The following is a 144179-nucleotide window of genomic DNA, read 5'->3' as shown; positions in this document are numbered from 1 at the left end:
CCTCCATACTGTTTTCCAGAGTGGCTGCACCAGCTTGCACTCCCACCAACAGTGTAAGAGGATTCCCCTTTCTCTGCATCTTCATCAACATCTGTTATTTCCTGAGTTGCTAATTTTAGGCATTCTGACTAGTGTGAGGTGGTATCTCATTGTGGTTCTGTTTTGTATTTCCCAGATGCTGAGTGATGTTGAGCATTTTTTCATATGTCTGTTGACCATTTTATGTTTTCTTTGGAGAAATATCTGTTCATATCTTGTGCCCATTTCTTAACTGGATTTTTTATTTTGGGGGTTTTCAGTATGATAAGTTCTTTAGGGATTTTGGATACTAGCCCTTTAATATGTCATTTCCAAGTATCTTCTCCCATTCTGTGGGCTGCATTTTAGTTTTTGTTGATTGTTTTCTTTGCTGTGCAGAAGCTTTTTATCTTGATGAAGTCCCAAGAGTTCAGCTTTGCCTTTGTTTCCCTTGTCTAGTTGGCTTATTTTTCATGATCAGTAACATTCCACTGACTGGATGTACCAACTTATCCATTCACCTACTGAAGGACATCTTGATTGTTTCCAAGTTTTGGCAATCATGGATAAAGCTGCTATAAATACCTGTGTGTGGATTTTTGTGTGGTCAACTCCACTGGATAAACACCAAGGACCGTGATTGCTGGATCATACCGTGAGAGTATGTTTTGTTTTCTAAGAAATTGTCTTCCAGGTTCACTGTACCATTTTTCATTCTCACCAGCAATGACTGAGAGTCCCTGCTGCTCTACATCCCCTCCAGTATTGTTTTTTTAAGATTTTATTTATTTATTTGACAGACAGAGATCACAAGTAGGCAGAGAGATAGGCAGAGAGAGAGGGGGAAGCAGGCTCTCTGCTGAGCAGAGAGCCCGATGTGGGGCTCGATCCCAGGACCCTAGGATCATGATCTGAGCTGAAGGCAGAGGCTTAACCCACTGAGCCACCCAGGCGCCCTCCCCTCCAGTATTTGGTGTTGTCAGTGATCTGAATTTTGGTCATTCTAATAGGTATGTAGTGGCATCTCATTGTTTTAATTTGCATTTCCCTGGTGACCTATGATATGGAGAATTTTTCATATGCTTATTTGCCATGTGTATATATTCTTCAGTGAGGCATCTGCTAAGGTCTTTGGTCAGATGTATCTTTTATCAGATGTGCCTTTTACAAATATTTTCTCCCAGTATGTGACTTGTCTTCTCATTCTACTGACACTGTCTTTCATGGACAGAGGTCTTTAATTTTAATGAAGTCCAGCTTATCAATTACTTTAATGGATCCTTCCTTTGCTTTGTATCTAAAAAGTCATTGCCAGGGCACCTGGGCAGCTCTGTTGGAATGCATCCAACTCTTGGTTTCAGCTCAGGTCATGATCTCAGAGTCGTGGGATCAAGCCTTGTGTCAGGCTCTACACTCAGCATTGGGCTCCGCACTTAGCATGGAGTCTGTTTCAGGTTCTCTCTCCCTCTCCCTCCTGCTCTCTCTCAAATAAAAATGAAAAGAAAGAAAGAAAAAGTCATTGCCATACAGAAAATCATATAGTTTTCCTCCTGTGTTATCTTCTAGCAGTTTTATAGTTTTACATTTTACATGTAAGTTTTTGATCCATTTTGAGTTAATTTTTTGGAAGGGTATAAGCTCTTTTTGGCATGTGGGTACCTAGTTGTTCCAACACCATTTTTTGAAGAAACTATCCTTTCTCCATGGTTGCTTTTCTCCTTTGCTCCTACAAAGAAGCACTTTGTCAAAGTCTGTTGTCTATATTTATGGGGATTTATTTCTGGGCTCTCTATTCTAATCCATTGTTCTACTTGTCTGTTCTTTTGTCAATGAAACACTGTCCTGATTATTGTAGCCACTGTAGTATCTTTTGAAGTCAGGTAGTGCCCGTTCTTTGACTTTGTTCTCCTTCATTACTGCATTGGCTATTCTGGGTACTTTGCCTTTACATATACATTTTAGAATTAATTTGCCAATATCTACAATAACTTTCTGGGATTTTGACTGAGATTTACATTGAATCTGTAGATTAAGTTGGTAAGAACTGACATCTTGACAAATTGAACCTTTCTATCCATGAACATGAAATATCTCTCCATTTATTTACTTATTCTTTGGTTTCATTCATCAGAGTTTTGTAGTTTTCCTCTATAGACCTTGTACATATTTTGTTAGATTTATATCTCAGTATTTCATTTTGGAGGGTACTAATGTGAGTGGTATTGTGTTTTAAATTTTAAATTCTGCTTGTTCATTATTGGTGTATAGGAAAAGTGAATGAATTTGCATATTTACCTTGTAGCCTACCATCTTGCTATAATCATTTATCAGTTTCAGGACTTGTGTGTGTGTGTGTGTGTGTGTGTGTGTGTTTTGTCTTACTGCATTAGCTAATACTTCTAGTATGATGTTGGAAAGGAGTAGTAATAGGGGACATCCTTGCTTTGTTCCTGATCTTAGTGGAAAAGCTTTAAGTTTCTTACCATTAAGTATGATGTTGGCTGTAGGATTTTTGTAGATATACTTTATCAAGTTGAGGAAGTTCTGTTCCCAGTTTACTGAGAGTTTTTAACATAACTGATGTATTTTCTCAAATGCTTTTTCTGCATCTATTACTTCCATCATGTGATTGCTCTTTGTAACCTGATGATTTACATTAATTTATTTTCAATCATTGAACCAGCTTCCCATACCTGAGATAAATCCCACTTGATCATTATATAATTCTTTTTATACAGTATTCGATTTGAGTTGCTAATATTTTGCTGAGGATTTTTGCAACTATGTTCATGCTCTCATATTGGAATAATATTCTTTTCTTGTAATGTCTTTGTATGGTTTTAAATTAGGGTAACACTGGTCTCATAGAATGAATTGGGAAATATTCCTTCTCCTATCTTCTGAAAGAGATTGTAAAGAATAGGTATAATTTCTTTGTTAAATGTTTGGTAGAAGTCACCAATGAACCCACATGGGCCTGATGCTTTCTGTTTTGAAAGGTGATTATTTATTGATTCAATTCCTCTAATAGATATAGGCCTAGTCATGTCATCTATTTCTTCTTGTATGAGTTTTGGCAAAGTGTGTCTTTCGTGGAGCTGATCCACTTCATCTAGATTATCAGATGTGTGAGCATAGAGTTGTTCATGGTATTCTTTTACATCCTTTTAATGTCCGTAGAACTTTAGGTATGGCCCCTCTTTAATTTCTAGTAGGAGTAAGGTATGTCCTCTCTCTTTTTTAATGAGTTAGCCTGGCTAAAGGCTTATTGTTTTCAATGTTCTTTTCAAAGAACCATCTATTGGTTTTGTTTATTTTCTTTATTGACTTCCTGTTTTCAGTTGCATTGATTTCTGTTCTGATTATTATTTTTTCTTCTGCTTATTTGATTTGTCATTTTTTTCTAGTTTCCTAAGGTGGATTTTTATTTATTTTTAAAATTCTTTTATATTATTTTATTTTTTAATTTTTTTAAAGATTTTATTTATTTATTTGACAGACAGGGATCACAAGTAGGCAGAGAGGCAGGCAGAGAGAGAGGAAAGGAAGCAAGCTCCCTGCTGAGCAGAGAGCCTGATGTGGGGTTTGATCCCAGGACCCTGGGACCATGACCTGAGCCGAAGGCAGAGGCTTTAATCCACTGAGCCACTCAGGCACCCCAAAATTCTTTTATTTTTAAAAGCATTGCTTCTAATATAAGAAAAATACAATTAATATTGTATATCAGATAATGGTGTTATTAAATGAAAGCACATTTATGGAGAAAGCACAATCATGAAAGTAGTTACGAGACACCTTGAGAAATCATCAACTTCAGCAATGTTAACAGATATCATTTTATATAATTACAACCTAATAACATCTTTGAGTGATTATGTATGATACAGTGTACTCATTTGATTTTGGAGTTATGCTCATGGGGTTCACTCATTTCCAGTGTAGAAGAAGGTTAAGTGAATAGTCCATTCACGTGGTTAGTTTTGAAACAGAAGAACCAGGCCATGTGTCTCTAGAGTCTATTCCTTTAATACTGTGATGTTTTTTCTGCCCCTCTCCCAAAGTTTCATAACCAAGCCAGGGCAACTGGGAACCAGAAGACCACATAGTGAGAAGAGCCATAGAGGGGACCCAAATGCATGTCTTTCACGATTTCTGTCAGTCGGCTAATCCTTTCTTGATTATACCATGGATTACCTTTTTAGTCAGTGCTCCAGGGTGAAGAAGCTCACTCTTTGGTCACATAAGTGAAGTTTTGAAGTTAAAATAGCAAGGTTCCTGCCAGAGTTTCCTGTATCCCAGGGTAAGCTGCCTTTCTTGAATAGATCTTGGGTCTGAAAACAAGTCTACCTCTTTTCTACATGCTCTGGGATAAACTTTTCCATACATGCTTTGTCATGAATGCCCACCCAACTAAAATTCCAGCCCTCCACCTGTACAGTGTGGACTTCCCCCAGCCATTTCCAGTATTGTCCGCCCAGCAGCTGCTATAACGCCGCCAATGTGTCTCCCTGATGTACATCAAGGTCAAGTTTGAAAATGAAGCAAAATCTCAACTTATGAATCTCTGATAAGAAAAACAAATAGAACTCCACACGGCTCTCAGCATTTTCTTCCTGCGTATGTATATAAAAGTGGGGTTGAGGGGTCAAGTGACGGTAAAGGATTTATTTTAAAGTGTCTTGTAATTGTCCAAGAATTAAACAATAATGGAGATACATTATCTCTTTTGTTAAGAAAATCAAATATTCCAACTGACTATACATTGCCAGGGGTTTCTACATTGACATTTTCCTGAAGCAATGTTGGTTTGCAATAGCATGAAATATTAAGCTCCTAGTGTTGCAAGATGAATAGGTTCAGTGGCCTGGCAGTCCAGCCATGTAATAAATCTGTTAGAAAGTGTGTGGGAGTCATACTCCTCCTTTGGGGTGCATAATATAACATTAACATGGTATGGTAGCTGTTAGCAGAAATATGGTGAAAAAGCCATAAAAAGTGATTTATACCTTATTACCAAAGCAGCTAGTAATTATAGGGTTGAATGGGGAGACTGGGAAAGACAATGGTAAGGGCAGAAAAAAAAAAAAAAAAAGAAAGAAAAATGTGTGGTACAACGTATACCTTCATGAAACATGGGTACTACGGAATGTTGAACCTGACCGTGGGTATCCATTAATAAAGGAGGTAATTGGTGATGATAGCTGTGGACAATCAGAATTTTCCAAATGGCACATCGACTTCAGAAAAGTATAAGAGGGCATGCAAAAAGGTCTTAAGGAGTGTGCACATGTCTCCTTTCCTTGCTCCCTAACAGGGTCCTTGCTTTAAATGACAGAAGAAGAATGGTCTGCCAGTAGGGAAGGACTGGATGCCAATGGCAGAGCAGCCTTTTTTTTTTTTTTTGAGGGGGGGGTTGGCAGAGCAGCCTTAAGCAGAAAAACTGATTACTATGGGGACTAATGCTCACGACACATAAATTCAGCAGGAATTGTGGGATGGACTATATTGACTTCCTTTGCCAAAACTCATATGTTCATGAATTTCAGGCTCAGTTTTTTATGTGGGTGGGTGATACAGGCAGGCTAAACCCATTCTCTTACACACGTTTTTCTTCTTATTATTCATCTCTCACCTGTCTGCTTTTGACAATTTGTTTCTCCCGTTTTCCCTTTACATTACCATGATGGGTACAGATTGGATGTCAAAGATGAAAGACACCACCTTGGGACATGAGAAGGAAATCATTTGCATAGTGGTCAAGGTCATGTCCAGGTGTCCATGAGGTCACAACTATTTTAAAAAAAAACACCAAAATATTATTGGTAAGAATAAGCAGTGGGTAAGACCAGTGGCACCTTTGCACGAAATAAACATGAACTCTACTCTTCACCACATATACAAAGAAATGCCAATTTAGAATGTCCTCACGATGCAATAAAAATTACTAATTTTATGTATCTTGACATTTGAATGAGTTTTTTTATATTCTACATGATGAAGTGGGAAACATGCATGACGATCTTTGGCACGTATTAAAGTACAATGGTTGTCTAAGGGAAAAGAACTTGTATGAATGGGTTCCCAGCTGAAGCAGCTACTTTTTTTGAAGAAATACCATTTTTAATCTGAAAACACACCTGAAACAGAAATAACAGTTATTCAGACTTGTGTGTGTGGCATACATGTTCTTGAGAATAAACTTGTCACTTCGAGGAAAATAATTGACAATTTGTTCGTGAAAGAATTTGAGTTTTATGCACAAATGAGAATTTTGGAAAATTTGTACCTGCCAAAATGAACTAGATAGTTTCTGATTACATAAAGGTTTTTCAAGTGAGATTTGATAGTAATATTAACAGATATTAATAGTAATAGGTAGACTTTTTGATACTGTTTAATGAAATGTGTCAACATTTAGTTTGTAAATCAGTATTTTCCAAGTGACCAGTGTATGGTAGCATAAAATCTGAAATAGCTAAAAATCTATTGAAGATATCAGTTAGATTATGGATTTTAATCTAACAGAAAATAAAACTTCATTTTAATTTCAAATACTATGCAAGTTGCAGATTCTACAGCTAACTTTTAAGAAATGACGACTTACCAAGTTTTCGTAAAACAACGTAAAATAGCCACCATTATCTGTGAAGGCCGTTAAAACGTTCTTCTTGTCCAGCTATATGTCTGAGTGAAGCTGGAATTTCTTTATATACTTCAACCAAACAACATATCACAGAGGATTAAATACAGAAGCAGATACCAGCTTCCAGCTGTTTTCTATTAAGCCAGACATGAGCTTTGCAAAAAATGTAAAATAGTGTCTCTCTTCTCACTATTCTCTTTGTTTCATAAAATACAGTTACTTTTTATAATATATGTATATTATTGAAATACAATTGACATATAACATTATATTAGTTTCAGATGCATGATATCATAATTCAATATTTGTATATATTGTGAAATGACCACCATAATAAAAGGTTGTCTTAGCTAACATTGTTATATTAGCTGAACTAATAAATATTTTCAATGTCTCATTTTTTTTAAAGATTTTTATTTATTTATTTGACAGAGAGAGATTACAAGTAGACAGAAAGGCAGGCAGAGAGAGAGAGGGAAGCAGGCTCCCTGCTGAGCAGAGAACCATATGCGGGACTTGATCCCAGGACTCTGAGATCACGACCTGAGCCGAAGGCAGCGGCCTAACCCACTGAGCCACCCAGGCGCCCTCAATGTCTCATTTTTATAAATTTCTAACTTGGTAACTTTTGATAGATGTTGCCCATACAAATGAAAATTCTTCAGGGCCCTCTAAAGTTTTTAGAAGTGTAAAGGGATGGGGCCAAAAGTTTAAGAACCACTACAAGATGAAAATTAAAACGTGATTTGCTACTATTTTTACTTTAGCTATCACCTGAATAATATGCTTAGGTGAACCTAATTTTCAATTTTTTTAAATTTTAATAAAATTAATAAAAATAAAAGTAATGAAAATAACAAAGGTTCATTGAACACTTGTTTTGTGCCAGTTCTTAGCTAATAACTTTGTTTACACATCTGGTGTATGATTGCTATAGACTGAGAGTCTGTGACTTATCCCCCGCCCCCCACCCCCCAAATTTGTTGTGTTACATCCTAACCCCCAGTGTAAGAGCATCACGAGGTGGGTCCCCTGGGAGGTAATTAGGTCATGAAAGTGGAGCCCTCCTCGATGGGATTAGTACCTTTATAAAAGAGACCCCAGAGACCTCCCTCAACTCTCTTTCCACCCTATGAGGACAAAGAGAAGAGACAGCCATCCATGAACCAGGAAGCAGGCTCTCACCAGACAAGGAATCTGCCGGTGCCTTGAGGCTGGACCTCCCAGCCTCTAGGACCATGAGAAATCCGTTTCTGCTGTTTATAAGCATCGTCTGTGGTATCTTTGTTATAGCAGCCCAAACGCACTAAGAGTGATCCTCACGCCACAACTGAAAACTTGTTATTCTACGCCTGTCGTCTAGAGAACAGACCTGAAACTCAAGGCGGATCAAAAACCAGGACAAGCTCACATCTGGCAGAGCCAGTTCTGAAAGCCGCAGGCCTGTCTGGTGCCAAAGACTCTGACCTAAACCCACAAGTCACATGGGCAGCCTCCCGGGGCTGACACACTCTGGTGCTGACCATGTTCCAGAGCAGGGCTAAGAGCTCACCGCACTTTATTTCATTTAATCCTAAATTAAAATAATAAGGCAGTGATTTCATCACCTCTTTCAGATCAGTTAATGAAAGGTGCCTAAGGTGAAGAGATTCAGCCGTGAGGAGCACAGCTATGGGGCTCCGAGTACCACGATGGGAGGTCGGTCCGTGGACCACTCAAGTCGGTGGGACACGGACGTCGGTTAACGAGACCTCTCTTGTGCTTTACTTATTTCACCAATATTTCCCCCTCCCCAATGATATTAATCTCTCCCATGAAGCCACTGTTTTATTTTTTTATGTTATTTTCTAAAGATTTTATTTATTTATTTATTTATTTGACAGAGAGAGACACAGCGAGAGAGGAGAGAACACAAGCAGGGAGAGTGGGAGAGGGAGAACCAGACTCCCTGCTGAGCAGGGAGCCCGCTGCAGGACTCGATTCCAAGACCCTGGGATCATGACCTGAGCCGAAGGCAGACGCTTAAGGACCGAGCCACCCAGGCCCCCCGAAGCCACCAATTTAGAGGTCTTCAGATAGCTTCTTGAATATTTACTTTTCCTCAAAAACATCACTCCCTAACGTATGTTTTGAATTTGTCTATGGGCAATTATGTGATAGATGAAATTCTGGATTTTTTTTTTTTAACCCGCTCTGGTTTCATGGTTATCCATGACGCTGTAAATTGTTAACAGCTTTTGATTGTTGCATAGAATTATTCCATCACATGTGTCAACCACTCTTTACCAGACATTCCTAGTGTTCTCCAAATCACTGCTATCACCATAACACAACAAACAACCCCACGCATAACATATTATAGACCACGGTCTTCTTTAAAGATCTGTTTTCAGGAGGAGATTTCTGAATCACAAGATACAACATTATCAGTTTTTATTAAGTACCATTAAGCTCCAGAATGGACATGAAAGGATAGACTTTCTCCAATAGAGCATGAAGATTAATAATTTCCCATTTGTCAGTGACACTTGGAATTGTATAACTTTCTAATTTTGCAACTGTGGTAGATCTAAGGTTTTAGTTATTGTTTTAACTTGTGTTTTGCCAATTGTTACAAATTTTGCACATACCTTCATCCACGTGCCAACCATTTGGATTCCTCCTTCTCTGAATTGTTTGTATTTGAATTGTACCCATTTCTCTATGGAGCTTTCTTTTTCTCATTGATTTGCAATTGTCACGTTTATATTGTAGTATTAATCTTTTATTTATATATATATTTTTAACCTTTTATTTATATATATATTTTTAATCGTTTATTTATTTATTTATTTATTTATTTTTTTTTTTTTTTTTTTTAAAGATTTTATTTATTTATTTGTCAGAGAGAGAGAGAGAGAGAGAGAGCGAGCACAGGCAGACAGAGTGGCAGAGTGAGAAGCAGGCTCCCTGCGGAGCAAGGAGCCCGATGTGGGACTCGATCCCAGGACGCTGGGATCATGACCTGAGCCGAAGGCAGCCGCTTAACCAACTGAGCCACCCAGGCGTCCCTAATCGTTTATTTATATTAAACTTTTCTTTTACTCTGTTATCCATTTGTTACTTTTATCTAAGATACCTTCCTTGAAGAATAATCCTTATTTTAAATGTAGTGAAATTTATCAATATTTCAAAGTCATGATTTTTGGATCTGGATTACAAATTTTCATCCAGAAAGACATGAAGATATTCTTCTGCCTTTTCTTCTATTAAGTTTTGTATTTTTCCTTTCACATTAAATTCACCTTGATTTCACTTCTATATGTGATGAGTTCTATTTTTCTCCACACAGTGAGCTAGTTTCCCCATGAGACTTTTCACTAAGCAATCCATTTTTTATGCGCTGATTTCTGGTGTCACTTTTATACCAGTACTGGTATATATCAGGTCCTCTATTTTAGTTCTATTTACTCTTGTGACAAAAGCACATTATGTTTTTAATCCTTTTGATTTTTGTAGTAGATCTTGATAACTTGTAGAACAAGTATGTTGTCCACACCATCTCTAAATCCTAGACAATTTGTTTTTGTTTTTTCAAAATTTGGTTACTAAACTGGTACATTTATTTTTATTTCTCAATTTTGGAGTCACTTTCACAAGTTCCATAAGAGAAAAAAAAAAGTCGGCTTCAATTTTTGCCTAGAATTGCATGGATGTTTAGATTAATTAGGGGAAGAACTGATAACGAAACCTGTGAAGTTGTCCAATTCATGGCCATGGTCATAATCATTCAAGTCTTCTTTTAGGTCTTTTAATAAGGCATTACATTTTCCTCTATGTTTTTAAATTTCTCTTGTGTTTTTTTTTAATAAGTTAATACCTAGGTATTTTAGAGTTTGCTGTTGTTATTGTGAAACAAGTCTTATATTCTGGTAAGCTTTCTCATCAATTTTTAGTAGTATAAAAATGGCTACTGATTTCTATAAGTTGATCTAATATTTGGCAACTTGATTTATACTCATAAAATCCAATAAATTTACTAATTCTGTTAGGGCTCAGGGGTGCCTGGGTGGCTCAGTCAGTTAGGTGTCAGATTCTTGATTTCAGCTCAGGTCATGGTCTCAGGTTTGTGGGATCAAGTCCCACCTTGGGCTCTGCACTGGGCATGGAACCTGCTTAAGATTCTCTCTCCCTCTTTCTCTACCCCACCAATCCACTCATACTCTCTCTCTTAAAAAAAAAAATTTAAAAAAAAAAGTACATTTAATTCTGCCAAGGTTTCTATGTAAATAATTATGTTATCTGGAAATAATAAAATACTTCTGTCTTTCCTCCAGATCCTTAAACTTCTCACTTATTTTTCATGTCTTTTGTTTTGGCAGAACCTTCAGGATCAAGAATGGCAGCAGGCATCATTGTATTGCTCCCAACCCAAAAAAGAATGCATCTACTGTTCATGAATTAAAGTTGGTATTTTTCATAGCTTTTTTGAATAAATGGATTTTGTTAGGTTTGGAGATATCTACCTGGTTCTTAACTGAGAATTCTCATCATAAATAGGCATTGAACTTCAACAATTTTTTTCTGTAATTACTGAGACAATAATGTGTGTTTTTTTCCCATTGGCCCATTTTCCTACCTTTGATAAGGTAGATGAAGTTAATAGATTTTCTGATATGAAACTATTTCAAAGTATTGTGATAACCTTTTCTCTTTTCTAAGTAATAAACCTTATTTTTTATAGCAGTTTTAGGTTCTCAGCAAAATTGAGTGAAAAGTACAATATTCCCGTAACCCCCATCCCTACCCACACACAACCTCCCCCACCAAGGACACCCTGCCCCACAAGTGGTCCATTTGTTACAGTCAATGACACTGACACATCATTACCCCCCAAAGCCCATAGTTTACATCAGGGCTCACTCTTGGTGCTGTACATTCTATGGGATTTCACAAAGACCTAATGGTCTTTATCCACCATTGTAGGATCACACAAATTAGTTTCATTGTGAGGGTGTAGGTCTGTGGGAAACCCATTCCTCTCCCCATTTTCCTGACCCCTAAGGCACCTCCAATTTACATTGATTGGCCAGGGAAAGATCGACCTTCCTCTGTTACGAGAACCTTTTCCAGAGTGTGAGGTGCTGCTCCTTGGACTGACCTCAGCCAGAGCTGTCGGTTTGCAACCCCCAGAAGTAAAACTCCTGCTAATTTTCCTCCGCTCAGACACTTGTTCCACTTCTGCTCCTGCCTGCTGTTTCTCTTCCCTTTCATATTTGTCTCCGCATGAGTTTTTCACACTTTTTAAGATCTGAGAGCAATCAACTCCTGTCTTGTTTTTGTTTCATCTCTAGGGTTGGTTTTGGCATCAAAGCCCGCATCTTATACTAGTTCTCTTCTTGTCAGCCAAAGCAGAGATTTAAACCTTAGTTTGTTTGACTCTAAAACCCATGCTCTATGAGGTAATAAATAGAGAGGACTCAGGGCATTAGAACAATTAGAATTCCAGATGCTATCTTGAAATGAGAAGCAAATAAACAATTGACTTTCTTAGAGAAATTCAAGGACACGTATTTTTGTTCTCTGACCCAGATGTCATAAAACTTCCATTGTTGAAATTTTGGAAACATGTTATTATACGCTATAGATAACTGCTATTTTAGTATATTGTGGTATATTTCCTTCCAACGTATTTGTATAAATTTCTTAAGGCATAAGGAAAATCCATTTACATTTTTCCTTTTGAGAAAAAGTCAGCATAAAGGCAAAAATAAAAAAAATCTGAGGACAGTTCAAAGGGAGTCTCACTTCAACCTCACATACCGAGCCATATCCCACTGAGATCCTGGCGAGCATAACATTTAGCTCCTTGGAAAAGTCCCATCTGCTGCCAGTGATTGAAAAAGTCATTCAAGATCCATGTCCTAGGATAGCTCAAAACAAATTTAAAAGAACCCAAAGAGTGTGTCCATTGTTACAAGGACCTTCAAATTTGTTCCAGTGTTATTAAACTATACCAACTTTATAGCCACGATCCATTGTTTTGTGTTTGGGAGGTGATTTCCCCCATCGGGACCTGATTTCTTAGTACATTTGCACCACCTAGCATTGTACTCAGATGTTTAATAAACAATCCGTCTCTTAAAAGACTTCATCGTGGCCTGAGGATCTTTTTCGACTTTAGAAGAAACCTGAAGACCTATTAAACTTTCTTTATTAATATTTAATAATTATAAATGATATTATATTATTTTAATATTAAATAATATATTTATTTATTTAATAATATATTTAAATAAATGATAAAATAATGTTAGTAAATACACATGATTAATATTTAATAATTTATTATTATATTGAACTTAGAAGAAATGTTAAACTCAACATTTAAATAAAATATAGAAGCAGCCACTATCACTTGCTGGTCACAACTTCTATGGCCATCACTAACCAAACAAAACCCAAAAGAAAACTCAGGAAGTTTCGCTGACAATCTTAAGATGCTGACCATCTTCTGAAAGTTTAATGTGGATTATCATTCATTGTACACACCTTCATACCTTTTAAAATTATGTCTCTCCACCTCCATCCACCCCGTGGCTAGGGTATAACATAAGCAGACGAGGGAGAAATGTGTAGGAAACCGGCTCATGGTCATTGGTATTGCGTTAAGGTGATCTGTATTTTTTTCATAGCCAAATATGACATGTAAGAAAGTGACTTGAGGGGCGCCTGGGTGGCTCAGTGGGTTAAAGCCTCTGCCTTCAGCTCAGGTCATGATCCCAGGGTCCTGGGATCAAGCCTCGCATTGGGCTCTCTGCTCAGCTGGGAGCCTGCTTCCCTTCCTCTCTCTCTCTCTGCCTACTTGTGATCTCTGTCAAATAAATAAATAAAATCTTAAAAAAAAAAAAGTGACTTGACTTGATTAACTTTATTTTTGAATGATGAATCTCCCAGTGTCACTCCTTTTTCTCCCCTTTTTAATAAAACAGCATTATTGAGATTCATGTGTCATAAAATTCACCCATTCAAAATGTTAAATTTATACCTTTTTCATATATTTAGTGTTGTGCAAATGATCCCCAGCATCAGTTTGAGGACATTTCCATCACCTCCAAAAAGAAACCCTCTATCCATTAGCAGCCCCTCCCATTTTTTCCCCAGCCTCCTCACCCCAAGCCGGGTAGGTTTGTTTACTTTGCACGCTCTACACGCTCCGTGGCCTTCGTGTCTGCCTCCTTTCCCTGAACACCGTGTCTTCAAGGTTCACCCCTGGTAGAGCACATTTCAGAGCTTCACTCCCTTTAACTGCCAAATAACATTGCATTGCATGGACGTACCATATTTTATTTATCCATTCTTCGGTTGATGGGCATATGAGTTCTTTCTGATTTTGGGCCGTGATGGATAAGACCACTATGAATATTTGGGTAGAAGATTTTGTGTGGGTGCAAAAGCTTTCATTTCTCTTGGGTATATCATCATAGGGGAAATTGCCGGGTCATACAGTAGCTCCATGTTTAAACTTTGGAGGAGCTGCCAGAGCTCCCGTTTTTTGTTTGCATCTGATTAACTCCTTGTATTTCAAAAGTCACTTAGAGAAGATGTTCCCAGCCCCATTTACTAGTTCCCCTGTTACATGCTAGTGTAGCACACAGTCCTTCATTGCAACCATTGAGTTTGTGATTCCCTAGATGTTTGGATGGGAGCTCCATAAGGGCAAGGATATCTGTGTAGTTCATTGCTGGCTTCCCAGCCTGTGAAACAGTGCCATAGGCATTGAATAGACATTCAATACACACCTATTGAATGAATGAATGAATGAATGAACAAATGAATGACATGAGATGAGAGTTACTATTCTCTCTAAGCCTAAGGAGCTGATATGCCAAGACATTTTATTTTTTAACACATCTGAATCTTTTTTTCTTTTCAGCCTGAAATTTCGCAATAATGACTTTTCTAATTAAACTTTCTTAATAATTTTGAGGCACATTTTCTAGGAATGTGTTGCCCTAGAAAATGAGGATGCATAAGGAAAATATCACAGAACTGAAGACTACAACCCATGGAAGATAGAAGGCTCAGCCCTGGCCCAGACCCCACCCCTGCCCCATCCCCATACCACGTGCCCACTTCTAGGACACGGGAATACAGACTACCCCAAGTCACTCAGTCCTAAAGTGGAAGTAACCAGATACTATTGCCTCATGTGTGGCAGTTGCACACAGTAGATAGACAGTTATTCAATATCATTTGTCTGAACATAATTTATCCACTTTTCTCTCTTAAAAAATTGAAGTTTAGTTGATGTTTTTCGTTATGGATTGGTGCAATATTCCTGGAGGGTAATTTGATTAAATATACACATTTTTTAAACATACCTACCTTTTGATCTGACAAATCCGCTTCTAGGACTTGATTTTGGGGCAACAAACCAAAAATTGTGTTTGTGCATGAATATATATATGCACAAAGATGTTTCCTACAATATTATTTTTAATAAGGGAAAACTGAAATTAAGCTCTCATTTTAATAATAGATTAATAAAAGAAACACTAACTTACCTCTATAATGAAATAGCTGCAGCTTCTGTGACTGATGCTCTAGATACATATTGACATGGAAACACTCCCCATATCCTTACGTGAAAAACATTAAGTTACAGTGAAGAACATAACATTTATCCACACGATATGTAACAATTTTAACTTTTCAAAATCACGTAAGAATTTTACTGGGAAAAATGTAGCCACCACATTCCTTTATTAATATGACTTTAGGAACTACATGGTTTTATTAGGAAAATAAATCATGTGAAAAATGAGTGTGTATTTAAAAACGTAACAGCATATTGTTAACATAGGCAGAGCAGAGCACTTGGTTCTTAAAGCATTTCTCCACCCTGATTATATAAGCACATTTTCAAAAACTTCTGGAGATGCTTCCCTGACTGCTTAGAAAATTCATCTTTGATACTGGTGTTTCGTTTCCTAAAAGAATAAATGTGTTTTTATTCAAGATAAATGTTACTAATAAGAATGGAAGAAGGAATTCATGTACTTTGATAATTTCTGAGTCTCTGAATCTTGAGGGGAAAGAATCTGAGTATGTTTTATTACGAGCTCAGTTGAGATTTTCTGCCTGGATTGTAGCTATGTGTGGCGGCAGTGGAACAGAAACCAAAGACCTTGTTGAGTCTCCGTTGCGCCAACTCCCTAATTTCTTCGCCCGCCAGCAAAGCGTTTGGGTCTAGCTGAGCTGACCTACAGGAGACTTGCTGAAATCTGACTCTCTGACCATCGGGCTCATGGTCAGTTTGTAGGAAGCAGTGAGAACCCGTACCCTCAAATATCAACCTGGAAAGCAGAAAATCGGTTTGAAATGAGGCATCGCACCCCAAGATATTTAGATGAATAGGAGCAAATAGAATATTGGCCGAATCGGGACCAGTCAGAGGTCTCGCATGTACCTGGAATCCACAGAAATCACCTGAACGCCTCTGACGTAGATTTGGTTGAAAAATGGCAATGTAAGCTTCAATGATTTGGGGACTCACTGATTTGAACTTAAGTTGCCATTTAAACGGACCCTTTACCCCTAAGCTATCAGAATAGCGCAGCCAACAAATTTGTCTGTGAGGGGGAAGCAGAGGAAATGTATTGGGTCATTTGAAATTGAATCTCTTGCAGCTGACCCATGAGAGGTGCTGATGGCTTCCAGATGGAGCTTTGTCCAGTTCCCATTGGCCAGATGTTTGGGCCTGTCCAGCAGGATTGTTTTGTATGTAGAGTGGGGAACCATGGAAATAGCATCAGGACTGACCAAGGGTTTACCCTTGAAATAAGAAAATTCCAGTCAGAGGTGTGGTCTATAGCTTGAAGCTTATTCAGTGCACCGACTGGCTTCAAACTCCAGCTCTATCTCATCAGAGCTCTGTGCCTTTGGGTAAATTATTTAAACTCTCTGAGAATTAGTTACTTCATCTGTAAGATGGGAGGAAAAAGAATGCTGCCGCACAGCCATGTTGTGAGGTGACATGAGACAGACCAATAGCACTTAATAAATCTTGGCCATTTATAATTATGAATATCACCATCATCATCCTTCTGCAAACATTGATTGAGTGCCTGTTATGCACCTAGAACTGTGCCGGATGCCGGAAATACAAAATGCATAGAACGTCATTTTGACCTTCTGGAATATCGGTCAGTTATGGGAGACAGAAGGATAAAGAAGTAATGGCCCAAAGCAGAAGGATGCTAATATGGATATGCATGCAGTGCTCTGAGAGGGGAGAGAAAAATGACGTGCAGGCACGCCCATCACTGCCACACCCTGGCGCCATGCTTGAGGACGCCATCTTAGTAAGTGTAACACGACCCGATGAGAGCTATGATTTCCCCCACTCAACAGGTAAGAAACTGAGGCCAAAGTAATTTAGTCGTGCTCATGTCGCTGATAAATGGCAAGATCTGGTTTGTCTCACCTTGTCTTCTCTCTGCTCCAGCGAACCTGGGGCCTCCAGAGAACCAAGAATGCCCAGGCGGCAGGAGATGGTAAAGAGGAGTCAGAAAGTGCTTCACAAGCCAGGTGAGATTTTTTTTACTCCAGATGACTAAATAAGAGTTGTCTAAATGGACAAAGGACAGGAAAACACCAAGTGGTGGGGATAATGTCTTTAAAAGTATAAACTAATGTTATATCCGGAGAACTCCAGTTCCATGAGGTGTGGCTGAGAGGCTCTGGGTGAATGGTGGAGGTCCGTGAAGGGCAGCGGAAAGGAGTGAGGAGATGGGCAAGGATGTGAAGAGGACATCACAAAAGGACACTGAAGATGCTCCAGAAGTTTGAGTTTATTTGTTTTAATATATGCCTTTTACCTAGTTATCCCCTGGGCTTGGCACAAGCTATGGGGCGAACACTCAGTCTCACTCCATGGCAGAATGGAGGCAGGAGATGAGTTAACGGGAATTATGCAAAACTTAAGGAACTCTCACACCTGCCCCAGAGGCAAAAAGTGCTCCAGCCCATAGATTTGAAAGCAGACAGTCCATAAATGCAGCCGATCCCACCAATGGTTACTGAACACTTCCTTTTTTTTTTTTTTAAGATTTTATTTACTTACTTGACAGAGAGAGAGAGAGAGAGAGATCACAAGTAAGCAGAGAGACAGGCAGAGGGAGAAAGGGAAGCAGGCTCCCTGCTGAGCAGAAAGCCCGATGGGGGGCTCGATCCCAGGACCCTGAGATCAGGACCTGAGCCAAAGGCAGAGGCTTAATTAACCCACTGAGCCACCCAAGCACCCCTTACTGAACACTTTCAATGCAACATACATGTTAAATGTCAGAGGTCTACATGCACGAACCAAACACACAGCTTTCCATCTTCTGGGAGCTCACATCTTAGTCAGGAGAGTCAGAAACCAAACGTCCCAAATACATAAATCACACAGGATGATGACGAGAGCCACTGGAAAAAGAGAGCAGGATACGTGGAGTGCCTAGGGCCAGAGGCTGGTAGCATTTGCAATTTAGGTGGGGTGGGTGGGGAGGCCTCCCTGAGGAGACCATCAGAGCAAAAGTTAAGGAATGGGAGGGAGTGAGGCATATCTGAGAAAAGGCAATTCCAGACAGATAATGACCTGTGTGAGGCCTGGGGCCTCATGAGCTTGCAGGACAGAAAGGAGGTGAGTATGGCTATGACAGAGAGAGTGAAGGGATGTGGACCTCCTAGGGATTAGAGGGGTACTTCTGGCTTCACTGGAGAAGGCGTGGCAGACTTCTGAGCAAATGAGTAGCATGATCTGACTTGGGTTTGAAAAGGCCCACTCTGGCTCGGGTGTGTAGAACCAACACAAGTACAAATATAAGCCAGAAGTTAGTACAAAGGTCAAAATCAATGGCTCTTAAGCTTTTAGACCGTGAGCCACAGGGAGGTGCACATTTTACATGAGGACCAGAGTAAGTGTCAGTCTAAGACAAAATGATATACTTACCACTGGTTGTTCATGCTGTCTAGGATGAACTCTGATGTTTGCTATCCTAGTGTGGTTTAGTCTGTCTCATTTTTTGTTTTCTTGGTGTATCCCTCAGTAAATTGATCGAATGAGCGTATCAAATATAACCTGCTGTGCTAAAAACATTTGAAAAGGGATCTTGGCCTAAAATCTTGCATCATGTATCTGAAGATGGCTAATAATAATCAGTCTTCGTGCCTGATACCCTAGGTAAGGTGGAGATCCATTAATTTTAAAGAAAATAATATAGTATTAAAGTTAAATCTAAATGATGACAATATTTCCCTCAGGTGTTGCACGAAAATAGAGCCCCAAACTAAGGATTAAACCACCATATTAGACAAACCGTGGTGGTCTACTAAGTGGGAAATAAAATAACAAAGTACTGTGCTTATTAGAAATCATGTGTGGTAGACTTTGAATGTTGAATTAAAGAAAGAAATTTTAGGGGCACCCACGTGGCTCAGTTGGTTGAGCGTAGGACTCTTGGTTTCAGCTCAGATCCTGATCTTGGGGTCATGATCTCAGGGTCATGATCTCAGGGTTGTGCGATCGAGCCCCATTATGGGCTCCATGGTCAGCAAGGGGTCTGCTTGAGATTCTCCCCTTCCTCTGCCTCTCCCCTCACTCGTAGGCATGTGCACATGCTGGCTCTCTCTTCCCCTCACTGTGTCTCTAAAATCAATCAATCAAAAAAAAGAATGAAATTTTAGCTTTCCGTACTACTATGCCCCACTAGATACATATTTGAACTCAGCCAGGTGGATGGACGCTGTTTCTCTTTCTCCTTCTTTTTCATTTATCGTGCAATGTTTTCAATTACAGATGACATTTTCTGTAGCCTTAGAAGATGCATATTGAACTGAGCACACACCGGCTCGGTGCTACTGGAGACAGTCCGGCAAGAGGAAAAGTCACTGCTTCCATGGCTGGACCTGTAATCAGTCACTTTTTAATTTATCCTAGGAGTCTATTATTTATGTAATGCTGAATGACCCTTTTTCAGGCTCCTAGCCACCCTTTGAAACGTTGCCCATGTATATTATCAACCTTCAGTTGATATGCTGAAATATTTGGATGCAGAGTTTATAGCAGGGACTAAAGCTGGGGGTGTCAAAACACGACAAGAAAGGCTTTTTCTTGTCTGATTTCTGGCAGGGATCAGAGTGGAAGTGATAGAAGGCTTGGGAAAGAGCCCAATCCTGTCAGTGGTTCCAGCCAACTTGGCCGACGCCATAGGTTTAGAGGGTTCAGATGAGCTTTGTGTCCATAAACCTTTGAATACTTGTAGAGGAACTAATCTTACTGTCTGAACTTTTCCGAGGTTCAACACATCTAATTGCTCTGGAGCCAAACTTCTAGCTCTGAGCAGACTCTCTTCCCCCACCACACACACACACACACACACACACACACACACACACAAGCATTGAACTCCTATCCTATGTGCCAAACCTAAACCCGTGGACAATGGCACAGATAGAGGAGATGCTTGTACTTCACCAGCATTGCAATAGTTAATACTTGCTCTGCTTCACAGTATGCAAACCCCCAAAATGTCTGGAGGCTTTGACTGTTTTTGTTTTGTTTTTGTGTCTTTATAGGTATTAGAGATAAACGAGCTAAAAGAGCTAAAAATGGCCTCCATGGGACGTATCTTTTTTGAATGCAAACATTTCTAGCTTTCCCCTAGAATATTTAGGCTGATTTTTATTATTTTTTTTCAGCAGATGAGATTATCTATTGATTTGTATTTTGTAAGTGAATTGTGAATGTGTATGTGTGCGTGTGTGCTTGTGTGTGTAAAATAAGCTTATGATCTACATATATTCTAAGGCTTCCTGGTATTTAAAAATATCCTGATTCAGGGCGCCTGGGTGGCTCAGTCAATTAAGCATCTGCCTTCGTCTCATGTCATGATCCCAGAGTCCTGTGATCAAGCCCCACATCAGGCTCTCTACTCAGCGGGAGAGTCTGCTTTTCCCCTTCCCTCGGCCCCTAACCCCCACTCATGCTCTCTCTCTCTAAAATAAATAGATGAACTATTTAAAAAATAAATAAATAAATAAATAATATCATGATTCAATTTTTTAATTATCTGTATTATAATTTGTCCTAGGCAAACCCTCAGTAAAAACAAGATCTCCCGGGGACGCCTGGGTGGTTCTGTCAGTTAAGGGTCTGTCTTCAGCTCCGGTCATGAACCCAAAGTCCTGGGATGTAGTCCCACATTGGGCTCTCCACTCAGCAGGGCATCTGCTTTTCCCTCTCATTGTCCATCTGTGCGCTTTCTTTCTCAAATAAATAAACAAAACTTTTAAAAATAAATGAATAAATAACAAGATCTCCCAGAGAAGCCAGTATATCTGGCAGTATTGGAAGATGAGCTTTTTTCTAAATTCATTGTTTTTACATTTTGCAGATCTTGGACACCCATCTTGGGGCTTTGCAGAAGTCTGTGCAAGTCTCCACTTAGATCTAAGTTATCTTCAAGGCACACATTTCCTTGAGAGCATTCTTATTGAAACCACATTTCCAACTTTTACATCCCTGATGTTACTGTGCCTATGATGTTGGCTCAGAATCAGCAATATGTCTCCCATATCCCTGCCACATTTCCTGAGTGAATTCAGGGTTCCTGTTGTAGCTGCATATTCTCTGAACTGGAGACATTCAAGAAAGACCATGTCTGATAGTCAAAGAGTAATCACCGACGTCTTCTTATGCTGGCAGACGTGCTTTCGTGAGTCATGGGAGGTTTTGTGTGTCCAGTACCACCACGGGGTCCTCTGGGTTTGGGCATTTTCCAGCTCAAGTGGTAGAGCAGTTGGCCTTCATTTCATAACACAACCCAAATGTAAAAGTAGGTCACCACAAGTGGCCCCTCATGGATAAAGGCACAAGGCATTTACTAGAGAAGAAAAGTGGGGAGGGTAGACCAGTAGGCGCTACTTCATCTCCCATTTCTGCCATCTCTTGCACAATGTTTAGCATTGAACTTCACATTTCAAATATCATTAATGTGAAAAGTTTATTGGAACCCCCAGAAGCTATGTAATAGGCTTCGAACACCTAACAGAAATCACACTGAAATTGAGAACTACACTGTGTTGATGTATTTCTGCAAAGCTATGGGTTCTTTTTTTAAGCTACTCTATCATCAATTCAACAGAAGGAAGCCTCCATTTTACTTCAGCCATTCACGTTTGTGAATGTTTGTTTCCTTCTGTTTCTGCTGTATCTGAGATAGTTTTCTGATGTGTTTATAGACTTTGACAACACTTGGGACCATATCAGTAGGAGCTCACACATTTTAATTTCTGCCTTGAACTTAAATTTACCATATTTAAAAAATTGCCAAGATGGTTTTTCAAATAAGAAGAGTTTCCATACTCCTGAGTACATTTTGGTGTACTTCATGTGTAAATAATTATTAGAAGGTATTTAAATGCTTTTCATAAAACTTCACATTTTGAAGAGTTTCAAAAGCCACTTACATAGAGACTCTCATGAAAATTTTTATTATGGCTGCTGTACAAACAAAAGAAATACATTAATATCCTGCCTTATGGAATGTTGTATTGTATTTTAAAATCCATACTTGATAAACTCAGAACCTTGCTAGAAAAAAAAAGTTTAAAAAATAAATAAACACTTATTTATCCACAATTTAGGAAACCTAAATTCCATTTCCATTGGTCTTTGCTCTTGCTGAACTGACCAATTCCAGAGTATCTACCTATCTACATTTTATTGTGGGGAGGTGGTAATATGGAGTGTTTGCAGATTAAAAAGGCTTCCAAAGGAATTAAACTAATGGTGCCATTTCTGAAACTGGGGCTGTCAGCTGGGCGGAGATGCTGGCAGCTGGTACATCTGCCCACTGGAAAGGTCAGCCATGTCTGTTCCTTGGCAGAGAGGACTGTGTCTTTTTCCCTACCCCACCCCCATTCCACGGAACTGGAGCCAGTTCCTAGGAGCATACCAGGCACTTAATGAACAATTTCTCCATTATTCTTTCAGGAGGGCACTAGCCACAAATCTAAGAAGTTTAGAGAAGAATTTTCCTTGGATCTATTTTAGTCCTTGCAGACTTAAATGTAGTTAGACAAGAGGGCCCCCGTTCATCCAGGGCATGTGTGTCAAACCACAGTGGAGCATCGGTGTTGCAGTCTGTTCCTACAGGGGAATGCAGATCAGGAAGAGAGTCATACAAGCAAAGACAATCTTGCCTGAGGGAGGCCTGAGGAAAGAGATCTCTCTTCCAGGCTGACATCTATCCTAGGCATGACTGTTTTCCCTACTCCTAGTACTTAGCCACATAACCAAAATCAGCTTACGTGATGAGAAAACAGAATGACTCTGGCAGTTTTAATTTGTGAGTATGCCCGTGTAAAATGAAGAAGACACAGCTATCCAGAAGGAAAATGAGACTGAGGTTCTCTACAAGTAGCAAAAGTATGTTTTCTTCACCTACAGAACTGCCACAATAATGATGAAGAGCATAGTGATAAAGCAGGGTTCAACTTCAGTGAGAGCCTGGTAGGAATCTGGCCCAATACACACCAGCACTCAATGGTTCTGAGCAGGAAGAGTTTAGGGGTACACAGTGAATATACTAGTGAAACATTCCTGGACTCCCTGCTCTTGAGAAACAAGCTTTCTATGGAGACCTAGTAGACAACCTTCTATGATTTACCATTTTTAATTTAATTTGCTGTTGCAAATAGTAACTGAAAGCAAAAGAGAAAGATGGAGGGAAACACTGACCATGCAAGCTACCTGTTAGTGTCTTACATTTATTTGGGGCTAGGTTTCTTGGGCACACCTCACCTTATTTGATTTTTAAAGAATTTTAATTTTAAAAAGATTAAGTAAACAGTAATAACCAGTAGGTTTTCTAAATCAGATCCTATAACAAAGATCAGGGAAAAAGAGAGAGAGAGAGAGAAATCTCTAGAATAGTCATAATCAAACAGAGAAGAATCTCTTCAATCAAAGTTCTCTTCCCACAAGAAATATCTCCCCCATCATGATGTTATAGGCAAGTTCTGGTGGGTGCATGTGTGAATAGTCTCAGTGCTGTGACACCACTCTATCAAGGATCAGCGTTCACTGAGCTGGTCTGGTGGTCCACACAGGTGCCCTTGACATTTCTGGATGGAGAAGTGCAGGGGTGTTACCTGGCTTAAGAGAGAGGCCCACTCCCTAGAAAAGGGGTCCAGGTGGCCAGGAGGAAGGTAAACCCAAGGGCATGAGGAGGGAAACAATGGGTTTTAATTTCAGTAAGACAGAGAGGAAGGACCATTTTATGTAAATGGACAAGGAAGTCTTCATAGTCAAGGCAACAGAAAATTGGTTTTACAGTGGGAAAATATGAGGTTGAAGAGGTGATAATGGGTTATGGGGCAAGCTCTCTGATGACGTAAATTGTGGGTGGATATACAACAAAAACATGAAACTATTTCTCCCAAGGGTGAGGTTGAACTAACCTTAATAGTAGAGTCATTATGATTATGTAATCTAGGGGGAAATGACACACAAAACCTGTAAAATGAAAGTGTGAAAACAAAAAAAGAGAGAGAGAGAGAGAGAAGGAAAAGAAAATGACAGGATGACAGCAGAACAATGAAAAAAAAAAAAAAAAAGAGAGAGAGAGGATATGAAATCAGTCTCTGGGTCTAAGGCAGCATTTCCCCAGTCTTCATGATAGATGAGTGATTTTTCAAAATGTTTCAAACAACTGCTTCATGTAGTGTTAAAACCCAAAGAAGGTAGAGCTGAGGTCAAGGATGAATGGAAAAGGTTCCTAGGCCTGGGGCTCCACTGCCTCTCAAAAACTAGTTCCCAATGTGTATGTAAATGGTCCCATAAAATTATTTGGCTTCTGGAGCATAAAACAACTTTCTAAATGATCATACCTCATGGTGGCCATTTAACCCTACTCATGAGAGTAGGTCCCATGGTGGGGCCTCCTTGACATTCCCACAAGTCAACTGAAAAAAAGTTTAAATGACTTAATTCTCAAACCAAGTTGACTCTCTCAAGCCTCAGTAACACTCAGTTACAAGAGTATATTAACACAGGCAACCAGCCCCATGTCAGTTTTTTGTTTACTGTGAAGGGGCAGGGTCATAACTGTTAGTGGAAATCATTTTCGTTATTCAGCTTTGCGCAGAAAAGTATTAGAACCAGTGAAGTCAAACCCCTGGAGTTCTACCCTCGCCTCAGACATCATCTTGCTTCCTCAGAGATGGTCTGTGGACCATTTTTATGTGTCTGGTTTCTAAAGGAATCCTGCCACCACCACCAATTTCCCACTTTGCAACCTCTTTGGAATCTTCGGCCAACCCCACTTTATCATCTGAATTTTAAATAACAGAAAAACTGGTAGCTTTTTGTATTTATGTGGTAAATTTCAGGTAGTGCCACAAGGATTTGGCTACTAAACTTGGTTTAAATGAAAACAGTTTTCATTGTAACTCTGACCTAAATCAGTATTGGCTTATAGATCTGTCAATACTATTGGTTAGAATTAATTCATGTGGAATGAGACAGGAATACTCCAAATTGCCTTGTCTCTTGAACTTCATAACTTCCCAGTCCCTTATAGAACATTCCTGATCCACTAGGTCTAGGTGTCATTGTCTCAAAATCCTACACATTTTGTCATTTCTAATTTTTAATAGATTTATAACTCAGTTCTGCACTATAATTCAAGTACTACACTTCTAAATCAAAAACGTTCATCAATTTTCATGTCCTTGTACCAGAATGTCTACATATACTAGAATTTCTTAGAAACCCCTAGATCTTTGCTAATCACATTAGTAAATTCTTCCTTGGTACCCTATCTTATTATGGCAACATGTGCTTCACATTTTGGCTGCTCACAAGTTATTTCTTACAGAAGAAGGAGTGCATTGCACTTGACTAAATGATGAGCATATGTTAGCACACAGACCCACACATGAACATACTTTGAGTCAAAGTCTGATGTTGGGACCGTAACCCATCTGGCCAATGAAAGTTATAGATGTGCATTGGAGGGCTCACTGTGCTAATTCACATAATTAATAAAACTTGTTCAAAATGTCAGGCTCATATTGCTGTATTTACTTGAAGTATCTCTACCTTAACTAATAGAGTCATGTACTGTTCCTCAATTCAAGCTGTGGCTTTCTGTCCCTTGGAGGCTTTCTGTCTGAATCGATTGCAGTCTGACGTCATCACGCCCTTGCGTGCTCTACCCACCATGTGCCTGGATGCCATCTTTTTTTGAAGTCCTGACTACATCTCACCAGACAATACGTACCTTCCAAGATGTTTCATCATTCCTTCGAATACCTGCTAAATCCAACCACACTTGAAATTTCAAGTGTTTTCTGCTCTTAAAAATAGGAAACATAAAAAGGTAAGTCTAAGCAGGCATTGTGTATCATGCTTAAGCGAACTACTTCTCACATTATATGCCCTGGTTCATAATTTAACAACAAAAAAGGAATACTTGTGTTTGGCCTAGGATGATTTAAATAATTAACAAAGAGCAGACCCACACCACAACTGCTCATGCTGGAACCCAGTGAAGTTTGTTTCTTCCTAACCTTCCCATTGGTAACATCACTTTTGATAACCTATATGGTAACGAAGACCTCTGAGGAGAGAACATTCTCCCCAGTGACCAAGTGCAGTGAGTTGAATTGTGACCTCCAAAGAGATATATCCAGTCCTAATCCCTTAAACTTGTTCATGTGACTTTATTCGGAAAAAAAAAGGATCTTTGTAAATCTAATTAAGTTAAGGACCTCGAGATGAGTTCATCCTGGATTATCTAGGTGGGCCTTAAATCCAATGACAAGTGTCCTATAAGAGAACAGTAGAGGGAGATTAGAAATATAGACATAGGGGCCCCTGGGTGGCTCAGTCAGTTAAGCATCTACTTTTGGCTCAGGTCATGATCATGGGGTCCTGGGATCGAACCCCTTGTTGTGGGGGTGGGGGGAGAGGGGTCTCTGCTCAGCAGGGGGGAGGCTTCTTCTCTTCTTCTCCCTCTCCCTCTGCCTCTCTCCCAGGCTTGTACTTCCTCTATTTCTTCCTCTCTTTCTCTCAAATAATAAATAAAATCTTGAGAAAAAAAAAAAAAAAGAAAGAAGAAAGATATAGACACAGACACAGAGCAGAAGGCCATGTGAAGATGTAGCCAAAGACCGAAGTAATGCTCCACAAACCAAGGAACACCAGAAGCCACCAGAGGCTGCCGGAGACAGGAAGCATTCTACTCTTGAATCTTCAGAGGAAGCACAACCCTGTTGACACCTTAATTTTGGACATCTGGCCTCCAGAACTACAAAAGAATAAATCTCTGTTATTTTAAGCCTCTAAGTTTATGGTAAATTGTTATGGTAGCCCTAGGAAACTAATACACCATGACTTGCTCTCCCTCTGATATAACAAACAAAAATATAGGACCATTGAATGTCAACAAATATTACCTTTTAGTACAGGAGAGGAAAAGCAAAATCTGGGTATAGGTATAAGGATGGAAAGTGGAAAATGTTGTTGCATGATATAGAATTGATGGTATGATAGGCTGTTCCATTTCAAAATAAGAGGTATTGACATGGTGACACCTGAACAGGAAAGTCAAAGAAAGATCATGGACTTGGAAGGGAGTTCAACATAGTCAATGTTCAGGTCAGAACACATTTTTTATAGATTTGGGGCTATAACATAAAAACACTGTGAAGAGCAAAATCTTATAAAATCCCCCAGATACAAGACTGAATAAATAGCCATCTTCAGGAAAGTACAGAGAGTAAAGAGGCCTTCAGTGTGTCTTAATTGTGGAAGAGTCAAGGGACCCCAGTGTCTCATGATCTTGTCTTCAGACAGGATTTCCTGAGATGGACACATAACCTTCCTGTAGCTGGATCCCAAGTGCACCTCTTTACAGACTGCACACTTGGGTGATCTTCCAACATCAGCATGAAACTCCAACGTCACCATGTATTTTAGTGTTTTCATTGTTCCTATTAATTTTTAGAAATATTGATTTTTTTTTTAGCTCAAGTTGTTCTATTTTTGGTTACATGTGATTATTTTTCATTAGTTGTAAAACACATCAGTGTCCCCCTGACTGCACTGGTCTGCGAGAATTCAGCACTCAAGATATGAGAGCATCGGCTTCCATTTGAATTGATCAGGATTTCCAGGCTCTGCCTGGGGCTACCCTCTCCAAGAATGAGCTGGGGTTTCATCCTGTTGTTGTTTCCATCGGAGAAGACGTCTTGCTTCAAATAGATGGTGTGGTTTTCTTATGAGAAGGTCATGGTAGGTCACGTCTCGATGCCTTGAACCTTCGAAGTGTTACTGTTTTCTGCATTGCATTGTCTCAACTTTGAGCTCAAGTCCTTTACTCAATTCCCCAGAGTCATAGGGAAGACTAGGTTCCAACCTTTCAGAGACTTTATTGGAATTTGGGGGAAACCTGAAAAGAAGAAAGACTCAGCAGACAACTTGCACCCATGACCGGGATCTCTGGGACCAAGGAGGGTGACATCAGAGCCTAACTCCCAGATTTCTGTCCTCTTGAATAGGCTAGGTACCTCCTGAAGTGAGAATTTCTTCTGAACTCCAGTCTTAAAAACCAGGCTCCAAAAAAAAAAAAAAAAAGAATACCCCAATCAAGTCCCCCCAGGCCTCTCTATCAGCCTTGCCTCTCTTGAACAAGAGGGAAAAAAAACATGTTCACAGAAAAACAAAGTTAACTTCATGTTCATCTCATTCTGTGACAAGTTCTCCCTCTTTCCATGTTATCAGGCCAGAATTCTGGTCATCTCTGAATTCTCCCTTTGTCCCAGAGCCATATCTAGTATATCACGTTAGCTGTTTCCAATGCATATCTAGAATCTGAGCTCCTTTCACACCATCCACTGGTATCATATGCTCCAAGCATCCATTACCTTTTGCCTGGATTAATGGAGGCTCCTAATTGGCCCCCTTTTTATCCCCTGCTTTTCCCACCTCTAGCAGTATCCAGTAGTCCTTCATTATCTGGAGTCAACGGTGGTCTGGAAGCAGATGAGCCTCCTGACAGCTCATCAGAAGGTCAGTAGTAGCCTAATGCTACATCGCAGTGCCTACAATGTCATTCACCTCATCACACAGTACTTATTACCTCCCATCATCACAAGAAGAAGGTGAGGACAGTACAAAAAGATATTTTGAGAGAGAGACTGTATTCACGTAACTTTTTTTTACAGTAATTATCTTATTGTTGTTGTTAATCCCTTACTGTGTCACATTCATAAATTAAACTTTTTCATAGGTATGCATGTATAGGGAAAAGCATAATATATATAGGATATGATACTATCCATGATTTCAGGCAGCCACTGGGGGTCTTGGAACCTATCCCCCACAGATAAGGGGAGTGACTACTATATTTTCCACTGAGTAGTTTACTGAGATTCTTTTACCATTTAGGTCCTGTTATTTCACGACTCTGCTCAGAATCCTCCGAGCTTTCTCTAGTACCAGTCTTAGAACCAGAAACAGGTGACCATGCAGAGCCCCCGTCTTCCCTCCCCCAATACCCATTGCAAGATGAGTACCCTGAAGAGGAATTCTCTGACCAAATGTCCCCAGACCACTTCTCCAGCAGCGAGAGCCCCCTCTCTGCTATCTTCTCTAGGTTAAATTGTGGAAGACCTAGGGACACCTTTAAGCTAAGAGGTGGGGTCAGGATGTGGCTGTGGGCTTCCATTTGTCCTCTCACCCAGGTCCCAGAACTGTTAGAGACTGGTTTGTGCTTCTCATGTCACTCAGAGAAAAGCTTCAAGTCTTGTAAGGTCCTTCAAGGGCAGATGATATCTACCTCCCCCATCCCCACCTTTTACCTCCAACTTCATCTGCTCTGGACTCCTGAGCCTTCTAATTGTTCCTGGAGCACTTAGAAGGGTTTGCATCTTGGGCCTTTGCACTGGTGATTGCCTCTGCCTGGTAATCTCCTCCCTTCTTTTCCTTTTCTTGCACAATTTTTCTTCACAGCACATATGACCTTATCATATGCCGTGTTACATACTACATAATATTATATATAAATATATATGCAGATAATGCTAATATATTATTATTTTCAGAAAGGTAAAATGATGACTCTCCTATAAATATAAAATAAAAACAAGTCAAAGATTTTATTTAGTTCATCAGTAATTTGTTAGAACAGTTCCCTAAGAAATCCTGCAGAGATTTATATTTACTTAATGAAATTCATTTGCATGGCCATGCAGAGGAAGCATTTGCATTACTACGGATAGGAAACTTACATTCTGAGAAGAATTTACAAGTTTCTGCAAATTAGATTCTATCCTAACAGAATTATAAAATAACTTAGTGCACACCTAAAGATTCAGATAATCACTTGAAGATCTTTCAAACAAGACATTCCACTGAAAGGACACCCAGTGATCTCTTTTCCCATTTCTAAGCCTTGGACACATTCAATCCTACCAACGATTATATACTCATATTCTACACTAATATAGTAACCAGCATATACTATGTATTAATATATGACGCTCATCCCATATTAGAATGCTCCTTGAAAAACAAAGATTCTTGCACTTTCTTTCACTGCTGTATCTCTTGTTTCTATAATAGCGGCTAATCCATAGTCAGCATTTAATGATTTTTTGTCAAGAGTGAACACATGACTCCAAAAGTATATTCAATAACAGTATAGTCACAGAGGAGTCTAAATCTACATAGAGATAAATAATGGCTATCCCATAAAAGTCCTATAGTCTGCAGAGATGGCATTCACATAAAATTTGCCCTCAGTTTATATTAAGTAGAATGCTTAACTGCAGATCTTCAGCCCTCTTCAAGGTTTCAGTCAATTCCCCAAGTGGCTTCTCACATTACATTTACTTAATAAATATACCCTAGTGTTAATATGTATATAGGTATATGTAAATACACACACACACACACACACACACACACACACACACACGTAAACTTAAATTTTTTACCCATTGGAAGCTGAAACTGCTGACTTGGTTACTTCTCCACGTCTTAAAAAATCTTGGAATCTAGAAGGTTAGGCTACCTAAGTACACTTGGTAGTTCCCCCCTTATCCATGGAGGCTGCCTTCCAAGACCCCCAGTGGATGCCTGAAACCACGGGAAGTACTGAACACTCTCTATACTATCTTTTTCCCTTTGTATACATCCCCATGACGAAGTTTAATTTATAAGTTAGGCACAGTAAGAGATTAATGACAATAATTAATAATAAAATAGAATAGTGATTGCAATGTACTGCAATAAAAATTGTATGAATGTGGTGGCTCTTTCTCTCTCAAAATATCTTATTGTGGAGCACTCACCTTCTTCCTGTGATGATGTGTGGTGTTAAAATGCTGTGTGATGAGATGAAGTGAGGTGAATGGAGGCACTGTGATGTAGCTACTACTGACCTTCTGATGATACTTCACAAGGAAGATCATCTGCTTCTGGACCATGGTTGACCACCAGTAACGAACACTGTGGGTAAGAGGGAACTACTCTATATGCTTCTTATAAACTTTGATAGATATTTAAGGACATGAAATGTTTTCTATAAAGAGATTTTTAATTTTTTATTTTTAGTTGCCCTCTTCTTACTAGATAAATTATTGGCTATTCCACATGTAGGGCCATTTCTCTCTTCTCAAATAGAGCATGAAAAAAACAACCATTCTAGCTTTTGACAGATTTGATTTCTTACCAGAAGGGCTCTTCAATCCAGCTGCTTGGATTCCAGGTCAGACTTTTTTCAGTGGGTCTCTTTTTCACATTTTTTGGGGTATCTCTATGGTAGACCAGCTGTCTTTACAAATCTTATTAACTAGTATTTAAAAAAAAAAAAAAAAGCAACAAACTAAGTCCTCTCTCCAAAAAGCTCATCAACACTCTAGAAACCTCAAAAATTTGAAAGATGTTCTTTTAAGAAATTGTCCTAGAAATTCTTCACCCAGCTAAATGGCTGGGGCATTGAGTGCAAGATTTAGAGGTCTAATTAAAATCCTACATCATGGGGCACCTGGGTGGCTCAGTGGGTTAAAACCTCTGCCTTCAGCTCGGGTCATGATCCCAGGGTCCTGGGATTGAGCCCTGCATCAGGCTCTCTGCTCATCAAGGAGCCTGCTTCCTCCTCTCTCTCTGTCTGCCTCTTTGCCTACTTGTGATCTCTGTGTGTCAAATAAATAAATAAAATCTTTAAAAAAAAAAATCCTACATCATAAGGAGGAAATCCAAGCTTTCTAAGAATTACCAAAAGGGGGATTAGGTCTACTGATTTCAGCCCAAGAAAGCTATACATAAGAAAATATGTGGAAAATAAACAAATGTTGATTGATTGCTTATTATGTCCAGTATGCTAGCCACTTTCAACCACTGTTTCATTTGCTTTTCAGAATGCTCCTAAGAGGTAATTATCAGCCTCCTCCTCAACCTCATCAACATCTTATAAATTAGGAAGTGGAGACTCATAAGGTTGATATCTTGGCCAAGGTCATGGAGCTGGCGGATAGCAAAGGCAGGAAGCAGAACAGGTGCCTGGCGCTCTGGGTCCTTTGCTTGGCGGGAGCACACAGGCCAAGGCCATGGTGATTTAACTCTGTTCTGCTTTGATGTGGGCACTTACAAATTAGTAACAAGGTTTAAGACCCTACAGGAAGGAGAATTACAGAAGGGACAGATTTTCATCAAATTCGTGCTTAAAGAATACATTTTCAAGGATTTTGTGACCTTGAAAGTCAGTGACCCACTGTAGATGTGTAGAAATGGTATCCGGTGAACCTCACATTAGGACTACAAAGGGTTTAATGGCTGCCACTAATCAAAGGTTTCTTGTCGGGGTATTTCTTAATTCCTCTTGTTCCATTGAAAAGGGCTTCACTGGTAGAATTTGCAATTTCACTGAACTTAACCACTGTACATACAATGTAAAGAAGGTTCTTGACTTGGCTCTAAACAAAAGAGCAGTGTGGCTTTGGTCCACAGTTTTCTGTATATGTAATATTTTGCTTCAATCACAAGGGAATGATCACAATTCTCTTACCTGGCCTCACCGGGATACAAATGAGGTAGGAGATGAGAAAATGTTTTTTGAAAACCTGATGATATGCTTATTGGATGATATCATGGTAAGATGTGATAGAACACAGAAATCAGGGTTCTGAACTTGCTTACCCTTCTCATCAATGGCCTAGCGTTGTCAGCAAGTCCCCTATTGCTTCAGCTGTCCCTACCTTCAGTAACAAGGACAATCTTAAATGCGCACAGAGCTGCACCAATTAATCCTCACAAAAACAAAGAACTCAGTATCACTTCCATTTTTTTTTTTTTAGGTGAGACCATTAAAGACCCCAAATTTCAAATAACTGGTTCAAAATCATCCTGGGGAGACTCAATCTTATAACACCTAGCTCTAAAGGGTGTGTTTGTTTATTCATACTGTATCCCATAAGTCTTGAGATGATCGTGGCTTGGTGCACACATCTCTGTCCATAAACCCTCACTCAGTGATAGGGTTTGGACGGCACCCCAGACAGGGTGACCACGCCCCACTGCAGCCATGCTTGGAAGGCAGAGATGCCCCCCTCCCAGGGCCCAGGAAGAGGAATATCATTTCTTTTGGGAGAGATAGCCTGTTAAATCTCTCAGCTGTTACAGCCTCTATAGCTGCTCGTTGGCTGCTCAGCTCAATTGGCTGTCTCATTAGCTTGTTGCTTCCCCTTATCTCAAAGCACAGAAAATGGAACATTTAGTTTTTATCAGTAAGAAGCTGGGAAAGGCCAGAATTTGGAATAAACTCTGAACCTTGCGCAAACCCTCCTGTTCACACGAGAGCCTGGGTTCAGTCCTGAAGCTTATTAGTTCATGATGGCAAGAGGTGAATTTATAGGAAGTGGAAAAAGAAGTGGAAAAAGAAGTCTCTGCCCTGGACACTTAGCTGGGAATCACTCAGCATAGACTCTGACAGGAGTCTGGAAACTTGGTTTGGATGAAATCAGCATTGGCTGCCTCTTTCCTCCATTTTAAGAAATGAATCACGTGACTTGAGGAGGCAAGAATGTCTCCAGTCTCACTGGGTATGATGACCGGAGGTAAGACAAAAGAAAAGACACTACACATGAGTTGAGAGAAGAGTTTTTCCCTTTCATTAAAACAAACAAACAAACAAACGAACCAAAAAAAAAAAAAAAAAAAAAACCACTAGAAACAAAGGGAAATGAATGGAAAAGTGGGGTGACCATTTAAATATCTCGTTTTGGCTATAACGCTTGTGTGTATAGATCGAGCCTGAACATTTACTCAAGCCTAAATTTAGGTCCCCTGTTATTTGTTCTGCCTGTCTTTATCACGATTTAGGCTTCATATTTCATTGTGGAGAAGGAGTATGTGGCAGGCTAATGGTCTAAATACCTACGTCTCATTTTATAAATATTTATTGCCAGCTGATGTGTTCCTATCTTTGAAGTCACGTGCGCGACCCACTGTGGGCCTGCCCTTCCCTCCCCTGCCTGGGAGAATAACTACCCAGCACTCTTGTTTACATGAGGATCACTTCCACACAGAGTTAATTTTTTTTTTATCTACATCTTCTCACATCACTCATCTTTGCTTTGTTATATTTTTCTCCCTTCTTCACCTCACATCTCACGCAGCAAAGGCCAGAAGTAATAAACCAAGCAACATGATCTGTGCTGCTGTTGAATTCAAGCAGTGGTTCAGGCTGAGCTGATCATTCATAACCTGCCTGGGGTTGCTACAGGGACCTGCCAGGTCCGGGGGAGAGGAATAAACAGAACTCAGGGAAGAAACTTGGAATAAAAGAGAAGAGTGTGGAAGATCTTGAAGACCAAACTAAAACTCCTGGACACAATTCTACGGGCCACAGACAGTTGCTGGAGACTTTGAAGCAGGGAAAGCAAGTGAAAAAACAGGGCTTCGGGAAAATTAACCAGATATCACACAAGAAGGGGTGCCCTAGATTGGAGGAGGAGAGAGCTAATAGGAGGTAACCAAAAATACAGATGAGAGGGGATGAAGACCTGGATTATGACAGTGGAAATAGATAGGCAGGTGCTGATGGGAAAGAGGACAGCATTGTAGAATTGATAAAATTCGGGACTTGTGAAATAGGGCAAAGGTGAGTGAAAAATCTACTAACAATTTTGACCATTGGGAATAGGAAAATGAGAGTGATATTAACTAAAACAAGGAAGAGAAGCATGATGAGAACAGAAGTTGATATGAATTATTCATTTGGGGACATTATAAATTTTAAGTGTGACTAGAGCCTGAATAAAGAGACATCCACAGAGGTAATGGGTGAGAAAGGCAGGCAGGGAGTTAAGTGTTTGGATGGCTAAGACATGGTAGGTGAGGAAAGAAAGGCACGAGGATGATTAGCTTCTGGTTTCTGGCTTGGATGGCCATATGGTGATGACAGAGTGAAGGGAGGGGTGTTGAAGAACAGGGGAGGGAGCCCACATATTCATGTTGAATTTAAGTTTCTCATGGGACCCCCTGGTGAACATTCAGAAAGGCAAAGTCACCTGCCTTGAGCTCAGTGGATGGTCTAGTTGAGCAATCTAGATTTGGGAGAAGGGACGAGAATTTAAAACACCATTTGGGGAGCAGAATTCACTTCTGGAAAAATGGGATAGACATACCTTTTCCTATTCCTACTACTAAGTAAAGTGAAAAGCCTGGACATTGTATATAAAACAAACCTAAGAAAGTTCTTGGAGGTGGAAAAGAGGCAAGTAGATCTCGGAGGACCTCAGGATGAGAGGACCAATATGGTAGGCAGTTTCCTGGGTTTTCTTCTTTCTCTTCTATCTCAAACTTGGAGTTCAAGAAGTTACAACCTAGAAACAGCAACAGATGCAGATAAAGGAGCCCAGCCAAGCCTCTCCCTCAATCAAAAGACCAGGACAAGGGCAGCCTGGCAAGTCAGAAAACTAATTTTAGACAATGACTGTTCTGCTGCTTCCGGCAGAGCGCCACAGAAAAAAACTGTAGCCTGGTCCCAACCCACACTATCTAAGGCCAAGTGGGGAGCCCAGGCTTGTGCCTGCATGAGGCTATAACAAGGTGCCTCAATATCCTTGATCCCCACCAACCAAGAATGAGCTTCAGCCAGGCTCGTGGTATCTGAGAACACCACGTGGGGAGCCCGGCCAGCCAGCTCCACCTGGCAGTTACGAGGCACCCCTCCTCTCTGCCTTCCTGCCAGGGGTGGTGGCCCCAGAAGCCTAGTGGAAACCAAGGACTGTCACCATTGCCCAGCAGTAACAAAGCCATCCCCCCCCCACACACACAGTGCCAATGAATATGTGGAAAATGAAATTAAAAAGATGAAACCATTTATAGTCACTCAAGAACAAAACCTGCATAGGACTTTCATGCTGAAAGAAATCAAAGGGGATCTAAATAAATGGGGAGATGTATTGTGTTCATGGATTGGAAGACTCATCATGGTAGAGATGCCAACTGTCCACAAATTGATATGCAAACTCATTTTCCGTTAACTTCTTAGGTCAGAATAATCTGACTTCTGCCTTCACCACCCCAGTGAAATGGCTCTCCCAAAAGTTGCAGACACCTCCTTGTTGCTGAATCCAACAGATATTTTTCAGTCAATATCTTCCTTGGTCTTTTTATTTTTGTGTCATTATTTCTTTAGAGCACTCCCGTCTTCTACACATGATCTCTCTAACATTCTTCCCTAGATTCTTACCACTTGTAAGACACATCCTTGAACTTCCATGAAAACTCCAATTCCTTGAATTTTTTTGTTTCTCCAGGTCCCTCATCCTTCAGTTTCTCCTTGGAAATGTGTTCGAACCCTTGATGTAATTACTCCCATGTCTACATGGAACCAGAACCTCTCTCATGTATGCAGACCCACCAATCCAACTTCATATTTCACAGATTCATAAGATGTGCCACTTGTTCATTCATTCATTCATTCATTTAAATATTTATTGTGCTTTCTGTGTCAGACCTTTGTTGGCGTTAGGGCCAGAGCTCTATAAACCAGAGCTCCTGCCATCAGGAGGCTCATTCTTCAGAGTCAATACAATATTTCTTACATGTCATTTCTGTTTCTCACTTGGGTTTATGAGAATGTCTGCTTTTCTTCTTTCTTCACACTTTATCAAGATGTTTCCCTGTCATAGCTCCTGCCAAGCCCTCCCAGAGAGGACTGTCCCCAGCAGGTACAGCTGTCCTGCACTTGGGTTGTCCTTTTACCTTCAGGACATCAGAGTTACCCGTGGCTGGTGACTTCACAAATGGAAGGAAAAATGGTCCTCTCTTAAATTCTATACTGCTGATGTCAGATGTCTCTGTCCCAAGTCATGTGCATCTCATTCCATTCAGCTCATCTAATAATTTAAGTGCTCAACCAGTTTGTGCCACATTTTAAGGGATACGTAAAACTGAAATGGAACAACCATTCCTGATAGTCTCCCGATAGTCAACTCACAAGACCAAGTATCATCTTCTAACAGCTCCTCTAGATGCCCTGGCTGTCATACCATTCCACTGCATTCAGGCTTTCTCTCAATCTCTCATTCTTGGGGCCCACCATCTTGCTGGACTCACCTCATATCCACCTCCCAGCTAAGAGGAGCTCCTCCAACTTCTTACCAAACTTGCCATGTGTTTTTGGCTCCATTTTAACAACTTCCCTGTTCCTGACTGGCCTCAATGCAGCCTCCTGACTCTGGGTTCAAATCCACATGAAGTTCCTGGTTGGTCTTTCTCCTAGTGATGTTCATCAAGATCTCTGTCCCTACTGCTCATCAGAACAACCCTGCATGCCTGCACTCACCTGGCTTCTCTCCCCTTGCAACCATCCTTCTGCCCCCATTACCCACCTCTTCTGTCTTTCCAGCATGGTGCCTCCACTTTTCCCTTCACTCAGAGTCTATATGCCCCATATTTACTTTTTTCTTTCTCTAACACTTCATGTAAATATGCCATTCTGTACAGCCTGCCTCTAGTACTTTGCCTTATGTTGGCATGCATCCCTTTGACTCAGCTAAAGATCCTGCAGGAGTCACTGGAGGAGAATTACAGAGATTCCTATAATCTACACAAGTACACAACAAAAAAGGAGGAAAACTGACTCAAATCTCCCATGGACATTTGTGCTCTTGAGTGGACAGTGGGCAGGCAATGGGTTTAGGATGCAGACCGATCTGTTCCAGAATCCTCTCTCTGCCACATGCAAGCTGAATGACTTTGGTCAGTTTAATAAATACATCGATAATACTAGAGTCAGCTATGATTTAGGGTCAATTTCTTATCCCAAACTTTATCTACTTTATGTCTAAATTCCACAATAACTCAAAAGAAGGTACAGTTCTCAAAAAATTACAAATAAGAAGTAAGACTTAAAGAATTTGGCAGGAGGTTTGAGTTCCTCATCACATGTGCTTCTCCATGGGGCTTCTCATGACAAAGCAGCCAGCTTCCCAGGGAGTGTGTGGTGAGAAAGAGGCAGAAATAGAGACAGAAACCAAAGGCTCTTTTATAACTCGTCTCAGATGTGACACACCATCATGTCTGCAGCACCCTATTGGTTACACAGGTCAACCCTGAGAAAATGTGGAATGTGGGATCACACCAGCGTGTGAATACTAGGAAGCAAGGTTCACTGGGAGCTATGTTTAAAGCTGACCGCTACACCAACAAAATCAGGACTGGTTAATATTTTTATATCTATAAGAGTAAAACTGGCACCCCATTAAAAAAATTAGAGGTAACATGCATATAATACAAAAAAAAAAATAATCTCTTATATGCATTCCCCACACTGCAACAGTCCCACATCCCAAAGATAAAGGCTTTTTACGCTCTGGCTTTGTGTTTTTGAGTCACTGTTCTAATGCACTAAACAATACACATTTATATGATCTTTGATTCACTTTAGAAATTGTCTTGCTCTGAATGAGGACTTAGCCTTCTGAATGCCTGTAACCCAACAACTGTCTTCCCTGCCATGCGCATGCACACCCGTCCACCCTTTCATCCTTCCAATAGACCATAAAGCCTTCTTGCTTAATGTGGAGGTGGTTGGTTAATAGAAGCAGCTGGTTGAAGAGGGTGAATTATACAAGAGGATGAATAGTTTTAACATTTGGTTTTAACTTAAAATGTGTCAATGTGCATTCATTCACCAAGCTGTAGATACAAGGCCATGGCCCTTTCTTTGAGAGTGGATCTGCTGATTGAAGGTTGTCGTAGTTTTCCTGTACGAATCACATGAATAATGCATCTTCTACCATGGCCAGTTTGGGATTCTTTAAGGTAGAACAAGAGTTTAAAGACCCCTGCAAAATTTTATGAATGTAGACTCTTTCTCTATTTTGTCATTTTTCTTCACTCTTTTGCAATCATCTCTCCAATGGCTAATTTAGCCACTGATATTTTTAAAGATTTTTTTTTCCCCTTAACTCTTTAGAAACCATCAGCTTGTTAGTTTGCTTCTTTGTGTTTTGCTTTACTCACATTTCAAGTTTTTACGCAACATAATCACAAATACAACTGTCACATAAAGATTTGGGAACAAACACAACTGAGCCTTAGTAACCACAAAACTCAACCAGTGAGAGCAAAATTGCACAGGTATTGTACAGAGTTACCCACTAGCTATATGTATGTGATATTCTGAAAGCATCACACAATGTATTTTATGCAGGAAATGGGAATCATCCATCAATCCCAGAGTCAGTTCTGTGAGATCCATTAGGTGATTTTCTGTGTTACTTCCCATCATCGCAAAGTAAAGTAGGGAAGAGGATTATTATCTATAACAAGAACTTAAGTTATTAACACCACAAGGGGTCAAAGTATTCCGAAGAGTAGTAATAAAATTCAAAAAGAGCCAGAACTGTTTAGGTGCAAACAGCTTTGCCCCCGCTAAACAGTAGCTACTGAGATTATTACTGAATAATAATCCTTGTACCATCATTCCCACTACCCCTCAAAAAGAGCCTAAATTATGACCAGTATTGTCCATTTAAGGATGTAGAAAGTGGGAACACTGTATAAAGATTTCCCTCAAAAATATTGGAATATGAGTTTAATACTCGTAATATTTCACTCTCCACCTTTCACCCTACCTAATCCTAGGTATCTAGCAACAGTGTGATTTAGGGAACAGACCCTCCTCAGCAAGTTGGCTCTGATTTGCCTTAGTCGATAATGGTTTTCTGTCCTTGTGATTGGCCTGGGCCAACTTGAGCCAGAAAGTCACTAGGAAAGATTCACTCTCTCTGTGAAGGGTTCTCACTGTTTTTAGGAGAAAACCATGGGAATCAGTGTATGCTGGATGCAAATGAAGATGAATAATACCTAGGTTTTTGCTAAGGGTTTTGTAGAGATCATGAGCCTGAGGACAAAGTCAAAATGGGAGGAATGATCAGAGAATTTTAAAGAAATAGAGCTGGTGTCATGATTATACTGGGTCCAGAAACTTGGTTCCAAGTTACATGAACAACAAATATCTTTATTATTTCAACCTGCTTCATCATATTTCTATTTCTTATAGTCACACATACATTAATTTCTTTTTCAGTGCTTAAAAGATTCTTCTTCAATTATGAAAAATTTCTTTATATGGGACAATTCAGTTGCCATCAATTCAAGTAAGTTAGATACTACTTTAATTTATACAGTAGACTAATAGAATTTGTTAGCTCAAGAGATGGACTAGGCTGAAAAGGCTGGTGAAAACCAGATTATGCAAGAAAGCTGTTTCTTTTTTTTTTTTTTTTTAAGATTTTATTTATTTATTTATTTGACAGAGAGAGAGAGATCACAAGTAGGCAGAGAGGCAGGCGGTGGGTAGCGGGGGTGGGAAGCAGGCTCCCTGCTGAGCACAGAGCCCAATGTGGGGCTCAATCCCAAAAAAAGGACACTGAGATCATGACCTGAGCCAAAGGCAGAAGCTTAACCCGCTGAGCCACCCAGGCACCCCAAGAAAGCTGTTTCCATCAAAAACAAGAACCCTCCCTGATTGATCTCATAGAGAGCAAGCTACAACACCTACTTGTAACATAGTTATCTACTCATAACATCTACTCAAGACATAACTTGAGTCGTATAATGCATGGGCTAAGCGTCCAAAGACGGAAGTGTTTCCAATAATTCTTGGAGAGTGGGGCCATAAAAATATAATTGGATATTTCTAGCTGGTGTCAATGGTAACTCACCATGTCAGACACTGAGCTCTGCCATTTATGTCTTTTCACTTCTGAAATTTTCCAAAAAATCCTATCAGGTAGATATTATTTTTATCCTAAATTTAAAGAAGAGAAGGAAACATAGTTTTTGGATTTAAACAATTTGCCAGTGTCACAGTGCCACTAAGTAGCTGACCTAAGGTTTGTGCTACCTACCCTAGAAGCTATTCTCTTCACTACATTATAGTATTCATGTAATTTAAAAATTTCATAGACTAAAAAAAGAAAGATTAAAGCTCAGAAGCTGAATATCACAGGGCAGGCATAACTATAATGATTAGAAACATCTTCCATTCCTCTACTGACCGTTAACTCAGCTTCACTTATCCTAATGGCACATACCCTCCCGATGGGCCAAAGGGACTCTTCTGACTTTTCAAATAGAGGAGTTTTCTGTTGTAGGTCTCTGGAAAATGATAACCTGCAATAAATGCATTTCAAATGACCGTACATTGGAGTGAGATGGCAAATGTGTAGATATTTTGGGATCGGCTCTACTGGAACATTTTTTGGAGGAGTAACCGTCAAAGTTTAAAAAAGTACTCTTGACCAAGGTTGTGTTACATGGTCACTATCATTTTTAAAAAACTGTATTCACACAGACTGTGCGTATGATGGTAATCAAAAAATGAATTATTGAATTAAAAAAATTACTGTTAAAAACAAATTAGTGGCCTGGGTGATTGTGTTTACGGCTTAAAAAAATGGGAAGCCTATCTTCACTGTTGTGTTGATTCTTCAGTCACTCAGGCACTTCCACGTGAGCTCACTCTCACAGCGCCCCAGGGACATACCCTCCTAGGAACCACTGGCTCCACCCTCCAGAGGAATAAATCTAAATCAAAGAACCTAATTCAAGGTCACCAAATTCAAGGACTGGCCAGACCAAAAATGCTTAGCATTCACTCTACGACCAACTCATCTTTGGTTTCTTCATACGTACACAATTTCCAGTAGGGTTAATGCTGTACATTAACCATTCATGAGACATCAAGTTTACTTTTCTCAGAACTGAGTTCATATACTTGCTAAAATCACCTTCATAGTAAATCTAATGTGAAAAAAAGGAGACAGGGTTATGACAATGAGCCCTATTCATATAGTTTAAAACCACATCCACCTCCACAAGATCCAAGATGGAACTTAGTTGACCACATAGTCCATTTTTACACTTTGTCCAGTTATGCCTGGGAAACCTCGGGTGTGCCCATGTTCTACACCTCTAATGGGGATCCATCACTTGGCCACTGCTTCTAGAGGCCACTGCAAAACGCTGAAATCTGCTGAAGGTCTTGTGTCTCATGGTCTCCCCAACAATTGACCCATTTTCTTTGCAGCAGCCATGGTGCTACCTTTAACATATGATCAGGGAAAATGGTTCTCTCTGTCATATAGTATTATATTTGTTATTTGGGAACCACAGGGTCCTTGATGTTAAGGGTCCTTGCATTTCTGCCCTAGCCACCTCTCTCCACTGGTCTAGACCCAAGTCTCTGAAGTCGACAGGTGGAGGGTGCGACGTTCTTCACCCTATTTTTCCAGGGCCCCTTCTCCTCCCTCAGGAAAAACAAAACAAAACAAAAACAAAAACCTCAAGCAATTTGATTCTTCAAGGCCAGCACATGCACTCATTAGTTTACTCCTGCTAAGTAAGTCACAACTAAAGCTGGAGAGAATGATCTGACCTCAGCCTCACCACCCACATGTGTCATCTACTTTCTCCAGGTTTTGACCATCTGAAAGGTGTTGTTGCTGTTGTTGTTGCTTGTTTTGTGGGTTTTTTTTTTTTATAGTGATTTCTTTTTCATAGAATTTACTTTCAGGGTTTAATCCATATACTCCTAATTCTGGGCTGACTACTTTGAAAGTCAGTTTCCCCGATGATGGATGGATCTAGTTAGAATTGTAATTGGGCACTTATTCAATACAAAATGGGTTACAATTTCATTTTCTGTTTTGTGAAACATTTAAAGCCTAAAGATAAAAGCTGTTCACCATCACCCTATAAAGACTAGTCTACAGGATTGAGCTAGAGTGGCCACAGGTATTGGCATGCTTGTATTGCCTCTCCATACCCATTGATATTAGGCTTGCTGGGACACTTGATGGGGCCATCTAGATCTGCCATTCACTCCTCTTTCAAGGAATCACAGGAGCATACTACTTACTAAGCAATATGAAGTTCAGAAAAAAAAAAAAACAAAAAACAAAAAAAAAAACCTCTTAAATCCTCTGAGTGCTTTTGTAAAGTGGCTAAATAAATGATTGATGCAACCCAATGATCTAGAATTTTTGATGTAATTCAAATCCTATTATCCCTAGCCCCAAAGGAAGGGGTTATATTTGCTTGTTCCATGTTTTTCAATCTGAGGCCATTAGTAGTAACTTCATAGCAAGAAGGGCTGGTCCATGATCTTACGGAGATGAGTGAAAACTCACTACTCTTGAGAATGCAAGGGTTAGTTGATTTCAGAATTACGAACCCTGTCATACTTGGAATAATAAAGGCTACTAAATATATCACGGCAGTACCATTTCAAGCCATTTCATCTCATTGGCAAATTGTTTAGGTGATGATTACTCAGATGGAAAATTAGTTTTATCTTTAAAAATATCTTTAAAAATATCCAATTTTACTTCGCGTCTTGGAGGGATAAATCAATTGACCATGAAACACAAACATTTGTTGTTGAGATCAATGGCAAGAAGCCTCCCTGGTTCCATTTAGAAGGATTTGATGATTGTCTTCAAAGTGCTTGGAAGTCCTCGCACAATAAGCACTTTGAAGGGCAATGCTTTGTCATCCCCCTGCCTCAGGCCTGCAGTTTCTGGCATAGATTAGCAGTGTTTGTCTTTTTCTTTCTTTCTTTCTTTCTTTCTTTCACAATGGATGAGTTCCCCCATAATGACTGCCTTTATCCCATGTGAGTAGCAAGCTTTTCAAACGACCCAGGCTGTGATGCTCAACTGTGTCGGAACAACTTCATTAATGAAAGGCGTATATATTTGATGGGATCTTTGTTGCCACATTATAATATTTGTCTTAGAACATTGTGTCCCCACATAACAATGATCCAGACACTGCCACCACCATAACAGTAGGAATTACAGCAGCACATTAACTATTGCCCTGGGTGGCTATTTTTTTTTTCCAATGTTCTTTTCTGACACTGACCGGACCGTCTCTCAGTACTTCTTCTGACTCCTTCCTGACTCCTTCCTTAGCAGAAATCAGTTTTTAAAAAGGAAGATTCCTCATCACTTTTATTCCATCAGTTGGCCTAGTATCTCTCAAAACCACTTTTGGATTTTCATGGCCCAGTTTTCTGTGAGAAAGGGACTTCTCTGGTGTCCCCCTAGTGACTTATCGGACCCCTAGGATTTCAGGCTCTTCTCAAAGTGCACACAGGCAAGCGAGGCAATTGTCGATTTCGAAAAAGTCCTGAAACAGCTCTGTGGTTTTTTGGTTTGTGGATAAACAATTTGCCTCCCTTTTTTTCTTACTGTTAATTGCATGACAATTAAAGAAAGCCTCAAAGGATGTAATGGAGAATTTCTAAAGAAGCTTGCCTTTTCATGGACCAAAGAGAAGACTTAACATTGGATCAAGGCAGAAACAACAGAACTGTTTCAAAGGAGCCGACACCATACTTGATGCAAGAAGGAATTAATGCGGCGCTCTGTTCCCTTCCCTTTGGACACCTCCACAGACAACTGTTTTCTGAGAAAGCATCAAACCTCTATAGGAAATGGATTTAGATGTTTCCTTTACACGATGACAAAGTCTCTCTCTTTCTGTGCACCATGTATATGAATCTTCATCACATATGTTAGATGTGAGATATATATATATATATATATACACACATTTATATATTTTTCTATACCTGACTTTTGCTTTCTTTCATTTTTGCCTTAATTTATAATAGCATCTATATAAATTTCCTAATAATGTTACTCATTTGTAATTCATTGGGGTTTTTACTTAGTTCTTAATGTAGATTCATTATTAAACCTGGTGGGACTTGAAGGCTAATGCACATGCTCATGTGTGTGCACATGTGCACACACACTACTATCACGGGGCCCACAAAGTAAAACATTTGGGGTCAAAGGTTTCATCCGGCAAAAGAATAGGAAAATAAGACATATTCATAAATATGAAGTAAAACTCTAACAACTCTTATTTTTTAATTTTCAGAAAATGTAGCTTCCCTATCTAAAACAAATAAAAAGGGTTTCGTATGAATTGACATGAATTTGGCATTTTGCTTGGAGATAAGTAAACGGTCTGGTGGGTACAAGGTGTCTGTGGTAAGAAGTCAGAAGTGTCTTCAACACTCCACCTCCACTCGACACGCTCCTTTTTTTTCTCAGTACATAAGGAATCCAACAGCAAAACTGGAGTATGGAGCAGCAAAATAATTAATACTACTACTAATAATAGTAAACTTTAAACTTGAATATAGACTAATAATAATAATAAACTTCAAACTTGACCTGGCTTGGAACCCTCTTTCCAATTAATGTTACTTGATGCCTCTGATTGATCCGTAAAAACAGGGAAAACATCTACTGGGTGGTCACGTGGGGACTTGCTTGGTTCACATGGGCATTTACAGTTGTTACCGTCTCCATATAACCCCTTCAGTGGACACAGATACTACAGCAAAACCTACAGAAGAAAAGACGAACAGTCCATTCATTCTTGACTGGACTTCCTGGGATGCCATATAGGTCCTCTTGGTCCCGGTTCTTTTCTTTCCTAAGTTATATTTTTGTCTAGCCCTAGTTGCTCCCTGCCATTCCAATTTTCTAGCCAGAAGGGAAAGGAGGAAGAAAGGTGGAAGAAGGGGGAGGAACAGAAGGAGAGAAGAAAGGAAGGAGGGAGGGAAAGCAGAAGGAGGGAAGGAGAGAGGGAACAAAGGAATGTTACTTCATTTCATGTTACTTGCTACTACAGTTCGAGAAATGGGAAATTAACAAAGTGAATACAATAGAGCTACTGGTCCAAGCATCTGCAGCCTGTTACAAAGCCTTGCCATGGCTACATTTATTCGTTTCCTCTCTCCAGCTCTCTCGTTCCAGCTTTTGTCCTCTCTCTCCCATTCAGTCTGCTTCTCATACTCGCCCCAATAATTACAGGAGAAACGAAATTCTCACCCAGCCAAGGGTGTGGCAATATGTGTGTAAAGTTGATCTTGGAAAACCGGTAAGACATAAAATAAAAATAAAAATAAAAAAAATAAATCCCAAACAGGTTTTTTATTTAACATAAGGCCAAAGAAGCTATCAGGCGTTGCTGAATACTGTCCGCTAACTGTACAAAATATTGACTGCATGCCTCGCAAACACCAAAGTATCGGCTGGAATGCCATAGAAATAAATAACTTCTGCTATAAACACATGAAAACATATCAAACTGTTATCTCTTTAAACATATTGTAAATAAAAAAATTACCAGTACTTCTACACAATAAATATTAAGAAACCATTGACATCGTTGAAATGCACTCATATAAATTAACAACTTTAATTACATTAGCCAAACAGACATTGGTTAAAGAACTGCATGTAGTATGCCAAAAAAAATAATAATAAAATAATAATAATAACAAAAATAAAAAAATAAAAACAAACAAACAAACAAACAACATCAACCACAGAACATAAAAAGTTTTAAAACAAAACAGGCTTCAGATTCTCTTGGCTTTCGTAATTATATTTTTCTTTTAAAGAAAAATATCAACCCATTGTCAATGCGCTGTTTTTCAAAGCATTTAAATAGAGGGTAAAACCCATTGGAAATTAATACAGAAGAAATGATTCACTTTATGCATAAAAAATAAATAATGTAGCTGAGACATGTGGTTTGCTTCTGCCCTTGAAGATGTGAACAACTTCTAAGCATTCATTTTCTCTGACCCATACAACAGCTTCTCAGTGATAAAGGGTTTAATTTAAACACACAATGTCCACCCCCAAACCTTCTGCCCACATCTACAAGTTCCAATTTATTGTGTAGGGTTTCAGGGTGACTAAGTTCTTCTCTACATTGAAAAGGGAAGTTGCCAAAAGGCCCCCAGGAAATCATTTTTTTCAAGTGAACATAATAATTTGAATCTAAGCTTAATACAACTGAGGCATTTGTGTTCTCTGTTTTTTTAGAGTTACTTCTTGAGGTCCAATCCCACGGGGGTGAAAAACAAAATTTACTTGCTCTTCCTTAGAGGAGAATGCAAGCATTCTCCTTGAAAACAGTGTGGAATCAATCTTAAATTTATCTATGAAATTGATTGGTCTTTAGGGATAAGAAAATCCCAACTCAAGTGTTGTGGAATTTGCCACGCTTTTTTGAAAAAAAACAAAAGAAAGAGAGAGAGAGAAAGAGAAAGAAAGGGAGGGAGGGAGGGAAGGAAGGAAGGAGAAAAGAAAAAGAAGGAAAGGAAAGGAGAGAGAGAAAGAGAGAAAGAAGGAAGAATCTGAACTACCAAATATTTATCATTCTTAAAAAATACTTGGGGACAAATACTTTTCAGAGTTTTTAAGATTGTTATGAGTAGATTTTTAAGAGCCTAGAGATTAGCCTTAGAGAAAGAGTAGAGAGATGCTAAGATCAGACAGAGCCACCCTGTTTTAAGGAAAACCTATTGTGAGGAACCCAATATGGTAGAAGTTGAAAGCTTTTTCTTTTGGCCTCTTGCTGCTACAAGAAAAGTGCGGTTGTTTACAAGCCTGCATATCTTCCAAGATTATTAAAGATAGCAGCAATTTATCATTCTATTTCAAGGCCACTTAAGTTTAATGAAATAATGTCGAAGTTTGGAGATGTTTGACAACCCAATAATTTAATTTTAATTAACACATCCCATTAAAATATTGTCATATGGAATTTTGTTTTGCTCTGCTTCCAATTATTATAGCCACTAATCAAACTCCATCTTACGCCCACTGTGTCGAGCACTCTTTTAAAGGGCTTAAACAAGATGGTACACACACTTGAGATGAATGGGAGCCACAAACGGGTATCAGCTGTCTTTCAAGCATCCTGCTTTTCCCACTGCCATGAACATTCCTGCTAGTGCACTGTGAACTAGGACTTGGTTCCCCAAACCATTTTCATGGGTTCCATTATAGTGCCACTACCAAATAAGCGGCAGCCCAAAAGGCCCTCTAAGTTTTTCATGCAAATTTGTAAAGTTGAACATGGCCATCTCCCTCTCCTTGAAACTTCCCTCACCATGCCCACTTTCCTCACCCTGAATGATTTCCTGGTCAATAGTTAAGAGTGAGGAAGCAAGTACCAACTTTGCACACTCTCTCTCTTACATTTAGAGTCCACTCCCATGGCGTACATGTTGTATTTCTGCATAAGAAAGGGTGGACCTCAAGATGTGGTAAGTATATCTATCCAGGAACAACGTTAAGATGATTTGCCTACATACAGCCTAGTGTTCTAGTACACCAATTTAGTATGACTATCTCAAGAAGAGCTAAACCACCTTTTAGTAATGTTTGGTTTCCCACTATTTTATTTTTCTATAGTTAATTAAAAAAAAAATCTATGAATTAACATTGACTTTCTGAAAGCTTTGGTATCTTACCAAATACTAATGAATGCAATTTTTCCAAATTATTAGTATTTTTTTCAGTTTCAAACAAGTCAGTAAAAATAAGGCTTTGTATTTTTAAAAGCATATAAATGAATAACTTATTAGCTATTCTAGGCAAGCTAAATACTGTGGAATAAATTAGTAGAAATTTAGCTTTAAGCATGTACTCTGATATTTATAAAACAAAGTGTTTTTTTTTTTTTCTTTTTTGCATCTGAGTCAATACATACAAACTTATATATCAAGAGTTTTGGCTGTAAATTAAAATATTAGGGATTTTTACCACTGATGCCACCCTGCAGTTCTCTTTCTTATTCCTAATCTCTTAAGACTTTTCCCCAAGTTATTTATCTTTTAATTAGTGACAGCAATATTATTTAGCCCAGCAAGTCATATTTCTCACAATTAGGCCTGAATTCCCTCTTACCCCCCCCAAAAAAGTACCCAACTCTTATTCTGGCCTAAAGATGAATTTTTTTTCTTTCTGAAAAAGCTTTCTGATTTAAGATTGATTCCAATAGATAATAAATATAAGTCACACACACACACACACACACACACACACACACATCAGCCTAGAACCTTGAAGAACATGAGTTTCCTGTTTTCCCCATAGGGACTATCTGGGGGGATGCGGGTGGGGGGGGCAAGAAAAAGGAGGGAGCCGGGTCCCTGCACAATGAAAGAGGGTCTTGCTGAAAATAGTCACTGGAGTTTCCAGGCTTCTTACCATCCACATTTTTGAAAATGTGCCCACCTAGTTCAGAGGAAAAGCAAAAACATAGCCTATCCTTCTTAAAAATACTGTGTTTTGCACACAAACATTCATTGCTTTAAGAACATTACAAAATGACAGCCTGACGTGCTTAAAATGTGCATGGGCATATGATGCGATCCATGTTTATATACACACAGGTATGCATATGCACAAGCCATGTACATATACACGGACAAGCATGTAGTATTCTATGATAGCCGACAGTGTACAACTACTGTACATCCAGTATGAAATGTCCCGTTTCATGGATGTCAAAGGAGTCAAAAAACCAAACTTCTCAGGTCTCTCCAGCCTGAACGCCATCCACCCTACTCCGCCTTGAATCCCAACCCCTGACTCACTGATGGTGAATGATACCAACCACAGACAGACTGTTTAAAGGCTCACACAAATGTCTTTGGTGTATGTGTCTATTTTTTAAGGTACAAAATAATAATAATAATTATAATTATAATAATAAAAATAGCTATTTTGTGTGCTGTAGCAGTTCTCTTATAGCTCACATTAAGTGCAGCTCTTAACCCCCCCAACCCCCACCCAAAGAAAATACTTGTTAAATAAGGATTAGACAGGTCAAACACCATTGTAGTGCAAATAGTAAACGATAAAAAAAAAACAACATTTACAAAATATAGAAATGTTTGGATCCAACAGATGGACAAACATATTCCTTTCAAGTATCTCTCCTTGAAGAAAATAAAAATTAATCAGGTTACTTCCAATACAAAAAAGTCTCTCATTTTGTTCTCTCTCAGGTAAACAGTTTCAAACCTATTAGGTTGCATAGTACTAAGATCATAAGCACCTTAACGAAATGTAACTTGGTATTCTTTGTTCCTTGATTTTGCTTTCTTCCCATTCTTGGTCTCAAATGTTTGTTTTGTTTCGTTTTGTTCTGTTTTTAGGTTGGTTTTTGTTTTGTTTTGCCTTGTCGCAAAACTGGTGCAGAAAAAGAAGTGTGACCACCTCATACTACTGTTCCCTTGCCTGTACGTGTATGCACGTGTCGTGTGGAAATGCCTCTGTGTGTGGATGTGTGTGTGTGTGTGTGTGTGTGTCTGTGTGCGTGTATGCACGGGCTGATATACACAGAGAGAGGGTCACACAGACATACCTTACAACCTGGGTAACTGGGTGGGAAAGCGCCGGTAACTGGCTCTTTCAAACTCATGGCTTTCTAGATGCTATTTGGGTTGTGCCTGCCCACGTTATTGCAGACTAGACAAGTCGACTTCGAGGCTCACACTGAAAAGGGGACTGAAAAGGAGGGGACAATACTCCCGTGTAAGCAACTGACGTCATCACCTTGATATCAGAAGAAATGAAGGGGGCGCTGTTCTCCCCCTCCCTCCCAATTCCCATCTGGTTCACTGCTTCATCTCTGAGCCCTGGCTAAGGAATTTTTCCACATCTTCCTTCATCTGTTTCAGGTTTTGCTTTTAGTTTATTTTTTTTTAATTTCTATTTTTTTTTTTTTCTGCGTGTTTAACTCAGAAACCTTAAACATTTCTTCATCTTGCCACTGTCTTCTCTGGACCACTCTGACTCCCCGTCCCCCTGGGCGGGGCGCTCTATGAGCACCCGCACTCCTCCACTATCATGTTCTGAATGTCCTTTTTGATGATGTTCTGCCCATCATCATAGTACAGCATGGACATGGGTCTCAGCTTGGTGGGCACACAGCACGACTTGAGGTTGGCGAAGGGGCTGTGCCCCCGCATTCGGTAGTGGTTGATGACGGTCGAGTGGAAGGAGAGCGAGGACCCCGATGTGCCTGCTATGTGGCTCGGGCACTCACCCTCGCAGTAGTTGGCGTGATAGCCGGAGGGAGCGATGATCCAGTCGTTCCAGCCGATGTCCTTGAAGCTGACAAAGAACTGTTTCTTACAGCAGATGTTGACCTTCCCGTCGCACTCCAAGCCGCGCCTCCGCCGCCGATGAGGGTGGTCTTCGGACTGGCGGGCCTGCAGCATGAGGAAAGGTCTGTGGGACTGCTCCTTGTCCTCGTCTCCCCCTGCCCCTCCGTCTCCTCCGTCCTTCCTCTTTCCCTCCCCCTCCTCCTCCTTCTTCTTCTTCTTGCCCAGGAGCACCAGGCTGGCGCCCGTCTCGTGGCACTGCTCGCAGGCAATCCGAACGTCCAGGGAGCTCCTGCCCTGGTCCAGCAACCGCTGAATGCTGCTGGACACCGGGAAGATGTGCCAGGTGCTCTTGCGTGCGTCCACCACCTTCTCCGATATCAACACTTCGTTCCTCTCCTCCGCGAAGCCCATCTCCTCGGGGTCCTCCCCTGCGTCCGCGCTGCCCTGCGGGTGCTTCTGCAAGAGCCGGATGGTGACTTTGGTCCTGGTCCTGTTGGCCTTGGGGACTTTGAGGAAGAGCCAGACTTCGGCTCGCTCCACCACGGACAGGTCACTGCCTTCTTTGGAAATCTCAAAGTGCAGCGTTTTCCTGGCTGTGCCTGCGGATGAAACACAGCACGAGAGAGAGCAGGGACAGTCGTTAGTTGTGCGGGGGCGCGGGGATCATCACACACTCATCTCAGGCACGCACGGCGCCTCTGCTGTGGGCCATCTCCGGCAGGGGTCAGCGAGTTAACAGCCCACCGGCCCGCAGAAAGGTGTTGACATTTTTAAATGGTGGAAGAGAAAGTGTATTTTGTGTCATGTGAAAATTACATGAAATTTACACTTCAGTGCCCATAAATGAAGTTTTATGGGACCACAGCTACACTCAGTTCTTTATAGGCTGTCTATGGCTGCTTCTGCCCTCGATCATGGAGTTGAATGGCCACAACAGGGACGGGCCCGCAAAGCTGAACACATGTGCTCTCGGCCCTTTCCGGAGAATGTCTGTCAACTCCTGGCTCTAAAAAAGAAAGGAGCCTAGATCTCAGCCAGTGTCCGGGAGCCTGCGGTGGGGGTGCGGGGGCGCTCTGTGTCCGTTCACTGCTTAATCTCAGCTGCATCTTCTTTAAAATGGGAATGGCACAATGACATTGGACCCACTTTGCAGCAGGCTTGACATAACATGGGTGGCTCAGTCGTTAAGCATCTGCCTTCAGCTCAGGTCATGATCCCAGAGCCCTGAGATCAAGCCCCGCACTGGGCTTCCCGCTTGGCAGAGAGCCCACTTCTCCCTCTCCCGCTCCCCCTGCTTGTGTTCCCTTTCTTGCTGTCTCTCTCTCTCTCTCTGTCAAATAAAAAAGAATAATAAAATTTAAAAAAGAAAGAAAGAAAGAAAACCCACTGTGAGCTCTAGCAAGCTGTCAAAGTGATGCTATTCCCACAGAAACACACAGGCACCCCCCATGTAAGTAAGTGGAGTCAACCAGTGCCCACTGAGCTAGCCTCTGCCTTGGCCATGACCTGCCCCACCCCTCCATTCTTTCTTTCCTGGGTCCCTGCAGCAGGCTTTTCTTGCATTTGGTTCTCCAGCATAGAGCCAGGCCCCTTTCCAATCATTGCTCCACGAAGCGGGTATAAAACAGAAACTACCTGGGATTCTGGGCGCGACCTTGACCGCTTCCCCTTCACCACCCGCTCTCTCCCAGTGCCCCATCCCCTGTGGTGCAGCCACACAGTGTTTGTTCAAGGTCAGCTGTACCGCATACACTTTCTCACCTCCAGGCAGTGACCCCTGCCTAGAACACTCCTGCTCCCAACACATCACCTTCAGTGGCTGCCCTTGATAAGGGTTCAGTCCCTGACCCCCCTGCCAGTCTGATTTAGGACGCCCCTGGTCTGAGATCCTATCTATCTCATTCACTGTCACGGCCCAGCGTTTACCAGGAACGAGGCAATTGCGTCCTCAGCATCCAGTCATGTTAGATTAAGAGATCTACCTCCCACTGCTGCATCCCCCGATTTTGCCTCCTTCCCTTCTGAATGCAGCTTAATGAGCCCCAATTACAGCAACTGCTACTAACAGAAAGGAAATCCCCACACTGGCAAGGCAGTTGGATTCAGAGACCATGCAGTTCCTGCCTAACTTAAACCGTTCCCTTCTCTTTCCATAAGCACCTGTGTGTCTATACACGCGGCAACGTTTACTGCGAGGAACAGGTGTCCAGACTGGAACGCTCCGATCGAGGAAACAGCTTCCCCCAGCCGCACTTTTACCGCTTGCTGGTCTATGAAACATGCCCTCTTTGCCTGACCACCTCCTGTGGGTACCTGCTGACAACTGTCCGGCGTGCACACATCCCGGACGCAAATCTGAGAACAATGTTGGGGAAGGTCATCTTAGAACTCGCAACTCCCTGGGAGGGTCTCCCTGCCTGGATTTCTATAGCTAACGGAAATCCAGCCATACTTATCACTCTCAGCCCTGAGATGTTTACGGTACTATAAATTTTCGGCACAGTTTCAAGTTCTCTCTGCATCAGAAGGCAGGCTTTTCTGTGCATTGCGCACTGTAGATTCTGTTCTTAATTTAACACACTCTGCACGCTGTGATTCTGATAGTGGTAAATTCACTGAGGCCAGGGCCGAGAAAGGCTACATGTCTATACAAAAGAGTCTCTGGCATCTTGGTATAAAGTCGCTAGCACGTTGGCCTCCATGGTGGTGGTGCTGGTGGTGGGAGGTGGCCGGGTGGAGGGGTTGGGCGAGGTCCCTCTCCTCCAGCTTTGGATCTCTGGCAGGGTTTAAAATGAATGATAAAGCTAGGTTCACGATTAGATCACCAGAGTAGAGAGCAGTTAGAAGGAGGGGAGACTGTCATTTTTTAGGGAGCGTGATTTCTTTTCAAAACGTGAAGACAGTATTCCTCTTTGCTAAAAGCTGGTGGGTTTTCTGATACTGTTTGGCTTTTTTTGGGGGGGGGGGAGAAAAGAGAAGATTCCAGGAAGGAGAGCTTAATGATTTAAATTTAAAAAGACATTCAGCAGCAGATCTGAAGAGGTAGGGTCCTTCTGGAAGCTCCCCAAGCCCAGGGCAGCCGCCCCTGGATGGGTGTGCAGGAACCTCCCTCCGTGTCCCGCAGAGAATAGTAACAAGCTACCTGCTGTTCTCCCTTCTGCCTCTACGCAGGCCAGCTTCTGAAACCTTACACTGTGCGGGGTGCCACTGTAAAGACAGAGAGATAGTAGCTGCTAAGTTAGAGAAGCCAGAGGGCACGAGGCTGTGTTTTGTTTTTCTAGGAAAGAGTGTGAAACTGGAGACTCGGACTCGTCCTTGGGATGGGAAAGCTCTCTGGGTTTCAGGTAACTCATTCCCACAAGCTCCTCTCTGCTTTTACCCGGGCCTGGCAGGAGGGGCTGGGGTGAAGGTAGATGGTCCTTCCTCCGGTAGAGAGAGGATCCGGATGGCAGTGCGGACCAGCCTGCGGCGGGCTTTCTACGAAGAGAGTCCAGAATGTCTACAGAGGCTGGGGGTGGGGCGGGGGCCAGGGTGAGCTAATTGGCTGACTTGATCCAAGGAGCTAGAGTACATGCAAATTGCTTTTGTAGGGGCCAGGGAGGCTGAGGTCCCTGGCTTCCAGGAACAGCCCCTCATTCCACCAGGGCAGGTTTCTAAGGCATGAGCTAGCCCCACCCCTTCTTCACAGGCAGCTGTACTCGGAAGCAAATGATTTAGTGTTCCTGAGAGAGGATCGTACAAAGAGAGTGCTCATTAGAGGGGGCTCAATCTGTCAGGTGCTGTTATATTAGGATCAGGGAGGCATCATAAAATGACTTTCAACCTGGTCCTGGCTAATGATTAACTGGGTGGCATCGCCCGCGTGTGTGGAGAAGCACAGGGCTGATTTACGCATCGGTTTAATTATCTGAGCTTGAAAAGACTGTTCCTGTATTCACATCTACTGCCTGCTTGCTGAATCTCTCCCCCATATTTCTGACATTTGGATTTTCCCCCTACTAATTGACATGCCTGTCGCCTCCTTCTCCTGGTGTCCATTTCCGGAACTGCTATTTGTATATTGCATGATATTTTATCAGGGAAAAAAAATAAAACAGATCCAATTTCATGAAAATGCTGTTGCCATAATGCTCAGGAGAACAGGGGGAAGAGAGAGATGCAAGTCTTCCTAATGTCTACCTTACATGCAGGTACATTTTAAAAGTTCTATTGTATTTGACTTATTAAACAGTGCAGTGCTTTTTTTTTTCTCTCTTTTACATTTAGCTTTCATTGCAGAAGGGGGTGGAGAGAATGAGACAGCTAGAAGCTGAGATGATTAATATTTATCAGGGCTGTAGGTTTCAGAAAGATATTACAACCCTCAAATTTCTTAGGTATGAAAAATAGAACTCGTCACTTGATTCTATTCCCTTTATCTGTATCTGACCTAAGAGAGAGTGTTAGACTGCGGTGATGCTTTGAGAATGCTCCAGTCTTCAAATCTCTAGGCATAGCAATTTGAAAAATGGAAGGAGGTTGCCTGAGGCTGAGGTGTTTAGGATCAATTACTAATCAGTTTCAGGTTTGACTTAACGATCTCCTGCATCAAATCCTGAAATGGAAGCCTTCCCACAATGCTTTGTGAGCAGGTACAGATTAGTTGGTACAGGTGCGCACTGGGTTCCTGCATTATTACCTAGCTACCTAGATATAGCTGTTGGCTTTGCTAACCTTTCATTACCTACTCTCTGATAATATTCTTTTCATCCTCTGTGCTATTTTTTCCCTCCCGAGGCTCGTGAGCAAGTCTTGTATCACAGCCTGCTCTGCCTGAGTAATTCACTAAGAAAGTCCCACGCAAACCCATGTGGGTGATAATATTTCATCACTTAAACCTCTATGAGCCCGGTGGACACAAAACCAAGGGGAGAGAGAAAGGTGCATAAAAATGAGTAGGAGGTATAAAGATGGCACCTTACAGGGAAGACCTTTGAAATGCTGCCGGGCAGGGGGTTCCAACAGAGGAAAGACCAGAAGCTGCAAGGAAGAATCCCCAAAGCACCTTTTTTCCTTTGCTCTCACAGGCCTGCCAAGGGTTAAGCAACCAAGCCCCTGGTTCTTCCCATCCCCCACACCAGGACTCAAAATGCTGCTCTTCCTCAAGCCCTCACCTCAGATCTGTGGGCGTATGAACATTTCCAATGAAATAAGCAACACACACACACACACAGTATTTGGTTTGTGTTCCGTTTTGTTTTCCTCACCGGGTTCCTGCTTAAAGCATCCCGCCCTTGTACATATGGGTAATAATTCCATCTCTAATGTGAATGTGGAAAATCTTGTTGTTTATGGAGGATTTTAACTCGAGATGGGGGAAAAGCCTTGTTGTGAAATGCGGCTGTTACTTTAATTTTGCATTCTGGACCCAGATTTCGCTATGCCTAGATGGTGCAGTCACTGGTGGGAGCATACGGGGCAACCAGGTGCGCATGCGTGTCCTCTGAGTCACTAACTTTGCATCTGGACTGTTTCCAGGGGTTTCTGCAGAAGGGAGCAAGTGAGGTCTTAGAGGTGATGCCTCCCTTAACCTGCAGCCGAGGGTTTTGCCTTGTAGCAGAACTACAAGTTTGGTCATAAATTATCTGGATTGGTTTTGTTAGCCTTCCTATTTTTTTTTCCTTCGCATCTGCTATTGAATTGTAAATGCCAGGCCACATTCGGGTGTCTTCCATTTCAGTGGTGATGAAATAGAGAGAGAGAGAGAGAGAGAGAGAGAAAGAGAGGGAAAGAGAAAGGGGTTTTAGGTTCCGAAAAGAAGTAGAGAAAATTCTTAAGATTCAACCTACAGAAATTTCAGCGACTTCTTCCAAAGTTCCTGAGAACTTTTGCACTTTTGATTTTGGGTCCAGGAACCATTGGAGTATGAGGAATTCTGATCTACAGCTCACGCTCCAGTACAGGTTAGCAAAAGGGGCCAAGACAAATACATGTTTTCATTAAAAGTGCCTGAGAAGGTCTGACTCCCAGTTCTCCATATATGAAAGCTGATTTCCTATCCTCTGAGGGCTCCCCCACGCTAACTCCGACCCACCTACGTCACAGGCCCACCCAAACCATGAGGCATCTCGCTTCTTGTCTCTTCTCCCCCCAGTCGGCTCCCCACTCAGTTTAGAAAGAAACGTATCTTCCGAAGCTGTACCCAGATTCTCACAGCAAACTGCCCTTTCCTCCCTGTTGGAAGTCACTTGTCATTTGTTGCTGGTGAAAAGCGTCGATAAGACAGGCATACCCGGCAACAAAATGAGGGGAGGTGGAAGGCATTTTGGTCAAAGCCAGGCAGCCAGCCGTCTTAGGGAGAGATGTGTGAGCAGATCAGCGCTGCTGATGATTCATGGTCACACTTCTCCACGCTGCTCTGCTTTGTTTGCTTCTGAAATGTATCATCCCTCTGCCTTCCATAGAGCTCCGGAATGTTCCCATGTATCACTAGAATCCCCACTTCCTGTCTTCTGTCTCATTTACTGGGTCACAGGTAGCCATGTTTCTCCCATCCCATAAAATCCTAACGTTTTCTGGAGGATGAGAGGAAGCAGGGGGCAACCGAGAAGTACCAAGATTTGGGCGCTACAGAATGGGGCTTCCAGGAGCCGAAAATGCCTTTCCCTAGATTAACCGCTAAGGAGCAAAAGTCTTTGGAATGCGCCCTCTTGTGGCCGATCACTTTGCATTATTGAGAGAAGAAAGTGTGTAACCCCTAAAAGCACCCTTCAGTGAGGGGTAATTCGCAGGAAATTTCCTTAGGCTGGCACGGAATCGGCATGAGTCAGCTCCGGATTGAGATGACTTTCTTGGGCTGGGGAGAAATAGTCGCCCAAGGCAGCCTTCTTAGACCCCCGTTTGGCAAGTGCATATTTCTAATTCAACCCTTCTGTAACGGGAATCCTCCAAGAGGGGGAGATTTATGTGTTGCTTTCAACAACACCTGGGCTTAGCGAGCATTGCGTATTTCCTGGGGCTTCGTTTGTCTTTCTGTCCCTATCTGTTCTTCAACAAGTGCTGTCAATTGCTACGTTGATTACCATAATCAACATATAAATCTGGCAGCATGTGGAGACTCGGTAATATGCTGTTACTGTACACTGACCAGATAGTGTCACGGATCACAAGGAGATAAAATAAGCTAGAGTCATCGAGAAGACCGCCGATTTCAGCCTCGCTGACAATTATGCAGAGAGCTCACTTGACCCTACCCGTCCCTTCTTCTCCTTTAAGGTCTTCGGGTAGACACAGAGCATTCTGTGCCAGCTGTCCCGAGAATGCAGTCATCTTGGTGAGCAGTCTTGGGTGACATGTGTTACAAAAAAATAATTTTGATCTGTTGGGAGAAATTTCAGGGGGGTCAAGGGTGCAATTCCTCACCCCTCAGTTAGACAACTCGTATCAACTTTACAAAGATGGGCACCTTCCACCTGAGCCCAAATGGGACAAACTCAGTTCCAAGAGTTCTAGGCACTGGAGTTTTTGGGGGTCCCTCAACTGCTGGGCCACATCATGGGCTTTAGTTAACCATCAAGAGGGGTTGAGGCAAAAATTAGACATGAAATCCCCCAATCGGGGAATCTTAAGTTTGAAAGACACATCTATGGGTATGCATCTGTGGCCCGGGTCTCAGTGACAGTGACTCACAGCCTTCCACGGTGTACAAAAGAGTTTGTGGAGGAAAGAAGAATGAACACCGTCTGCTCTTCTCCAAGTTCTTACATTTGACATAGTTTGAATATCATTAAGGTTGAGTTATTCCAAAAGCAGCAAGACATTTTTGTATAGTCAGACGATGAAACTCTTTCGTGGTTGGCAAAATCAGCAACAAGATACCCATCTGGCACTCCTCTTGGAGAATCAACTGTCCAGATAGCCATCATTAATTCCGCGAAATCCTGGTAAATCAACCTGAAGCTGATGTGCGAAACTTCTCAGATGAGAAAAATAAGTAAGTGTGTCGTAAACCTTCTCTGGGACTCCAGCAGCTCACCCGAAGTCGAGTTGTAAACTCAACCAGGAGAAGTTTTCCATTACAAACCTTAAACTGGAGTCAACGCGTGAGTCAAATGGATCACCTTTTTGAAAAGTAACTCAATTTCTTTTAAACTAAACACCTAACAGGAAAGAAAAAGAAAGAAAAAGGGCCAGATTTCCTAGAAATGAGAAAAAGACGGCCTCTGAGATGAAGGCCATAAGTAAGAAAGAATGTAAAAGGTCAAATTCTTTCACTGCAGAACCTCTCAAGGCCAAGAGCGGGATTTGCTAGACAAGTCAGCTAGGTCAGGAAGCAAGGCTGTCTCAAGCATCAGGTGTATGTTAATAGTGGTCCCAGGGAATAGGTATACTTAGTCATCTGACACGGGTAAGGCCAATGGAGTAGGGCCTGAAATTCAAACCATCGTGTGCAGTAACTGGTATATAAAAACCTATATGGGGTCCCTTTGTATCAGCACAGGGAGCAGACAGACCTCTAGACTACTGGAATCCGTTCCCCTCCATGGGACTCAATGTCAGTAAAGCACTTTCTTCCCTCCCCTGCCATCAGGAAAGGTGAGTGGCAAGGTGGAAACGCCAACCTGACTTTGTCTCCTCAATAAGCTTCAACAGATAAAGTCCTAAGGATCATGTCCTTTGGGGGCTGCCTCCAGAAAGAGCTTTAGAGAAAGAGAGCCCTTCTTTGAAGAGAAGCTTCTGGTGAGAGAAAGAGAGAGAGAGGGAGACTGTCCTGCCAGGAAGCTTGTAGGACAGCAGGGCTTCTCTTACCAGGGAAGCCAGGAAGCCAAGCAGGCTATCTGCTCCCCAAAAGGATGCCCAGGTCTGGCACGGTTTTCTTGAAAACAGAACATCTGAGTCAACAGGTTTTCAGGATTGGAAATTCTGAGTGTTGCCTTAATTGTTTATACTGCTGCGGCAAACTTTTAAACAGAAATGCTGGGAGTCCCTGCACGTACTTTACTGGCCATATGCTCCACCAAACAAAACAATGGCATTCCTTTCAAATGGGTTTGGCAAGGGATATGATTCTTTAGGCTGGCATTACCGTGAAAGTAACAGGGTATGAGCACATCTGTGTGCCGGGGCGTGCATGGGCTTGCCGCGTGCGAAGGGTCTGCGTCCCGTAACTGTAAAAATAACCTGCCTCCACGTCTGTGGCCACGCTTCTGACAGGTATCTGTCTACTCAGCAACAGGTTCCTGTGGTCCTGAGCCAATGATTGGAACCTATTAAAGTTCTTCCTCTTAAGGATTGAGTGAGAGTTCAGCGTAGTATCTGAGAGCACTTTGTCAAGGTTGCATTCCTTGGCAGGGAGCTCTTAGTAACTTTGCAGAGAACAAAACTCTCTTTTGGTGGTGGTGGCGGCGGCTGTTGCTGAGAGAGCAAAAGTCAGTGTTCCAAAAGTGACTGCCGCTTCAGTGTCAGCTGTCCCCCAAAGTCCCTCTTTCCTGCCTGGACGGTGATGCCCGTGCTCCCGGAAGACAGAGTTTCTGAAGGGGAAGGGGCTGTCACTAATAATAAGCATGCCCTGCTTCCCCGGGGTGGCCCCTGACTGCACTTTTAAAGGGAAGGTTTGCTGGAAGACAATGACTTCATCTGTGCCGTTCCGCCGCGACCCCGCACTCCGCGCACGCCCCCCGCCCATAGAAACTTTGGAAGGGGTCCGGGGGCCTCCTGGACGCCCTGCCCCCCGCACCCGCAGACGCCCGGGCTCTCCCTCGGGGCTGCTCGGAGCGGGTTCCGAGGCAGGGCGGGCGAGCCTCGGGCACCGCGGGCTTCCAGCTCCGGCCCGGCCCTCGCAGCTTCCTCGGGGCGATCGGCCGAGTTCCGCAAGTGCGAGCGAGCCGCCCGCGGCCGGGGCTCGCGCTAGAATCCCGCGTGGGCGCAGCCCGCTCCCCCGCCTCCCCTCCGGCCGCCGCCGCCGCCGGCGCCCGCCGCGGAGTGACCTCCCCCGGGCGCCCCGCCGCCGCCGCCGCCGCCGCCGCCGCCGCCGCCGCCGCCGCCGCCGCCGCGGGCGCAAGTTCCTCCCCGGCCGGCCGGCCCGGGGCGCGCCGCCCCCACCCGCGAACGCCCGCACCGACCTGATTCCGCGAACGTGATGATCTCCGAGGTCTGCTCCATGAGTTCATTCATTTCTGCCCTCCTGCCGATGTCATCCTCTATCTCCACGTACCCGTTCTCCCCCACTTTGCCCACATGGAGCTTTCGGATGGCGTTCAGAAGCGCCGCCTTGGGCACCGGCTGGGTGACTTCGGGTCTCTTCTTCAAGTGCAGCATGTTCAGAATGTGCTTCTTGACGGCCTCCACCATCTCCGGCTGAGAGTTGGGCACATCCTTTGGGAGGGCGGCCAGCGCGCAGGACGGGCAGTCGGGGGCCGCGCCGTGCCCCTCGGAGCCCGGGGTGGGGGAGCTCTTCACTATAATCCAGCAACTCGCCAACAGAAATCCTCGCAGCCAAAGCAAGGGCATCCTGGCAGCAAAAGTTGTTGTGATTGCCTTTTTAGAAGGCCCTGCTTTTCCTCCCCCCTCACGCACAGGTTTTGTTGTTGTTGTTGTGTTGTGTTGTTTTTTTCTTTCTTTCTTTCTTTCTTTCTTTTTTTATTTTATTTTTTTTTTCCCTTCTCCTCTTCAGCAAATTCTCTGGAACAAGAACAAAAAGTTTTCTGTGAAGTTTTGTTTGCAGGTTCCCTCTCGGAAGGCAGTCAGTGCTGTAGGTTTGTGGCTGTCAGGGAGGAGAGTTCTGACTGTCTCCGAGTAAGAGAGAAGGAGGGAGGGAGGGAGGGAGGGAGAGAGGGAGGGAGGGAGAGACAGGGTGGGGGGGGACAGACAGAGACAGAGAGAGGATGGGAGGGAGAGAGACAGGGAGAAAGGGAGAGAGAGGAGAGAAGGGGGGAGAGGGAGAGAGAGGGAGGGAGGGAGAGAGGGAGGGAGAGACAGGGAGGGAGAGACAGGGAGAGGGAGAAAGAGGGGGAGAGAGGGAGAGAGAGAGGGAGAGGGAGGGAGAGAGAGAGAGAGAGAAGGAGAGAGAGAGAGAGAGAGAGGAGAGAGAGAACGATTGGTCCTAAGTGAGTGCGTGAATGGGCGAGGGAGGGAGTCTGCGAGTAGAGGCTGTGATTAGGAAGGGGAGGGACAGCCCGTTTTCTGACAGGCTGCTTTCCTTCTGCTCACTGTTCCCTCACACACACCTCTCTTCAGATATCACCATTCTCGGGAGTTCTACTTTCCCTTCTGAAAGAAATCCTCCTAATTCTGTTCTACTTCCCTCCCCCCTTTCTTTTTCTTTCTCTGCCCAGTCCCCTTGCTTCACCTTCTTCCTCTTTTGGAGGGGAAAGAAAGCCCCACTGGAAGGCACTGTCCCAATCTCCTGGGACGACCAGGTTGAAACGATCTGCCCCCAGGGCCCTCCACCCCTACGTGGCTGCAGCTCTAGGTGACCCCCCCACCACCACCACCACGCCGGCCCCAGCCTCCTGAGGCGGGGCCAGGGGTTCCTGGAGGTGGGCGGACAGGTAGTGGGGGTCCGGGGCAGAGGGGCCGGGGAGCCGCTGGGTCTGCCGGCCGGCGAGAGGGAGTCCGGGAGGTTGCCGGCTTCCCATTCATTCATATTTAAATGTTCAGGGTCACCCGCTCCGGGGGGGATCTGAGGGGAGCGGAGTAGAATTTGTTTGGGGTCATCTCAGACACTCTACTTTCCCCAACTGCAAAACACAACCAGGCACTGAAAGATGCACAGGGAATATTCTACCTGCTCCTGTCACCTGAAACTCCCCCTTCTCCCTAACCGCCGCCGCCCCCTTCCGCCCTGCACACACACACACACACACACACACACACACACTACAGCCCACCACCTCCAGTCCCAACTTAACAGATAAAATGCAAAGTTCATTTGGCCTTTCCCACATTATTTCCTACAAACAATGTGCTCCTGGGACTTGGATAACTGGTCCCAGGGAAAAAGACTCTCCAAAATATATTGGCCAATGATTTCCTCTGCCCTGAAAGACTTTTTCAGCCTGCCTCCTACCCTGTCCTGGACCAACGTGTTCCTGGACTGGCCCCTCGATGGCTCCTTTATCCCCCCAAAGGAGCAGCACAGATGAAATCATCATGGATTTCAGTGTTCACAGAAAAAGAAAAATGTGAATTTTTAAACAATGCCTCTCTGAGTTTTTTTTATTCTCCCCCCCACCACCCTTTTTTCATTTTCTGTCTTATTGCTTTTATCATGCAGAAGTATCTTTAAGAAGTCCATCTGTTAAAGCTTTCCTTCTCTCTCGGTTTCTTTCCCACACATAAGCCCTCAGTTTCTGTAGATATAGTCAGCTTATATCTGACACCTAGTGTGTTCAGAGTTTTGTAGTTAAGCAATGCGCTCTGGGTGGAAAAAGTTAATAAATATCATTACTACAAGCCTAGGATCTGAGGGCAAGAGGAGGAGGGTGAGGAAACTGTGACATTAAGGTAAAATTGCAGTTTGCAGAGATAACAATGCTTTTCTGAATCCGACACCCTGTCCCCCTTTTCCAAAACAATTACTTGCAAGACTTTCTCTGTTCCAAGCCATCTATCACAGTTTGGGATTTCTTCTCCAGGAACATCAATTACTCTGCTCTTCTTCTTAAGACCTGGTCGACATTCCTTAAAGAGTCTAATATATATGTGTGTGTGTATATATATATATATATATATATATATATATATATATATATATATTTTAGTAGGGGTAATGGTGCGAGAGAATGGGGAGGGGGCAGCTGTGTTATAACCCGTTAATCAAACATCTTTGAAATACAAAACTTAACATAATCTACCGTATTTGGCGTCACATGTACAGCACCCAAAGCATTTTGTAGCCCAATTAAATTTTACAAGAGAGTCTGAAATAAAACTCAAGGTCTAATGACTCCAAACAACTCCGAGGGTCCTAAGAGCAGCGCGGAGATAAGGGCAGCTTATCAATATTTGGATCCCCTCTGTCTGTGTGTGTGTGTTCCCTGAATTTACTGGTGCTGAGTGGAACTCTTAAAAACAGCTTTCTCTGTGGCATATGTACTTGTCTATAAGTGCTGAGTGGGTTGAATACACACGCCGTCTATTTGCATGTTCTACTATTAAAAGCTGTATTAAGCTGCCTGGATCATATCAAAGGTACAAATCAACAACGTGCCTGGAAAAGCAGTGAGTAAATTCCTTCCAACCTTTCGAACTCTGCATGTGTCAAGACCTCCTAAGTAAGAGTTAAAAAGCATTACCTTTCCGGTCCTCTCTCTTCCACCAGCAGACTCTTGGATCATGTGGTAAGAGCTGTCTGAGGAGTTCCTCTTCATGGTTTTGGCACTCTTAAGTTTTATACTGTACTACTTCTTTGCACACTCACACAGTGGTACCACTCAAACAGAGGAGGGCTGGGGCTTTGTTTGGGATTGGTTAGCATCAGCATGACATCAGCAGATGACTGGTTTTTCCAGTGTGAGACATATTTCATAATTCATTATCTAATGGAAAGCCTTTCTTGGCTGCTGGGACACCACTTGGTGATCACTGAGAGCCAGGGAAACCTCTGACCGACTAGACTACCTTTTAGAAAAACACTGACATGGAACAGCTAGAGCTCCCTGAGTGTCCAGCTTCCAACTTTTACTGCTCGAGCACACACTTCTCATTATATTCAGGTTCAGTTTTATGTCTTCACATAAAACATCTGTTACTTCACGAAGTTGCCTCTATTTACAAAGTATTTTATTGTTTCTTACAGGGAAGAAAATTTGCAGTGCTCTTTATAGGGATTCTGATTTTACTTTTTAAAATAAGATCCTTCACGGAGGGGGAAAAATGGGAAAATATGTATACCTATATGAGAATGGTCTGCCCTTCCCTTGACTTACGCTATGATTTTACGTCTTGAAATTGAATGTCTGCTTCATGAATCACATATCACCAAGAACTTGGAAAATACTCATTCTCTGCTGGTGAACTTTGTACCTATCCTTCCCAAGTCTTTCAGAATCCCAATCCAACTAACAGAGAAGGAAAGCGAGCTCGCACATCATTCTTCTTTATCAGAACTGCAAGTCCTGTGATTTCTAAGTTGTTACGAATATAACATGAGATTAATGAAAAGAAACAAACGTTCCTTGGATTAGGAGTTAAGATGGTGAGAGTTTTTGTCGGGGGAGAGGGTTGCTAGCAAGGCTGAGAAATAACACAGTTGGGAGGAATCTTCGGACCAGCACAGTGGGGAAGGGTTGTTTGAAGGAGTAAAGCTGAAGCATGAGCCGGGGACTCATGACAAGTTGAATAAAATGTGCAAAATTGGGAGCTAATGAAAGCCATATGACCAGATATGTTGTTTTGTATGCAGGATTTAACATGCATAAAATAAACTTTTCACTGTGCCCACAAGCAAAATATAGAGGCTCTGGCCTCCTGATGTGTAGTTGGAGAAGGTTCCTTTAGGACACCAGAAGTTTGCTGTGTGGGAGGGTCTGCCTTGGCTAAGCACAGAGAGAGTGTGGATGGTGAGCTGTGCATTGGGGTGGGGTGGGGGGGTTAGTCTAAGAACTGCATACGCAGAAATAAAGTAAGAAATTAAATCATTAGGTTGTAGAGGAACAGAGGGAGTCTGGGAAGGAAAGACAGAGACAGGATCGGTGCTGGTTAACTCCAAAACTCCCTGCCCATCAGTTTGGAATCGGAGGGAGGGACTCAACCTCTATGGAAGAAAGGAACTTCGCCAGCCTTTTTGATGAGCACCCCTGGACAGCCCTGACAGGCAGGGCCTCTGAAACCCCCTGTCCCCCCACCCCCACCCCCAGGCATGAACCCCGGTGTCCTGGAAATACCATCGTGTTTATGACTTTGGGGGCACAAAACAAACCCAGATCAGACCCTGGTTCCGTGGCTTGCCAACCACATAACCTCAGACCTCAGCGTCTGGGCCTATCAGGTGGGATCCACCATACTCAACTGCAGGGTCAAGGGCGTGCTCAGAAAATCGCAGGTGATACTCTTTTGGAGATGCCTGGGTGGCTTTCTGTCCACATTTGTGTCCCAGAAATGTGCAGAGCCCCTTCTAGAGGAGCGACCATCTCTCTATGTGTGTGTGACTCAGATCGGGTTGGCCCCCGGATGCCACCGAGGTGCCCACTTACCGGGTCAGCCCACCCGCAGTGATGTCATCCTCTACCTGAATCCCCAGCCTCAGAGCTGAGCCACCCTGGAAATGCCTCCTCACTCAGTGGAAATTAAGGTGGGGGCGGGGGGTGGGGGGCTAGAGGACGCAGCCGGGTTAAAACAACTTGGGTCGCCTCTCGTGGACTGGGAATGAGCTCTTCCCTGCCGAACTCAAGGGCCCAGGGGTGAGCGGGTCAGCCCAACTCCTGACAAGCATCTCCTTTCCTGCCTCGGTTTGGTTTCTCTTTCACTTCCGGCCCCCTCCCCCCGCAGCGTCCCCACGCCCGGCCCTGCGGTCCCCGCTGCTCGGCCTGCTACTGTACCTTGAGCAACACCTGCTGGCAGCTCCCAGGGATCACGCCGGAACGCGGCCGCTGCTCGAGCCCGGCTCGCGGCGCTGGAGTCTGGGCCAAGCCGCTCCGAAGCGGCCGCCTCTATTTTTACCCCGAGCACCAGCAAGGGCAACTTCTTTTAAGAGCAGCTCTTGATTTTTCCCCCCTTTTGGCAGCTAAAGAATTCAGCGAAGGGGGAGAAAGAAAGAGAGAGAGAGGGAGAGAGAGAGGGGGGAAAAATCACTATTCAGTGCGTGCAGCTGGGAATCTCTGAACCCAGCCCTCGGTGCCAGGGTCCGAAGCAGGGCCAGGGTCAGGGACCAGCGCGGGGACCCGCGGGCGGGCTGCGGCGCGGGCAGGGGCGCGCCGGGAGCGCTCACGCCCCACGAGCTGTCCCCTTTCCCCGCGTGGAGCTGGGTCCTACCCGCTTCTGCGCTAGCACGGTGGCCCGCTGCCACCGCGTTTTCCACCTAGTGCAGGCGGCCTGATTTACTGGCGACTTCACAAAGCTCCCGACTACTCGCCGGAGCGTTTGCAGGGGCTCTGTTCTCGCCTCGAGGAGCGGCCCCTGGAGAACCCGGCGGAGCAGCTTGCTGCGAGAAGGAGCCGGGAGGGAAACTGTGGTACCTTATTTTACTGTAATTGCAAAAGGCACGATGTGCCAGAGATTTATATTTAGACGTTGTATGTTTCTACTTTTATGTAAATGGAGCAATTAGGGCCCGTCTTGCTGCTGCTAACTCCAGTGCTTGTGCCTTGCTGGGGAGCTGGTGTTTTCAATCACAATTAGTGAGCTGGTCAAAAAACAAAGTTCATTTAAGGATAAGAGCTCCGTGGTGGGAAGAGAGGAGAGACCGGCGTCCCCGGGGGCCTCCCTGTGGCCTGTGGTGCCACACACCTTAGGGCACGGCTAACTTATAGTGGTGTTTACCCGTGGCAGCAGCTGTCCCCGTACGAAGTTGGCAGAGATCAAGAAGCAAGAATGTTCATTTTTCGACTCAGGCAAACCGTATGTGCTTCGGCTTTCATCCATGCTATTAATTGGTCTCTTTGCTCACTACTCCTGGAACAAGGAGACAGGCCTAGAAAAGGGGGCCGTTTTTCACGGCTCTTTTATTTTCCCTGTAGCTCACGCACCGCTGTTATTTGGTGAAAAATACACGCCAGGGGACACGAACGCCCCAAGCAGGTGACCGGCAAGTTGCCGTCTGATTCAGCTGAAATGGCAGGAGGCTGGGGGGGTTCGGAGCGCGGACTCTGCCGCTGACGACTCGGGGTGTTTTAGTTCCTTCCTATGAAAAATCTGTTTCCAAAAAAGCATGATTTCTGGTTCATCCCGTCTGGGAAACGGAACATAAAACGTGACTATGGAGAGAAATCAAAAGGACTCGAGGTGTTCTCAGCAGCTGCCGTGTTATTCTGGGCTCAAGGCAGGAAAGCCTTGCCTGGTGGGGAGCGGTGACTCCCTCGAGAGGCAGCTCAGAATCCAGAAAACGTGGGCAGGATCCAGAGTGATATTTGCTGCAGTGAGATCAAGAGTCTCATCAAATGGTTGAGATGGGATACAGGGTTGGCAAGCCCTGCCTGTTTTCTGGACAGCCGGAGCCTGCCCGTGGCCGGGGCCCTTGGGTTAGCTACAGAGACTTGCGACAAGGAAGGATCAGGATTCCAGATTCACAGTTGAGCCTGGAAGCTGTTTGCTTTTAAGTCGAATCAAGCAACCAACACAGCCAAACAGAGAGGGAGAGGGAGACATTAAAATCTCTCCAAAACTCATTAGAAAATAACAGGGCCAGAAATAGTTAATCCCAAACCCAATTCCTAAACCTCGTATTTCTCTGAGAACCACCAGAATAGCCCACAAAGCCTTGTGCTGTGTACAGCTTCTCTGTTTGCTGAGTACTTGGGAATGTCTTATCTAAACCGAGGGAACCCAGATGCTATGACTAAAATGATTAGGGAAATAGAAGAAGAAGGAGGAGAAGGAGAAAAAGGAGAAAAAACCCAGTAAACTGTTCTCTTTCAGTCTACAGTAGCGGTTGATGATTTTCCTCCCCAGGAGACATTTGGCAATGTTTGAACACAATTTCGCCTGACGTATCGGGGAAGAAAAGTTCTACTGGCATCTAGTGGGTAGAGACCCGGGATGCCGCCATGCACAGATCAGCCCCCAGAAACGGAGAAGTTATCGGGCTCCAAATGGTAATTGTTCTGCAGTTGAGAAACCCTGATCAAGAGTTGTAATTTTCCAGTTTCACCTAATTCCCTTCCTAGGCATGCTCCAAGGGGCCTTGGCAACTAGGCAAAATCTTCATAATTTAAGTGATTCTGCCTCCTCGGGTATCTTGTGCTTCCTGATTAATGGAGGCCCACACCCTACAGAGATACTGACACAGAACAAGGGTATCTCTGGGGCGACATTGTCGCCATCCCCTCTAACTGTCCAGTGCAGCCGCCAGACATTTCGTGCTGGCTTTGTGCTTCAGCCAAAAGCAGAGCCTTGGTGACCAGCAATGAAATGACATGAGCTGGCCCAAACCCAAGTTGTTAGGAGGCAAGAAACTCCTGGAGAAGGGTAAGTGAGGGAAGAATGAGTTGTTCATTTTAGCAATTCGGTGTCAGATAAATCCACACAATGGAGAATTCCCTGAAGCAAAATTCACAAAAGTGAGATTACCGCGCCTTTCTCCCCGAGCAAACAAATATGATGGAGCTTGGTTTTATTTGTTTAATACCTTAGGGGAATGACACACAGTCAATATCCAAAGAGATAAAACAGAATGCTTTCCTAAATCCTAATGCCTGTTCCAAGCAAGATTATATTCTCCAAACTTCCCTTTTAAGAGGAAATGGTAGGGATTATTTAAGGAAGCCTGTGCCCCCTCAGGTGGGGCTTTCCTTAAGGCCTCGGGGTGGGGATGGGGGACCGGGACTGTGTGCAGGGTCCCACGTCTTGGAAAATCATCGTGGTCGTCACCCACTGGTGCTGCTGAGACCCACAAGAGGGAATTTGCCTGGATCCAACTCACTTAGAAGTGAAACGCTGTTCTCCACATGATGAGGCCAACTTGCCTGGCTCATGACTTAATCCCGGAGCGACTGGGCTCATCCAGAAAGGAGAGGGTCAGTCAGAGATTGTTTTAAGATGAAGAGACACCCTTGAGTGGAATATCTTAGACACCCTGTGGCCATTTCATCAACTCCAACATGTGAATCACAGTCTCCTCAGGTAGATGGTTATTTTGGAACCTGAGGCCCCAATCGACTTCCAAATGATTCAGAAATGCCTGGATTTCTTCCCAAGAAGTAACCATTTACTACTTAGGAAAAACTCAATATATAGAGAGACATGATCAGGTATAACTTCTACCAAAAAACATATAGTGAGGGGGAAAAAAAAAAACACTCTCATGAATAGGAACTGAGGAAATGTGCAGGCAAAGTCCTTGCCAGCCAATATATATTTCCAAATTGTTTCGCGTAACTCAGTTCTACGCCAAACAGGAAACCTCTACGACAGCGTTGGACTTTCCTGTTGCCCCAGAAGAGTAGGAAAATACTCACAAGAACCCATCCGATGGACTGTTGTCATCATTTCTCTCCCTTGGGTCCCCTCGGGGAGCTATGTCCATGGTGCCGTCTTGAAGACATAGACGTTTAGCCTAGAAAGTCCACTGGACCCATAAGGGCAGAGATCTTGATTCTAATCCAGCTTCATCTACCTGCAAAGATACCCCACGACCTGTTCCCAAATTGTAGCTTCAGAGGGGAAGACGCAGAAAAGGCCGGGGACAGTTTTTTGTGTGTGGGAGTTGTTTTTTTTTTTTAAATCAGGGAATTGCTGCATCCCTCGTGTGCTGATAGAAAGAGTCCAAAGGTTCTACGCCTCTGTGGTAGCAGCTCCGTGGCACGTCCGGACCCGCACGACGGGAGCACCACTATTCCGGTCACTGTGTACTTTTGTGCACACTGACAGCACGCTCTGGCTCTGGTTCAGCTCGGTTAGTAAATATTTCCAGGTGCCTCGCTCTCATTTTAGGAAGGTCAAGTTTGCAAAGGTGAACGAGCAAGCAGGACCTCTGTAAGCCTTTATCAGCTTGGGAAAGCAAACTGTAGGTGCAATGTTCTGAGAGTTTAGAACCTCCAGATTCTACAACTCATCTGCAACTTTCAGAAAAACTACGGATGCCCACTGTCCCTTTTCTTGATCCTCACTGAGTTCCTTTTCAAGGGTGAGAGAGAATGATGAAGGAAGGAAGAGCCATTGTATTAGAAGGAAAACAGCTTCTCCCAAAGAGCCGGGATCAATTTGGGATTGATTAGTGAACAGGGGCAGAAAGCCCATCGTGTCATTTGGCCAACTCCAACGTGATTATTGAACTATGACATGAGAAAAAAATGGTGCTCCCCGTAGGAAAGAGTTCACCCAGTAAGTTCCCCAAATTGCAAGGAGCTTTTGTTTTATTAGATGCTCTTAGCTTCATGTTAGTCACAGGGAAAAAAAAAAAATGCCCACATACACACGCACGACTAAATGTAGTCAGTTTGCTCAGCTGTTGCTGACGTCACTGCTGCCCACTAGGAATGAGTTACTGTAATAATCCCCCTTTTATTAATCATAGGCTGGAGGAAGCAGAAAGTGGGTGACATCATTAGGCAAAAGACTGGGCTAACTCATGCTCCCATTTACTCAGCTTTATTATAACATTTCTCAAGTGTCATATGAAAGCGATTACCATTTCACACTTTCCCCCTCTGAGCCATCATCCCTAACCTTCAATCCAGACTCCCATAGAAGAGCTTAGCTTTCAGATGGAGGCACGGAAAGGCCAGATCTCCCCCAAGGGTCCTTGTTCCAAGGAGGAAGGTCCTCTCCAGAGGACCTCTCCTCTGAAGCCTTCCTTGGCTTAAGAGGGAGACGGTCTCTGGAACCATACATAGCATCCCAAGTGACCTGAGGTTCACACTGGCCCGGTGGCGTCTTACTGGATAGGACAGCCCATCGGGAAGAGGACCCGAATGTTTGGGATGGATGCGGCTACCTGCGGGCTCCTGGTCACCAAGGGCACAGTCTCTGTACCTCCCAGGATCTGAAATAGGAAAAACTCCATGTGAAAAGTCATGGTTAAGGGAGTTGGTCCTGCAGCAAGGTTGCCTGGGTTCAAATTTGGCTTCCACCACTTTCAAATTGGGGGTGCTGGGCAAATGACCCATTTGTTGCTCATTTCTTGACCAGTGAATGCTGGTAATAATGGCACCCCCTTTCAGAGGATTGCGGGGAGGGCTCCCGAGCTAAGCCCCACAAGGCACAGAGGGCGTGCCCGCTACCTACTAGGTACTACTTCTCCTTTTTCTCAAAAGTTCCGCAAACTGAACTGAGCTGTCATTGTCTCTCTGTGGAGCACAGGGAGAGGAGCAGACGAGCTATGAAAAGCTATCAGGGGAGCACCTGGCTGGGTGAATCGGTTAAGCCTCTGCCTTTGGCTCAGGTCATGATCTCAGGGTCCTGGGATCGAGCCCCTGTCAGGTTCCCTGCTCAGTGGGGAGCCTGCTTCTTCCTCTCCCTCTGCCACTTCTCCTGCTTATGCATGCTCTCTCTCTTTCTCTCTCTCTGACAAAAAAAAAAAAAAAAAAAGCAATCAGGGCAGACTGGTCCTGGGGGGACCCGTCTGCATACTGTGGCTCCGTGGCTGACTGGAATGTCACTGGTCCGTCTACCTTTCCCTTCTCCAGAGTCCTCACCTCCCGTGTTGGTCCGATGAGGAGCCACTGACAACTCACAAAGTGGACAAAACCAAAGTGACTAAAACCAAAATAAGACTTCTGTTCCGGGCTGCTCAGGAGCTCAGCATCAAGCTGCTGTCGCTTTTGTAAGACATTTTGAACAAAGTTGTCAGGCTGGTCAGTGGCCCTGGGCCCTCTCTCTCTAACACACATTTTCTGTATGAAACGTGGAAAGTAGAGATAAATATAGGAGATGTAAATCCCTTATTAGCATCCTTTCCAGAAATAATCACTGTTGAAAGAAAAGCATCTCCATTATGGGGACGCATCAGAGAAAACACGTTTTTACTGTGGGCGGAGCTATAATTTTATAAACGTCTTCCCTCTTCCTTTCCTCGCAGCCCCATCCTGAGGGCATTTTAAGGAGTCAAAATAAAGCTTACTTAGGCGTGTGGGAGAGACAGAACCAACGACAGGCCCAAAGAGGAGTCTGGGGCTTTGTCATGCTTAGATAGTGATGAAACTGACTCGGCGGAGGCCAACTGCAATAATTATTATCCAGGACACTTTAATACTCAGATTCACCTTTGCTCGGTATTGAGTTACAAGCACTCTTACTAGGTGAAGGGTTTTAGGCTCCCAAAATGGTCAGCTAGTGCAGGAAGGAACTGCCAGGCCACGTCCCGTGGTAAAGTAAAACAGTCATACAATGGAGAGCAACTTGAGGATCTCCAAATTGGAAACTTCCTTTAGAGAGCAGAGCATGCCAGGATATCTGCTGCCCCCTGTCGATACCGAGGAGAATAGCAAGCACTTTTTAAGGAGCAGGGAAGGGTTGGGGACAGCTGGGGGCCGGGGCAGCCTGTTAGGTTGTAGGTGCGAATGGGCCCACTTCCATAAACCCGTGCGTGGCCAGTAAGGCGAAGCCGTGGAATAGGGTCCTGCTTTGCCTCAGCCTCTTCTGACGAGGGGCACCCGTGGGATCTAGCAGCCGGGGTCAGAGGGGTGACCGAACAGAAGCCACCCACCCTGGGTGTTAGTCAAGAGTGTGACCAGAGGGAACGCTTACCGGGCATTCAAAACTGCATAGCCTTCTTCTGTACAAATTTCTGGGAGACCCGGAAAAGGAATGTGACCACCAGGGAAGGGAGACTTTTCAAGTTCGGATCCTACGGACTTGGGGAGGGCGCATCCCTGATCCCTGATAGGTAACCGAGCTCTCCTGCGTGTGGGGAGAGGCTGCGGCGCCCTCTTCTGGCGCATCTGTACAGAACGAAAGCCTAAGAGGGCTGCTGCGTTAAGGGATCTCTGCGATCCCGCCACTCCCAATACAGAATCGCGGCGTTTTAAATGGCATCTATCTTGATTTTTAAAGTAATACACACTTGTAGAAAATGTAGACAATATAGATGACGACAAAAGTATAACCCTCACTTAATCATCTCTCCCAGAAATAATTAAAATTTTGATAAAGATCATTTACATGTGTATACGTAGATGTACCATGTACTTACCATACATACACGTATACCCTGTATATACGCCATGCTTTCCATATCTATGTAAAATAAAATTGCAGTCATACCGTTAACATAATTTTGTATAATAATTTTCATTTCTCACTATAGGGTGATGATTTTCGATGGCCTAAGTCCCTGAAACTACTAATGACGGAAGAGTAATCTATCATATAGATGTGCCTTTATTGTTAAACCTGTCTACTATTATTGTACATTGAATTTGTTTCCAAAATTTTACAAATTATACTACTGCAGATGGGTTTTTACTCTCAAATGCACCTCTGATTATTTTTTAAAGATAAATTCCTAGAGGTTGAATCATGGGATCTAGGAGCACGGGCATGTTTAAAACCTTCCTAGAGGGGCACCTGGGTGGCTCAGCGGGTTAAAGCCTCTGCCTTCGGCTCAGGTCATGATCTCAGGGTCCTGGGATCGAGCCCCACATCGGGCTCTCTGCTCAGCGGGGAGCCTGCTTCCTCCTCTCTCTCTCTGCCTGCCTCTCTGCCTACTAGTGATCTCTGTCTGTCAAATAAATAAATAAAAATATTAAAAAAAAAATAAAAAAATAAAACCTTCCTAGATATTACCAAATTGCCCTCCTAAAGGGTTTTACATATTTCCATTACAACCAGGAGCATAAGGCATGGTTCTTCTCCTGTGTCCTGGCTTGGATGTTATTACAGTCTTTCCCCCAGGCCAAATATAATATATGGTTTGTGGGAACTTCGATTTTTAATTATTAGTTGGGATAAAACATATCATTGTCCATCTGAACAGCTTTCTTCTGAGTAGCTGTTCATGTTTTTGCCCATCATTTATCTTTTATTTATAAGAGCTCGACTCATATAATTTTACATTTTAAATAAATTTTCATTGCATACAAATTTATATATGTATATATTTTAAAATAATTTTGTTATTGATGAGAACTTTTATATAAAGGGCCCTGACCCATTGTCAGGAACATATTATTTTAATTTCTCCCAGTTTGCTCTTTGCCCTTTAATTTTGTTCACAATGTTTCTTATAAAAAGAGACTTTGCGTTTTTTGTAGACTAATGTAAGATTTTTTTTTTTTTTTTTACTTTATGCTGAAGCTTCCTCTCCATCGGGGAATTAAATAGATATTCATCTACATGTTTCTTTAAATGTTTTTTGACATTTTATTCTTTAATCCAAAATATCTGGGCTGTGTTTTGGCATACAGAACAGGGAAGACCCATAACTTCAAAAATGTGAAGTTCACGTTGAAGTTCAAAAATAACTTTAAGAAAAAGCTTTAATCAGAAGCATTTATTGATTTCCTTTTATGGAATGACATTTCTATCACCTGTTGAATATGTACAATTATACTGTATGCTTCACTCCACTGATCTATCTGCTGCTGAGCTTTCTACTCCGTTCCATTCACATCTCTTTCCAATTTTAATGCTGTTCTTTTAACTTTGTTTTATTTTTATTTTTATGCTGTCCACTACCGCCCAAACGTATTTATCTTGTAACTGGGAGTTTGTACCTTTTAACCATTTTCACCCATCTCACCCACTCCCCACCCTCCACCTCTGACAACCGCCATGCTGCACTCTCTGTGTCTGTGAGTTCATATTCTTTAGATTCCACGCACAAGCGCGATCATACGCTATTTGTCTTCCTCTGTCTGATTTACTTCACTTTGCCTGATGCCCTCAAGATTCATCCATGTTGTTTGCAAATGGCAGAATTTCCTTCTTTTTCACGGCTGAATAATATTCCATTTCACCTACATACTACATTTTCTTTGCCCATTTATCAGTCAGTGAACACTTAGGTCATTTCTATGTCGAGGCTATTGAGAATAATGATGCAATGAACAAGGGCAGGGTGCAATATCTCTTTGAGATAGTGGTTTTTGTTTCCTTTGGCTTTATACCCAGAAGTGGGATTGCTGGATCATATGGTAGTACTACTTTAAATTTTTTGAGAACCTGCATACTATTTTCCACAGTGGCTGTACCAACTTACATTCCCAGCAACAGTGGAGGTTTCCCTTTTCTCCACATTTTGCCAACACTCATTATCTTTTGTCCTTTTGGTAATAGCCATTCTAACAGCTGTGAAGTGATGTCATTGTGGTTTTCATTTGCTCTTCCCTAATAATTAGTGATATTGAGCACCTTTTCATGTACCTGTTGGTCATCTGGATGTCGTTGGGAAAATGTCTATTCAGATCTTCTGCCCACTTTTTTTTTTTAAGACTTTATTTATTTATTTGACAGACAGAGATCACAGGTAGGCAGAGAAGCAGGCAGAGAGAGAGGAGGAAGCAGGCTCCCTGCCGAGCAGAGAGCCCGACGTGGGCCTCGATTCCAGGACCCTGGAATCATGACCTGAGCCAAAGGCAGAGGCTTTAACCCACTGAGCCACCCAGGTGCCCCTTCTGCCCACTTTTGAATCAGATTGATCTTTGTTATTACTGAGTTATGTGGCTTCTTTACATATTTTGCTTATCAATCCCTTATCAGATAGATTATTTTGTCCTATTCAATAGGTTGCCTTTTCATTTAGTTGATTGTTTAATTTGCTGTGCAGAAGCTTTTTAATTTGATGTGGTGCCATTCATTTATTTTTGCTTTTTTTTTGCCTTTGCTTTTGGTGTCAGATCCAAAAAATCATCACCAAGAGTGATGTCAAGGAGCTTACCATGTTGTTTTCTTCTAGGAGTTTTATGATTTCAAATCTTCCGTTCAAGTCTTTGCTTCATTTTGAGTTGACTTTTGCCTACAGGGTAAGACAGGTGCCCAGTTTCGTTCTCTTGCATGCAACTGTTCAGTTTTCCCCAACACCATTTATCCAAGAGACTGTCCTTTTCCTCATTGTCTACTCTTGGGGCCTTCGTCACAAAGTAATTGGCCACATATGCATGGACTTACTCCTGAGCTCTCCATTCCTTTCCACCGGTCAGTGTGCCTGTTTTCCTGCCTATACCATACTGTTCTGATTACTTCAGCTTTGCAGTTTGTAGGATGGTATGATCACCAGGAAGTGTGATGTCTCCAGCTTTGTTCCTCTTTCTCAAGACTGCTTTGACTCTTTGGGTTCTTTTGTGGTTCCATTCAAAACAGTAGGTGCAGTCTCCTTTATCCTCCTTTCGACTTTTCTGAACACCATTAACATCTTAGTCTCAGACCTTTAGCTGGAGGGGTGTGTGCTGGTCGTGTCTGGGGAGAAGAGCTGAAACCATGAGCAGGAGCTTTCAACGCGCCCCTGTGGCCACTATCAGGCTGCCAACTTGGGAGCAGGTCCCTTTCTCTCGGAGGAATTCCCTTTAGGTTTTCTGTTACCTAGCTTTGGAATTAAGGGTGTTAGAAAGATGTTGCACTCTATGCCATCTATCTGTTGTGCTGCTGCAAGTATTTGACTCTTGGTCACCTCCCACTTTCACTGCTCTCAGTCCTCCTTCTCTTCTCTTGCCTCTAACCAACCCTCCACCCCCCATCTCCAGAGCTGAGCCTGTCACCACTGACAAAACACAGCAAGGGAAAACAAAACCGGCCACATGCCCTGTGGGCCTGGCATGTGCTCACGGCTGACTCATTCCCTGGAGGGAGCTCTCAGGCCATCTTTGAGTCCTTCTACTTGTGGCCGCTGTGGGGTGGGCTACAGCCCTCTTGTGGCTGGCTGCTGGCCCCTTGCTGGTCCCTTCTCTGTAACAGCCCAGGTATAGTCTGTGATCCTCTTTTGACTGATTTAAAAATAGGTCCACTTGTGGGGCACCTTGGGGACATGGTCAGGGGAGCGTCCAACTCTTGGTTTCGGCTCAGGTCTGATCTCAGGGTTGTGAGGTTGAGTCCCACATCGAGCTCTGTGCTCACTATGGAGTCTGCTCATGTTTCTCTCTCCCTCTGCCCCTCTCTACCCTGCTCACATACACTCTCTCTCTCTCTAAAATAAATAAAATCAATCTTTAAAAAAAAATAAGTCCATTTGCAGGTCACTTGTTACCACCCCATCACCACCACTTTGGTGAACTCACCATCCCAACTGACCAGAATTTGTCACTGCACCTGAATCATTGCAATAACCTCCTAGCAAATACCCCTAGTCCCATCCTTGCCTCTAAAGGATGATCAGAACTCAACACTCAAAATGACCCTTTAAAAGACATAAGTCAGATGAGGCCCCTCCCCTACTCATGCCGTTCCATGGCTTCTTGACCCACTGAGTTCTTACTGTACCAGAAAGGAGCGACATGATCTGGCTATGCCCCTAACCACATCTTATCTCTGTTATCCTGTCCTTACATCCACCCATGTAGGTGCCTTTGTTATCCCTCCAATACACGTAGTCCATACCTGCCCCAGAGCCTTTGCACTTACCCCTCCTGCCGCCAGGAATTTCCTCATTTTCTCCACCAGACAGCTCCTTAGCTCACTTCCTGACTTGCCGGTCAGCTGTCCCTGTTCAATAAGGCCTTTCTTAACTGCTCAATGTAAACTAGCAACTGACTCCACCCTGACACTCCCTAATACCTAGACTGTTTTTTTTTTCCTTCCATTAGATTTATGACCATTCGAGATACTTCTTTGTTGTCTACCTGACAACATAAGAATGAGGCTAGAGACACTGTTTTGTTAACAGCTAAATCTCAGCACCTAAAACTGTGCCTGACATTTAGTAGTTGCTCAATACATATTTGTGGGCTGATGAGGGGATCCTAAGCACAGGCAGGAGGATTATCTGTAAGTTGGAAGAAGAAATAAAGTATGGGCATAGACAGCTGGGGTTATACCTGACAGAGAAGGGAATTAAGAGAATTCTCATGAATTATAACTAATTTTTGCAGTGAAAAGGAAGGTCAGTTCATCTGCTGGGAGTGGTGAAGGAGTGTATTGGAAGGTTTGGGTAACCAGTCGAAATTTTGTAGTGGGGCAGAAGAAGGTAGGAGGCAGAGCTAGTGGGGAAGAGCCTCAGGCATCCTTGAGGACCACTGAGGTTGAACACACTCAAGTTTCAAGGGGTACCAACCTGAGAGTTGTTCTGTTTAACCCAAGAGTGTTGTGAACCACAAGGTGTAGAAGAGGAAAAGGTCATTGTTTGGATAAGGCACTGCTGTCCAGTAGAACTTTCTGTGATGACAAAAATGTTCTGTAATTGGTGCTTCACAATAGAGTGACCGCAGCCCATGGCTGGCCGGCCACCACACTGGACAGGGCGTGGGGAGGGAGCTAGACTCAGGTTTCGGTGGGGCAGAAGCCACAAAAGGACAGCAAAGTGTTGGGCCACAAGGAAATGTCAATAAAGAAATGGTAGGTGGACATGGGGAACTGAACTTGGTGAAGAAAGCAACTGGTAGTTTGTGGAAAATAGAGCCTTCCAGGAATCAGAGGCATGGATGATGTGAAATGGTACATTTGGAGCCAGATGGAGAGAGCTGACAGGAACTGTTTCTCAGAGAGTGGACTATCAAAGTTTAAGATTTCAAAAGGCAAACAGTTGTAAACAGTGAAAAAGTGCAAGGTGTGGCCACGGGAATGGATTTCTCATGCGGAGCAAGTGTGAAAGTCCTTGGCGTTAAGGAATTCAAAGGTCTGTTGAGAGAGTGTAGAATGAATAAAAAAGCTGTGGTGAGGTCAGGCACAGAACATGGGCAACCGGATCCCCAGCACCTCAAAGCTGATTTTATACGAGGGATAGTAGGATAAAGGTAATGCCGTTGTTAGTTATTTGTCAAGCACTCACCTTTGCTGGGCTTTGATCAATATGCTTGACATATGTGGGGTCTCCTTCTACCCTTTGAGCAGCCTGCTCACGTAGGCTTTGGTAGTATCACCATTTACAAATGAAGCCACTGAGGCTCGGAAAGACGGGATGACTTGTCCAAGGATGCGCTCTGGAGGCTGGAGGACCAAGGGTTTTAATCTCACTAAAGTCCATGCATGCACGCTACCTCTAAACTCAATTGCCTTCCTATTAGAGCAGCAGCGGGTGGTTGTAAGAATCCTGAGTGGCTCCCTCCCACCCCCAGGCTTTGAAGGATGTGGGAGCCCAAGAACGTAGGTATGCTTGATTGAGAGGAGAATGTCCACGAGAACTCAAAGTCAGTGACTAGAGGATGGCGCAAGCTTTTGGGTGCAAACAGAGTGATTGGTAACTTACTCACAGTGGAGCAAAGTGGGTGGGTGCAGTGCCAGGAGGAAGGTGGGAGCCCAGAATCCTTTGGATGGGATTACCAGGAAGGACAATTCTCTGAAGGCCTTCATTTGGGATGGGGAGAAAGGCTGGCAAACATTAATTGACCTTAAATTTTCCTACTTGACAAGAACTAAAGCTGAAAAATATTTTATTTTACGAGTTCCTGGTTAGCATAGTAGCATTCAAGTGTTTTTTGCCATACTTGTGTTCATGAGGATATTATACAAGGTAGAAATTTCCAGAAGCATTGAACAAAGAGTGGGAATGAGTCAATGTACATTCATTGGTGGTCGGGTTAGGAAACTTACTTTATTTTTGTATAATTGCATTGAGTTGCTAGCCTGAGCCTTCCTTCGATTTTCCCTGTGCCAGTGAATGAACCTCCCTCTATTTAGTGTCTACCACTTGTCCCCTGCCCCTAAATTCTGAGATGGCAGGAGTAGTGAAGGGTGAGAGAGGTCAACATTAGATAGTTTCCCAATCTAATGGGAGAGAATGCATAAAGGGATCACCATCTATCTCGCTTATGTCCCCTTCAGATGTCTTGGTCTAGGTAGTTCATGGCTAAATTGTTCCTCATTTTTATTTATTTGTTTGTTTGTTTGTTTGTTTGTTTGTTTGTTTTGGGAGATAGAGAGACTGAGGAGGGAGGGGTAGATGGAGAGTGAGAACGAATCTCAAGCAGACTCTGCAAAGAGCCCGGAGTCCAATGTGGACTTGTGGGCTTGATCTCACAATCCCAACATCATGACCTGGAGCCAAAATCCAAGAGTTGGATGCTTAACCTACTGAGCCACCCAGGCACCCCTAAATTGTTCCTCATTCTTGACTTGTGGCTTCTTCATTATTTTGCAAGTTCTGGTCAGCCCAACAAGGCAAGAAATAAAAATAATGGGGAAAATCTCAGGAAAATAAAAACAAGTTATATTTATGTCTTGGAGGGAGCATGAATATGCTGCAGGTACAGTTTTTCAGTACACAAACTCATGGGCAAGACACATTCCATTTCTTTTGTTCTCAAATCAACACAAATCAATGGCAAATCCAATCTCCGTTGTGATTTTTTGCCTTCTCCTCGTTCTGAAGTTTCCTGAGTCTTCACTGAAGGAAAATCCCTCTATTTCTAGGTCCCCAACTGGCTGAGCTGGGACACTACCGTGTTGGGCACAAGGTCCCGCAAGGACTGAGACCTTGCCACTGTCTCGGGACACTGTCCACCCTTCTGCACATCTCCACTTCTTCTCGCAGTGGGTGCCCGTCTCATTCCCCCCCCCCTTCTCTGCCCTGGGCCATGTCCTGTTCTCCCTTCCTATTCCAGATACCCACCTTTGCCTTTTCTAAATGTAGCAGGAGGCTGCCCTGCAGAAATGCCCAGGGCAAATATATAAAAAAGACCTGGATTTCTACCTTTGTTTTGGGAAAAGCGAGGACAAACTCACACCAGCATTAAACCAAACTGTATTCACCAGGACATAACCAGACGAACCCTGAGAATATGAATTCACCTACTGATCTGAGACTGTAGCCTGAGGACAAAACAAATATCCAGAATTTAATATACCACTCATAATAGAAAAAAATAATGGATTATACCTAGAAATCATTTTAGAAGGCAGATAGTTCTCCACCCTCCATTTTATAGATTAAAGAAAAGACACAGAAACAAAATGACCAGTCCAACATCACACAAGTGCACAGTAGCGAAACTAAACAAATTCGCCCAAAATGTATACACCAGTCACTACAATGCACTGGTTTAAAAAAGTGATACATGTGTGTATGTGTACACCTCCAGCATTTGTCGAGCCTGTACATATGGCAGGCACCTTGCTAAATACTCTGTAGACCTTATCTCTTAATCTTATGATATCTACTGATAGAGGCCTTATTCATTCAATTCACACGTGAAACAGGCAAAGAACTTGATAAATTTGTTTCTCATTCATTCTTCAGTGGTTATCTGGCTTGTTCCCAGAATGACATTAAACTCGTTTTTGAAAAATACCACCTACCAGTTATCCTTTACATAGAAAATTCCGGTGCACTGGTGCCCATTCCTGACCACTTCCTCCCCAGGCCTCTCTTGTCTCGTGGCCGTGTGACACTCTGGTCCCACGGTCCCCACTCACTAGTCTCCTTCCTAGTCTCTCCCTCAGGCTGCCTTGGCCTTTACGGTCATCTCTTCGCTGTCTATACTTCAGCTTTCTCTGAGTGATTGGATCTGCTCTGGTTTCAGCTGGTAGGTGGGTGATTCCTAAGTCTCTCTCTGGCTAGGACTTTTCTTTGAGCTTCAGGCTCATTAATTCAACTATCTATTGATCTTATCCCTTCTGATATCCTAGGTACCTTCAACTCAACATGTTAAAACTGACTGTATCTTCTTCCTCCCAAATTTGCCCCTACTTTTGCATGTCTGATCTCCGTTGTCATCCAACCACCCAAGAGTTAACCCCTTGACTATTTTCCCCACAACTAAATACACTCAGTAACCACATCATAATCATTTACCTTCTAAAGATTCCTCTGATCTAGCCCCATTGTTCCATTAAAAAAAAAAAAAAAACTGGTAGAATAATAAAGCAAGACATTGCAGGTTAAGACCTTAGCCCAGATTCCAGTACAATGAAAACCTTCAACAAATGTTAGGTATTATTTGTACTAATACATAAACAATAACAACCACCGGCACCACAACAGAAGCAAACCATGTCACCACAGCCCCTGACTGATAATTAATCAGATATTGGCACTTTGGGATTAACACTCTCATTTATTCCTTCTTTTTTTTTTTTTCATATGTCTGCTCTGTGTTTTGAGAAACACCTTCAACTTTACCTCCCAGCCCTTCCTTTATTTCTGTTTTAACTTATATTTTTCATTTGCAAAGACTTTTGTATTATCTCTGTTTCTTTTATGTCTTTGGGTTAATTTCTTCTAAAATAGTTTTATGGGCACTTTTGAAAAGTGGCCTTAGAAAAGACACTTTCTGTTCTGTGCCTTTAATTTGCTTTCTCCACCAGCAGTTCTTCTGTTCATCCTTTATAACTTTGGTTTTCCTCATGCCTGGTGATCCTAGATTGTCCCCTTGTAGTGAAGATGAAGTGTATTAATTACCAAAACTAAGACAAGCACCCTTTGCTTTAGTCTAGGGAGGTCGATCTGTCCCCAAAGCCTAACTCTTGATGGTAGGAGACATAAACACATCATCTTATTTGGTTTAGTTCTCTGCATCTTACACCCTAGTGCCTAGAACAGTGCCTGGAACATACAAAGGACCTTAAAAGTCAGAACCCATTGTTATTGAAGACCTTTCTTGTTGTAGTTGACAAGATTATGAGTGGAATCTAGAGAAAACTCTAATGAAATGTAGGCACTAACCTAATCCTGGGGAAGAGAAAAAGAATTTAAGCATGATCAACGCTTCAAGCCAACTTTCTTTTTCTTTCATTTTTATTATAGAAACTTCCTGAAATTAATTCAAAATAGAAAGAGGTAATATTAATCTGATAACTAGTGTCCTTTACATCAAGAACAGAGCATATGAATCTTGATTCCATTTTATTACTGAGATTCTGAGACATAACACTTAATCTAGCTAAATCGTACTTTCTCTAAATAGAGAGACCGTGAATTTCATCGACTGTTAGTTTCCCAGGGCTTTTTGGGAACTGTAGTCATTATCTTATAAGCATATTTCAGTCACCTTGGAAACAATACTTTTTATAAGTACCCATCACCAGCCTTCATTCATAATCATACCGTAACTTGTAACTGTCCCATAGTATCTGTCTATAAGCCATTCTTCAAAAATGTGTGCAATAACACATTTTATTAACTTACACATATCACACAGTGTCTTTCTGGGTTGTCACATAGGAATAAAAACCTGATCGAATCCAATTCTCAAGAAGTAATTTCTTAACCTTAACACTCTATTGATCTCTCTCTGTGATCTTCATGTGTTTGCTTCTGGAAAAGTCTGAAGTCAGCACAATTTTTTTGTTGCCTTCAAATTTAGCTTGTTACTATTCTTTTATTCTCTTCATGGATGCTTATAAGCTCTGTTTTTTTCTTTTTAATCTTGATAATTCAAACACTTATTATGATAGAATCGCAGGTGCTTCCTTTTTATTAGCATTACCTGAAATCAGTTTAACTGTTCTCAACCTATACATTGTAATGTTTTTTCCAGTTCAAGAATGTTTTCTTACAATGAGTCTGATTTCCTCTCCAGGAATATCTATCATTCCTAGCTTGCCTTTGCATTTTAGGAGTGCTGTAACTTTTCTCTCCATGCTCATCTCTTGGTTTGTTTCTTCTTTCTGGAAGAGTCATTGAAGAGTGTCACCGTCACCAATGTTGAATTTCATTCGGTGTATAATTTGTTCTTCATAGACTCTAGTAAAGATTTTAACTCTCCTCTGGCAAATATAGTTTCTTTACAATCCTTTTTCATCTCACTTAGCTATTTCTTCATTCTTTATTTCTTTCTAAATTATTCTATTGCCCTTTATTACATCTTTTTAGGTCACTTTTTTGTAGATAACTTTAAGATACCAAATTTCTAAATAATCATAGTAGAAATCATTGTAGGAAGAATACTTCTCTGCTGAATGTCAAATATTATGGGTACTTTCTGTTTTCAACTCAGTTTTTAGGTTGGTCTTTTTTTTTCCCCCTAAATTTTCAGTTGGATTTTTTAAAAAGATTTTATTTATTTGTCAGAGAGAAAGTGAGAGAGAGTGAGCACAAGCAGGGAAATGGCAGGCAGAGGGAGAAGCAGGGTTCCTTGCTGAGCGAGGACCCTGACTCTGGACTTGATCCCAGGACCCTGGGATCATGACCTGAGTCAAAGGTAGACACTCAACCAACTGAGCTGCCCAGGTATCCCGACATCTTCAGTTGGAAAGAGAGCTATTCCTATTTGATATTTGCAATTAATAGGGTATGTGAATTCTTTGGATCTGTTTTCTGACTTCTGTGATGTGGTTAAATACTCTGAAGGAAGGTCATTATTAACTCCTAGAATCTGACAAGCATTCTTCTGAAGATGGCTGATTCTATGATACTCTTCACCAATGCTGTATATAGAAACCTACAATTCTCAAAGTACTTTTATAGAAGTACTTCCATTTCTACCTCTGCAAGAGGGCTTTACCAAGGAGATGATATTTCCAGGGCTTTACCAATGGGATGATGATTCCAGTGTCAGTATCTGTCCCTTCGTTTTCTGGAAGTGGCTGTCCCACAATTGATGCAAGAAGGTTAAATGGACAGAAAAAGAAAGGAAAGGTGGGAAAAGGGTCATACATTCACTCCACTGGAAAGGCCCACTGATGCAGTGAAAGGGGATGTTCAGCTCACTAGCCACGAGTCACAATTTGGGGAGGATAATGTACTGTCCTTTCTTCAGTCTGATGAAAGTCCTGCTTTATTTCATGGATCAATGCATAGTTTGTCCAGTCAGGCCCCAGTGGAATGGTAGTTAATGAAATTATCTCCCAGATTCTTGGTTTGGTCGTCAGTATTAAATGTAACCAAAAGGAAAATCGAGAGTATGGTTTCTCTGTGAAACAACAAATCAATTCAAACTGTGTTCCCATTTTCCATCAGCAAAGTGATTCTAGGGAAAGACAGAGCTTTATGCAAGGCTTTGATCGTGCATTTTGGCCAACCAATTTTCCCCCTTCAGTATTACAATAAGATTATTCTGATATACAATAAGATTCTGGACAAGAACAAAGCCTTCTCTGGACTTTACCTTTCTCTCTGTCTCAAACATACCTTTCCAGCCTGTATCCCTGTGTTCATGCCATTTTCTATTAACCAGCCTGTTTCTATTCCAAATGACATCATGGCTTGCTTGCTAGTATTACTTAGATGCTTAGTTGCTAATCATAACTTATCAAATACCCAAGAGACACGATTTGTCTGATTTGAGATGTTTTAAAACACGATAAGTAAAATAACACGTAGAACCCTAACTGCATTCTTAGAACTACCATTAACCATCACAATAATTAATGTTTCTGTGCTTACAGTCTTCTGAGAGGAGGCATCTCAAGAGTTTGTAAACTAGCCACGGAGCCACGGATTTGGCCAGCCAGTAGGGTCTTCATGAGTCATGGGTTCTGACACAGCCGAGAGCTGCCAACATGCAGCCCTTCCCCATACTTTTCCACAGGAACTGAGAGTGCCTCCGCATCTGGAAAGCTACCTCGTACCCTGTCCACACTCAATAAACACCGCTTAATAATGACAATGGGAATGTGTGTTCCATCTCACTTTTCTCCTGAATGTTTCTATTTAGGGATCCCCAAGTGTTTCCCCAAGTAATTTATTCCATTGCTTGATGGGCGGCACAGTCAAAAAAATGTTCCTACTGCCTCCTTTAAATATTTCCATTTTCCTTTTGAGCACCAGCCTGGTGCTTGTCCTGTCCATGTGCACTCCCTGAACTGTGCCCCCAGTTGGGAAGTCATGCCTGGAGGACCCCGCTTCAGATGTCTTATGTCCAGGTTACCAGATCCAAAAACATGTTCTTGGAGTCTAGGTAGAAGCTGATTTTGCTTTGCATCCATTCTTTACAAGAAAATAATCTTTTCCACTTATTTTTTTTTCCTCTAAATTGTTGAAACAATGCTGAGTCAGAGGACCATGGATCCAGAGGGCTGGATCCAGACACTGCCCAAGTCTGTGGTTGCATGGTGGCTTGCAGGGTCTGAAAGATGTTTAGCTGACTTTCTGGCTTTCCAAAGTCAACCTTCTTCCCCAAGAATGTTCTTTGGAGGTTCCCGGTGCAAAGGCATGTGTTTGTGCATGTGAACCCGCCTAGAGGAGGGAAGGTGTGCATGTCCTCGTGTGTGAGTGTGATACCCAGTTAAGTTGTGTGCTAAGGAGGCACAAAAATGCCGATCAGTTAGGATCTACAGAAAGTCCTGTGCTTACTTCTCCAGCATTGATTCTTGCTCTAATAGCTGCGTGTAGGGTCAGTTGTATGAGACACCTGCGTCCAAAACTGTTTCCCTTTGACACAACCCTAAAAGCCCTCTCTTTCCAGAGGAACTACTCTAGTGGAAGATAATAGAGGCTAAGAGAGATTCACTCCTTTGGGCTTCAGGAATTGTCCAAGTGGCCTCTCAATAGGGCAGCATCGTGGACACTGGTGTTGGGACATGCTAAGTCGCCAGAGTGGTTGGGGCCGGGAGGGGCCACGGAGGGTTCCTGGAGTCTCGTAAGTGAGCAAACCGGGGAATGAATAGTGATGTTGTTTTTTCCTCTGGAACTACATCTTGAGATCCCAGTAACAAATAAATAAGACAACGTATGGAATGTGATTGAAGCTTATGCCTCTTGCCAGGTGTGCATCACAGAGGATCTCACTTGAGCTTTGCACCAATTCCCTCCCCTCCAGCCATCCCTGCCTCCAAGTGACGGGGGCACTGTCTTTGCCCTCTGTCCATGAATGTGCAAACACAGCCTCGGGAGCCTTCAGTGAATTACCTGAGGTCACACAGCTCTTGAGTCAAAGGGTAGAAAGCGGTGAGCAAGCCTCCTAATTCCAAGCACAGGAACCTTCCTAGAACAGCCTTCAGAGAAGCTAGTGGGGGGACCGAGAGAACAGTGGAGAAGGGCTGGACTTCCGAGGTCCAGCTCCGACAGGGGATCTCAGGCTTACGAATTAATGCAGTTCCTTTAAAGGGGCATCATGGATGGGCCGGGGCTTCAGAGTCAGATCCACATTCCGAACCCAGCCCTGCCAATGACTGGGCCCAACCACCGGCACAAGACTCAACTGGGTTGAACCTCAGCCTCTCCGCCTACTACACGACGCCCTCCAAGCCAGCAGGAAGATTAAAGGAGCCACGGGGAGACACAGAGCCAGGCCCTGACACCTTGAAAATCCCCAGTTACTAAGTCTCCCTCTTTTTTCCTTTAACCCAAGAAAGAAAATAATCATAAGGGTTTATTAACTGAATAATAACAATCAAATGTCCCTGAACAGGAGAAGCACTGAAAAGACAGGAGACCTCAGTCCCAAGAAATGGCTGCAGTAACTCGGGGAGAGGAGGATGGATGAACCATGGACAGACGCCCGATTTTCCCACTGATTTTGCTCCAGGGCCTGGGAGAGCTCATTCCCACTACAACTGAAGGAGACCTAGTAGGGTCTCTTTTAGGGGGAACATAAGGCAAAAGATAAGAGATAGAATAAAGGCAAATTTTAGGCCCACCCATACTATCTGTTTATCTCAATGAGGAACACATTTTTAGTCAAATTCCTGCTTCCAATTGCTCTCATCTTTATTCTTTTTTTAAAAAAAATTATTCCCAGTTTTGTTGAGAAATAATTGAACCCCCCCACCAAAAAAATCACTGCATATGTTTAAGACATATGGCATGATGGTTTATGTTCATTGTGAAATGATCACCATGAAAGGTTCACCTAATCAGCCTTTGTCCCTTTGATCCAATTTTAACTTGTGTTACATTGTAATGATTTACATACCTTTAAAAGATTTTTGAAATTCTTTTGTGAAAATGTTGGCACAGCTAAAGAAAAATAGGAAGGCAAAGAAGTAAATAAATTAGATTTATTTTTTGAAAGATTTTATTTACCAGCGAGAGAGCACAAGCAGGGGGAGCAGCAGGTAGAGGGAGAAGCAGTCTCCCCGCTGAGCAAGGAGCCTGATGCGGGGCTCCATCCCAGGACTGTGAGATCATGACCTGAGCTGAAAGCAGACGTTTAACTGACTGAGCCACTCAGGCGCCCCGCAATTAAATTAGATTTAGAAAATTGTTTTTGTCATTCATACTTGCCAGCTCTCAGAATGTTTGATTCAGTCTGTGAAACTTCAGGCTTCTCTTATTTTTCTGGGCTGTTGCAGTATGTCGCACGAAGTTTTGTCTAACTAAGAACTTGCCTTTAGATGTTAGTGTCCTCCCTGTGTGGGACCTTTGCTGTAGCAGGGTGTGGTAGTCGAGCTTGGCCCGTTGACTCCAAGTCCATCCCTAGCCCCATTTGCCCTGGGCCACCTCCTGGATTAAGGCTACGAGAATTGAATACATGCTTTTCCAGCTTTCTTTGTGCTAAATGTCCACGTGACGCAGTTCTGGCCAATAAAGCCTGTCCTTTCCCAATAAAGGGATAAGTGGTCCCAGTGATTTCTTTTACCTCTGGCATTGAACGCAGATGTGATGATTAGGGCCCAGAGCAGCCATTTATGGACATGGAGGCACTAAGCCATCATGCTGAGGACGGCAATGCAGAAAGATAAAAAGCCAGTTCTTGGGCTGTTCCAGAGGCATTAACTGAAAAATACAAGCTTCTGTTTGGTTAAGACCCTATTAGTCAAAGTTTCTATTAGCTGAAGCCACAAACCTTCTCTAAATTCATATATATATGCACATATATATATAATAACTATATATTTATGAACTGTGATGTAATTCAAATGTAATATAATAATTAGAGGTTGTATATTATACACAGCCATTGAAAATGTTCTGATTCTTTTCAGTCCAAGCACATGAAAGATAATACAGTTTCATTGTTCTGTATGCTATGAATCGTGGACTAAATTCTCATTTGAACTCAAACCTATAAGCGTCGTCACTCAAGCCTCCTTCTTTGTGATGCCCTGTAAAAAAGCCCACCTAAATCTGTAGAAATAACAGGAAGGCAGACACGACCAATGCCACATCAGCACACTCTTCTCAAAGACAAAAGTTTAACTGACTGCATGTGAACGGTTCTCACCAGATCTAGAAAGAATCTGGAGCAAATGGAGGTTAAAATATCAGGAAAAGGGAGCTGACAGACGCTCACATGAGGCTGAGAATGAAGAACTTTGGATCCGGAAGCGACCACTCTGAAATCCTGCCACCACCCCCCCCCCAATTAGAAATGCATTCGTATTTGCATCACTAACAGTCGCAAAGTTGTAGTAAATGGGTGATGCAAATGATGGGAAAAGGCTCCTGGTTGAGCCAGGCTCACTGATTAGCATATACGTTAATTGCTCGGTCTCTCTCTCTCTCTCTCTCTTTTTCCCCTTGATCTTCTGTGCTTTCTCTTGCTCACACTGCCCTGACTCTCAGTTTTTGGATCCATGTCCCAGTTGATATTTACCTTTGTGCTGCTCCCCTGCCTGCTGAGAACATCCTGATTCACCCTCTGCCATTCGGAACCTCAGCTCTCTTATAATTTATGAATTCAGCTCTTCTTCTAGAATGACTGTCGCCCCAAACTCTACATTGCAGCCCCAGATCATTGACTGAGGTGGGAAGGACTCCAGCCCCATGCCAACAGAAGCGCCCCATTTTTCTCTCCCTGGCCAGTAACAACAGGATTGCAGACAATATAAGGAAGCCTGAGATTAAAGGACAGAGTGGGAACCACATGACATGTCTCCCGGTCATGAATTATTTTATCTGTGTCCCCATTCCCACAAGGGAAGGGAAGACAGCATCGTGTTGATCAAAGGCAAAAAAAATCTTGAATTGAACAGGTTCCCTGAAAATGGAAAGAGGCGGGGGATAGCTGGTATGGGGAGACTTCTGGATCTTTTGCTAGGGAATCATGCAGCCACAAGGGCAGTAAGGATGAAGTTTCCAATTTGACCATGATGAGTTCTAGAAGCAACACGGCTGTCTTCTTCCCTCCGCCACCATCACCACTTAGTAAGGCTGAGACAGTAATGACAGAGCAGATTCCCCCTGCAATCTGTATTGTGGACTGTCATGCTTTTTATTTGTTATTAGTTATGGGGATCAGGATTCAAATACATTCAGTAGATTTAGGATATGGTGCTTGTGGGATTTAACATGTGCTCCCAAGTGCTTTGGGCCACCTGGGAATATGTTCCAAAGGGGATAATCTTCAAAGTGCGAAATAACGAGGACGGTCTCCACCCAATGGAATTGCGTCACTTGGATAGAAAGTATTTGTCATCTGGGGTATGTCCTGTGCCTTTGGACTGTTCTGAAACCTATCAGTGAGTCTTATGTGAATGTTTACACCGCACATCGCCTACCAAACCCCCACTGGCCATTACCTTCCCCTCACTGAACGCAGACTTGTTCACACCCTCCCTCTGTCTCTGGGCCCTCTGAGACTGTCCCACTGCAGAGAGTGGTTGATGACTGACCCAGACAAACTACCATCATTCCTCTCCGTGAATAGCACCATGTGAGGACGGGCCACTGGCCACAGTCATCTCACGACCCCGAAGACAAGACTTGTGCAGGCCAGCCGACATCACCGAGATACCAAGCGAACATCCCTGGAATTACCCTGTGCCCAGACTTCCTGTTAGGTAAGACCAAACACGCCTTTATGTATTAAGCCATTTTTAGCGGGGTCTTCTGTTTCTTACACTTACAGCGGAATGTCTCCTAAGGGCTACAAAAATCATCCCTAGAAGCACAGAATCTTGAGGCTGGTTGGTTGGACTGGAGAAGGAGTAACTTGCAGACTCCCAGGGAAAGATGTGACTCGCTTAAATGATAGAAGCCAGACGTGCTGACAAGACCGCTGCGTGTTTTCCACTCTACCACGTCGCCCCACGGGGTGCGGCTGGTTCATTTTAAGAGCATCGGCATTCACTTTCGTTTGAATGATTTTCCTTTAGTACGATCTTGCTGTTATTTTAGATGCAATATTTAGCTTGCCTAACCAGGTAATAGGAAATCTTCAGCAAGAGGTCTAGAAACTAGATTCAACCTTGTAATTTATCGTCTGCAACCATAAATCAAGCCAATGTCAGAAAGCTGAGAAAAAGAATAAACAATGGGACAGCTGCCGCCTGATCTGTCAACAATATATGGCAAGGCTAGACGTGCCCAACAATTACAACCAAGCCGTAAATATATATTCTATATTTAACCCCACAAGCTTAAAGTTGTTTGATTTTCATTATTGATGTTTGCACACCCTCGGGGTCCTAAATTATAAATCCTTTATCTTGTACTGTCATGTTATTAGGAAGAAGAGAAAGTGCTTTTTAAAAAAATTCCATTTTGCGTAGCTCTCCACCCTTTGCCCCACTGGCATCTGCATCCTGAGCGTAAAGGAGTTAAAACAAGTGTGTGACTTCGGAATCCCAGCACTAAGGTATCCAAAGGAGACAGGACTGACTTTATGAATGCTCGAAGGCTGCATCTGGTGTGGGAGGGGGCAGATAAGGGGGGTGGTTTAAATCGTAAAGTTTCAGAGTCTTGTAACCGTGCCTTAAAAAAAAACCTGTTATAAATAAGTCATAAAGCCATAACACACTCTTCGTAATGCCAGGTCTGTGACCTCTGCCAAGAAGACTTTTTTGGGGAGAATCCTCTCTTCCCTTTAAGCAGCTTGCATACTACCTAAGAAGCTAATTCATATTGATAGATCATCATTATCACAGGAAGCTGGAAGTGATTCCCATTCGCTGCCTGCAAAGTAACCCTCACCCCGACCTCAGATGGAAAGCCAAACCGAAACGTCCTCTGTGTTTGGCAAAGCTGCTGTGGTTGGATCATGGCAGCCCCTTTGTGGCAAAGGCCAGAGCTGCAGAATCACTTGACCCCGGGGTCTAACTCCTCCAGGATAATCGCCGATAGAATACTGACAACCACGTTTCCACTGTTCACATCTTCCGCTATAATTCTGCCAAATTGGCAACCAAAGCCACACAAGGCTCATGTTCGACTTGGAAGATTGTCTTCCCTCAAGTCCTAGCAATACTTGGATTTTCACAGCTCTCTGCAACACAAGGTCTTCTGGAAGCTTCCCTCAGAACCCCTCCGTGGGATGTGCACAGTGGCCGCAGCTCCCTCTTGGCCACCTCCCTCGTTTGTGATACAGATTCACCAGCAAGGGCTTTTCTCTCCTCGTAGGCACTTCTGTCCCACTGGCGTTTTCTCAGCTTCCTGGTCACTGAAGGATGCTTGTCTAGTAGCCCACGGGATAATTTCCAGATTGCTTGCAACCCCTCTCAAAGAAGTTGGATGGGAATGAAAACGTGCATTTAGAAAGCCCATCTTGTCTCCCAGGCAAGAGACGTTCCCTCCTACTTTCAGCGCAGGCCAAGAGAAAATGAAGTGTCTGGGGACGCATGTTCTCCTGTAATCACTTCCAGGATCTCATTTCATGTGAGTGAAATTTACACGCGTGACTGGTAATTAAGTCTCATTAAATCAGAATTTCTCTTTTTCATTTAAATGAGCTTAATTATATAAAACAATTGCTGTAAAATGATTGAATACATTTATTTGAGCTTTGAGTGCCCTCTACTGGAATGAGAAAAAAGGAAAAAATCAATAGCAAGGAGGAGGGCTTGCAGGGCTGGGTCCGAACACTGAAATGTCATCGTTATTATCGGGAAAATGACAATAATTATAAGCACTCCACATTTGTTATTCACAATTACCCGACCCTGAGCAAAACTTTTTCTAAAAATTACTCATTAAACGGACCTAGTAGTGCTTATCTCCCAGGTTTTATATTTACAAAGAGAACAAGAAGCATCTTCTTAGTCTCTTGTCTTGCTGTCTTATTTCTAGGGACTGCGTGTTTCCGGAGTATTGGGTTTGGTCTACAATCACAGCCTCTGAAACACATTGGCCGCTGGACCAATTTTCTTCTGTAAACTTGCTCCTTCCAAACCCACGTGTGACGGGCACTTCCACCTGGACGCTGCATTCCCTATCTCAGCTTCGTGGGCCTTCGAGCCCCTGTGTTCTTACTGCTCCCCCCGCTCCCCTGCCCCCACTGCTTTAGGTCCTTCTGCACTCAGCCCTTGGGCTGGACTGTGCCTCTGACCTCCCACATTCCCAGTGGGTCCTCCGCCAACACCCCACCCCCCTCAGGCCTACACTCCGTGTCAGCAGGACTGCGCTAGAGCTCCCTTCCCCGTCTCCCAGTCTCCATCCAACCGGGCTCTCCATCCTCCTTGTTTCCATTCCTTTCCAAACTTGTCTGCGCTTCAAGCCTCGTTATTTCAACCACGCTGTTGTCCACACACTCATTTCCCCCAACCCTTGGATCGTCTGCCGTATAACTCGCGGAGCAGCCCATTCCGCAGTGGCCTCATGGTCCATTCGAGTTGACTCTTATTCCCAAGTGGTGGAGCGCCACCTTTGACCTTGGATGGAGGCTCCGTCCTCCAGGCCGGTCTCCGGTGGGACCTCCGGGAGGTTCAGCCATGTTTGTTCTTACCAGCTCGTTGCCCATTTTTCTTATCCCTCAAGGATTTTTTTGAACCTTGTCTACTCTCCTTGTCCAGACTTGATTTTCTTCTTCATTTCCAGAGACTAGCTAGAGCTCCTCGGCCTTCAGTCTCCTCACCCGGCACCTCCCAGTGTGTTTTGTCTGTGTCCCTTCTTCCCTTCCCTCACAGGAGACTAGCCTCTGCTCTATTTGCTTTGGATTTTCTGTTCCCTCCCAACTGCTCCTTGTTTGTTCCCACGACCTGGTCAGTTTTTCTCCCTCTTCACAGGTACTTCTCTCTTGGCCTCCGACTCTAAACACTCCAGATTCTCCCGTGTTCTGCCCCCACCCAGAAAAGTCACGACTCTCTCGCAACCTCGGCTCTTGCACACGCAGCTGCCCCGTGTCTCTGTGGCTTCACTGGGAGGCATCTTGAAAGCGTAGACTCTCTCCTTGCTTTCAGTTTCCACCAGCCATTCATTCCTCCGTACAAGCCACTTCGGCTTCATTTTTCTACTCCTAATCAGGAACTGCTGTCTCAGAGGTAATCACAGCCTTCATAACACCGGGTTCCCAGGATTATCTGCCTCGTTGCTCAGCCATCCATCGTAAGGGATGCACCTGAGCTCAAGATGGCCATCCGCGTTCCTGTGCTCCGCCCGGCCAGTAGGAAGGAGGAAGTGACCAGAGAGACGCGCTCTTCCACTGAAAGATTCCTACTGGCAGCCCTGTCCACTGCTTCAGTTCGCATCTCAATGGCCTCAATGCAGTGGCAGATCTAGACCTCGCCACAAAGGAGGGTGGGAAAAATAGTCCATTCTGGTTGGTTAAATACCCACTAAAATTTAGGATTCATTCCTAAGCAAGAAGGAAAAAACTGATATTTGGACATTTTAAATTTTGTGCACCGAATGTTATCCCAAACACAAACACATACACACACACACACACACACACACACATGCAAATGAGACTGGGGTTTAAAAATGCAGTAAAACGCACTTTTGTTATTGTTGTTGTTACGACTTTTTGGAATTTCCATCTGATACTTCATGCAATATCTATTGTTTGCAAATTATTGAAGTTTTGAATCCTAATATGGGCTTCATGTTTTCTAAATGTCTTCTGAATACCTAAAAAGAGGACATAGCTTTATTTTGAAGTTAAAAGTAGATAAATACATACTAATTTATCCTAACGGATATTATATCTTTTATACTTTTGTATTTTTATATTTTATATTATATCTTTTATTTTAAATATTCTATCTTGGCACTTTTTGCATACAAGATTTTTTTTAATTAATCTTTAACAGACTGCAACACTCTTAAGTTTTTTCCCCATTTTTTCCTATATCAGCATATTATTTTTTTGCAAAATGAAAGGAAATTTTTGTTTTTTTTAATGTCACAAAACTCTTGACAGTTATATTGACATAAAGATCTTTACTTTCTATTCTGTAGTGATTTTCAAGTTGTAATTTTTTTTATTCTGCTGTGATCACCTTTTAGAATAGCAAACTACGTATTTAAAGCCACGTGTTCTCATTCTCAGCAACACGGAGCTTGACAATAGTCACCGTAAGGAATTCAATGTCTTTTACATCATCTACTCCTCTCTGTTCTACTTCTTAACTGCTGTTAATTGACCTGGGATAATGGATCTATTTTATTATTACATGATGAATTTCATAGTATGCCACTGTATTTAAAAAAACAAAATAGTTGTACATAGGGGAAGGGAAGGAAAAATAAAATAAGGTAAAGAGAGAGAGGGAGAAAACAGTAAGAGCCTTTTGACTATAGGAAATAAACTGAAGGTTGCTAGAGGGGAGGTGGGGGGGATGGGATAACTGGGTGATGGGCATTGAGCAGGGCATGTGATGTGATGAGCACTGGGTGTTATATACAGCTGATGAATCACTAAATTCTACCCCTGAAACTAATAATACACTATATGTGAACTAACTTTAACTTAAATTTTAAAAAATAAAAAATAAAAACTGCTTTGCCTTGCACACTTCTTTCTTTCATTTATTTATTTTTAACAATTTTTACTTTTTAGGTAGGCTCTGTGCCCAATGTGGGGCTTGAACTCATGACCCTGAGATTTAGAGTCACACATTCTACCGACTGACCCAGCCAGGTGCTCCTGCACATGTTTCCAATCCCTATTTACAAACATTGCACCTCACGCTTAAACTTCATTGACCTTAGTGTTTACTACCCTGAGTGCTTTTACGTAGGACTTTTCCGTTCTTGAACTGTTGACTGTCATTTTAAATTTCCGTCTTCATCAGCTGCCGTACATCTTTAGGTGAATCTTGTTTTGTTTTGGTGAAGCCACGCAAGAGTTGCATTTTCTGACTGCTTGTGTTCTGACAACTTTTCATTGCCTTACACACAGTGCTACTCAGTTGGGATATGTTATTCTTGTAATATGTAGACAACTTAAAACAATCAATTGGAATATAATTAGAGCCAACACGGAAGTTTCGCAACATGGTTGACGTTGATATGTGTGCATCAGCGGTGTCTGCTAAACCACAGGAACTGGCTCGTTGACAAGTGTCAACGTAAAGCACCATAAATATAAAATGTTTTCTTCTATGTTTTTTAGTCTTCCCCCTGTCCAACCGTTGCCTTCAACAATGCTATGCTGAATTTTCTATTGGCATCTCTTCTTTTTTTCTTTTTTAAGATTTTATTTATTTATTTGTCAAGGAGACAAACATTTGTCAAGGAGACAGAGAGAGAGAGAGAGAGAGACCACAAGCAGGCAGAACTGCAGAGGAAGAAGCAGGCCCCCCACTGAGCAGGGAGCCTGATGCAGGACTCGATCCCAGGACACCAAGATCATGACCTGAGCCAAAGGCAGACAAACAACTAAGCCACCCAGGCACCCCTCTATCTGTATCTCTTAACAGCATCTTGAATGGGTTCTGTAATATTTTAATTATTAAAATGTATCTAGAGGGATGATTCAACCATGCCATTGATTTAAATAACTTGTCTCTTTTTCCCAGCATAGGTTCGATCCATGGCACCAAGAATCTGGGTGGTGAAGAAAGACCTGATTACCTCTTTTAATTATACTCTCCCCTCTGCCCTATGGAGAGCTTTCTGAACCAGCTATGCTAGAACTGCAAAAGGCAGCTCCAGGCTGAAGGGACTAGCAAACAAATAATAAAAAAAACAAATATATAAGAAATGTCCTAATGAAATGAAGAATAAGGTATGTTCTAGAAAATATTAAAGGCCAAAGTGACTTAAGATAAGTCAAAGAACCGTCCAAAGAGACAAGATTTGCTGAGGAGTTGAGCAGTGATGGGATCGTGGAGGGTTCTGAAAGCCATCAAGGGGCTGGAGGTACTATTCTCACCACAATGGGAAACTATCAGAAACTTTGGGACAAAGGAGATACATGATCTGATTTCTCTCTTTAAGAGGTATCTCTGACCATTATGAGAAGAAGAATGGTCTGTGGGAAGCAAGGGTAGAAGAAGGAAGACCAGTTAGGGAACGGTGGCAATGGTCTAAGCAGGTGATGCCTCCAGGCTGGAGCAGGGTGGTGTCCAGAGATGATGAGAAGGTCCCAGACTGTGCATGTATTTGAATATCCAGAGAACAGGATACGCTGATGGATTTAATGTGGTGTGGGAGAGAAATAGAGTCAAGAATGACTTCGTATTTTTGACCTGAGCAGCTGGGGGAATGGAAGTGATACTGACAGAGAAAAAATGTGCTGGAGGAAGAACAAGGTGACGGAAATAGGGAATCAAGAATCCAGTTTTAGACACGCTTGCTCGAGATGCCTATTACGTCAAATGGAAATGCTACGTAGGTAATTGGATACATGAGTCTGGAGCTCCTAGAGGAGCTGTTGGCTGTATATATAAAGGCAGAACCATCAGGGTATATATGGCATAAAGCATAGGCGTGGAAGAGGTCACCGAGTGAGGTTATATTTAGGAAAGAAGAAATCCAAAGACTAAGGCCTGTGGGTTCCTGATATTTCGAGGTTGGGATGATGAGGAGGAAGAAGTAAAAAAACTGAGAAGGAGTGACCAGAAGAGTAGGAGAAGTGGTGTGGTGCCCTCCCTGGAAGCCAGATTTAGAAACACTTCAGAAAGTGTTGCAAGAATCAGGTCAATCTCTTCTTTAGCTCCGGTGGCTTCCTCTTAGCCTAGCAGTTTTTCGAGAACACCAGAAAAAAAATTCCCTGCTTCAACATCAAAGTGTGTTTTTAGAAGGATGCTTTTCCTTTGTACTTCCCTGCCAGTACTTCTTTTCCCTGTGTGTTCTTACTTTTTCAAGACCTCACACGTAGAAGTTCACTCTTCTCACTTGGACTGTAGTCACATCATGTGTACATTTAACTCATGTGATTTGAATTACATGCAGTTGAAGAAAGGAGAGAACTTACAGTGTGGTGGGTGATTCCCCCTGGCACTCTACTCAATGCATATGCCCAAGAACAGGGGAAATAGATGTGCATCTGAAGCTCTTCTGGGGTTATACTCACAAATCAATACGTCATGAACCTATGGGTAGACTGTGGGACTTTTCAAGGTTATATATATATATATATATATATATATACACACACACACACACACACACACACACACACACACACACACACACATCCTCATGTGCTTATCTTAGAATCTAGCATCATGTTGGATGTGTTTCCACCCTACCTGAACTGGAATGGCGTGCAAACTGTCCAGGATAATTTCGTCAACAGAAAGGACATATGGAATGTTCTGAGCTCCAGTCGGCTTAGGTCTTGGCAAGTCACCTGCACGCCCACCTCCTCATTGCCCAGCAGTTAGGCATCCTTTGGGCTCTGTAGGACAGAGATGGAGTGTTCCTCATCCAACACTCAGGCTTCCTGGCTCTGTTAGATTCCATGGATCTTTCCTGGGCCCCTGACGTAGTCAGAACATGTACGCTGGTGGTCACTCTCTCACCTGCAACATCACTTTTATCAGAAATCTCCACCTTCTCCCACAGCAATAGTATTTCTATTAAGTTGATTACAGAGCCCACAGCAGTACTGTTTGGTAGAGTGAATCTTTTTAATTTGTTTTATTTATTTAGTTTTTTTTTTTTTTTTGAAAACTGACATTAAAAAGCACAGTCCTTTCTAGTTTTAGCAACATAGCAGACCCCTCTTCTGTGTTTTTTTTTTTTTAACAGAGGAAAAGTAGTTAGGTAGCTATCTAAAGTATGTCTTTTGAGACAAGTACATATTGGTTTTGTGGTTGGCAAGGCAGTTTGGGAGGCATAGCTTCCATAGGTGAATAAATTTTGGCATGGTCCCTTTCCTTGCTGTCTATCTGCATCAGTAGAGTCATATAAAGGGCCAGATAACCACCAAGAAGGAAAAGAATTAAAGATTTGAGGTTCTCATTGATTAGGGTATATTTGATGGCCTAGGAGTGCCCAGAATGAAGCCTGCAGGTTAGAGAAGGGGCTTCTAGGGAAACTGGGTGGAAGCTAGAAATCAGGGCCTATGTTAATGAAGAGGACGAGGACAGCTCTTCTTCCTCCTCTTCCTTTTTTTTTTTTTTTTTTAAGATTTTATTTATTTATTTGTCAGAGAGAGAGAGCACACAAGCAGAGGGGAGAAGTAGGAAGAGGGAGAAGCAGGCTCCCTAGTGGGCAGAGAGCCCAATGGGGGACTCAATCCCAGGACCCCAGGATCATAACCTGAGCCGAAGGCAGACATTTAACCGACCAAGCCACCGAGATGTCCCGAGGAGAGCTCTTCTGACAGAGCATGTTCTGTGACCCCTCGGGAACCAGTGTCCAGGTATCATGGCATGTGTGTCCTGGGGAAGCGTCTGTGCATGAATGTAAAGTGATACATCTTGGAATTTGTGTCTGGTTCAGTGTGAAGCAACCATAGATGAGAATCTTCCCAAGAGCCAGAGCAGTTTCCTGCATTGCGTGGATCCAGAGGGGAAGCCGGGGTGCTCTCCTGTGTCCTTGGGCTTCTTGAGCGGATGAGGCCTAGCCCCAGGATGCTTGGCGGCCCATTTTGGCAGCAAGACTAGAAGTGGCAGTCACAGAAAAAGTCTCCTCAGAGGAAATTGCCAAACATCCCCATTTCCTCCTCTCTATAAAGGGTTATTCATTGATTGCTTTCCAGTCAGGAGACATTTGTTAGAGCCTCTGGAGGCATGACAAAGGCTTGCAGTCAATAGCAATTTGGACTTGAGGAGAAATGAGACCTGATTTTGCACCGCGAGCTGGTGAAGTGGGTCATATCGTCACGAGAATTTTGAGGTAAAATTTGAAAATTGCCTATCACAGAAAGCTCTGTGACCCCAAAGGCAGTGATATTTTCTTTAGCAGTGAGGAGGTAGAGCTTATGGGAAGCAGAATGTAATTAAAAGTCATATCCAATATTCTGCTGCTCGACTGATGTCTTATTAAAAATGTGTGCTCGTGGCCAAGGAAGTAGGAGGTGCGCTCTCAGCTGTCAGGCCGAGAAAAGAGTGCTGTGCCCAGGATCCATCCTGAAAGGCCTGCTCACTCGGATCCCCAGTCCACGAGGAGGGAGTCGCTTCCATCGCCTTCCCACATGACAATCAAAATCACACCACAGACTTCACTTTTCTCACTTCTCCTACACAAGGGCTCATGGTTGGGCATAAGATAATGAGGACAGGCTCTGTCACCCACAATGTGGCAAGATAAGATGTAGCACAGTCAGGAGAATTATTTTAGGGCCCCCTCCCCCAGAGTTCACACCGGTGACTCAATTCATCCCCTTTCTGGCTAATGGGTGAGAGCAGATACGGGATCCTCAGATGCCCTAAGTTTTAATTCTGGCTCTACCACTGACTTCATTTCTGTGATAGGTATACTATAAACATCTCCTGCACATGGCTCCTGGAAGACCGTATTCAACTGTAACTCACCTTCGAAATTACAAGGAACACCAAATTATATTGTGAAGTTGTCTGTGATGCTTAGTCAAAATTCGCATCCTTCTCCAACCTGCCCGGTGCCAGTCTCCCTGATGATTTGTGAACAGTCACTGCCTATAAATTGAGATTTACCCAAACATAATTATCAAATCGTACTCATTTTTAGTAGTGTTTGCAATTATGGCCACTAGAGTAAGTCCTACGAAACCTCAGTGACTCTGCCAAGTAATGGGCTTCTTAGATGGGCCAGCAAAACCCATCCTCGGCCTCACATACTTTCCGCAGCCTTTAATTCCATCTCCAAGAAGTTAATCCTTGATCCCAAACACACTGTGTATGTTTTACATGAAAACTGAAAAATTCGTGGTGCTAGTGCAGATAATAGAAACTCTAAGTAAAGGAAAGAATCAACTAATGGCACTGAGCTGCAGAAGAAAGAAACAGAGGAAGAGAGAGGAGGAGGGAGAGGGGTACGGGAATTAACGAGTTACCCTCTGGACCAGCAGTAAACCTAAAAGTGGGAGAAGGACGTTTCCTTTATTCCCATGCCTCAGTTTGTTTATCTGGGAAATAGGGGTAACAGCTCAACTCCGGCTTATTTAGTATTTATGTTTCTGCCCTATGTACAACCACACTTGGTTAGTATTCACTCACTAGCTATAAAGCTATGAATGCTCATCAGGCACATTACACATAACTTTCCAGAGAAAATAAACTATTCTCATGGGTCCCGAAATAATTCTACTTGTAGATTAAGTGTGGTTGGGGGTTGTACTTCCTTCCTTTGCTTATTTCCAATGAGGTTAGAAATGTTTATTGATTACAATAATGTCATATTTTTTAAAACAGGAACTCCTTTATTGTGGTACTTCTATACGAGATTCCTAAGTCCGTGAAACTCTAATAAGTCCATGAGAAATTCACTGCTAAAGATTTAAGGCTTAAATATTAAAACTCCACAGTCAGCAAATGCTCCCAAAGAAATCAAAATGCATAGGAAGCATATAACCACGTTTTTTGGCCTTTATTTGAATATTAAAGAAAGGGATGGCTTATATACCCATTTAATTACATTCCCAGAGAGAATGTATATGAATGAAGTGATAATAGATTATACGTTGACTAGTGCAAACTGCTTCCCAAAGTGTATATTAATATCAGATCACGGTCCTTGAACCACAACCCATGCAGGCTAGACTTCAGAATTTATTGTATTTCAGAAAGGTAACGTGAGTACATGGTGTATTTTGTGTAGCAACCCCATCGGGGGCCAGAGGAAGCACTCAAACCCATTAAATTTTCTACAGTGAAACATATAAATATTCACCTAAGTGGTATAATCACTATTAAATATTCTCACACTGGTTCAAATAATTGACCAAAAATAACCAGCTCTCAGAGTTGTCCATTCACCCATGCCTGGAATTCCAGAACTCTGCATAAGCAATTGTTGACCTGTAGTCTTTAAAGTATTTGGGATGCTCTGTAGCCACCTGTGGGAAAGTCTTTGCAAATTTAATGAGCACCCACGGGAGGATATAATATCACATATAAACAATAGCCATAGGCTCGCATTTTCAGGAACTCACCAAATATGTAAGCCGGGGACGTTTCCTGCCTTGGGTCCCAGGATTGAAAATAAATGAATTCATGATCCTGCCAGATAGTGTTGCAAGAAAGGTGGGAAGAGGAACCATCAAAAGAAAGAGAAGAGGACCTATAGAGAGGGTGTGCTGTGTAATATGTCTCAGGAAATCATCTGGTATTTAATAGAAGAAAATCAATAATGGGCAGGTTTGCAGAGATATTATATAAGATGAGAATGAAAACTTCTACTCAAACCTCAGCCTGGCTAGCAGGCGGGCTCTCAGTGGGCTCACCACTGGGCACTAATACATGGCCCTAAACTTGGAAGGACCCATCCTTGGTCAGTGCTCTGCTCTTAGTGTTGGATTCATAATCATTGTTGAGCAGGGACAACCCCCACTTAGTTTTGCAACGGGACCCAAACATTATGTGGCCAGTCCTGTCCACAGGCAGGACTGTCCTTGGAATGGAGTGGAGGACAATCTCTGCTTTCTCTTTTCTGCCAGATTGCAGAAAGCTGGTGCTCTAAGAGGGGAGAGTCTCACCAAGAGTAGAAGACTTGCTCTGTTGGTTCCTCTCAGGTCTCCTCCTGGCACAAGCCACTTGCACAAAAACTTGCAGATAAGCGAGGCACAATGTCCCCCATCTCTTTAAGAGGACAGATAGTTTTCTCTCTATAAACTCTCTATAAGCAATGGCATAGGAGAAGATGCACAGTCCCTGTGAAAGGGGGATTGATGGGGACCTCCATCTAAGCAATTGACTTTGCTAGTTCACCATAAGATGAGATTTTGGAAGGCACCATCTTCCCAAGCAGGTTAATGGGCATTATTGGATGTTATTGATTCATTCATTCATTCAACACACACACATACCCCACACAACCATGTACCTTTCCACATACACACACCTCCACATACACCCCCACATATGTACCACATCACACACACATACATACACCCTACACACGCCTACTGCCCTCCACTTACACACCATCACATACACACTGTACTCCCATATACACACACATTTTAATTGTGTCAAGTTCAAGCCAAACAGCTGGATTCTCTCCCACCTTAACAAAGAAATCTTTCCTCACCTCTTTCTTACTATTCACTGCCCTGTTTTCCTCTTTCCCCTCACAGGAAACTAATGGCAATTGTTTTCTCTCCCCAAGTTCTCCACCACTTTCCCTTCAGTCCTTATCCATGGGCCAGCTTCTGCCACCATCATCCCATTGACAAGGTGTTCATCGCGGTCTTCACTACTATCAAGAAAACTTGCCTCTCACTCCTCAAGACCATAGTCCAGCCATGGAGATGTCCAATTTATAGGCATTTTCTAGAGCACTCCCTGCCTGACCATTAGTTGAGTTTGACACTGCTTGACCACTGCCTTATTTGGGTAGGTTCTCCTTCGGTTTCCAGAACACAGTTCCTTCCCTGGTTTCCTCTTCCTTTTCTGGTATTACTTTCAGTCTTCTTTGGAGATTATCTTTCTTTCCATAATGGTTGGTGTCACTGAGGATTTCCTCTTTGCTCTTCTCTCTTTTTTTTCACTCTACCCTTCTTCCTGGGGAAAGGGATGGATAGCTTCCTGTGGTTTCAGTGGTCATTTATGCTAATGGTGATATAGAGTGTGGTTATGTGCCTAACTTTTGGAACCATGGAGACTCGGGTGTAAATCCTAGAACATCTACCAATTGGATATGTGACCTGGGACAATATGCATAATCCCTCAAGCCTGTTTTTACACACATAAAATAGAAAAAAAAAAAAAACTATCCCCAAGTACTACTGTTATCATGAAGATTCTCTCATTCATCTAGCAAGATGTTTTGAGTAGCTACTATGTGTTACGCACTGGATATGTAATGATAAGCAAAACATATAAAAATCCTACTGCATGGAGCACTGGGTGTGGTACATAAACAATGAATTCTGTTACGCTGAAAAGAAATTAATTAAAAAAAATCCTTGTCCCTGTGGCACTTCTACTCTAGTGTGAGACAGACACTGAACAAATGAGCAAATGGGCCATTGGATATGCAACAGTGATGAGAGCTCTGAAGAATTAAGCAGAACAAGAATTAACCTAAGGAACAGGAAAGTCAGTACAGTGCTTAGCATGGAGATGCTCAGCAAAGGCTTGCCACCACCATCCCCCTTGTTATCATCCATTAATTCTCTGTCTCTATCTTGGACTTCTCTCCTGAAGCCCGTAGAGACCTCAAATTAATATATCTAGAGCAGATTCATTCCATTTCCCTACCTCTTATATTCCCTTATTTTTTATTCCCCATCTTGGTCAAAAGCACCCAAATCTCAGCTGACTACCAGTTCTATCACCTGGATATGTATTTTGGCTCTGCCTTCTTCTCCCACCCTCCTACCCCTGACCTGATTTCAGCCTTCAGCATTTCTCACCTAGCCTAGTGTAAGAGGTGAGTTTGCCTTCTTCATGTTGTTCGGGTCAGTCCTCCACACAACTACTGTGATGATGTGTTGCTCCTCTGGTTAAATTCATATGATGGCTTTCTATCATCATTGTCAAGGATAGCTCACGTTCCTTAATCTGCCCACCACTCCAGACTCCCTACTCCTCCTGCTCAGCTCTTTGCCACCTCCTCCTTCTACCACTATAGATGCCAAGATGCTGAAGTGAGGAGCTTATGACTTTCACTAGAATGTCTTACTCCAGGACCTTTCCCCCACCACGGCCATTTTTTCTCTTTGCGATGACTTTCCCATGCCGTTTCACCTGGACAACTACTGCTCACCATCAGAAACTTGGCACAGACATCACCTCCTTTATGCTCTTCCCTGGTCTCCATCCTACCTTTGTCTTCCTCCAACCATTACTGCATTAGGTATTTCCCAGAAGGCTCCCATAGACACTGCTTGAGTCTCTGTCTCTTTCACCGAACTCACCAGGTTCCTCTGGATTTTATCTTTGTGTGATCCTACCAGACTTTATTGAAAGACGGGATTGAGTCTCACTTATTTTTCCAGGTTCTTCCAGGGGCACCTCCACCCCCATCCTACCCACAAGCTGTCAGTAGTGAATTTGCCTAAGTCTGGATTTGTCAATCTTACAAAATACTCTGTGGGAAATACCAATGGTTCATGCTGTAAAATTGCATATATGGAAAACTTGCCTCTAACCTTTCAAGGCCACAGTTCAGCACTGAAGATACCCAATTTACATGATTAAACAGACCACTTAACGTCTCAGGTTATGGCATCTATATTCATATTTATAATGACTTTCATTTTTTCTCCAATTACTTCTACATAACTGGAGTGAGTTTTGCAAAACAAGAAGAATCTCTGGCAAAGGGAACTTTCAGGCTCTGAATGGTGATGCTTGATGTTGAGATCCCTTTCTGCCGGGTGCCTTATAATAGTCTGAAGCACCTAGCGTATCTCTTAGCATCTAGAATAAAAACAATTTTCTCTTCCCTTTTCCCTCCCTGCCCTGTCTTCTCTCTTGAGTCCCAATCTCTACTCCAATAACCACCTGGACACTCGTATTCTGTTATGTTCAAAACTAAACTAAGTTCTTATGTTGCCCTGACCCTTCCATTTCCTTCTCTCGAATTCACATCTTGGTTAATGGCACTGAAGTTTACACAAGGCTCCAGGTCAAAATCTTCTCAACAACACTTAACTCTTCTCTGACCCTCTCTCAACACACCTCATCAGTCTTCAGATGGTGCACTTTGCCTTCTTCAGTTCTGCAGTCTGTTCTGTGCCTGGTCACATGAGCATTTGCACTCCCATCTCCAAACCCACAGGCCTGAATCTCTTGCCTAAGCTACTTACATGGTTTTCCCTGTGCCAGGAAAGCCCTTCAATAGATCTTTAAACTGCTTCCAGACCTCAGGCCAACTGAGACTTTAAAGTCCTCAATATCTTATCATCACCTGAAGCATGAATGGAAATGCAGGAGTATCCCATATAAGGAGTTTTGCTCTGTGGGCCTCATATACATTTTCACCCTCAGCCCTCTTTGTACTCATTTCCAGAACACTGTCTCTGCAAAGTCAACTCTGGCTTTTTCTCAAAATGTGGTGGTTTTCCATGTCTCCTTACCTTCCTACTTGCTGCTTTTTTTTTTCTTTCTTTCTTGTATTCTCCCCCTACTTTTGTGCCCTGCCTGGAGAACCTCTGTTCTCTCAAAACCTTGCTCAAACATCCTGTGTGATAATTGTATGACTCCTTCTTCCATCTTGTAGTCCTCTCTCATCTCCAATCCCCCCAAAGAAGGCAAATGTGCTGTCAGAGGACTTCCTTCTAACTTTATTAGTAATTCTCACTATATTACATTTGCTTAAATATTTATAGCACCCACTAGACTGGGAAATCCCAGCAGCCAGGCAGTGGGTATCATCCCCACTTTTTATTCCAAGTATCATGGTGCCTGACACCTAATCAGCAGTCAATAAATATTTTTCAATAAACAATTGAATGACAACTATAGCAACGTCAGAAAAGCAAAGCATTCATCTAACATCCCATATTTTTTTTTCTTTTTATAGAAGGAAATGTGCTGCTCAAAGGATAACGAGAAACTGTAGTTTCTTGTTGCCAAAATGAATAGGAGCTTATAAACATGCTCATAAAATTCATCCCTTACACAGTGGAGAAGATGGACATGAATTTGCAGATAATGACCTTAAAAAGAGATACTCCCAAGAGTTCTTTTGAGGGTTTACAGAACTGCTGAAATAAAGAAAAGGCCAACTGTAGAGACCACAAAGAAAGTCTCTAGGGGGGCTATGGCAGAGCAGTTATTTGGAGTAAACTATAAAGTTCTCCTTTCATGGGAGGATACTGGTGAGAAAATGAAAGACTGGCAATGAGAATGAGAGGAATAAGGAAGTAGCAGGAGATGAAAGTCACCAGAAAAGAAAACAAGTTCAGTAATGACATTACAAGAGATATAAATAAGGGGAATATAAATAATCATGTGAATGGGAAATTATCATTCTAAGATTTACTTCCTTAAAAATACATTGAAACAATGAGAGAAACATTAATGAGATTTTTAAATGGAATCAGGAATTCCCTGCTCTTGATTGTGGCCGTTGAAGAGCACGTATTGAAATCCTTGTTTATGATGAAAGTATTTAACTGAGATATGCACATGAAATGTATCAGAGTGCTTTAGTCTCATGGGGAAAGTCAACTTGAATTGAGAAGTGTGGTCAATGAAGACTGATGTTGACAAGACATAAATCTTCAGATGGAATTATGGATCAAATGTTGCAGCCAATAGACCTCCTAGTTATTAAAGATGTATTTAAGAAAGAACTGTGTAGGGCATCCAACTTACTATGCTTTGAGTTCGCATAGCCACTTCCCCAGAACACTGACCTAGTTCCAGAAGATTTGTTTGGGAACAGTCTCCATACCCCTCCTCTACTAGGAAGCAAAAATCCCCATTCTCCTTTGACAAATATTTTCTCTTGTATTTGGGTTTGTATCAAGTGGGGCAGTCCTCCCATGAAGAAGCATTGCAGTCCATGCAGACACTGGTCTGCATCAGTACTGGTTTGAGGAACTGTAACTTCAAGAGCCAAGACCTCTCCTCCCTTCCTCACTCACATACACATGGAGCAATTACTACAAAACCAACAGCAGCATCCCAAGTGTGGCAAGGAATTGCATCAGAATGTGCAGGACCATCTGTGTTCATGAATGATACTGAGTCATAATGACAGAAGGCAAAACAGCAGAAAATAGGCTAGTAGATTTTTTAGATTCTCTAGTTATCACTGAGAGACATTGCAACATCTTACTGGTTCCTTTGTTAATTAATGAATTAAATAAAACCTTTGGTGGGGTTTATTTCAGATCTCATTAGGGTAAAGATTAACTCTCTTTTCAAATGTATCCTTTAACACAAATAAATAAGATGAGATATAAATGCAGTGGAGACATTCCCCAAAGCATGCATTTTAGCTTCTGCTGTAGGAAATGGTTCTACTCTCAGTTCTATGACTATATCAAAGAAATGTTCATAGAGAAGTTAGTTTAATGTCAGTCTCTAGATATAAAATCTTCTTAAATTCATATTATTAAAATGATTTCGGTTTAGGGAAATGAGTTAAAGGATCTATTCTGGCTTGGCCCTTTACTTTACTAAGTAAATTTGGCATAATGTAAAGCAAACTGAAATAAAGCAGAGATTTCTATCACCAGCAATACAGAGGACAGGATCCATAAGTGGCTCTGTTGCTACAAATTCTGCATTTTTTATAAATTGGCATCACAGGGCTGACAGATTGTAAAAATACCTCTAAGATGAAAACAAAACAAAACATAACACCCTGAGCTGGAAACTGGCCTTGGCTCTGAAGCACTCTGATGAAGCCTGGGACCCATGAGAGGCGAGAGCTGTCAGGAGCAATAGTGTCCCCAGCTGAATTAAGCACAAATCCTTTCTGGGAAAAAAGAATCCTCAGTTTAGGCCTCCAAGTTTTCCATACATTGAGATCAATCAAATACACAAGTGAAAAGAAAAATTCAGGCATGAAAGTTGACTGAAATTGTATACAACCCCAAGAAATGTAAATGCTCATGGAATTTAAATAAAGGAATCAAGAAAGAAGGCATACATTAATTGCACAGAATATTTAAAGGATTTAAAGAGAATTGTTAAGCTGGAAAATAGGTAGGGCCTGAGGATCATAATCATAATAATCATAATCATAATAACAATAGCATCAGCCAAAAAGAAAAGGTAGTTTATCTATAAAGGAACAACAAGCTGGCAACAGGCTTCTCATCAGCAATCATGAAAACCAAAAACCAGTGGAATAATATCTTCAAAGTGCTAAGGGTTGAAGGGGGAGGTCCAACTAGAATTGTGCATCCAGAATGTCTATTTCTCAAGAAAGACTGAAAAGAAACTAAAGACACCAGCAGCAAATAAGAGTTCCAATTTTTCCACATCCTTATCAACACTTGTCTTATGGCCAACCTAATAGGCATTATATAGAGTTTTAAGAAAGGCAATTTCTATCTTTTTTCAGATTTATTTACCCTAAGAAAGAATAAACAAACCAGAATGAAGGTATATGTCTGTGCTAGAGTCAGAAAATACCCACTATCTACCCCATTGCCACTCAAACACTTATTCACCATTGGAGGAAAGAAATCCCCCACCAGAGCTTTAATTTTGAAGTGGTATATGTGTATATGCATTCACATCAAACTACACTCAAAGTGTGAGTATGCAACAAGGGAGAAGAGGAAAATGTTTCTTTGTCTTAAGGGAATATTTATATAAATATGCTTTTCCATAGTTTATCTTAGTCAAGACTAAATGTATATTAGACATTTCAATTTTTTTAACCTTTTGAGAGATGAAGGAGCACACACATTCCAACTTGTTTCCTGTTTTTCCAACTTTATCATTAGGAAACATTTTTTTGAGTACCTGGAGACAAAGAAGAGCCGGAGTCCTCACTTGAATGTCCAACTCAGGAACAGAGGGACCCACAGTACCATACTGGGGGTCATGTGCACACGGACCTGAAAGGCCTTCTTGGAGAATGAGTGGAAGGAAATTAAAGTCAGGTTCTTGGACACTAAAATGTAGATTCCTGAATAAAAAGAGGACCCTAACTTTGGGGTAGAGTGCCCAAGTCGACAGGGAACACATCTCAAGTTAGAAGAACCATAAGGTTCATAGATACAGTCTTTGGATCCCATTAGAATATGAGCAGAAAGGAGAGACCTGAATCAGTTTCATTAAAATGTTCCTTGGCTGTCCTAGAGAGAATGTGACACAAGTGGCTCTGGGCTAGAGCTATTACAATAGAACGTGCTATAATTCCCTTTTGAAAAGGCTGCACACACACCCCAAACAAATTTCAAATGTCAACACTGGTGGAAGAGGGGATTATTTCATTGACAAGACTTGTAGGCTTGGAAATAATAACAGCAACAAGGAGAGTATTAAATGAAATCACGAAATGGAGGATAGCATGACTTTGTCCCCATAGAGAGCCGCAAACAGCCACGGAGGACAATCTCTGAGAATTCCCCAGGACCTTGTGGGGAAAAGACAGAGACTCGAGGGAAGTCTCAGTGACTCTGCAGGGTGGGGCCTGGGAGCACCAGTTTGATGAGATTATTCCCTGATCTTGGAACTCCCTCTTTCTTAGGGTTGAGCCTTGGGGAGCACCAATGAGGTTTGCATCATTCTGTGACAGCTAGCTAATCCTTAACTTCCCACCTTCACTAAGGCTGGTGTTGCCTGAGGGGAGCAAGAGTTACGAACACGTGACCAAGAGTGTCAAGATAGCATTCTACAAACGTGCATCTGAGGGAAGATTTCAGGTCAATGGAAAATTTCTCACTCCATTAAGACTTAAAAAGAAAGAATAGTCACTGTTCTTTTTACTCTCCACTCTTTTTCCTTAATTTCAACTTATCTATAACTCTATCTATCTATCTACCTATCTATCTATTGCTATGGATGAATGTTTGTGTCCCTCCAAAATTGGTATGTTGAATTCCTGTTGCGGTGATATGTGGAGGTGGGGGCTTTGGAGGTCGGTTGGGTTCAGCTGAGGTCATGAAGGTAGAGCTCCCATGATGGGATTAGTGCCCCTACAAGAAGAAAAAGAGACCAGAATCCCCTCTCCATACACACACAGAGAGAAAAGTCATGTGAGCACACAGCAAGAAGGTGGCTGTCTACAAGCCGGGAAGAGAACTCTCACCAGACACTGAAATCTGTGGCACCTTTATCTTGCACTTTCCAGGCTCCAGAACTGTGAGAAATAAATGTTTGCTGTTTAAGCCACCCAGTTTATGGTATTTTGTTATAGCAGCCAGAACTGACTAAGATATGAATTATTTTTGTTACAAAATAAAGCCACCATTGAATCCTGTCCAATCTCATTCCCCTTCCAGAAAATAATCTTGTTGTCACTTTCATGTATACACTTCTTGGGCTTTCTCTATGCATATTCATATACTTACTTAGTGACTCTTGGACATGTTACTTAACCTCTGTGCCTCAGTTTCCTCTTCCATAATGTGGATAATAATAGTATATATCTCATGGAGTTATTGTGAGTTTTAAATGAGATGGTTTATATAAAGCCATTAATAGAGTGACTGGCACATGGGAAGTTTTCAAACATTCTTATATCTAGATTTCCTTTTTATATTTCTATATATAGTTTGGTTTTATGTACAAATGGAATCATGTTCTGTGTATCTTTATGAAACTTGATTTTTCATTTAGCAAGATATCCATGACACCTTCTATCTCCAAATATATAGCTCTACCTCCTTCTTTATAACTACTGTGCATTATTTCATGGTATGAATATACCACAGATAATCTAACCATTCCATTGTGTTAAGGCTGTTATCAATCAGTGAGAGTGACAGATAATGCTTTAGTGAACCCTGTTGTGTAGATTCTTCTCCAGGATAGATATCTGGAATAGACATTTGTGTGTGGAAGGTGATAATCATTACTAATTTTAGTAGACACTGCGGCTCCTTAAAAAAATGAAATTAAAAAAAATTCACTAATTTGTACAAGAACCAAACATGTCTTTCAACCTTATGAACTTAAGATTTCCCACTTTTACTTTGGTTAGGTCTAGGGATTCAGCTTGTAATACTTAATGGGAAGCACGCGCACCTGATTGGTGAAATGTGTATGGCTCATTTGTCGCTGACACTTTTCACCCACACTGCATTTACGACAGTGACATGGGGTTACACTCCTTCCTCCTTGGAGCCGTAGCTCTTGGCCCCTTCAAGATTCTCTATCTCAAAAACAGGGCACAGTTCAACATAAAATATAAAATTGGAGATCATATGGATTACTGAGAGGATTCCTAAAAATTCCCAGGAGTTAAGAACATAGTCATAGCAACCAGGGTTGTTATTACAAGAAAACAGAATAAAAATCTGCTGGGGGCACTTAGGCTGCTTTCTCCCTGCCTTTTTCCAACTCACCCTGCTCTCCTGTAGCAGCTGGTAACACTCTGAACAGAACTGAGGCACACAAGGCACACACAGGGCACACAAGGCACACACTGAGGCAACAAGGCACACAAGCCATCCCTTCACTCATGCCTTCCCCAAGTCTGCACCCAGCCATCAGAGTGAGAACGCTCCTCCAGCAAAAATCATCTGTATTTGAACTCTTCAGCCTCTGTTAAGAGCTCATTCTTATATGAATGCATCAGGAAGCCATTCCTTTTCTAGAAGAGAGTTTAATTATAATGACCAGAGAAACAAAGACCACTATACATTATTCCCTCAGTAAAAGGCTTAAAGACTTAAATTAGGCTTACATTAAAAAAGACTTAAATTTAAAAAGACCTAAAGGCTTAAATTAAAGACATTTATTTTATTGCTAGTCAGACTTTCCTTCTTTAAAACCTTGTTATCATTCCATTTTTTCAAGCCCTCAACCCTTCTTTACATTCATCATATGGCTTCTTTCCAAGTTTTCTCTTTGGCATGCAACGAAGAATTTTCAAAGCATCCAATGAGTTTTGTAAAAATGTTGTTGTGGGGTTTTCATTTTTGTTTTAGTTTTTTTGCTTTGAAGCACTTTGGGAGATCCCAGTAAGTTTTTTGAAATTTTAAGAGTATATAAGTATGGTGATACCGTACTTACTGATTTATTGAAAATTTACTTTCAGTTCTAAATGGTGTTTTGCTTTCACGGTCCTATACTACTTCCTGTAAGTCATACTCTCCAAATAAGGGTGACACGCAGTAGAGGAGAAAGTGGAGAGAGGAATGAAGAAACACAGGCAATGAGCAAGAGGCTGAAATATTTTTTCTAAATGTTTCTCTAATTTTAGCTAGCTTATAATGAATAAATCACACGGAGTCATCCAACCTATTTGATTATATAAAGTACAATTTACAAGTTTAGCTTGGAGGCCACATCAAAAAGTTTCATTGCTCAAAGATAGATGTTCTTTGATATTTTTCTGGCTTGATTTTTTTTTTTTAATGGTCAAGGTGAATGTTTGTGTGCATGTACTTTAAGAAGTTTAGAGGTTAACTGTGGTCATGCACAATGGTTTAGAACTAGAGGTCTGTTAGGGGTTTTGGGGGGAAGGAATTTGGAGGGAGGTGTCCCTCTTCCCACCTAACTTAAACTTAAAATTTTATATCCAGAGAGATAGATGAAGAAGCATATGAGACCAAAATGGCAGCTTTTTTTATTTATAAGTTAGTCTGGATGATGTGTTTTAGATATAGACAAGGGGTCTCTTGCTAAGACATTTTCCTGAATGAGGCCAACCTAGCCAATCACAGGCCGGACCAGGCAAGAGCAAGTCTCCACCATTGGAGCAACCCTGATGAACATCTCAGGGTTCAATCCCAAAGGCAGGTCAATCCCAAAGGGAGAAGGAGGAATCGACAGAACCAAGACTAAGAGGGCAGGACCACAACTCAGGAAATTCCCTCATCTGATAACAGAAGGAGTGGGAAATATGTGTAATTGTCTCACCATAGCATTTGGCTCACTGTTCTTTTTAATTGTGGTAAAATACATGATACTGAAATTCATCCTTTTCAATTGTATTGGAGTACATAATTCAGTGCCATGCAGTACATTCACAAAGTTATGCAACCGTCATCGTGTTACCAGAACACTTTCATCATCTCCAAAGGAAGCCTCATACCCATTAAGCAGTGACTCCCCAGTCTTCCTTCCTGCCAGCCCCTGGTGACCCCCAGTCTGTGTTCTGTCTGTATGGACTTGTCTATTCTGGATGGTTCATAGGAACGGAATCATGTAATGTGTGGCTTTTTGTGTCTGGCCTCCTTCACTGAGTGTAATGTCTTCAAGGTTCATTCTTATTGTAGCATGTATAAGTACTTTATTCCCATTTAGGGTTATGTAACCTTCCACTGTACACCAATACTGCATTTCAGTTATATCTACTCATCTGATGATGGACATTTGGATTGCTTCCACAGTTTGGCTGTTCAAATAGTCCTGCCATGAACATTTGTGTATGAATTCTAGTTTGAATACCTGCTCTCAGTTCTGTTGTGTATATACCAGGAGTAGAATTACTGGGCTATATAAAATAATTTTATAATTACCCTTTTGAGAATTACCAAACTGTTTTCCACAGTGGATTCATCATTTTACATTTTGACCAGCAGTGTCAAAGGGTTCTAATTTTCCACGTTGTGGCCAACACTTGTTTCCTTTTTCTTTTTTTGTTTGTTTGTTTGTTTGTTTTTTAATTATAGACTCCTAGTGGGTATGAAGAAGCATCTTCTTGTGGTTTTGCTTTGCATTTCTCTAAACTAATGATGTTGAGCTTTTTCATATGCTTATTGGTCACTTGGATGTCTTCTTTGGAGAATTGTCTATTCGAGTCCTTTTGTTACCGCGTAGTAGATTGTAAAATTGCTTGATTCTTGTCTTCCAGAAGAAAAGAATTCAAAAGAGAGTTAAAGCAGCAAAGAGAGTTATCATACCACCTTCTAACTTTGCTCTGGTTCCACTCCCCCAACCTTTAGCGCATGTTCATTTCTGCCATATTCTCATGAGCACCTAAACAAAAGCCATAGAGAGGAGCCAAAAACTGCAATGCAGATGACATTATAATGACATTATAACAGCCTTAAGGTTACTAATTAACAAGGTTTTCCTTAAGTTGGAAAAGTCTGGGCAGCCTCTATCTTTTACTTATCAGAACTGTGCTAAACCATAAAAGGAGTTGTTCTAAGGGAGATTGGAGGTCCCTGGGCAGAGACTGGGTGGTTCCTGGCATGTTCCCATCTGGTATCCTCCTTTCTCCCCTCCTGCTCATGTCTAACTGCCGACTCTTGTACTTTGACCATTTTTTAGTTTAGATGTCTTTTCTTGTTGAGCTGTAAATACTCTTTATATATTATAGGTAATAGACCCTTGTCAAATATATGATTTGCAGATATTTTCTTCGGGTCTCCATGGGCTGCCTTTTCACTCTCTTTATGGCGTGTTTTGATAAACAAAATTTTTAATTTTTATAAAATCCATTTATCTATTTTTCTTTTATTGCTTATGCTTTTGGTGTCAGAGCTAAGAAAATGTTGCCAAATCTAAGTTCATGAAGATTTATCACTGTGTTTTCTTCTAAAGAGTTTTACAGTTTTAGCTCTCATAACTCACTAATAAAAACAAACAAAAACCTTTATCTAAACATCAACTTTATTTAGGTGTAATTTATTTAAAATAAAATGCACCTATACTAAGTGTACAACTTAGTGTGTTTAAACAGATGTCTATCCCAATTTAACCACACCACGGTAAAGACACAAGACATTTCCATAAACTCAGAAAATGTCCTTGTGCCCACTTGCAGTCTTCTCCACCTTTCAATCTGTGTGATCACTGCTTTTTATTTCCATCACTTTAGATGAGCTTTATATATTCTAGAACCTCAAATAAATAAAATCGTACATGTATTTTTCAGTGTCAGATTTCTTGTGGTCAGCGTAATAATTTTTTAATTCATCCATGCTGTTTTTGGTATGAGTGGTTTGTTCCATTTTATTCCTGTGTACTATTGCAATGCATGGATATAACATGTGTGTGTGTTTACCCATTTACCTACTGGACGAATATTTGATTTTTTAAATATAAATGCTGTTTACTTATCCAGTTCATTATGAATGCAAAGCAGGCTTTGGGTAGAAAAACTAGAACCTATACAAGCAAGAAGAAGACTGAAAGTATAAAGACCATAATTTTACTATCTAAATATTGTTAATGCTGATGTATAACCTTTCTGAACTTCTTCTGGGTGTGTACTTATTTTTAAAATACATTGATTAGGGCTTTTTCCATCATCCTTCAAATTTACCTAAAGCCTCAAAGCTGAAATCAAGGGAGGCTAAGGTCCCCACATGAGATAAAGAGCCAGCCATGGGGCTAGACGTGTTATCCCAGGGCTTAGTAAGGGGTGACAAAATCAGTCCCCCCAGAGCCAACCAACATCCCAACAGTCCTTCCTTTAGAGTCTGTGTAAGAAGGGCAAGGGGGAATTGTTGAAATCATTGGCTCTGTAGAGTGTTTAGATTTAAGTATGAATAAAATTTTTCACCTTTTTCCTTTAATGAAGGTGTCCGTGCTCTTCCCTCTTCAAAGGCAAGTGAGGACAAAATCAAGGGAATCACCAAAGCAGACCGGGGTTACCTGCAACAACGGGTGACTGGCAAACACTCTCCAGTTGGATGTCTCCTTAGGGGGTAGACTTGCTTAAATGACTGTCTGATTAGCAAAGGAAATGGCCATAAGAGAGAGGGCAGGGTGGCAAGAGGAACGTCAGTGGAGCAGTGCCTAGGGGCACATGTTTTCTGCATGGACAAGTGGAAGCCACAAGAGGTACCTAGGTCCAGCCCATCTCACCCTGCTGCCCACATTAGCAAGGGAATCCCAGGAGAAAAATGAGTGGGACTGTGTGTGGTGGGATCTGGCCAAGAGTGGACACATGAACTGGCACAGCAGGGAAGCATAACGCTGGGAGGCTTCATGAGGCTCCTTGGAAGTTCTGGAAGAGTCTGCATTTGGATGGCCACCTCCCCGAGGGCAGTGCTGCCAGCTGCTGTGAACCAAAGCTGCAGAGACCAGGAGGGTACTGCCCACAGCCACGAAGGAGAAGACATTTCTCCGAGAGGAGTAGAGCGGGCTCCTTCCACCTTCCACATTCCTCTTGCTGACACCCAGGACCTGGGCGACGACCTCAGAGCTGGGTTTGAGACTGAAAATTTAAACCAGAGAGTACTTGTAATAACTCAAAGTGACTGGAAATGGATAGAATTGTCTGTTTTTAAGGGGAAAGGAAATGGGAGCCCAAAGGGCTTAGTAGAAAGAAGTATGTGGAGAGAAAAAGTTGTTTCATATTGAAAATAGCTATTACACATGCACATAGCACATCGGCGTCATTTTTCGTAAAAAAGACACTGCACTTCATACTCTTTAGTAAACCACTTCATATAAAATTTACCCAAGTATAACATACACCGACCATGCCTATAAATATTCACCGGAGGCATCATTTAAAATAGCGAAATAATATTCTATGACATGCCAGTGGCACAAGTTAGAGTTGGACACGTAGAGTGTTCTCATTTTTTTCTCGTTAACACACACAGCGATAGTACGAATACCGTATTTGCACACATCCTGAAATAATTCCTCGGGAGACAATCTAGGAATAAGACTGCTGCATCAAAGGGGGTACACATTTTTGTCTGTTAATAACCTGCCTATGGACAATGTTGTGCTAATTCATGGAGCCCCCAGCACGAAGAGAACCTCCACTTCATGAACCGTTCTGTGATGCTACTGCAATGTATTTGCATGAAGCAGACTGGCTGATCTCACTTAAAGAGTCAGTATGACAGCGCTGCGCTTAAGTAGCCCACAGGGAACATCTGTTTGGTGAAGGAGATGCTCTCTAATTCACTGCTGCCCTCCGCCTTTCGGCTTTACCCGACAAACAGCAGTCGTGGAGGGCTGGTCTTCCCCTTATAGAGGTTTAACACCGGTCCTTGGATCAGTCGGCTGATTCATGAGCAGACTTCCAGGTTAGCCTAATTCCATGACTCCGTTCCGCCCCACCACCCGTGGGTTGTTCTGCCAAGTGAAATCCAATACAATGTCATCATCCCATACCCAGGGATAGTCTAAGTGACAACTCTGTGAAATCTGTCACGTGTTTACAGAGAGGATTTTATTACTTCATATGGGCTCTTTGGTATAAGGAGTCTTGGCAGGGTGTGGGAGAGGAAGTCGTCTATCTCACTCTAAGAAACCGTTGTTCTTTTCCTGAGCTGATTTGGTTTAACCCTGTGGACCTGGTGAAACATTAATGACTTTTTAAGAAAAATCGGATTTTAGTCTACCGTTGGCAGGAGGAAAAGATTTCGAGCTATCCCTGTTTCATTCCAGTTCTAGATATGCTGTTTAACCTCTTATGCATTTTATTTCTTATATTGAAACATAAACACATCTTGCTAGTCCTCCTTGGGTCCTCTTTTAAGTCAGTTTGGAGTAAATAAAGTGGCAAAAAGATAAACTCACTAAAAACCAGAAAAGTGGGCCAAGGTAGCAGGCGTCCTCTTTCTACGGGCCGAGACAGATGGGTGGGACCCTGAAGGAAGGGGTTAGTAATCTGGGATAATGAAAGGCATTTCAATGCTGTAACATTTCAGGTAGGGACTTTTTAACTCAAAAGGTGAGTAGCTTTGCTTGGGTACTTGGTTTAAAGAAATCACAGGCTCTGTGATGGGGAAGCAGAAGCTTCAAAATGCCTATGTACCTCTTGGCTAGACAAGCCACATGGGGCCCCACTGAGAAGCAACTGAAGGCTGATTGCTCGGGACCAGGTAGCTCTAAATTCCATATGCCCCAAATGTAGCCATTAGCGCCCCTCAGGTCTCATCTGCACTGCTCTGTGGGGACCTGAGAAGGGAGAGGGCAGGATGAGGAGCAGGGAGGCAGGAGTGGGATGTCAAGAGGTGCTGTTGAAGGCAGCAGATGTCCGTGCACAGAGCACCCCTTACTCCACGCTTGTTAACAAGCGTGACGGCGAAGAGGAGGCTGGAACACACAGCCCACCAACCTCTCGCTCTTTTGTCGCTTGAACTTGTTCATTTCCTCCCAGTCCTTGTTTGAGACCATTTCTCCAACAGATAAGAGTGGCTTTAGACTTATATTCGGTTTTGTGAAAGGACGAATTCATTATTCGGCAAAAATGAAATGATTAAACGGGAAGGAGAGAGAGCAAAGAAAGCACGTGCTTGAGTTGGGTGGGAGGTGGGGGCTGCCTCCTGGCTGCCTACACACAAAGCCAAATTCTTCACTGTACTTGGCGTATCTGGGATGGTTACGACAGGATGACGTTGAGCTACCCCAAATCACAGAGGCTTAAAACCATGTAGATTTATTTCTCATTCATGGCACACATGCACTCACGGTTGTGTGGCGGTTCAACGACGGATGTTCTCAATCCAGGACTTCAGCTGATGGAGCAGCCACAACCCGGAACATTGCCCTGGATCCTGGCAGAGGACCCCAAGGCCATGGTGAAGCTCCAACGGGCTGCTAATGGGCTGGACAGAATTGGCCTTCACATGGCATCGGCCAAAGCCAATCTTATGGCCACAACCAATTTCCAGCAGATGAAGCAGATCCCGTCCACCCAGAAGGAGAGTCAGAATGCCTGTGGACCCCTCCCAATAAATTTTGTGTCCTTTTGTTCTAATCCAAATATTAAATCCTATTATAGTGACTACAGCCTTTGGGGAATTTTTATGAGTGTCCTCGATACTGCCTCAGGGGAGTGTGTCTTATGAAGTTGGGACCCTCGAAGAGACCTCTTCGCCCACAAAGTGTTCCAGATCTAATGTAGGAAACTTTTCCCCATGATTGTTAATCTTCTAGCTCTTTCATCTGAAAGAGTTACATGGGTAAGAACAGCCACGAATATTTGAAAAGAGAAGAAGAATGGCGAAAATTAATTTGTAATAAGGACAAGATGAATTCTTCCTGAGTTTGGTCCCCTTAAGTGTGAGAGTCCCATCGACCAAGCTGGAGTCAGGAAAGGAGAGGGAAATCCCTCTCAGACATGGAGGGGAGTATATATAAATTTGCCTCTGACAGCCACAGATACTCTGGGAGAAGAAACAGAGCAAAAGGCAGGAGAAACAGGAGCTGGGAAACTAGAGGGAGGCTGTGCAGATCATGGGGAAAACTGAGCACAGGATGGACTCGTTTCCATTTGATTAGAACTCAGAGGAGGTCGTCCTGCCAATGTCCAATAAAGTACAGTGACAATCCGACATGCCATGTCCTATGACAGTTTGGCAAGCTACACTCAATTTCTCATGGGGAGGTCAAGTTGGCACAGGCCCTGAGGGGGCACACCAAGGCCAGCGGGACTACTGTGGGGTGTCTGTGATGGGAGCAGTGCAGAGTCATGTGCATTGATCGCCTGGCCCAGAGGAGCATGACTGAAGGGCGTGGTGCCCCGGTGACGCAGGCTAGGGCAAGGTCACGGAGGCCGTCAGACACGTCAGATCATGTTCCACCCGGGACCAGCTTGAGCTGCAAGTGACTGGGAGGACCCATGATGTCATCCGAGGAGCCACAGAGAAACCCCCCAGCCATGTGACACAGGAGGTCACCTTCCCCCACCCAGACCACCATCCTATGGAACTGAAAGAGGAAGGAAGCAGCCACAAAATAAGGGGGTTTATGCAAAAGGAACTGAGTTACTTTAGAGTGTGATCGATTTTGGAGGTCAGATTGAGATCCCTGCGTGGAAAACGAGTATTACAAAGAGCAGCTCACCTAGAGGCTCCTTTTGAACCTTGGCCACACCTCTTCTGTTGGAAGCCCCAGGAGCTTTCAGTGCCGTCCACCCACGTCCACCCTGAGGCTCACATCAGAATTGTCGGTGGGGGGTTTGGGTGTGGGTGTGGGTACAGATGCATTCAAGGTCACTTCCACATGCGATTTCCCAATATTTATGATGTGCAAGTATGAACTATCTAATCAACATAAACCACGTCATTAAGGGGCATGACACTTGGGGCTCACGGAGTCTGCTCCCAATCGCCAACGAGAGTGTCCTCCGACTGACCTCCTGGCTCTGGGCTTGGGCCTCAGGCTGTGAATCCAAACCCCTCCTTTCTCTCTTTGACTCGGCCTCCAGTACCGCCAACAGGGTTTGCTTTGACCCGGCCCTGGCCACTTCCTCACCTCGTGTGGCCCCTCAGGCAGCTCACCCTAGACCCGCCCGTGCTTTGGATGGGACACCGACACATTGTAGTCAAGAGGTCTAGATGCCCATGGTGACAAAGGCCAAGGGGAGCTAGTCAAGGTGTGAGCGTACGCTCAGCAGACTGGTTCATTCTCACTGTGACAGGTGCTAAAACGAGGCCCACTGTTGTCCGTTCTATGGAAGGGAAACCAGAATTCTAGACTCTTATCTGAAATTTTCTGTTCTCTCTCAGTTTTTTAAACAGTGTCGATGCTGGGGAGGGAAAAAAAAGCTATTGAAGGGCCAGTCCCCGTCAGCGGGGGATGGGAAGCAGGCTCCCGCTGGAGGAAACTTCTGGAACGGCAGGAGTTGTTGGAGGAAATTTCGAGGGGCCAGGGTTCTGCCTGCCTTTTCCGGTCACGTGGGGCACAATGCAGACAGCTAATTGTGCGAGTCACGACTGCACTAACAGGCTTCTCAAGGGGCTGTTTTACAATAACGCCAATAAAAACCAAAAGCAAAAACAATAGTGGTGATTACAGTTTGGAATTGTATACCTGCTTTAGAGACAACCCCCCCCCCCCCCGCCAAAGTCTGACACGGAACCCTTCAGTGTTCAGTGTCTCTGGAGGGGGGCGGTGGAAATGGTAAGTCAGATTTTCATTTCATAGCTGGAGAAACACATGTGGGGCAAAAATAGCTACTGATTTGACCAAAAGTCCCCCATTCTTCTCAGAGGTGGAGAAAAATCTGGGTTCCAGGGCGGTACTCTGTTCATGATGCCGCGGCACGTTTGCTCGTGTTTTCTCTGTGACTCTCGGATCTGTGCCAAGCCATCCGCATTGCACCCAGTCTTCTGGGCCAAGTTCAGGGTCAGCCACTCGCCCTGGAAACCCCCCAGGCCGCTCCAGGCCTGACTGTCCCTCCCGCCTTCCTCTACACCGTGGCTGGCACTCGGATGAGCACAGTTCATCTAACAATTAGTTATCCCTGTCTGCACAGAGAACTTATTGCCTTGTGTTTTTACTTAGCTTTTTAAATGCTACTTAACTCCTACTGACTCCTTGAGGGCTGGGATGGAATCCTGTGCAAGTGGCTTTGGGTACCTCTCAGGGCCCCAGATAGGGCAGACCTCTTAACAGCTTGTTCACTGGTTTCTTGATCTTAGCACTGACTTTCAGTTCTGCACAACAGTGGAATGCAGAGAACAGAGCTGGGTGTGGGCTAGGCATGGGCCCCAGCTCTGCCCCTTCCCTGCTACCCAGGCTCCAGCTACTCTGGGGCTCAGTTTCCTTGTCCATAAACTGGCATAATCCTACCTACCTCCTGCATCTGTGATGAGGATATGACTGAATGTAGGTAGTGCCGGAACATTACCCAGCATTTTGTGTTACCTGTGCACTAGCAGCTTTGTATTATTACAAATTATCATTATTCCACCAGTATAAGGAGGTTCTAAGGTACCCTCATTAAATCACAGCAGTAAGTTTCTTCATTTTAGATCCCCTGCTTATATTGTGGGCCTCTCATTTAATGGGCCATATTCTGCTTTTGACCTACCTTTATTCGTCTATTCTTTAAATATCCATATAATATTTAACATATGTTAAATTTGTATTTACATTTATACTTATATATGTTTCTATAAATCCAACAGATGGGGAGATAACAGCGAATAAGACAGGCAGGGTCCAGGCACGCCCAAGGCTCAGCCAGTGTGGCTGGGAATAAGGACGCTAAACCAACAATTTATTACAAATGGGATTCATTTTATGAACAGAGAAACAGAAAGCACTACGGAGGGCATGACGGAAGGCCCTAACCTAAACCAAAAGATGTGGGAAAACCTCCTTTAACCTTCCATAACTGTCAAAAAATTTCAATCCTAATAAATGGCCCGTAGATACTGGTATTTGAAGAAACACTCACCTTGAAGCTTAAAGTTGTCAAGGGTTGAAATAAATTGACCCACATGGAAAACAGTAATGAATTCTAGCCACATCCCCACCAACCCTACCTACTGACAACCCTAGAATTAGCCACATGTTCCAGAAGATGCCTAGAAGCATCAGAAGAACTGGGCATTCCCATCCTGAGTGGCCATTGAATACAGAGACTTCTGTGGGGGAGGGGGGGTGCTGGGTGTCCTCCAGCAGCTGTCTTTTCTCTAGCCCAGGCTCTCCTGACAGTCACCTTGTCCTCTCCGTGGTAACCCCTGGGCTCTGAGCAGCAGCGAGCACAACTTAAGAGGACATGTCAGAACAACAGCAGGGATAGTCAAGGGGGGCCCTGCTGGGGTGTCCCCCAGAAATTGCCTAGAGCCTTCTGCTCTAGACCTTGGACTCCTCACTTCCAGGGGGGAATTTGAAGCTCCTGGCCTCCTGGTGAGTTACTTGTCCAGCTTCGGATACTTCATTGCCACCTGAATAACCTGAATCCCAAACTCAATATTTTTTGAGGTTATAAAACATTCCACTACCTTCTTCTGCTTATAACATTTCCAACATCAGCACTTTTCTAGCTAGACTCTGGCCTAGAAAGTGAAGTTCACACATGCTAAGGGAAGGGCGGCTGGTCTAATAATTTCAGGCCTCCTAGAAATACCGACGTGTCTGGGCCTCATTCAACTCCTAATAATACGTTGGGCTTGTTTTTGACATTTCATCGGAGACGCTCCAAAAGTCTGTGGAAAATTCAAGCTCGCTAAACCCCTCCATGGCCTTAGGAAGAAAAAGGAAGTTTTGAATTCTTCTCCTCTGGCTATAAATATAAAAGTAGATTCAGGAAGAGAAAAAAGAGACCATTGCTTGGTCAAGGCTCCCCAGATGCTAGGAGCAGGAGGCCTGAGCGGGTGAGCACAGAGGGAGAGTGATTCTGGTCAAAGCCAGAGAGAGAGCAGAGCTGGACCTCACTGAGCCCAGAGGATAGGACTGATGACCTCGATCTGACAACAAGGCTAAGGAAGGATTTTGGGCAGAGGTTTGGCTGAGGATAATGTATTGAAATTGCATTTCTAAGCAACCCCGGTCCTGCGGAAAGCAAACTGAGGGGAAGCCTGGGTAAGCATGGAGGCGTGTGCGTATGGAGAGAACTGGGTGGATTTCAGAGGACAGAGCTGTAGGGCCCAATGATGGCTTGGCTCAGGGGAAGTGGGAGCAGACGGCGTCAAGGATGACATTTAACAGGTAGGAGAGAAAAGTGTGGCACCGAGAGGGCAGAGATCCCAGGGGGCAGCCCCGGGGAGTGGGCAGCCCTGGGGAGTGGGGTGCCATAGAAGTCCAAGAGTAGAGACAGAATATCCTCCTGGGAGGTTGTAACAATGCTCACAAAGTAATTGCTTCCGTACACTCTGGGGATGGCGTGTCACCACCATGCCCTAAGACTGAATCAGCAGAAACCAGTAAGTTACCTTTTAAACAGTTTCAGCCAGGTGCCGGACGCTATAGAGCTGGGCTGACCACTGCTCTCCCTTTTGGAGGAGGAAACCAAATGGAGGCTCTGAGAATGTCCAGTTGTGGAAGGCTGCTCCGGGGCTCACAGCAGAGCCTGGCCTCTGCTCCAGATGTTTCTGACTCCAAAGCCCAAATGCTTTACCACAAGACTTTGTGCTCCTTCCTAAAGAGCCTAAACACAAAATGCCTAGGAATTTGACTGAAATAAATGACTGAGCTTCACAGAGGGAAAGAGGTCTTATAAACTGTATTTCCAAACCAGGCAGAAATGTTACAAATACACGTTATTGGTCATTGGGGTTCTTGGATGACGCACCATGCCCAGATCAGCACGATATCACGTGGTGTTTATTAGAAAAATAATTCCCATCGCAGATCGCCAATTGATGTGTGTGTAGCCTCCAAGTAATGAAGGATAACACACATACCTACTTACGTAAAGAAATGGAAAAGTAATGATCTGCCTCATTGAAAGAGAACAACTTACTTTTCCCCCTAAATGAAATATTATTAGATTTTGAAGGGCATTAACGGAAAGGAAATGCACTGAGGAAATGCTTTTTGCAGCCTCTACATGTGTTGAACATATGACCAGTACCCCCAGGTACCTCCAGCCCACATTTTGGCCAATTTCTGGGGAGGAGTTTTGCGTAAGGGAAGATGAACTCCAAGGTGTTCGTATAGAGATCCCGTGGAAAGATTCCGATGGGTGCAGAGGGTGGTAGACACAGCCTTAATGAAAAGAAGAACCCGGCCACTGAGACAGAAACTCAGGCATGTGGGAACATACACGTAACAGGGACGATGGTGGTCTTTTCTCAGTCCTCACTTTCAAGAGCTTTTCAGGTTCCATGCGGCTAAATGCCAGCAGAGACCCAGAGAAGGGACCCAGGGCCCCGGTCTGAGTAATGCCTTCCCTGATTGATTACAGAATGAAGATTCCTTGTCACAGAGGACAAGGAGACAGAAGGACACAGGATGGTGGGAACCACTCGGGGCGTTTTCAGGACAGGTTCTAACAGTGAATAGTGAGATGTTCACAAGAACCTTGATGTTGCTTTTAATTTCACAGAAGTGTGAGTCTGTGAAGTCGATGGAGCAGGAGGTAGCAAGGGGCAACGTGGTGAGAGCAGAAGCCACTTCTCTAGAGGGCCGGAAAGGGAAATGACCCTATGTCCCAGGTCTGCTTCCAGAGGTTAGTGAGGCACCTAAATCCAGCCCCATCTCCAAACTGGGTGAACTCAGACCCTTCTGATCATTACATATTAGGTTCAGAGAGGACACTGTCCTCCTTCTGTCCTCATCTGTTGCACAGTTCTCTCTCCTACACAGAGTGCAATGGGGTGAAGGGGTGCTGGCCCATTGGGGGTTCCCTCCAGTGGAGCTGCTGGACATGCTGTAGACCCATGCAGAAATCAGCCTCACTAAGCATGGGGTTACAAAGGATGCTGCTAATTCTGGTTTTGCCTGCTCTATACCATAGGCTCTTGGCTTTACACCCGTAAAAGGCTGCTGATTCCAATATTTGTATATGACAGACCTGAGACCCTAAACTCGGTAATGAGAATTACAGCCATTTCTCAGTCTCCTCAAGATGGAACCATAAAAGCTATGTGCAAATTATACATATATAAGTCACATGTTAAAATCCATCTCTAGAAAGGAGTAACGGGGGGACCAAATGAATGCTTTCATAAATAGAAATGCGATCATTGCTGAGGTTTTGCTCTCTGAAGGCCTATATATTCCCAGTGGTTTTTTAATGTGTTAAATCTTAAGTGGAGTCAAACATTGTTAGGAGGAACACAGATGAAAAGAAGCAAGACAGTATCACAGTTCCAATTAAAAAGAAGATTCTTAGCTACATCCAAAATGATGAATTAAGTCTGACATTGGCCCCGTGCCTCATCTCAGAGAATGCCCAGCAACAGCAGCAAGTGATGGTGACATCACTTGGAAAGGCTAGTCTGCTCCATCCCCAAGGAGGATTCTTCAGCAAGAAATTCTAATACTGGATGGAGAACAGCATCCAAATCCTTTCTGCTGGAACTTTCTCTGTCTCTAGCTGGCATTGTTTGTGACTTGTTTATTCTACAACAAGTTCTTTTTAATATTGGATATCCCATGAAATAGTTGATACGGCAAGAAAAAGACAACATACTTTTGGCCATGGATTTTTTTTTTATTTAAAAAATCATTTTAAGTTTTTTTTTTTTAAAGCCCACTATTTTTGTAGGATTCTGACTTTCACACCGTTCAAGATTTTTTCATTACATCCAGTGAACTCTAATGAAGATAACGGTGGTTTCTGATGTCTAATCTCCAGTTCCTATACACTAAGGAACTGGGGCTAAAAGAAGGATGAAAGGTAAGTTCTTGTTTGGTGTAGACGTTGCATGTCCTCTATTATTCATGACCACTGGGCTTGGTGTGCTGGGAGGTCTACCTCTCCCTTCAGAGACCAGATGACCTTATCTTTTGTTTACAGAGGAGTCTCTAGATGGGACTTCTATGCAGGCCTTTGTTGACCTCCATTAAACGTTGTCAATTTTAGCTCCAGCTCTGCTGTGCTGTGGATTTCCACCTCCAGCTTGAGAGGTCTGTGTCTGATTTCTCTCCCTGTGCTTGGAGTTCTGGCAGCAGGGTGGGAAAAGGTTATAAGGTACACCACGCAGGTGCAGGGATGTCATGCTGGGAGGCACACCTGCAAATGAATCCTTTATTGCATGGAAACATGGTGGCCAGACAGCATTCGTGTAACAATAAACAGCACTTCTGTTTCCGCTCTGCCCCAAACAGTAGCTCAGTACACAACTGCTTAATCACTTCATGCTCAATATTATGTATTACATCATACTAACACCTCCTTCTAGTTTCATCCAAAGATAGTGCAAATTGCAGGAACACTCCATCTTGCCTCCTCACGTGGCATCCCCAAGAACATAGCACTTCCATTTCAGATGACAAACAAGACTGGTCTCCAATCTTCTTTGAATGGCAGGCCTGGCATGGTCACTTCACAAGGGAGCTGTCAGCCCTTCACTGAAAATCACTCCTTGAAGTGATTTATAACTCTGCTATAAAAAGCTTTCATTTCAGCGAAAACTTGTACTTTCTTTCAAGTTTTATGACAAACGCACACAGGCAAAAGCAAGGGTGCACGCATGAGCACAATATGCTTACACACGTGCATGCACATGGGCCCACACATGCAGACACAGCACTCCGACCCCTTGTTCTCTTACGAGAAAAGAAAAATGAATTTCCCAGAATGTTCTCAGGCAATTTAAAGTAGGTGGGGGCCACTCACCAGATAACTTTAGGAACTGCCCCTTGGCACCCCCTTTAATTGCCAGCAGCCCTTTTTGGGATGGCAGGTGTGTGATGGTTCTTTTGAGTACTACACTGCTGTGGGGTCTTTCATACCTCATCTTAGTGATGGCGGGAAGGTGGCAACCGACCCTAATTCCATTAAAGGCAAAAAAAGAGCCAACTGCATAATCTTGCCAAAATGCCTTGCCTCCTGTTTTCAACCTTCTTCCTGCCACTCTTCCAAGTAAATAACCCTCCTCCCAGACTTTCCTGCTTCCAGGGCTATGTGATGGAGGGCTAACAGGTAAGCTGGCTGGGACCTATTCAGTCTCGCTGGTATAATACATGCAGGAATTAAAAAGAAATGTACTCTTCATGCCAAGAGGCTCAGGCTTCCCAGGCTGGCCAAGACACAGAGCTCTGGCCTCTTCCCTGGTTTCTGACTTACTGGGTTTCAGTTAGGACTTGCTTCATCTTGGAAAAGAGCCAAAGTTTAGATGAAAGTCCTTGGTAGGATGTGGTGAGAGACCCCACCAGCCGACCTCCCCAAGCAGAGTTCTAGGTACCTTAGATTTGGGCAAACGCAGAGCGGAAGGCAATATTCCAAAACATAGAGCAGCAAGACACTGAACAGAAGTCAACAGCTCTTGTGACATAAATTGTAAAGGGCAAGTGAGCCACATTCTCCAAGGGGTTATATTTACTCGTTGTAAATTAGGAAGTTTGGTAAACTAAATTGACTCATTCAGATCAGGTGCTTGACACCACCTGGCAGGAACCAAGGAAACCTATTTTGCATTGATTTCCTAGGTGATCCTTGAGAGAACCTAGCTCATGATAAGCGTTTTGTTCATCACTGATGGAAGTGCTCAGGTTCACGGCTACGAAATGGTGTATTCCACACCCCTCTCATAGGATGTTTCTTTCATCTGGCTTAATCATCACTCAAATCAAAGGTGAGAAGCTCAGGTTCAGGACCGATCTCTAGCCGGATTCAGCTAGTTAATACCATCTCAAATGAAATCTTTATCGTGCAGTATGACTTACACTCCTAACCTGAGAACACAACCTAATTCCTACCTTCCCTTGTATTATTTTATAGTCACTGCCACTGAGGCTGGTGGTGGAAGGGTGCATTACACAGCTAGTAGATTTCAAGTACTATTAAAATGATCAGAAGTTTTATTAAGCCCCAGGAGCTGGCAGAGTTTTATATCAGTTACCCAGGGCCCTCATCTATCAAGGAAAAAGAGATCAAAAACAAATTAGAAAATCGTAACTATTTATAGTATGTAAAACACGTTTACGTGTACCATGCTAAGCAGTTTCACTCTTCTCAAGGCTTTCAGAGGGGAAAAAAGACTTTCTAAGAGTCTACTTCAGGAGTGAGTGCTAACTCAACTTAGGATAAGTCACTTAATTCTGACCACCTGCTCTGACACCTTCAGGAAGTGGGAAAGGACATCTAGATCCCTATTTACTTTATGGATATGTCACCTTCTCCCACCTCATAGTAAAAGTATATGGGGCTAGCTTTCATGTTCATGTCATGGGTTCTTGGAATAGGAGTGAAATTCCATAGTGTATAGGAAGGTCACGTTTGGAAAGGAGCCCATTTCTCCATTCAGTTTGTTCGATATCTTGACTGGAAGTGCATTTTGTTCAGCATAAATGAAAGTGCCCCTTGCAGGTGGCATATAGGGTGAAAGGAACCTCTTTCACTTGGAGCACAACAAATCCGAACATAATGTAAAGATCTGCAGAAATAAAATTTACAATCCAAGAGTCTCCTAGGATTCACGCGGAATAAACAGGGTGCCGCAAAGATGGAATGCTGTGCCTCGTGGACACGCTCAGCATCAAGTCTGGAAAAGGGATTCCAAAGTATGAAACTGGGCAGTGTTGACCTAGGGAAGAGGCACAGGGGTCGTATTTTCTTATGGGGCGGAAAGAGCAGTCATCCCCTGATGAGAAGTTCTCAGGGGCTTTGAGTCTTATTAGGTGCTTACAGAGACAAGAAGATGGTTTTGCCCAACGTCTCGAACACTTTATATCAGATATCTCAGTTTGTTTATACTTATTTATAAATTGCATTTACTTACTACTGTTATTGAATAAATACCTCCAGGGACAATATATTTTTAGAGCCAGGTTATTCTTAGCAAATCTTGTAAATTCCTATCTAAAAAGTTTTCTTGGTTGCTATATTTTTTTTGGCCAATTTGTTATCAGATTAGAATGTACTGTCATGTTTTTAACTTCATGATGTCACAGAGGGACTTGGAAGAAAAGTAATTGCCATACTTTTCAAATGTTCTTAATTTGGTTTACATTATTAGAAATATCTTCAATTTGTGATTTCTTTGTGGAAATTTTTTGAGATACTTGCAAATACTTGGTTTAGTTTAAATGTGATAATAAAAGATAACACCAGGTAATCTGATAATCTATAAGTGCAAGTCTCAGTAAGAGCAAATGACTGAGATCATGCCTATTGTCCCTCTGGCCTCACACCCACACTTGGAGAAAGTGAATGAGACTCTGATATGCACACTCCTGACACTATACATTGTAAGCCAGCAAACTTCATCTCTTTCCTATTTTAACATTAAAATGGAAACAGACATTTCCAGTCCTGTCTTCCCAGCACCCAATGGTAAGTCTTGCATACCTAGGAGGACACGTATCCTCTTAATTACAGACATCTGTGTCTCAGGCATCACAAGGATAGGTCTCCTACCGTCAGTTAATGAATCTGCACTGGAAGAGAACGTGCTGATCGAAGATTGTGAAGAATCTGGACAAAGTGATAAGGTGTCTTGTTATAAAACAGCAAACTATTCCAAGATAAGGAGGCAAAGGCAGGTCTCTAGAGCTGAAAACCAGGCACGGGTCCAGGGGCACGGTGTGGAGACTGAGGGGACGCCACTATGTGCTGGTTGCCCAGATGACAACCAGCGTCCACGGGGCCCATCAGATCATCACACTCTCAACTGCAACCAGTCACTTTGTCCCTTGGACATGCTCTTCCCTTGATTAGCTCTAAAACGGGGGAATGTAAAAGACCACACAGGTCTTTATATCTGAGTGATTGAGTATCTCTGCTGGATGCTTTATAAGCATTCTTGAAGGGTGCTACAAACACAAAAAACTGGCTTCCGTCTCATCAGACTGATGGCTGCCTCCGGAATTAACTCATATTTCCTTTAGTACCCCTGAGGTGGTACCCCAGCCTTCTTCTCCCTGTAGGACATCTCCGGCCACTTGGTAGTTCAAAGGCAGTCTTAGCCACAAAGCCTTTCTTATCTCCCATAAAAAAGATTTCTTCCTCCTCTATACGTTGGTAATACTTTGTACTCGGTATAGCTTTTATTACCTTTTTGTGAGTTTCTTTCTCCTCATTCAAAGTTAAACTCCTTAAAAGCAAAGACTGTCCTTTATGTTCTTCCAAACACGGGGTGTGGTGCCTTAAAAAAGCAGGCACTCTGAGTGCATGTAGAAATGTATAACATGGACCCTCGTGCTTTGGGATTCCTGGGCACCATTTTCTAGTAGTTCCTTTTTAGGAACTAGGTTAAATAGCTTATATTTTAGTTGATACCATAAAAGATAAAATTGCCAAATATATGTTAAAGTATCCAAGGTGAGGGTAGGTGTAGATTGGAACGAGAACTTGAATTTCACTCACACCTGCCAACAAGACAGTCACGTAACTCCGAAGGAAAACCCCTTAAAAACATGCTTTTAAAAGTCACCCTAAATATTTTGGTGCCAAAATGGATCTTGCAGAACAACTATTCTGGTATGTGAAGGACCAGCTAATCAGAACTATTGAAATACAAGTGTCTTTCAGACTAAGGAGAAAACATTTGCAGGGTGTGTTGTGTGTGACAAAAACCTAGTCTGAGAAGTTCCAGCAAAATGGAAAGTCCTCCAGTCTCCAATTCCCTCAGTTCTGCAGCAATCCCTGTGTTTCTTCTATTCTATGTCACTTTTTGGTGTTGTAGGGATGTAGCTTCCCCATAAAGAATGGTGTGTGTTCAACATCACCGAAAGCCTTTCAGACTGGCTGGGAGCCTGGAGCCCCGGGATCAGCGTCTGACTCCATCCTGGGCAAACTTGTTCACTCGTGGGTTCTTTGCTGTCTCCATTATTCAAAGGAGAGGAGCGATCTCTGCTATGGTTAGAGGCCTGGAAGATGAATAGGAAGACACTAAAAAGACTCTGAAATCTCTAGTAGAAGACTGTGGCTAAATGATAATTACACACCAGTCCAGTTTCCCAAGGAAATTACGTAAGCAGGGAAAAACAGTACAGTCATGAAATACTGTCTAATGTCAGTTAGTCTGCAATGTATTCTAAGTGGAAAACAGAAAGTCCCTCGATTTTTCACTCTAATGAGGCCAAATGAATTTTTTTTAAAGATTTTATTTATTTATTTGACAGAGAGATCACAAGTAGGCAGAGAGGCAGAGAGAGAGAGGGGGAAGCAGGCTCCCTGCTGAGCAGAGAGCCCAACGCAGGGCTCCATCCCAGGACCCCGAGATCATGACCCGAGCTGGAGGCAGAGGCTTAACCCACTGAGCCACCCAGGTGCCCCCGCCAAATGAATTTTTAAAAGTGTTTCACAGTCTCAGTGAAATATGAATCTTTCTTTTTTGAAAAGCGACACCAAGGCCTATGTTAAGAAGCAACTCAACAAAGGTTGTAAACAGTTCAGTGTGTGAGGTCTGGACTTAGTCGTATGAACCTGCCCATGTAATGTCACCATAATTCCTACAGTGAAGAGTACGTAGTAAAGAAAATAATCTCAAAGCAGTGGTGTAAGACACTCTCAATTGTTTTGAGATTTTTCATATCAAGAAGCCAACAGACATACACACCTCCTTCAATAGAAGATAAACCCTCCTTCTCATTAAGCATTAGGTGACTGTCTTCCACATAAGCCACTTACTCCCAGTGTGAGTTACTGATAATCCTCTCTAAGGCCCCTGTGCCTGCCCTGTGCTGTCCTTGACCCAACTCTTTGATGTACTAGATACAAATTCATTTTTTCACTGAATCAGCATGTGTTATATGTTGGCTTCTTCTTCCCAAATTGTTTTGGTTTTCTGCACAAGTATGCTTACTTTGGCTACAGTAGAGATGTCCTACCTTCTGGATGGCCTTGTCCAGTCTGCTAGCCCCTGGGAGCCATGATGAAGAAGGGAGGAATCTGGTTCCAAATTGATATTTGTTATTTTTGGAGCTCTCAAGAAAGTTACAGGAACATTGATTCTCTTTAGTGACCTTCTGCACCTACGCAACCCCTTCTGTTGCTCTAACATAGTTTTATTTCCTTCTCCAGTTAGGGTTTTCACATGTGTGCCATCAAAGGTTAATAGAATTGATGGAAATCATTCTGCCTAATTAGAGGGAGTTTTTGAAACTCATACAAGGAAACTTCATTTCCTATCTAAGATCTACAGATCAAGCTTTCCATTTCTTGCTGATGTAGTTACTTGGATATATTCACTTGTCATGAAAACTTGAATTGTCTTATCCTATTAAAAAGGGGGAATTCCTTCTGTCTGTGTCTGTTCTTTAGGATGGATGTTCACATATAATGCCTGTCCCTAAATTATTTCTAGTTATTAACCAAGCCAACCAACTTTATTTCTCTTTGTACCTCAGATATCCAGTTTTATCTTACCACGACTTCAGAATTATGGTTTATCTTGAGCTCCAACCTTCCTATAAAGGAATTTTCCCGGCCCCACCATGGTGTCACTTCAGTCATGCCTGGGCTTGTCCTATTTCTTAGCTCCTAGAAACAATCCTTGGGATACCCCTACACTATGGAGAAGTCCACTGTCCTTGAGAAGTGGTCTTGCGAAGGAGCCCTGTCCTCTCCTTGGCTACTCAGCTCCAAGCTAGTGACACTTGTGTCCCAACAAAGATTAAACTCCAACCTTGAACCACGTATTAGAGAAGGGAAGTGCAAGTCTGGACTGGGAGTCGTGAGTTTCAGAGCCCTCAGTCCTGTCCTGTCTTTGTGGGTCTTCTCGCAGTCTGCCCCCTTTTTCAGGCTAGCTCCGAGCTCATGCACCTCGAGCTCCTGGTCACCCTCAGGCCATCCAGGGACAAGTCATCCTCAGAATCCGAGCTCACCTAGCTCTCTTATGTCCTGAAAGAAGATCCCTTCCCTCACTCTGAATACCATCTCCTCCCTTCTCACTTTCCTAGGGTGAATGCCCTATTCCCAGTCGGCTGACATGGAAATATTACTTTCCTCTGGAGGAAACTCCCACCAGAAAAATTACATCAGAACATCTGTGAGACATACCAAGTACCTGGTTGATCCGCTTTTCCATAGGTACTCTTTTCCCTCAGTCTTTAGGTCTCAGCCCCAGAGTTCTCGAAAACAATGGCTGCACACACAGAGCTATAAGGATAGGCCACAGTTTGAAGCGAAGTGCCCTCAGAATCAGACAAGCCTAGAAATGCTGGAACGTGTACCTTCCCCCCCCCAACCACCTCCGCCCAGACAACTATGTCTCCCAGACAGAAATTTGGCTCAATCTTCACCCAAAATTTATGTTATCAAATAGAACACTTAACTTCTCAGTCTCAGACATCTGTGTTCAGGTTAATACTGACTTCACATTTCCCTCTAGAACAGTGGGTGAATATTTGATTTACATTTTTGTAAATAAATAGCAGACTCAAGTGGTTTTCCCAGACCAAAAGCAACAATTTGCCTCTGAGGTAAATTCATGTCACTACCCTTAGAGACTGGAAATTGCTTGCAGCTTTAAATGTTTTCCTTCTTTTCCCAGCTACTAAAGATCAAGTTTCTAACAATATCTTAGGGCCAGTGCCAGCGAGGGTAACCCATTGCATGTCTGTGGAATTATGAGAACCATTGCTATTTTGAAGTCCCTACCAACTCTACAATCATATACACCAGTGGCTCTCAAAGTGTGTGCCTCAGACAAGCAGGATCACCTGGGAACTTGTTAGATGTGCGAATTTTCAGGTTTCATCCAAAACCTACCTACTGAATGAAAACGCTGGAAGTGAGTTTCAGCAAGCTCTATGTTAGCAATGTCTATGGGTGAATCTGATCACGGGTATACACCAACCATAGCAAAATGCTTCAACAGGAATGATCATTCAGGGGGCAGACTCACTGCAGAGTCTCCCGGTGCACCTTTTCGGTTCTGCTGCTGCCCTTTGGGCCGGTGAAGAAGGTCCCTACCCAGTCCACCCCAGGGATCACAAACTCTATAACAAAAGATGTTTGACTTTTCCTTGTCTATGCCAACAGATTTTAGAAAGTTCTGTAACTACTTGAACAAACAAGGATTATGGGAGAGGACGGTGTGAGCTAAACTGAACCACTAGGCCAGAAAAAAGCAGGGTTGAGAATGCTTGAGAGTGTGTGGGGGGATGTAGGGTTGGGAAGGATTGGTCATGATCACAGCCATTGCCCCAAGAGAACAGAGAGTGTCTGCTGTTGTTTAAGTTGGCTTCTCTCCATTGCCCAAAGTAGATATCTAGGAGACCAATTCTCCAGATATCTGTTCTCTTGCTCCCCTATATTTAGATGGTGTTGTCCTAGAAGGCTCTCAGAGCTACCTAGGAGTCCTGAGTGAGACAAGAGTGGCATAAGGGCAAGGACCCAGCCTAGCCTGTCTCCCCCAGGAAGCTAAGTCAGTGTTCACCCCAGGTTCCCTCAGGAATAGTTTTCACTTCCCTCTGTTTCAGGAGATCCAAGCAATCTGTCAGGCTGAGGACAGGGAATGGGCAGGAGGAGAGTTGCCCTCAAGTCACAAAAGCTAATTCAATGAGCAGACTGCAGGGCCAGGGGCAGGAAGACAAGCCAGTGTGGAGTCATAGTTTGATGTGTAGTCTTCACATATCCACCCTATACAAGACCATCTAGCTCAGGTTCCATCAGGGAGTTTGGAAGGGTGGACCGGAATGAGTGTTCCCATTCCGGTGATCACTGTATCTGTGGTCTAACTGTCTGCCGGTAGAAAAAGGAAAGTCTTCTTCCAGGATATATTGGTAAAATATATATCCCCCAGAATGACTTATCATATACAGCAGTCACCTTCCAATCAAAAACATGCCTCACCTTGCAGGAGCACTTTGTTCCTTTACTTCAGAATCATAAACTAAATGAAGTAACTCAGAGGTTGGTAAACTGTGACCTGCGGAACCAAATCCAGCCCATTACCTGATTGTATAAATAAAGTCATTTTGGGCCATACCCCCACACATTGTTTAAAAAGGACAGAATTGATAGTTGCAACAGAAAGGGCAAAGTCCTCAAAGCCTAAAACATTTGCATAAAAATCTTGCCAATCCCTCACCCATTCAAAGTCAATGGATAAACTGGCAAGAGAAAGCCTCTGAGGTCCTCATCAAACCCTAATATCTGCTCTGAGTAGCTCTGTTTATAGTTCAGGGTTAGAGAATATTATGGCTCCTAACAAATGAAGGCCAGAGAGTGAGGTCAGTGGCACACGTATCAAAGTCCTGGAAGATAACACAATTCTTACCAGATGGTTTGATGAGGAGACTTTGACGAGAGGTCACTTGTGGAGGTAGGACAAACTTACGGGGACAAACATGGAACATTGGGGCAGCCAGAGGTGGGCAACAGAGGCAACCACACCAGCCCAGAGCTGAAGAAACAAGGCAGGAAAGAGGTCTAAGGCCAGGGAAGAGGGTACTCTTCTGGGAGCTACCGTCATGGGTGGGCACGCCTGCTTCTAAGGCAGAAAATACAGCTTCTACACTGATGGGAATGTTGAAGAAACACCTTCATGTCTTCTTCTGTCCTCCCATATGTTACTGGTGCCTGGCTCCAACCCGTGGAACCTAACCAGATGCCAGAAATCACTAGAACCCAGGTGATGCAGTCCAAAGTGTTCAGCCTTCTGGGGTGCAGAGAAGGGCAAGCAGATTGGGGTATGAGCGAAAGGGTGACTTGACCAGCACACAGACACCCAACATCCATAAGACGTGAAGCAAATGAATGAATCTCAGGGCATATTGATTAGAATTTCTATGAGAAGTACAGAAAACCAGCTCAAAATGGTTTATATAATGAGAAAAATATGCATTAACTCACATCAGAGGAAGCCCAGCAGATAAAGGGGTGCGGGGTGGGTTGATTTAGTAGCTCGTGATCACCATCAAGAAGATCTAAGTATTGGCATCTCGCTACTCTACCTGAAGATTGTCTTCTTTCAGGTGTGTTTCCTCTGTTTGTGTCACTTCATCTATAGGTCTCTGCCACCCAGATCTTCATCTGACACGGGGCTTCTCTCACAACGGAGTAGTTAACACTGTGGCGTGGTGGTATGTGCTTTTGTTCAGAACTGGAACAGATTTCTTTACCAAAGCAATTCATGAGACCCCAGAAAAGGCACAAGAGAACTTACGGGAAAAGAGAAAGCTCCCATTCTAATTAGATTTTCTCCAAGTCTTTGGTAAATCACCCATCCTTTGTGCTTCAACTTCCTCCTACATAATGAAGATGTATGATGGCTGCAGCCCCACAGCAGGATAAATTACATAATGTGGGCTCAGAGGGATTAACAGCTGCCATTGATTTGAAAGCCTTTTAAGAGGTGCTAGATGTTTTTCACACCTTTCCCTGCACCTGGTAGGTGTTGGGTCCCGTTGGTGAAGTCTCCATTTGGTCCTTGATGGGTGAGTTTTATGTCAAAGTTGCAAGGCAATCTCAGAACTCGCCTACATGGGGATTTTTCACTTCATCATGAGCACTCTATTGTCACTGACCTAATCTTAACCCTCATCCTATCCAGAAATGGCTTGAGATTTTAATCAAGTTTGTACAGGAAAGTGTCAACAAAACAACCTACCTCTCATTCCCAGATGCTGAGACACTAAACGGAGGCACGCTCTGAGAGGAGAGCACGATGGTGATCTTGACAGTTACTGGTCACTGCCAGTTAGTTCCCTGGGATCCGTGACCATCAAAAGGCAAAGCCTCCTGTTATGTAACAGAAGTTTCATTGGGTATATAACCAATTAACTTTGGGTAAAGCTACATTAAAATTGGGTTGCTCTTTATTTTCCCAACATATTTCTAATAGTTGGCCAGGCTGACAAAATTATTGACCCTGGCTTGTGGACCAGAGGAGACTCACCTCAGGGCTTCTAAAACCCAACCACCCATTCTATGGACAGGCACGATGGTAGGAACCTCAGCAGGTGCTTGCATATGCATTTCTAACCACATTCGAAGTACGTGAACTTGGTATTTCTTAGGACATCAGTAACTTAAGTCCTGGCCAGTATAAATAAGTCAGGATCCCAGCTTCTTCTTTTCATATTCAAATTTCTCTGTGAGAAACCCAGGCACATGTTTATAGTTTCCAAGTCATTTCTCTTGCAAAAAAATTAATCTAAAACTTTGACACACCACAGTACTTTCATGAGTTTCCATAGCAGCTTTTTTATACACAATGCAATAAAGTCCTTATGAAAATTATTATTATATTAATCAGCAGTGACTCATTTAAATTACAGTTTGTGATGTCTTATTTTTAAAAAGGTCCAATTTCATTTTTATCACTGCCCCAAGTTTATTTTTTACTTAAAATTCACATCACAACTCAGAATGGGAAATGCCACGGGGAAGTTGTTTTTCAAAACGAGACTTTCTCTTCCCAAAAGAAAGAACGAGAGAATAAATGAAGATGATAATGCCAATAATTAGGTGCTACGCGATTTTTATAACCAAGCAGTTTATTGCAACTGCTTTTGTGGGTGGTGCAAAATATTTGAATAGGTTTTCAAACCAGTGGGCAATTTATTCAATACTAGTGACTGTTATTACAGGTTGAATTTTATGACCTATGGTTGATTTATTTGTATGGAAACCAGAAGGACACAACCAGCCTAGCATTCTCTTTTGAAAGTGTTAGACACAGTACCTGACTCACGTTTGAGCCACTTACGAGTGTACTTTAAGGCTCCGAAAGGGGAAAGCTGCTGAGAATGCAAGTAGGTTTCAAGGAACCAGGAAAAGCTTTTGAAGCTAGTTGGATATCCTTGCACAGCCATTAACTTGACAGCCAGAGAAGGTAAAAAGAAAAACAAACCTCAGATGTGTATAGTTACATTGAATTCAGAGAATCTCACTTCACCAGCCCTGCTAAACCCTCTCATCAAGTAACAACCCACTCGTATCTGATGCTAAGAGAACCAAGAAACCCGAGATGGATGAGCTTAATCATTTTCTTCTCTTCATTTAATAATAACAAGCAAAAAAGTAGGTGGAGGGATTAATTTGGTAATAGGCTAGGTTAAATGTGCCATATCACTAAGCAAATACATTTTTGTTTTAATCACAGTAAGTAGTGAAGAAAAGGATTTCTTTAGCAACTCATAAAATTATTACCAAGTCCAGAATTTAGGACAATGTTCATAAGAATGCATTTAAACAGTAACATAAATTGGTTGGCCGCTTTCATTTGCCAGTTCTTAAAAAAAAAAAATCTAATGACACAATAGTCTGGTCCTAGCCACTTTTGGGGATGACCAAACTGCTCATAGACCCAGTCAATTTACATCATATCAAGTGTTGTCTTAAACTCAAAAACAGCCTCTTCTCTCTTTCCCGGAGTCTGTAAGTTCCGTGAGGGCAGGCATCATGACAATCTTCCCCATGCCCAGTAACATCTACTCAAAATAGCTACACAATAAACATTTATCAAAGACATGACAGAATGACCACATGAGTGAACAGCAGACAGAAAGCGCCTAGGAGTTCTCTGTCCCTCTCTCTGTCTCTCTGTTTGTATGTCTTTCTCTCAAGGACTCTAGAAGCTGCAAGGTCTCCTAAAGGATCACCCCACTAAAATCCAAGGATTTGGGACACCTGGGTGGCTCAGTCAGGTAAGCATCTGACTCTCGGTTTCAGCTCAGGTTACAATCTCGATCTCCGGGTCCTGGGATCCAGCTCTGTGTTGACCTCTGCACTGGGCTTGGTGCATCCTTGACACTCCCTCTCTCCTTCTCCCTCTGCCCCTCCCCCACCTCCCTCTCTAAAAACAAACTAACAAACAAATGCACTTTTGGGGTACTTTGTGGAAGGAAGGAAGGAAAGGCCGGTGGGAGGGAGGGGGGCAGAGAAGAAGGGAAGGAAAGACCGAGAAAGAAGAAGAGAAGAGGGAAAAGAGACAAAAACAAAAATAAAATAAAGTTCAATTTATCAAGCACAAGGGTAGTCTTGCAGCTCAAGTAGCCAATGCTTAACTGAGAGAGTAATAAAATCCATTTTCTACCCTACTACATTTTTATTTTAATAAGTATACAAATACTTATTCAGCTAGAGTAATATTTAAGCATTAAAACTCAAAATTATCCTCTGATAATGTAACAGAAACGTCTTGTTTTCTAATTAAATTTGTCAATTTATCAATATTTTATTATTTTTTTGCCATGCCCAAAAAGGTCTTCCTTATACCAATATTAGTTAAAAATTCTCTTTCAGTATTTTTGTAATTTCCCTGTTTACACCTAATCTTGCATCCATTTTGTGTTTATTTTAACATGGAAAGGGATAAGAATCCAATGTATTATTTTCCCCTGATAAATATTCAAATGTTCAATGTCATCAATATTATGCCATGATTGTTTTTCACATTTTCAGTCCCTATATGCCTTTGGATCAGTTTCTGGATTCTTTATGCATTTTATGCACTTACACTGATCTGTTTGTTTAATTATGCTCTCATGCCATGATGTTCAATTACTGTAGATTTTTATTATAAATATAACTCTATACTCCACTTAGTTTTTCTGTTTGGATTTTTCTGGCCTTTCCTCTCACAGTTTCTTTACCCATGAACTTGGAAGGTAGTTTATCTGGTTCTAAAAATATCACAGTAGTATTTCTGTTGGGCTCACAATAAACTTATGAACTGATTGAGGCAGAACTGACCTCGTTAGGATATTGAATCTTCCTACTGAGGGTACGATACGCTCTTCCAAGTTTCCAATATTTCCTTTATGTCTCTCAGTGATTTAACATTTTCCTCGAATAGATTTTTGCATAATTCTAATTTTCTTCCTAGACATTTTCTCTTTTTTATTGCCACTGCCTTTTTTCTTTATCACGTTTTTTAAATATGCAGTACACATTAATCAAGACCATTTGAAACAGAATTCAACAATCTTGAAGATAAAGACCTACATGTGTTTTGTATCTCCCCAGTAGTGGGCAGGGAAAGATTAAGCTGTGAAATGTGTGGTAAAGTCATTCCTGAGAAGTTTGTGAATGAGATGAAGAGATGCCATGAATTCCCATGGTCACTATAAATATGGGGGAGTTGTCCAAGTAGAATCAGAACTATTAGCAGTCTGAAAGCTGATTTTACCCTCCTAAAGAGGGGAAGAAGAGAAAACAATGAGTCAGAACAGAAGGATGAAGTCCTACACAGACTAACCACTTCCCTTGTAATGAGCAGCTGCTGTTTTCCAGAAAGAAATAAAGGAGAGAAGTTCTTAAAATCCTCAAGTGCATGGATCTGGGCTAGAGCATGACACAGGTTCTTTGCGAAAACAATGAATGCTAAAAAGTTGCAAAAAACAAACAACAATAACAAAATTAATAATTGGGGGGCATGTGGGTGGCTCAGTTGGTTATACATCTGCCTGCCTTCCACTCAGATCATGAACCCCAGGGTCCTGGGATGGAGACCAGCATCGGGCTCCCTGCTCAGCCCGGAGTCTGCTTCTCTCCCTCTCCTGTTCCTCCTGCTTGTGTTCTCTCTCTCTCTGTAAAACAAATAAATAAAATCTTAAAAAAAGTAATACTTCTTATCTAGCTTGGTGTAAAGAGGTGACCATTCCAGGGCAGACATCCAGGAAAGGATCAACCAAGAACCCAGATTACGGACGATGACACAATAAAATGAATGGAATTTAGACCCAGACCCTTACCCTACTGTCATCACATATTTCAGCAATCCTACCAGAAGGAATTAGGACTTGCCATCGGAATAATACTTTGTAGTGTGTTGTATTAATATGACTATTCATGTTATAAATGAGTAATTTGCATACAGTCTTATTCTATACAATAGATTCAGTCGTTCTTATTCAATTTACTTGTCTTTACAGAGTTCTGTATACTAGTATACAATAGGGATTCTTTACAAAGAATTTACAAACATTCTTAGGGTCAAATTAGCCTCTTTTGAATATAGCTAAGACTTCCTGACCATGAATGTATATTTCTCTTAACTTATCCAGATTTTCCTTATTATCTTTGAGTAAGGGTTATTTTACAAAAATTCTTTGTAAAGAATTTACAAAAATTATTTGTAAAGAATCCCTTTTGTAAACTAGTACAGACAGATAAAACTTGTTTGAATCCCAAGAGGCAATTAATAGAAAGATTCTGGCTTCTATAGTGCTTGGTTAATTGGTAAACCACACCCACAGAACAGAATACTTTTTTCACAGGATGCTGTTGTACCAGGACATAGTTCTCCCTAAATCTGCTAAATATTACACTTTTATCACATACAATCTAAGTACAGCAAAGAAATACAATTAACTTTTGTGAGGATGCCTGGGTGGCTCAGTAAGTTAAGCGTCTGCCTTCGGCTCAGGTTATGATCTGAAGAAGGTCCTGGAATCGAGCCCTGCATTAGACTCCTTGCTCAGCGGAGAACTTCTGCCTGCCACTCTCCCTGCCACTCTCTCTCTAACAAATAAGTAAATCTTTCAAAAAAAAAAAAAGAAGAAGAAGAAGTGAAATTGACTTTTGATTATTGGTCTTAGATCTTCTCAACTTGATGATCACCAATTACTTCTAAGTAATTTTTCCATAGATACACTTGTGTTTTCTATGGGTACAATGATATGATCTGTAAATAATGACCCTCTTCTCCAAACCTAACCCCTCTAGTATTTTTCTTGTATCACTGTGATAACTACGGTCTCCAGTAAAACATTGACTATGGTAGCAATAGGAAGCAGTCTTATGCACTACCTACCTTTAAAGGGAATGGTTCCCTACTGTTTCTGTAATAATACTTTGAAAATACAATTTGAAAGAAAACATTTACAGTAGAAAAATCTACAGAGTTCCTAAGAATAAATGTAGTAGGATATGAATAAGACCTGTACACAAAATAACCCTTACTGAAAGATATCAAGGAAAATCTGGATATGTTAAGAGAAATATACATTCATGGTCAGGAAGGCTTAGCAATATTCAAAAGAGGCTAATTTGACCCTAACTGATCTGTAGATTTCTTATAGCCTTCATTAAAATCTCATGTAGCTTGATAGGTTGATTTTTAAATATAACTGAAAGAACAAAGGACTGGGAATCGCAAAAACGCTTCTGAGGAGAATAATTATGAAAGACTCATTATAAAGTGATAGTAATTAAGCAATGTAGTGTTTGTCCAGAGACAAACGAATTAACCAGTGGAACAGAATAGAGAATCCAGAAACAGATGCACTGATGTTAATGGACCTTTGACACATGATAGGGTGTGACATGGCAGATCATTAAGAATGGAGGACCAACTCACAAATAAATATGGAAAAATTATCAACACATAGATGAGAAAGAAAGGAAATTAGGTTCCTACCTCAACTATAAACAAAAATCAACTCCAGATGAATTAAATGCCTAAATGCCAAAAGCAAAACCTTAACATTTTAGGAAAATATTTAGGTAAATATCTTTTAGACTTTAGGGTAGGATAGTG

General features: G+C 42.6%; 1 protein-coding gene across 2 annotated transcripts; it reads right to left on the bottom strand.

The window, feature by feature from the left end:
• Positions 1 to 50294: 50294 nt before the first annotated feature.
• On the bottom strand, positions 50295 to 70554 carry INHBA (inhibin subunit beta A). Of its 2 annotated transcripts, XM_080817897.1 has the most exons (4): positions 70314 to 70554; positions 66741 to 66925; positions 61323 to 61881; positions 50295 to 51821 (listed from the first exon to the last, which is right to left on the bottom strand). In XM_080817897.1, exons 3-4 carry the CDS (start codon positions 61708 to 61710, stop codon positions 50935 to 50937), a joined length of 1275 nt encoding a protein of 424 aa, XP_080674023.1. In that variant the 5' UTR covers positions 61711 to 61881; positions 66741 to 66925; positions 70314 to 70554; the 3' UTR covers positions 50295 to 50934. The 2 variants fall into 2 exon arrangements, with proteins under 2 accessions (XP_080674023.1, XP_080674024.1); XM_080817898.1 differs by lacking the exon at positions 66741 to 66925.
• Between the last annotated feature and the right edge of the window lie 73625 nt (positions 70555 to 144179).

The sequence above is a fragment of the Martes martes genome (assembly GCF_963455335.1).
Source record: "Martes martes genome assembly, chromosome: 11".
Lineage (NCBI taxonomy): Eukaryota > Metazoa > Chordata > Mammalia > Carnivora > Mustelidae > Martes > Martes martes.
This window is presented reverse-complemented; position numbering and strand designations above follow the sequence as displayed.

Excerpts from the sequence above, each read along its gene's own strand:
- INHBA (XM_080817897.1), bottom strand. The coding sequence starts at position 61,710 with ATGCCCTTGCTTTGGCTGCGAGGATTTCTGTTGGCGAGTTGCTGGATT. Across the intron at positions 51,822-61,322 it reads CATCACGTTCGCGGAATCAG|GCACAGCCAGGAAAACGCTG; the intron begins GTCGGTGCGGGC and ends TTTCATCCGCAG.